The sequence below is a fragment of the Dermacentor silvarum genome, chromosome 7, assembly GCF_013339745.2.
Source record: "Dermacentor silvarum isolate Dsil-2018 chromosome 7, BIME_Dsil_1.4, whole genome shotgun sequence".
Lineage (NCBI taxonomy): Eukaryota > Metazoa > Arthropoda > Arachnida > Ixodida > Ixodidae > Dermacentor > Dermacentor silvarum.
In genome coordinates, this window is record NC_051160.1 from 65,099,110 (window position 1) to 65,243,288 (window position 144,179).

The 144,179-nt window shown below is 47.8% G+C and overlaps 2 protein-coding genes across 2 annotated transcripts; one reads left to right on the forward strand and one right to left on the reverse strand.

Annotated features, from left to right (window-relative positions):
- Positions 1 to 24,596: 24,596 nt before the first annotated feature.
- On the reverse strand, positions 24,597 to 56,026 carry LOC125947143 (uncharacterized). Its single transcript, XM_049671517.1, has 9 exons — positions 55,851 to 56,026; positions 48,346 to 48,428; positions 46,192 to 46,399; positions 44,214 to 44,454; positions 43,750 to 43,912; positions 35,449 to 35,573; positions 32,418 to 32,535; positions 25,897 to 26,064; positions 24,597 to 24,602 (listed from the first exon to the last, which is right to left on the reverse strand). Exons 1-9 carry the CDS (start codon positions 55,948 to 55,950, stop codon positions 24,597 to 24,599), a joined length of 1,212 nt encoding a protein of 403 aa, XP_049527474.1. The 5' UTR covers positions 55,951 to 56,026.
- A 31,239-nt stretch (positions 56,027 to 87,265) lies between these two features.
- LOC125947144 (uncharacterized) lies at positions 87,266 to 114,387 on the forward strand. Its single transcript, XM_049671518.1, has 9 exons — positions 87,266 to 87,472; positions 90,506 to 90,588; positions 94,421 to 94,538; positions 96,721 to 96,964; positions 99,097 to 99,259; positions 103,475 to 103,599; positions 110,028 to 110,145; positions 112,774 to 112,941; positions 114,331 to 114,387. The coding sequence occupies exons 2-9, from the start codon at positions 90,571 to 90,573 to the stop codon at positions 114,385 to 114,387; spliced, it is 1,011 nt and encodes a 336-aa protein (XP_049527475.1). The 5' UTR covers positions 87,266 to 87,472; positions 90,506 to 90,570.
- The last annotated feature ends 29,792 nt before the right edge of the window (positions 114,388 to 144,179 follow it).

Here is a 144,179-nt window from a genome sequence, read left to right on the forward strand (position 1 = left end):
TATCCACTAAAATAACAGCACAACTTTCTTGCAAACCAATGAATGCCTTATAAAAGAAAATGAAGTAAAAAATTTGCGTAGCTTGGACTGGAGGCGCAATGCTAAAGAGACAGCTAAACTGATGGGAACCTAGCTTGGCTTGCTTTTGGGCTAGGCTAAGCACTACCGCGTCATCGCCGGCATTTCCCAGAATATCTTGATTATTGATCGATTATCGATTACTTATTGATTGGCTATCAATTGTCTTTGATGACTTACTAATCTTAAGTAGTCCCAGCCGTGCTTAGCTATACTTAGCCAGGCTCGGCTTGGCTAGTTCACACTCTGTCTTTGCGGACCTTTACCCAGACGGTGCTCTTCCACTCGTTCGACACGCTCTCCCAGATGAAGGAAAATCTGACACCTGTTCACAGTATTTAGGTGTACTTGGAAAGGGTGGCTTTGAAATGGCAAAGAACACCAACAAACACGGGGAGGGTGGACTCTGCCCCCGCCGCAGATGGCTTTCAAGATACAGCCGCGCGGGTGTGCGCTCGCGGCACAGGACTCCCCCCTCCCCTCCCCCGGGAGTCTTCTATAGCGGCGGGACCGCGCAGCCGCAGTAAAGCCTGGCTCCTCCATCTGCCCACTCTCCACCCGGAGACTACCGGCCCGGTGGGAGTGCATAATTTGTGAATGCGTCACCTGACTACCCCTGACAGTGCAGGGTTGTGTAATCGCCTCGACCTTCACTCTCTTCTCTTTCTTCTGTACATCCCCCGCCCCTTCCCGAGGCGCTGAGTCGTGCTCCCTAAAGGGCTGCAGATAGCTCCTCTTCCTCTTCACAACCACAATATCTCAATCGCTGTGCAGCGTGGCCCCTCCACTCCCTGCCCTCTCTCCGGAGCGCTGTGCCTAACTGTAAGAATGCGCGCTCCATTCCCGCTTCCCACCCTAGTGTGCGCGATCCGCAATTTCCGGCTCATCGCCACATGCTTTCCCTCGCACATACAGCCTACGGCGCACGGCGACGATTTTATCACCCATTGACTTTATCGGAACCTCCCGGCGACGACGACGACAGCAAAAATTCGTATAGAGTGTCCATATAATTGCTATCGAAATAAAAAAGAAACAAAAGAAAAATATAGATACAGAAAAAAAAGAAATCAGTAGCCTCTCCCCTGTCAAGGAAAAGAGGGTAAGCGAAGCTTTTCGTGTATTTCTTCAGTGTTCCTCGGAGCGAATTGAAGTGGCGAGTGCCATGTTGTGCTTGAACCACCACCGGTCACACGCACTGCAGCTGCCTCCGAAGTTCTCGTTGAGACACTCGCGTTCAAACCTGGTCGTCGCACCGGGGGAAGCTGGCGCTAGCGTTGCCGAGGCGTGCACCACCGTTCGCGCTCCCGCAACTTGGGGTCCGCTGCTCTTCGCTGACGCTTCGCCTGGCTTCGGAAGCCCTCACGCTAGAATCGGCCTGTAGACGACGAGCCCTTTCCCGAGCCCTTTCCCGAGCGCGTTCCCGGCGCCATTGCTCAAACGCAGCCCGCTCCTCGGCGGTAAGAACCACGCGGGGCCTCCCCATCCAGGCGCCAAAACTGATCTGAGGCGAGGGAAGCCCGGCGGAGCACGCGCCAACCTCTTTCCTTCCTTTTCAATCCCCGCGATGCACCAAACGACCCTGATCGGTCGCGCGCGTCACGTGATCTGGCACCGGCGCAGCTTTCCGCGCGCATGCTCTTTCTTTCCTCCTTTCTTTCATTCTGTCTTGTCCTTGGCTCATACCCTCATATACCTGGCTCATCCTCGCATAAACAATGCCTGAATGCGTCACACGTGAGTTTTTGCGTGACCACAGCACCACCGAAGCTTGAGAGTCACTGCAAGCTTCGCTTGAAAATCGAAAGCAAGATATATTATGTTTAAGTACAACTGCATACCTACCCCTTTCTTGGTACTTGTAATTTATAGGAAGATTGGAAACCAAATGTTGCCCCTGTCGGCTCACCCCGTTTGTCAAGCGATGCTCATCATGGAGATTCCAGGCAGGCGAGCCAACTTCAGCCGGTTCCTCTTGAACGTGCATCTCAGGGACGTAACAGTGTGCTGCTTGACCAGGTGACCCTTCCAGCGAGTCAAGGAATTCAAGGACTTCTACTACAACGTGGCGCAGAGCCCGGCGGGATAGCCTGACGCGTTGTAGCCGCGACAGTGCCGGGAAGCCTGGAACTGCTCACCTGTTCTATTTTCTTCTTAAAGAGAATTTTTTACCACGTCAACCTATGCTTGTATGCTATCTTGGCAGTAAACAATACAACAAACCGGAGATGGGGCAGGCTGCGTGCATTCGAATATCTGCATATGTCATAGCGTGCGTGGTAGACAAGTGGCTGTCAGGCCTCTATTACCGACTTCGAGACATTCACGCACGAGCATCTTTAACGCCGCCTAACATCATATTTTGTTTGTTTCTTTGTAATAAAATAATAGCGAGAATTGTGAAACTGGTAGTGTAAACCATGCGCGACATAGTGCCAAGTCAATTCATAACGCGGGTGCACATAAACCAGCGAATCTTTCTTTGCTTTCAAACTTGCTTTTGAGCGGCGTAGTGCATAACATTTAGTTACCTGTGCGGAGCATGAGCCGACAATGCATGAGCTTTCACGTTGCTTAAGTTGAAAATGAACACACTTGTACGCGTGTAATTTAGTTCTATAGGATTTGATAGCCCGCTACACTGAAGCTCCGCTTCGCACAAATTCTAACATTCGGGTTGATTATGGATAGTCTTTTACTACTTCTACCGGTAAACGAGTTGTGCAGTGATCAGTCCACTCCACATCAGTCATAGCTAAACTGTCAACAGATTTTCGCAGTCTGGCGGTTACAAAATTAGCTATTTGTTTTCGTCAGCTGGAACATGAGCGGCGGTGCGGAGTTTGCTGTTGTCAAGCGAATATATGGTTCATAGGCACTACACTAAATTGCCCCCAAAATGGGTACTTTATTCTAATCCAAAATAAAATTTTGGGACTGCTCTGGAGTAAGTAGGGCGTATAAAGTTGAAATCACACGTAAAAAGAGCTGTTTCAGGCTGAAAATTCTGCTCTGTGACTATGATTACAAATGAATAGAAACTGCATTCTTGATTCTTCAATTTGGGAATGAAAAGAAGATACAATAGCTCGAAATGTGTCGTCTGCGTAAGGCACTACTGTGGACAGAGATACAAAACTTTATTGATTGTCCTTGGCGGGGTCAAGGGAGGCGGGGACCGGAAGACTAGCCCCACCAGAGCCCACCCTTCCTCAGGCGGCGTCCAGACCTTGAGTCTTGGCGGTGTCGTCGGCCAGCCGGACTGCCCAGAGTTGGTCCTCCGGGCATGCGCTGAGCAGCACAGCCTCCCACTGCTCGGGCGTGGTGATTTTAGATGTAGGGTTGGTGCTGTGTTTAATGGTGTGCGTCGCTGCGGGACATTCCTTTACGATTATGTTCTATATTATGGAATAATCGACCCGTTTTTTGACTGATCCCTCATAATGGGAATGATCCACATGTTCGATAGGCTACCACAAGCAGCAACAACAACTAGTGATTTTACCCTTTGAGCATGGAGGAAAGAAACAAAGCAGCAGAGGCACTGACGTCACGTTTTTGAAGCCGGAAGTGCAGCCATGTTGGTGTGTCATCTCCCTTTGCGCCTCCAATCAGGCGTTCTGCAGCTCGCCAGAGCAGATGGGCGCGAACTTTGAACTTGCATCGTTACGAGTCGCCGGAAATGTGTGCTGCCGACGCGCGTCAAAATAAAGCCTACGAAACGTCTATAGCAGTTTTAGTGAAGCAGGCGCTCCTTTGTTTTCCGTGGCACGTTGAAGAAGACGACGAAGACTCGCGCCGTGATTGCTTGAGTGTATCTGTTGCTGGCTGACACTCACGCTCACAGACCCAAAACACAACTTTCAAGTTCACCCACCACACTGCAAAGTCAGCTTTTCTCGCGAACAAAAGGCGCTGGGAGAAAGACACCGGTGAAAAAATATTATCTGACTTTCCAGAGACCGAGAGCAACAGCGAAAGCTTCAGGAGCGTGGTTGCTACGGCAACGTTGACAATTGGGGTACCCGTCCTAGTGCTCGTTTGCAAAAAACAGCGCGTGACTTCCGCCACACCTTCTCCAATACGTCCGTGCTGGCCGGGGCCTCTCCTGGGTTTCCTTCCTCCATGCCTTTGAGGGTCAAAGATGTAAATATACCACGTCGCGAACAAGTCCCAAATGGGAAATGCCATATACTTACGGCACCGTCTCTGTGTTAGAAAAACGCGCCAATTTTTCAACTTCTTGCTGCTTCAGCAAGTGCTGCCACCCTGCGTTGATACAACAAGGTTGTTTTTTTTTTTCACTCCGTAGTTTCTTGGTTTTGATTTCACGGCTTGTATTCGCCCGCGCGTCGGCGACCACTCACGCAACCGCGCGTGCGCGGATATGTGTCAGTTAGTTTTGGTTTCGTCTCGCGGGCTGTTTCCGGTCCTTGCGATTGTAAAAACTTATATCTGTCTGGTTTTTAATCTCTCAAAGGGTCTCCGCTAGATGCTCGCTCGTTTATGAATGCGTAAGCATATGCCTCATGAAGCGGGAAATGCGGCGAGCGGCCGGCGTTAACATCCCATGGTACCAAAACCCACGTGACCAAGTGATGACGTCACGTTCCAGGCGGTGCATCTGCTGGGGCTCGCACTACGAAATCCCACGGTGAACAGCCACGGCGTAAGACGGACGCCCTAGCCCACACTAAAAAAATGGCTTTGCCCAATTCGAAAATTGAGTTAACCCACGTTCGAAACTGACATGGCCCACTCCTGAAGTTGACTTGACCCACCCCCAAAATGGGTGCTGCCCACTACCAAAATTGACTTTGCCCAATTTGGTAATCACCTTGCTAAGGGAACCCTGGGAGGCCATCCTCACTCTGGCTGACCTCGAGGCCCAGAAGGCCTCCTGGATCAAGCTGGGCGAGTCGCGGTGGCCATTGGTGTCTTAGAATAGGGACGCAGCCTGAAATGCTCCTTTCCTTTTTTTTTCTTCTTCATCAATAAATGTTTATTCCTCCTCCTCCCTATTCAATAATTGACTTCACGCCCGTTCAAAACCAACCTGGCCCACTTCCACAATTCACTTGGCCCAGCCCCAAAGTATGGATGGCCCACACTCAAATGGTCTTTGACCAATTCGCGCAGATGACCAAGTAATCACGTAATGTGACATAGTCACGTGACCAAGGAAAAACCTTAAGTTGCAAGGTCACATGACCAAACGATGACGTAATGTGACAATTTCACGTGACATAGGCGTCGAAATAGTATGAACGTCGATATAATCAACACGCCCAGAATGCTATCGCATTGAATGCCTGTATAGAGACAAGTGCCTCTGCAACTTTTTGATCAAAGGGGTGCGAATACATAGGTCATAGATACATAAAATACAACGATGCCGCCATATGCCAACGATGCTGCCTGCGTTTCTTTTCTCGAGACTCGCGAAAACGGATTGCGCCTCGGCGGTGATAGGACGAAGGATTACTGCAAGTTTCTGACTGGTTTGTTTTTTATGACAGCCGCGCAACCACCAGGCTTTCTTATGTGCGCTCACATACACGGTTCGATTAGGCTATAGGCGTTCGCACTAGGTTGCTCTGCTCCAAGCAAGTCGAGCGGCGATTCCTCCGATGCGGACTATGTCCAAGTGCCGAATTCAGAATATATTCATTCCATTGTATCTACTCTTTAATTTATGAAAGCCCATGCGTATTCATGAATAAAAATGCATGCTTTACCTATGGGTAAACATTTTTGTCAGTTTTTTTGTCACTGTAAAAAAAAATCGCGGCAATTTTTTTCGAGATAGGCTAGTCTGAACATTTAAAATCTGCAATAAAAAAATCGACTCTAGAGAATCTCATGTGGGGAAAAACTTGACTCTCAAAGGGCTAATGAAAGCGGGAACAACGGGCAGATGGACCGGAAAATGGTGTGTCTATAGCCTAGCCTGCTGCATTAGCACCAACTTAGATTGGGCTGCAATTCAGAAACATTAACCACAATCTTGCCTTCACGTTACCTTTTCACATCAAAGGAAAGCACAAAAATGCAATGTGAGGACGTCCACTGGACTGCCTGACCACTGAAATCTGTGCCATTGCGTAGTTTTGAAGGTCAGCTAACGGAGTTCCACTTTGACTCCTACCCTCTGCATTGATCACGCTAACTCAAGCGGAGCTTTTTATTGCGACAGCAATTATACGGACACTCCAGGCGCATTTCTGTCGTCGTCGTCGCCATGACGTTCCCTATAAAGTCCAAGGGAGACAATATCGTCGCTGTGCGCCGTATGCTGTATGTACGAGTGAAAGCGTGCGAAAGTAAGCCGGTGATCGTGGCTCATTCTCACGCACGCAAGGGAGGGAAGCGAGATGGAAGCGCGCAACGCTCCGAAGAAAAAGTAGCAAAGGCGGGAGGGGGGGACGCGTTATACTCCGAGCGGCTCGAGCGGCCGCGCGCGCCCGCCGGGGCCGCAGAGCTCCGGGGGGTGGGTAGGGTTGGTAGGCGTTCTATGCCGCGCGCACCCGCCCGGAGCCCTGTATCTTGAAAGCCATCTACGGCGGGGACAGAGTCTGCCCTACGCTGTGTTTTCGCGGCTTAGTTCGCGTTGACGCGAGCGCCAGTACGAATGTCAATTCGCTCGCTGCTGCCGCCGCGCTTACTCACTCCAGCGTTTTGCCAGCGAGTTTCCGCGGTCATAGAATCAGATGCGTTCATGGTTTGCTTCGAGCACAATGTTTGGTAATGAAGTTAGTATGCCTATTTTTACAAGTTTATAAGGCCGATAAAACTACTATCCTTATTTCGTATAGCTGTCCACTAATTTGCTATCGCAATCGATAATTCGTCTTTCCGGTGAAACTGCGACTTTTTTTTATAACGCTTCCTCTCCATCTCGCCACACTACCGCTATGACGCCGTACACAGCGTCAGATGGCAAAGCCTACGTGACAGTTAATGAACCGCGGGTTTCCTTCTGGTCCCTTGATACTGTGCTTAAATCGAAGTGCAGTAGCAACGAGATTATTTTTGCACAAGTGAAACATACCATGGGGGATTGATCAGTACAAGCAGCGAATGAAGAAAGTGGCAGTTTCGCCTGGAAGGGCGCAACATTGATAGTGCTAGCAAGGTATTTTACTAATACAAGTAGTAAGGATTGTAGTTTTATCGGCCGTAATATAGTGCAGTAAATAGTCTCTTAATAAATTAACAAGCATAGTGTCACGCGTGTACGGGCAAACGTGAACAGAGCTCACTCGGTGACCGCGAACACTCGCTGCCGTAAAGCTGGCGTGATGAGCCAGCGCTGGGAGTCAATTCCCCTTTGTGCTGCGCCTCACTTCAGCGTTAAATAGGCGAGTAAAAATACAGCGCACGCTACACCATCAGTCATCTCGGGTCGCCTAGACTGGAACCGCAGCAGATTATCTCCAAGATGGAGCGCGTGCGTCATGCGCAGTCGCCCGTGCACGGAGGAGGGGGAAGTCGCGACAGCGACGGCGACTTCCCTGACTTCGGCATTCCTTAGTTGGCCCAGGCCAGTGTTGCTGAAAACCAAAGGTATAGGAAATAGAACCTATATGTAGCTACGTTTTTTAAATACCTGTGCACCATAAAACGTAGACTACCAAAGACGATATTTTCAGGTTTTCATGGTTCATCTCTTATGAACACGCGTCAAAAACTGTAAATTGTTAATTATACAGAGGACGCCGGAAAGCTCCACCGCCGGGCTCTTCGAGACCCTTTAGGAGCTTTTAGTGAGGGTTGCGCAAGTGGTAAAAATGGTTGCAACGAATCTTCTGAAAAGGTTTGTCGCACCGGCGGAGCAATCTATAAATATTCACTGAACGTTTCTTAGGCTTTCGTGTAAATATTTTACTGTCAGGCGTCTTGCTCAGGAAACAATGACACTTCTGCACCATGTTGAAGGTAAGCTCTAAAGAGGAAAAACTGGGGAAAACGCTTCATTTATTGACCCATCTTAGTGGCCGCACAGGTGCGTCAGGTTATCCTCTCAGCCTTTGTGCTTCTCGATAGAAGAAATCTCTGAATCCTTTCACTCGCGCAAAAGGTCCGTCAGCCAGGCAGATATTCGTGGTGTCCGTGAGATGCACGTTGAAGAGGAACCACGTGAAATTCGCTCGAGTGTCCCGCTTGGCCATGATCTGGCTGGCCTGAGGAACAAAACGGAAAAATAGGCTCAGTACTCGTCATTGTTTAAACTGCGGAAGCACTGAAAGAACCATGGAGAATGGTGGGCGCCAGCACCCATTCCAAGCAGAGCCACGTAAGCGTTAGTCACCACAATTTGTTATGCGTCACCTAGCGGCAGTTCGCGCAACGCAGCGCAGTGGCTGCAGAGATGGTGGTCTGCATGTGTATTACTGCGCGAAGTAATCCTGCAGCGTCTGACAGCTCCTTCCGTTTCTCAGAGCATATACCAAATTATCGCAGCTTCCACGTGCGACGGCTTCGCATTTGCCTACACGCGGAAGACAAAAGCAGAAAAATAAGTCAGATTTACCACTTTTGTTTTAATTTGCTGTTGTGACTAAGATGCATGTGTTTTCTCTTATTCAGCCTTAACTACGCGGATGAAGATATGATACTTTTTGGGGGGAGAACTCTTGCGCCTGCTTCGCCTCCATAGTTTAAAGCGACGCTTTTATCTGGCTAGGCGAAATCGTATATGGCTAGGCGAAATCGCCTGTGTACTGAAAATTATCAGCATTGGCTTGAGCGTCGTCTTCTTCCACAGCTGTCTCGTTGGCGCCCCTCGGGTTGCGCTCGTGTTCGTGCTCGGCACGCGCTCGTGCGACTGCTCCCGCGTTCGTCGTCGTCGTCTTCTACCATAGCTGGCTCCGTGCCGCTCATCATTCTAGAGTAGAATTTGACCTCTTTTGTCGATTACGGGGCCGCGTTTACGGGGGTCTGAGCCATTGCTTAAGGGGGTATGTCCGTCTTACGTGACGGACAGATTTATTAACAAAGGTGATACGCGAATGTGTGTACGTACTTATCGTCACGATGACCACCGATTACGACAATAAAAAAATTAGGGGCAGCTTCACTTCACGCTAGTGGTGCGAAAACTGGGCAAACAGCGAAGCTGGTGACCCCACCTAGCCTTACCTCGGTTCGGCCGAGTTTTTGTGAGGTTATGCTTCGAGACTCGGCCACGTTTTGAGCACGATCACCCCGAAATCATCGACAGCCCATGGATCAAGGAACACTCGGTCATTAAAGTACCTGGAGGCATCTGGCGGTCCAACGCTTTTGCTCGGTTTCGCGGGCTCGTAACTCCGGATCTTCTGCGATACACCAACATCTCGCCACCGCTTCGGCGGCGCGATACTCGGGATCGGACCGCAGTCGTCTAACTCGCTGTCGAGTAGCGATCCGGCGGCTTTCGCGCGGCGCTTCCTCTGCTTCGGGAGTGACGCTCTTCTTCGGCTGCCCCACCTTCACGGCGATGTGCTCAGCGCGGAGACGCGGAGCTATATATCCTGTGGATCGGTGCACTCACGTCACACCTTAGCTCCATGTCTGCGCAGCCGCAGCAACCTCTCCGCACGGCACGGTGACGTCATGGCTCGGCAAAGCTAAAGCGAAGTGATGCGGCGCGCGATGACGTCAAGGCTCACGCAGCTGTGGCGGCGAGGCTCGGCGCGGTCGGCGCAGCTGGGGCGAAACGCTGGTAGGCGACGCATGGAGACGTCATCTCCAGGCGTAGGTTTTGCGGCGTACTCTCAACGGACCATCCTCGAGCTTAAACAGCTTCGCTAGTTTACAGGGGTATGTGCCATTACGCTTGAACCCTTTCTGCACTGCCTTCCGGATCAGCCCACAGTTTTTGTTCGCGCTACGTGGTCTAACCAAGAGCTTAAACAGCTCCGCTGTTAATATTGTTCCGCGAAGGACGAGTCAGTAAGACCACCAGCTATTTACAGTTTGTATTTACAACAGTGGTTGCAGCGCTCAGCGGTTAGATTCACACAGCGAGCCCAGCTCCTTCTTCCTCTTCTTTTCTCGAGTGATGGCGCCCGCGCGCCTCGTTCAAACAACCAAATACCACACGCGTGTAGCATAATCCCCCGGCGGCAGAAGCGACGTCCCGGAGCGTCTAAATGTCATCAATAGGAGGGTGCTACTGCTTCAGTCGTGTAACGTGCACGATATCACTGGACTGGGAAGCAGATGGGGCGTCAGGGGCGATCTCGTAGGTGACGGGAGTCACGGCACGTAGCACTCGGTAGGGGCCTGTCTAACGAGACAGAAGTTTTTCTGACAGGCCGACCTGACGCGACGGAGACCATAGAAGCACCAAAGAACCAGGCGGGAAGTGCACGTCGCGGTGTCGCTGGTCGTACAAACGCGGTTGGCTCTCTTGGGAGTGAAAAAGGCGGTCACGGGCAATTTCGCTTGCGTGGGCAGCGCGGGCGACGGCGTCAAGTGCATATTCACTGGTGGGTGCTGCGTGAACAGGGAGGCTTGTGTCGAGGGGCAGTGCTGGTTCTCGGCCGAACAGAAGGAAAAATGGCGAATAACCGGCTTTGTCGTGGCGCGAGGAATTATACGCAGAGGTGACAAACGGTAGAGCGAGGTCCCAGTGAGTGTGGTCGGAAGACACATACTTCGCGAGCATGTCTGTGAGAGTGCGATTAAGACGCTCCATGAGGCCATTCGTTTGCGGATGGTATGACGTAGATAGCTTGTGCCTCGTGGCACAGGACTGCAGGATGTCCGCGATAACTTTTGACAGGAATGTCCGGCCACGGTCTGTGAGAAGTTGTCGCGGAGCTCCATGTGAGAAAATCACGTCGTGTGAAAGAAAATTGGCAACATCTGTGGTGCAGCTTGTAGGGAGCGCTCGGGTGATGGCGTAGCGCGTGGCGTAATCTGTGGCCACAGCGATCCACCTGTTCCCAGAGGTAGAAAGAGGAAAATGACCAAGTAAATCTAAACCAACCCGAAAGAATGATTCCACGGGAATGTCAATTGGTTGAAGGTACCCAGCAGGGAGCGTCGACGGTGTCTGGCGTCGCTGGCATTTCTCACACGCAGCTACGTATCTTCGAACGGAGCGAGCAAGCCCTGGCCAAAGGAAGCGTCGGCGGATCCGGTCGTAGGTACGTGACACACCGAGGTGACCGGCAGTGGGGAGGTCGTGAAGTTCATGGAGAACTGCCGAGCGAAGGTGTTTAGGGAACACAAGGAGTAATGCTGGGCCGTCGGGGTGAACATTGTGGCGGTAGAGTACGCCATCTTGAAGTGTGAATAAGCGAAGGGAGCTGTCGGCAAGTGACGATTCCAGGCGGTCAATGATGATACGCAAGGACGGGTCACGGCGCCGCTCGTCGGCGACATGGACCAGTGGAAAAACGGAGAGAACGCAGGCGTCGGTGTCAGTATCAGACGTAGAGGTCAGGTCTTGGACTGGGTAGCGAGAGAGGCAATCTGCGTCCTGGTGTTGGCGTCCCGACTTGTACGTCACTGTGTGGGGATATTCTTGTAGTCGGAGAGCCCAACGACCGAGCCTACCAGTAGGATCCTTGAGCGACGAAAGCCAACACAGCGCATGATGGTCTGTGATTACTGAGAAGGGCTTGCCATATAAATATGGGCGGAACTTCGAAACAGCCCAGACGAGAGCAAGACATTCGCGCTCGGTAATCGAATAGTTGCGCTCTGCAGCTGTCAGGAGCCGGCTAGCGTAGGCTATACCGCGGTCGTGTCCGTGTTGCCGTTGCGCTAAGACTGCGCCGATCCCATAACCACTGGCATCGGTTCGGACCTCTGTAGGTGCGGACGGGTCAAAGTGGGCCAAGATCGGTGGATATGTCAGAATCGTGATAAGGCGTGAAAATGCGGCAGCCTGAGGGGAACCCCACGTAAAAGGCACGTCTTTCTTCAGAAGTTCAGTGAGTGGTCGAGCGATTGCTGCGAAATATTTCACAAACCGTCTGAAATAAGAGCAGAGCCCCACAAAACTCCGGACGTCTTTGGCAGACTGAGGTACAGGAAAAGCTGTTACTGCTCGAACCTTCTCCGGGTCGGGTTGTACTCCGGAAGCATCGACGAGATGGCCGAGCACTGTAATCTGTCGGCGCCCGAAGTGGCACTTCTATGAGTTTAATTGGAGCCCAGCCTTGCGGAAGACGTCAAGGATAGCTGCGACGCGATCAAGGTGCGTCTCAAACGTAGGAGAAAACACAAGGACGTCGTCGAGGTAACAAAGGCAAGTTGGCCATTTGAAACCTTGAAGCAGACAGTCCATCATCCGTTCGAACGTGGCGGGGGCATTGCATAAACCAAACGGCATAACCTTAAATTGGTAGAGGCCATCTGGAGTGACGAAAGCGGTCTTTTCTTGGTCTCGCTCATCGACGGAAATTTGCCAATAACCAGATCGAAGGTCAATGGACGAAAAGTATTTGGCACCGTGAAGACAATCAAGAGCGTCGTCAATTCGTGGTAACGGGTAAACGTCCTTTTTAGTGATTCGGTTTAGGTTGCGGTAATCAACACAGAAACGCCACGTGCGATATTTCTTTTTGACGAGCACGACCGGCGACGCCCAAGGGCTCGACGAGGGCTCAACAATGCCTTTGGCGAGCATCTTGTTGACTTCCGGCTGAATAACTTGCCGATCTGCCGTGGACACGCGATACGGTCGGCGATGAATGGGAACAGCATCACCAGTGTTTATCCGATGCTTAACAAGGGACGTCTGACCAAGTGGGCGATTGTCAGTGTCGAATATGTCGCGATAGGAAAGCAAAAGGCGATATAGGGCGGCTGCTTGGCCAGGGGCGAGGTCTGGAGCGACCATGGGACGTAATGGGCCGTCGAGGTTCAAGGCATCCTGCGGGTAATCAGGAGGATCTGGAGACGCGTCGGCTGCAAAAACAGTGACGTGGTCGTCTGTCACTGACCAGAGCGTGGCCACCGCTATGCCTTCACGTAACACTTGCTTCGTCAAGCCAAAATTGACAACGGGGAGACACATCCGATTAGCGGCAAGGGTAACGACGGAGTGTGGCACAGAGATGTCGCGCGCCAGGAGGACATCACGAATAGGGGCGACGACATAGTCGCCATCAGGCACGGTTGCCGTTGAGGCCAATTCGACGAAGGTTAGGGCTTTTGGAGGTAACCGAACAAACGCTGTAGTGCATAGGGTGTTCGGTTGTTCGGGCGAACGTCGGAAACAAGAGGAAGCTCGAGGCACAGCGTACCGGTGGAACAGTCGATCAGGGCAGAATGCGTCGTCAGAAAGTCGAGCCCGAAGATTAGGTCAAGAGGGCAACTGATCAGCACGGAGAACAGGACTGGAACTTGGCGGCCAGCAATTCGTACGCGAGCAGTGCACATACCACAGACGGCAACAGTGGCGCCATTGGCGACGCGTACGGCTCGAGTGACGGCAGGCGTAAGAACTTTTTTGAGGCGACGACATAGGTTAGCGCTCATTATGGACACTTGGGCTCCAGTGTCAATCAATGCTGTCAACGGGACACCATCTACGGCTTCGCGACCTATTTGGCAACCCGTCAGGTCGCCACCAGGCTGCGCAAAACGAGCTTGCTTCCCGTGTCCAGTCGTCGACAGAATCGTATGTCTCCTACATACAGGAAGTGCTCGCACTTTGCCGGAAAGTCGACGAGCACATGTCCGAGGTTGACAAGGTGGGCTATATCCTAAAAGGCATCGCGGACGACGCCTTCAATTTGCTCGTCTATAACGACGTTTCTACTGTCGAAGCCATCGTCAAAGATTGCCGCCGCTTCGAGGTCGCCAAAAGCCGCCGCGTCGTCCCACAGTTTTCCCGGCTCCCAAACACCCCTGCCACGTCCTCTTGCTCCGCTCTTCCTGCCACATGACCATTTCAAGAGAACGTCACACGTATCGTTCGCCATGAGATTGAAGCGGCGAGTCCGGCCCCCCTTCATCCTCGACCCCTCGACGGTACCTTTGACCAAGCGGCCCCTACTATTTCCGTTATACAAGCGGTTGTGCGGCAAGAAATTGCAAACCTTGGCATCCCTACCGCATGCTCTGTCTCCCGACCTGATTCGGCACCGATTCCTATGTCCACCACCTTTAATGACTAGTATTTCGCTCCCAGACCACGCAATCCTGCTGAATGGCGAACACCTGACGACAAACCGATCTGCTTCCGCTGCCACCGAGTTGGTCCCGTACCCCGCACCTCCACCAGAATGTTACGCGAAGGACGAGTCAGTAAGACCACCAGCTATTTACAGGTTGTATTTACAACAGTGGTTGCAGCGCTCAGCGGTTAGATTCACACCGCGAGCCCAGCTCCTTCTTCCTCTTCATTTCTCGAGTGATGGCGCCCGCGCACCTCGTTCAAGCAACCAAATACCACACGCGTGTAGCAATATGTTCATACCTATGTTCAAAATTATGCGTCACATCTCTGTCGTGCGCTAAACAGCTTCGCTGGTGTCACAAAAGAGCGCGTAATCAAAGTGCGTGCCTTGTGCCACTCAAGCCAGCGAGAGAAGCACGCCGGCCCCGCGGCAGCTTCAACAGAGGAGAAAGCGCATACGCCTCAAACAGCCGACACGACCAACATAGTCTAGACCTCTAGAAGTATTGACGAGGCAATGGTAAACAGAGAGACAGAGCGCGCGCGCGCCGAGACACCTCACCCAGCGAGTCGAGAGAGAGAGAGAGAGAGAGAGATTACTAAAGCGTGAGCGTGCGCCATCAGGGTCAGTCATCCCCCCCCACCCTCGACGACGCTCCGATGGCGGCGGTCGAAGATGCGAGAATTGACTAGAAGATTCCCAGTATTTGTTCGTGCCACGGGAGAACGACTCCGATAAGAAGGTTTTGAGAACGCCTGTGAAGGCTATAAAACGCCATGCGGGAATAAGAAGGGGGATCGGACCGCTCCGGTGAAGAGATGTAACGTGAAGGCCGACCGTCGTGGAAGAAGGTGATTTCCCGGCAAGCTAGTCGACGAGTTGATCGAGCGTCCGCATTTCCGGAAGAAGTTCCTTCTTCGAGATTTGCCTTGAGCTACGCCGAGATCGTCCGGCTCAAGACCAGCACGGCTAAATACGATTGGACACTTAGTGTTCCTATTCATTTTGTACTTTACGTGCTGGACTCTTAGTGCTTGTCGTTAATTATTTTCCTGTGTTTTGTTAATATCCATCTGAACTGTATTGTGATGAGTCTAGCCTAAATTTGCACGTGTATGTGTGTAATTACCTTGTGTGAAGAATATATTTTGTGATGTTTTGACAACTCTGGGCTCTGACTCGGTCTTTGGACAGCAACCGGCGTTCGCTGGAGCACCATTGCTAATTGTCCTTGCTTTCGTGGGATTACTTTCGGAAACTGATAAGTCGGCTTTGGAATTTGGTCCGGCGTTGGCACCTCGTTCACGGGGTGTGTGACAATAGTTCTGGCGTCCGCGACAAGGACCTTTCTGGCGCAAACTGTGTTTCCATAGTAGGGAGAAAGAGCCTAGGGTCGTTTACATTGCCATCGTAAACAATTTTGAGTGTGGCACCACGTTTTGCTAACTTGTGTGCAGAGAGCAGTTCGATAGTTAAAATCTAGGCAGATAATTTTTTGCACGCGGCTAGATTTTGAAGAGCATCATGAATCTGGAGAAATTAGTTGCCCTTGGGGAGAAGATGGGTCTTTCCGGAGCGGAACTACGGAAGTGGGTTAGCCAGAAGGAAAAGAAGCTTCAGAAAGAGAAAAAGAAAAGCTAGCGAAAGGGCCAAAGAAGAAACAGAGGCGAAGGAGCGACAGATAAAAGAGGAAAGGCGATTGAGCGAAAAGAAGAAAGAGACGCGAAGGAGCGCATAGAGAAGCTGAAATAGCCGAGAGAGAAAGATAGAGACGGCACGAGTTAGAACTCGAACGACTTCGTTTGCAGCGGCGCACAGAAGCTCCCGCTCTGGCGAGAGTCGACAGCACCGAAAGGGAAAAGGCTAGCTTCCGTCTGAACCCAAGCAAACTGCTTGTGGCATTCGATGAAAGAAAAGATGACCTGGATGCTTACTTGCACAGATTTGAGACAATTACTAAAAACCAGAATTGGCCAGAGGTTCAATGGGCCACTGCGTTGAGTACGTGTTTGAGTGGCGAAGTACTTAGTGTGTACAGTGCGCTGACGCCAATCGATGCCTCTAATTATGGAAGGGTGAAAGCCGCATACTGAAGAGATTTAGGTTCACTGTAGAAGGCTTCTGAGACAAGTTTAGGACCAGAAAGCCCGCCGATGGCAAGACTGCCACGCGATTTGCCGCGCGGCTAAGCCACTATTTTGATAGGTGGACCGAACTTTCAGAGACTGCACAGGAGTACGGTGCGCTTAAAGAGCTTCTGATCAAGCAGGAATTCTCATCAGTTGCCACACGAGCCTGTCACTCTATATGAAAGAAAGGAAAACTAAATCACTTCAAGATATGTTGGAATTGGAAGACCAATTTTCGGAAGCACTGCGAGGCATCAATCTCTTGAAGATAAAAGAAGAGGAGCCAGTGGACGCAAAGAAAGCGGCATCTGATGAAAGGAGAAACCTTCATAAGCCTGTTCCGAGGTGTTATCTCTGTAACCGACTGGGCCACCATGCTTGCAATGATTGGAGCAATTTTACGCGCCCCAACGATATCAAACGTTTTAAATGTGGGCGAACAGGGAACAAAGCCGATGCGTGCCGCAACGGAGGGAAAGAAGCTCCCCAAGAATCCTGTGTGTATACTCAGCCAAAACACCGAGTAGAAGACGTAAACGCCGACTTTGTAGAAATCCGATACGGAAAAAGAATTCCGGTCGTTAATGCACTGATGAGACAACGCCCAGAATTTCCCGTTAAAGGAATGCCCGTACTTGCCGAAAAAAATGGCAGGAAAACCAATCACGGTGTTACGAGATACCGGCAGCAGCACATGGTCAAACGCAGTGAGTTCACGGGTGGAACCAGTTTAGTTTACCTGGTCGATGGTACGGCACGGAAGCTTGCTGAAGCCAGGGATGAGGTCGAGACCCCACATTACAGTGGGAATGTCACTGCTCTGTGTATGGACAGCCCACTGTACGACTTAATCTTAGGAAACGTCGAGGAAGTTCGAGCCCCAGACAATCCGAAACGTTTGATGGAATTACCGAAGATCGAACCACCGACGATCGAAGAATCTCGCGGAAAACCATCAACTGCTGACCAGAGCAACGCGGCAGCTGTCATTCGAGCTCGAGCGAAGGCTCAGGCAAGGCCTTTCCAGCCCCTTTTCACGCCTGATTCCGAAAATAAGCCGTCCGGGACTCATAACTAGGCAAAACACTACCATCGAAAAACGAAGGACAGGAAATTCAAATTTAAAAAACAGTTGACGATTAGAGTATGGTGCAAAGGGTTTTGATTGAGTGCACCAAATGTTTATCATATATGAGCAGAGGGACCTTTTTTTATAAGCTACACTGTCAGAGTTTTGTGTACTTGTTGCACATGTTCTATTTCATATGTTTGCCTTGTTACGCGACATATGTGTTTTTGTGTAGTACAAATGTACTTGTTACGCGAGAGAAGTGTTATTGTGTAGTCCAAGGGCACCTGTGTAACTTGTGTTTGTACTCGATGTATCGCGAGTGAAGTGATGTGCGATTTGTGGTGGACTGACTTATGGACCTACGGACTCATGCGTAGTGGACCTTTAAATTGTGCACGCTACTTTTGAGTTTTCTTTAATATTATTGCATAATATTATTAAAATGGGGGGTTGTGTCACAAAAGAGCGCGTAATCAAAGCGCGCGCCGTGTGTCACGCCAGCCAGCGAGAGAAGCATGCCGGCGCCGCGGCAGCTTCAAAAGAGGGGAGAGCGCATAAGCCTCAAACAGCCGACGCGACCAACGGAGTCTAGACGTCTAGAAGCATCAACGAGGCAATGGTAAATAGAGAGAGTGAGAGAGCCTGCACCGAGAAACCTTCTCACCCGGGGAGTCGACAGAGAGAGAGAGATTACTACAGCGTGAGCGTGCGCCATCGGGGTGAGTCACCCCCCTCCCCCCCTCGACGACGCTCCGACGGCGGCGGTCGAAGATGCGAGAATTGACTAAAAGATTCCCAGGCTTTTTTTGAGCTACGGGAGAACGACTCCGATAAGAAGGTTTTGAGAACGCCTGTGAAGACTATAAAACGCCGTGCGGGAATCAGAAGGGGGATCGGACCGCTCCGGTGAAGAGATGTAACGTGAAGGCCGACCGTATGTGGAAGAAGGCGATTGCCCGGCAAGCTAGTCGACGAGTTCATCGAGCGTCTGCATTTCCGGAAGAAGTTCCTTCTTCGAGATTTGCCTTGAGCTACGCCGACATCGTCCGGCTCAAGACCAGCACGGCTAAATACGATTGGACACTTAGTTTTCCTATTCATTTTGTTCTTTAGTGCTGGACTCTTAGTGCTTGTCGTTAATTATTTTCCTGTGTTTTGTTAATAGCCATCTGAATTGTATTGTGATGTGCCTAGCCTAAGTGTGCACGTTGTAAGTGCCTTGTGTGAAGAATATATTTTGGGGTGTTTTGACAACTCTGTGCTCTGACTCGGTCTTTGGACAGCAACCGGCGTTCGCTGGCGCACCAGAGGGCCCATTGCTAATTGACCTTGCTTTCGTGGGATTATTTTCGGAAGCTGATAAGTCGGCCTTGGAATTTGGTCCGGCGTTGGCGCCTCGTTCACGGGGTGTGTCACAACTGGTCATCCGCTTTCACAGAGTTGAATGGCTCATGAATATTTTTTTCGGGCTCGAGTGGCCTATTTAGTATGACGTGGAAGTCTTATACGTTGAAAACAGTTCTGTGAGATGTACTGAAGTGATTTAACTGTGCATGGCCGGAGTTGCTGCTGCCAGTGAGGCGGACGCGATATGTGCGCGCGTGTTGTAGCATATAATCAATCTCAGAGATTAGTTGCGCATTTCTAAAAATTTGTTTCATGTATGTGCCCTTGGTGTGACATTCTCTGCGTAATTCTGTGTTATAGTTTGTCGGCAATGAGTAGTTAAGAAACACACGCGATTGTCGTAGCAGCGTGGGTATCATTTTGGTACGAAATAAGTTCTGCTCTTCATTTGAGACGCTGTTGCCGCTCTCGGTGGCGGTTGGGCCAAGAAATCACCAAGCCCATTGAGGAGCATATCCGGTAGTAGAAATAAGGAAACTGATTTAATTTACACTATGTACACTGGCTCCGAGTACGGAAGCCCACTCCATCAGGAGCACATTCAACGTCTCCGTTCGTATCAGGTCACGTCGACCCCCCCTTCCACTGCACCACCGGTCTCCCTTTTTAATCCCTTCGTCTTCCCTAGGACACTCGATTGGGGAATCTGCTGACGTTGGTGCGGCCAATCAGAGGGGTTGTCGTGTTCACCCCAACTCCTCCTTTACTGTTACACCCTCGCGCTCGTCTTTTGCTGCCAGCGTGGTCTTCCGGGAAACCGAGATCTTTGTCGCTCCCACGGTAGCAATTCATGGAAGTTGGCCTCTCGTCTTAATTCCGTTAACTCGTCATGGCTGATGTCGGGCGCGGTCGCTGTTTGGGCGACGCTGATGAAGGCGCTGCCTCGTGGCAATATCCAGGTGCACACTCCCGATTCGGGACGCTTGTCAGCTTTCACCGTCGGTGTCGACCACTGTCGCCGTCTGTGCGACGCTGACGAAACGGGCTGCCTTGTGGGGAACGTACAAGTTACACGCTGTCTCAGGTAGATACGTAACAACGCGTTCAAACTGTTATCTGTTGATATTTTGCCCGGCTACATCGTTTATTCGACAAATAAAGTGGTTTTTGTTAGTAGAAACAGTATAACGTACAGCATGAATAACACATCTCTAGTCGTCGATCAGCCGGGTAGCGGACTGTGCGAACGTCCGAAGCAGTGGGAGTTGCTGGCTTATACGTATATGCATTTGTTCTATAGCGCCTGGGCTGAGCATGCAGTATCACCATAGCTGGGTTTATTGAGACGTCAGCCCGTTTTCTATTTCTCGAACGATGGCGATCGAATCGGCCGATTGACCCATCAGACAAGCGTGATTCAAACTTAAGAAACCGCAAGGCGATGAAAACTCACCTTTATGGTTCGGTCTCGTTCGGTCTTACCTATACATGCACAGACCCGTTGTACGGAAATTATTTTCTCACAAACAGCCATCGCATTCTGTTTATGCGATCCCCTTTTGATATCACTGTACGGCAAAGAGGCAATGCTGAAGCACTAAGCTTATGTGTATCATCCTGGTTTTCCAACCGCAGTGATCGCTCTGCTGAGCCAAGCCATCGACCTCATATAGCACGCTAACGTAGACATTGCATAGCATTGGCTTGAGATGCGCGAGAACAATGCCGGTGGCTGACGCAAATGTTATATAACGATTGTCGCTTAGATGTTCCGGGGTTGCATTGGGTTGGCTACATACACGAGGACTCTTATGTTTCAGTCCCCACGCAAAACTATCAGATTGTGAGATTTTCCAATTTACGCTGGCAATTCACAGACGCTGCTGCTATGCCCGAGTGGAAAGCGATACAGCCAAATAGGTTCACAACCCGTACACACACCTCGGCTGATAATCCACTTCGCATGTTTGGCAGCCAAGAGAAATTTCAGCATACTGGAGTTCTCGTTGCTCGTAAAGGCTACGCAGTAGTTTCCCGACGACCTTGTGATCACCTAAATGATTTCGCAGAACGGCCTGAAACATCTTGAAATCGTTCCATACCGCACGAAGGCAACACATTCAAGCAGCGCCGCACCACCTCGCACAAGCCAGAGAAGAGAACACGCTCGCAGCGCGCCCTTTCCTCCTCTCCTGATCAAATGGTTTGTACGGTAACCGCTGCATTGTTATAAGTGTTTCACACCTAGTTTTCGACGCTCTGCGGTGCAGTCTTTGTAAGCAGGGTTCACGTTTGGGACAGAAACAGCAAGGACCACCACTGACCTTAGCGATTTTGCGTCTATTCATGCAACACTGCGCGTCTGTAGAAGAAGCCCTTACGAAGAAATATCTTCATGGACGATTATCGCAGCCTGCTAGCATATCGACTTGTAACGCTCAGTCAAGAATACACGAATGACACGCGAACTACCATCGCGAGCGACATACCCAGATCTATTTTCCTGTTTTGCCAAAGCCAGGTGTCGCACACAAATCTGTGGTGCTACAGAAGAGCACTACCTCGGGCCGAGTTCCCGACGCTCCGTGGCGCTGTCATGTTCTTGCTCCTAAAGTCTCTATATAAGGAAAGTACTGCCATCTACTCTTTCCCCCGCCGCCTCCTCTCCTAAAGCGCTTGCTTTTTTTCTTTATTTTTTGCTTGCGAAAGCCAAGTCGACGGTGGCGCACTTATAAAGTCCACGTTAAAGCTTTCAGGCCGGGCGCGCGCCGCCGCGCCGCCGGCGACTGCGGCTGCCCAGAGGACTTTCAACATGGCTCTGAGGCGGAAAAAAAGAAAATATGAAGTGAAAAGCGCGTGCTATCATCGTCCAATCGGAGATACAGGAGAGAGAGAAGCGGCGTTTATCAAAGGATGGCGGTACTTTTCTTATATAGGGACTTTACTTGCTCCTGCTCCTTCAGGTCCGCAACGGTGGTGTTAAGGACCACCGCCTCTAGTAATGATTTCTGATTCATGATCTAATTAACTGTCAACGGGTTCTTCAGAGCCTGTGTTGTTGTCGCTCCAGAATACCCACATACCTCCTGCACAACGCATAATTTCACTCACGTAATATTTAAATTCATATATGTCGTATACGACATCATCATCATTATCATCAAATATAGGCTGATGATGATGATGATGATGGTGTCGTATATATATATACAGTATCATGAGCATCGCAGTCTCCTTTGACGTTAACGGGTAACGCTACGACAAAATTGAACAAATGAGTAACTAGGTAGCGTTGTGGTTTATTTTGGATGCACGTCCCTACTTTTGCGAAGTACGAAATTTCGAGGCGCACATCACGTCTGCCTAGAAGGTGAGACAAGTTGGAATGGGTGCAACTTCGCGGAGTGTTGCTGCTTCCTTGTGGCGAGCGCCGTCGGAGCCGAGAATTACGCAAGAACAAGTTTACCTTTAGTTGCATGAGATCCAGTGTGTCGTACGTCTGGAAGATTCTTGTACCGTTGAACACCTGGACAGTCTGATCGTCAGTGAGCCCAATGACTACCTTTTCAGGCGTGAGCTCAGATGTATCGGCCTGGCACGCCTACGCACGTAAGGCACGAGAGCAAGATGCAGACCAATAAAAATATGATATACATGGTACACTGCCGATAACACCTATAACTTTTTGGTTCGCTACTCGCGAGAAACTTGTATGGTAGAACAAAACGTCGCAGTTTCGCCCGATAAGGGAAGCATGGATGACGATAGCAAATTATTAGGCAGATATACGAAGTAAGGATAGTAGATTTATCAGCCGTGTAAACTTGTAAACATGCGCTTACTGACTAAAGTAACAAGCACGGTGTCAAGCATGCACAGGGAAACAAACACGTATCACTCGATGATATGCTCGTTTGGAGAGCGAGCGTCGGTTGTCAAACAGCTGGCATGAGGAAGCGCGGGTAAATGCTGGCTCTCGCTTCATCGCGAACTAAGGGGCGAGAACACAGTGCACACGAAGCTATCAGCCCTCGGCGCTCCTAGACACTGTCCGCATCGCAGATCGCTTTCAAGATAAGACCGGCGCGGCCGCGCTCAGCCGCCGCCAGAGTAGAACGCCTCCTCCGCTCACGAGTACATTTGACGCATGCGTGCCTCCCGACGAACGAGACATGCTGAAATGCGCAACAATGGTTCCGCCAAGTTTAAGGTTAGCGCCGTTGAGACTCAAGGGTAGCAAATGCTTGGATAGAAAGTTCCAGAAGATGAAGCGAATCTGAACCGAAAACCGTTATATTTTCCTTTCGCTTTCGCTCCGGAGCGAAAGAAATCGTAACGTCCCGGTTCAGTTCCGGTTCGATACCTTAACTGAAAGCTTGCGAATAAATGCTGACCAATAAGACAATTTTAAGTATGAATGAACCTCTTAATATAAAATTTATTACTATTCAAAAAGCGGGCAAAAACAAAGTACAGCGTGAGGTGGACACGGGACGTGTGAGCGTCCACTGTCCTGCCCTCTGTGTTCTCTGCTCGTTCATGCTTTTTTATAAATCCCTTACTAACGAGCCATACCAACTAAAGAATTGGATAAGTTGCAGGCATAAGATCTGGTCAGCCGCCGCAAGGCAGGGCTAATTGGAGATCATTGGGAGAGGCTTTCGTCCTATACTGCATATAAGTAGGCTGGTGTCCTTGACGACGACCGACCATGCCGTTGCGCTACAGGTCTTCCGTACGAGTCTTCAAACGCATATACGATTACAGATTAGCTTTTATAGAAGATTCATGTAAGGTAAGAACCGACAAGAGTGTTAGTGCAGACGGACGAATAGGCACGCTTCTATAGTTAACGTACCAGCAGGACACGCAGAGACTAGCGCGGCGTTTTATCTAGTATTATCAGCACCGAAAAATATGTCACCAAAGATGTCATCGTTATTCGGAAACTGGCAGGTTTCCTACGAACGGACTGCCGCCTAAAGCGTCAATTTGAAACTACAGCCAATTTTTTGCTTTATTTCTGAACTCGATTGGAATCAATTTGACACAAGAGGGTCGGGTTTAGCAACAGGGTATGGGATTGGGTTAGTTTGTGTTCAGACACGCACTGCCAAAGAACAACAAGTGTGCAGAAAGGCAGCGACATCATCTTTGCCTTCTATTGTTTTAAATGTGGATGCGTTCCTATTTTTAACAGGGATCGGAACGCAGGTGACCGGCAAAACCAAAATCACGGTCGCCGCCGCAGCTAATGGCAAATGAGGGGCTGTTAGTGAGCCTTGTATAGCACTTCCATGCAAAGAGGTGTCGTTTTTTGAATGATTAGTTGTGCGCCCACTTGCGCTGTACCCACGGTTGACGTGCAGCTTCGTTCTTGCTATCATTGCTGTATGACTTTTAACATTTCTTCGCGATCATTGATTCCGAAACCAAGCTTGCGGGAAAAAAACAAAACGATTGTCGGAAGACAGCGCTTGTCTTCTATCTCCTTCACGTCCCGGTCCGGTTGCGCGCTGCAATTTTCTAATACCATTTGTATTAGCGCTGAAAGCGAATGTCGGCGCCCTTAAGATCGGCGCCCGAATCGCAGTGCCGGTACTTACATATGAAATGTATCAGGAGTGTTGCTGGGCTAGTTGGTTCATCTTATTCCGTATTGTTTAGACGCAACCAAGGACGAAAAAAAAAACCGATCAGGAAAGCAAAGAGTGTCACTTGCAACTAGTTTATTGAAAGCAGACAAGGGTAAAATTTATAGAAGATGGCCTTGTGCGCACGTAGATTTGCGCACATAACTCAAAGTTTGCATCGTACCCAATCATATAGTGCAGAAACTGGCGTTCAGCGCTGCGTAAAGCCACAGACGTATCGCTGACACAGATGTACATGTTTCATAGCGATGAAATAAGCCTCCATTAACTCCCGTGCCAGGCAATCGTTGCTTTTGCCAAGAATGCGGCATATTGAAAAAGTCTGCCTCACATGTGCAGGAATTACAGTGCATAGGTAAATGTGCACTAATCTTATTCTTGATAGACAGCTCGTGTTCCCTTGCTCTATCATTGATGCAACGGCCTGTCTGACCGATATAAACCCTGCCGCAATCAAGTGGAATTTCGTACACCACACAGACCGCGCAAGTCACATACGGCCTTGTATGGCTTTTACCACAGCGGGTCAACTTCTGTGGGTCTGCGATGCGAGGGCACAGGCCACCAAGCTTACGTGGAGCCGAAAAAACAATAGGTACTTTCTACCTTCTGGCCACTTTTTTTTTAGATTGTGGGCCACTTTATGGATGTACGGAACATCCTGAGGCCTTTTTTCCACTAGCAGCCTGGCTTTCCGCTTACCCTTCAATTTTTGAAGGAGAGTTTATGCAACTGCGACCATGATAGAACAAGGGTATCCGGCTTATCGCAGCCGTGCAACCTGGCAGTTAAAGCTTTCCTGCATTTTGTGAGAGCAAGACCTCACCAACGACGCCTCAAGGCACATGAAGACTATTGCCCTTTTTACAAGCTTAGTGTGCACCGAGTCGAATAGTAAAAATTCTTTGCGTGAGCGGGGGCAGTACGCCCAACAAATGTGTCGTTCAGACAAGAATGAAGTCAAATCTAAAACCTGCAGCTTGTCATGTAAAGGAAGCTCACGCGTAAAGGAAAGCCCTTTGTCATGTTGTCTAAATAGCGCTAAAGTTCTTCCACTGTATTAGTGGTCGTTACAGAAAGGTTAGGTTTTAAAATCCCCAAGAAATCGTCCACGTACCTAAAAACCTTTTACACTTTTGCATCGTCAAAACACAAGCCAAGTCTCGGTAAATAGCAAATAAAAAGATGTTACATAACACTGGCGCGACACAGGAACCGATGCAAATGCCCTTGCGCTGAATGTGAACACGACCATCATAAGAGACAAGAGCCGAACAAAGATAAAATTCTAGTAAAGTCATAAAGTTATCAACAGATATGCCAGCACCTCTCTCAGAAGCTAAAACACTATTTTGTTCTATGCAGGCCCGGACGATCGCAAACAGTTCTGCATGTGGAACTGCTTGCTTTAGGGAGAATGCGTGCACGTGTTCACCATTAAAACGCGTCAGTGTATCTCTCTTCAGAAGCAGTAAGAATATTGCGCCTGCCTGCGAGTAGTCCGCCAGCCCGAAGCCACTACAGGCCTGGTACAAGGCAAATATCGGCAGGTTGTACTCCTCGTCCAGGCTGTAGTACACGACGCCCATCTGAAGAGCGAAGGCCACGACGAGCGAGGGCCTCGAGAATCCTGCAGTGATCATGTGGGATGCCGCCTCCTGCGAATTTCAGGACGACATAGAGAGTGCTATTAGGTTGAACTTAGCGACTGATATTGTGCAGGTGCCGGATTTTGAAAGTAAGTTGGACTACTTATTCATCGTGTGTAGGACATGTTGCTGGTCTAGTTGGTACAGCTTCATCTTGGTAGAAATGGCACAAAATAAAACGACACGTAAGGGTAGGCGATAACACAGGTAGCAATTGCAATAATAAAGTTGTTACTGTCACCTATATTGCCATCATACTCTTCAGATTTTTTTTTTGCTATTTCTACCAACTGACAATATCTTGACAATAAGTTGAGATTAAGGAACAGCTGACGTTCACATATCCCGCACAAGTTCGCGGTCTTTGTCTTTTGGGGTTATAAGTTTGCAGTTTCCAAAATGGCGCCTTACAAGTGTTGAACATTGCATAGAAACGAGCGCGATTCGTAGATCACGCGATGATGACCGTGTGTAACAAAGTATTTACAAAGGCGGACACCGCTTGCAATGTATTTTTGAAAGCTGTATAACAAGAGAAATTACAGGAGAAATGAGAAACGTCTCTAAGATATATATTACTCATGAAACAGAGTGCGTGCAGTGATGTACGCGGCGGGAAGAGCTGAAAATTAAAACAAAAGCAATCACGCCCTCGGCATCCTCTATTGACTCTCGCCAGCAGAGACTACGTTACAGCTCTTGCCCTTGCAGTACGTGCCCTGCTTTGAGCACACGAGATAGCCAACAGCAACAGTACTCTTGCGATTCCCGTGAAATGCAGACTGCGCGTAACCGCCAGCGCAAACGCGACACGCAGCAAGAAAGCAAGAGAGGGAACAAAATTTTGCAGAAGATATCCCTGATGTTTGTTCATCGAAGCTAAGCTTTCTCAGTTTGAGAACGATGCATTGCAACAGAACCCATGGGTATGTATACAATGTGCAGGTCTTTTTTTATTTTCAGATTACGCCGTATTCATGGTATTGTGACGTTTTAATTTTTCTTTTTTATTTTCTTTTTTTCCCTCCTGTTCCGCGTTGTCTATATCTTCCGAGGGGGGCGCCATTCACGACTGAGCGAAACAGCATTCTGCATTCGCGTATACTATGCGCGAGCGCCATAAAACAAGTGAGTCAACTAAGAACAGATGTAGTGCACAAACTTTTGTAAACACGCAGTCGACCCGGGCAGATTAGGTATTAATGAGAGCTAACGTTGCCGACAGCGTGCACAATATGCGGTTACGAATTAGGCACGACATTCCAGAATGGTTAATTGTTGGGCTAATTGTTGGGTTTTTCATAACTGAACAAGTAACTTAGCGCAACAAAAAACACAGACACAAGAAAGGGAGACAAAGACAAGCGCTTGTCTTTGTCTCCCTTTCTTTTGCCTGTGTTTTTTTTTATTGCGCTAAGTTACATGTTCAGTTAGGCACTACATAGGCAGATACAAAACTATGTGAGGCCATTGTGAACCTGCGCACTCGACAAAGGTTAAACGGGCCCCCCTGAACCATCCCTTACAAAAAAATCCTCTTGAGCTGAACGCCTAGAATAAACTTGTGCTGCAATGTCCTTATGAAATAGTCTAGTTTAACTTCCAATGCGTTTCTTGACTTAGATAAAAAAAGTGCTTCATGGCGCTCTTAAAGCATGAAGCGTACACCAAAATCGGAGAGTGACGTAAAACAGCTTCGCTTTAGAGGCATACATGCAATATATTTTCAAGTATTCATTGTACAGCGTTAAATGACGGTCCGGAACCTCAAACCAAAGAAAACGTACATGCAAATCACGTAACGTTCGAAAACATTTATTATTAGTAGCATTTCTAGAGGCAGCTTCGGTTTCTACTTTCTCTTCACGTCATGACGCAGAGTGTATTCTCGCGGCAACAATGTATTTGCGGCGTTTTGTCAATCGCTCCAGCTCGTTCGGCCACCTTTATCGGCCCTCATAAAGAGCTGCAGCACAGCAGGTAACCGAGCGAGCCGAGGCGACTGTCAGAACATCACAATGTCCTGCGCCCACGCTGAAAGCATTCTGTATCTTGACGTCACAACACTGTAGCCTCCTAAGAAACAATACGGAAACTGGCTATAAAAAAAGCTAATACATTTCATTGTTTAGGACGCGCTCAGGGTTTCCACTATTTTTTCTAACGTGTAGAGGCTCATGACCTTCATTTAGGGAAAAAATGGAGAATTAATAATGGAAAATAACATTCAGTACCATTTAAAAGGTATGGGTGCTGCCGGTTGTGATACGAAGGTCACGTGGACGCTCGGCGTCGACGTGAGAGTAGGCATGCAAATGAGTTGCTTGCGGGCGCTGTGCTGTGGGTGTTATAGCTCACTTCCTCACAAAATAGCCTTGCAACACTTCATTCCCTTTTATTTCCTCTTTCGCCGAAGCCTTTTGAATAATCCTTGCTGCAGAACGCTGCCGAGACGGAGCGTTGCAAATTCCAGTGCACGAGGTGTGTTCAAAAAGAAACCGAAACATTTGCTATAAGATCTTTATTGCTTATTGTACAAAATTTTTAACACTGTCTTCACCAAATTAGTCCCCTCTACTGGCAATTCACTGTTCCTCTCGTTTCTTCAATTTTTGGGAAGCCTCCGGGAACGAACTTTCTTAGGATGGCGCGCAGGTCTCTTGTCGCATTGTCCTGAATATACTATATTGTTTGGAAACGACGTCGTTTGAACGTGGTTTTAAGTTTGGGAAACAAGAAATAGTCTGCTGGGGCTAGGTCCGGAGAATGCGGTGGATGGGGCACAACGGGAGTGTGATGTTTCGCTAGATAGCTGTGGACAAGGAGCGACGCGCTGAGCCGGTGCATTGTCATGATGCAACATACAAGTATGGCTTTAAAATCCAGGCCTCTTACTGCATACGGGATCCATCAAACGCGCCAGAATTCCTTGGTAGACTTCCTTGTTTACCATCTGACCGCATGGTATAAATTCCTGATGAACAATGCCGTTGCGGTAAAAAAAAAATGTCGCAGTTTCACCCGAAAGGCGAAGCATCAATTGCGATAGCAAATTAGTAGAGAGCTATACGGAGTAAGGATAATAGTTTTATCAGCTGTATAAACTTGGACATGCAGCAGCACCAGCAACGCGCAGAACTGTTGTCGACGCCGTCAGCATTTGCCTGCGTTCACACCGAACGCGTGCGGCGTTTTTATATAAATACGCATTTGGTGCCGCAGCTAAACGTCGCCTCCCCTCCCTCCCTTCCGTCCCCCCACAGCCTTTCGCGCGACGGAAAAATTCGCGTTTGCTCTCTATATATGGAAAGGAGGAAAGAGACGCTTAAAGGGCGAGACACACGATGCGATTTTGCGTGCGATCCGTCATACGACGCGCCGCATCGGCCACCGCACTCAACAAGTTTTCAACATAGTCTACTGCATGCGGCGGCGGATCGCCGCCGCCGCATGCGACCAGCCTGTTGGATATAGTCGTACGACAGCCCGATCGGTCGGACGGCTGCGGCCAATGATAGCGGCGCCAGCGTGTACGTCATGGTGACGTGGAAAATCCGGCGGGGCGGGGCCGGCGAGGAAGCGCTCCGATCGTCCCGGTGCTTTTTTTTTTTTCCCTGGTCGAGGTCCTGGCCTCTTTGCCGCTGACGGCGTCACAAAAATTGGGTACACTTTGTTTCTGACACGAAATAACCTATAGAATGAAATGAACTCAAAGTAGTATGAACTCAATGAACTCAAACGTTGCGCGAAGTAGCAAATCGTTGACGCGGTATCGATTCGGAAGCGGTCAGCGGAAGCTGCCAAATCACTCTCATGGCTGCGTGGCTACGGCATGCTTCTGCTAAGCTCGAGGTCGTAAGTCCGACTTCTATCGGCTGCGGACGCATTCGTACGGACTCAGAATGCTAGAATGCTAGTGCACCGATTTTTTACATTGAAAAAGCCAAGCTGGTCAAAATTATAGTCACGAACTTTCCAAAACAGAGTCTGTCATTGCCTGTACGTGGGTTTAGAACGTGAAACGCCATTAATCAACTCAACATACAATGCTGCGAAAACTAAGCAGACACGCTGGTCATCAAAATCTATCCCACCGCGCGTTTTATGGTGAACGTAATTTTGGTCTGCGGAGTAGCCCACAGAATAACGTCTTCATATGCGAGGACTAGTGGCGCCAATGTTATGTTAAATAACGTATTGCCACGGTTTGTATACTTGTTTTGCCTCCAGTAAGTTACGCAATATATTTCGGTTGAGAGAGCGGATGGCACGCCGAGAAAGTTTTGCGAACCGTGCGATGATCACAACTTGTTACTCTAGTTATCCCATCGCCGATAGGTTCAGATCTGCGATGTGTTTTTTGCAATAATTACTTCATAGACTAAGTCTATAACAAGCGAAGCCAATGGTGTACTTTCAAACTATTTCTCTAACAGTGAAAATAGCCAAACTGTATTATATTGATAGGTTTCACGTGACGTCACGCACCCACCTTATCACCGTGTCGGGGCACCAACATGGCGACTACAAGCACTTCAGTCCAATCCATCTTATTGAAAGCTTTCCCGTAACGTTACAGACGCAGCTTATCATCGTGTCGGTGCACCAATATGACGGCTACCATGACGTCAGTGCAAGTCATCTATACTTATGTAGTAAGGGTTCATTGAAGGTATGTCACGTGACCATACTATAATTTGGTGTCCGGGTCCTCAGGGCGTGAAGACCACATGAACCACTGCAAAAATTGAAGCTCCGCCCCCTTCACGTACAAGAAGAGCAACTGCCGCGCACCCGGTACGCCCTCTTCTTGGAGGCGCGCGCTCATTGGCGGAATGATTGGACACCGGGGGCCAATCGCCACTTTCCCCAGCTGCTCATGCTGTCGGGAGGACTGCAAACATGCCTCGACCGAAGAAGGTGAATGTTGTTTGTGCGTCATGCACCAGAACAGCCCGGGATAGGCAGCGCTACCTTAATGAAACGGAACAAGAGAAGCACGAACGTTTAGATCGCAAACGGGCAAATAAGAAGCCACTATATAATGCTTTCCACCACGATAATTATCCCTACGGGAGTTTCGGCCGTATTGTTTTGGGTATTTGAGCACATCTACTAAATTTAGCACGGAGATTCTCAATCAACGCTAGTCCCGCGCATGGTGCGCCAGATACATCTTTCAATAGCAGGCATCATGCAGTCATCTTATTTGAAAGTAACTGGCCAGCTAACACTAGCTGTATTATCTGTTGCCTCTAAAAGGTACTATATGACGACAGAAGCACACATGACTTTCAGTGCTGATTGTTTCCAAGTATTGCTTAGATTTTACACACCACTCATGCCTCTTCGCTCATAACTAACACATGTAGTCAGAATGATAAACTTCGTTCAACACTTTTATTCTTTCTCGTTTTTATTCCTATGCAGATGCTGCTAGTATGCACATTTACAAAAATAGGTCTTACACTAGAACTGCTCGCAAGAGCAGACGTCAGCCGTTCGTGATGCCAGACATGCTATTATCGAAGGCGGCTGGCCAGTGAGAAACACCCCTTACGAAAAAAAGGGGTTTATGAATTGGATGCCAAATATGTTTAGAACTAAAGTGGCTATCAACATAACGTGTATCATACAGCACGAAGCTGTGCTGTCGTGTTAATGCCTCGCAACTGAGGCCCCGCACAAATTTGTCTTTTGATTTGCTTCGGCGTTTTATCTAAGATAGCCCAATAATTTAACCGCGTAGGCGTCTTTTCTTTCTATGAAAAAATATATCAACTGACTGAAATGACTTATGGAGCTTCACAGGACGTGCAGCTGCAGAATATAGCGATGCCTTAGTGCAGGGCTCAAAATTATTATAGCCACCCAGAATTATTTACCGCGTCAAACAAAGCTCCGCACACAGGACTAACGCTTTTCGATTCCCTCCCCACCGGAAAACTACCACCACGGTCTGGAATCGAACTCGTTACCTCGCAAGGTCAGCAGCATATATAGGATATAGCCATTCTTCGGCGGTGTGTGTCATCGCGCTTTGACCAGACCACGATGGTACCGACGAGGGTGGCGATATGGGCTTGTTGGTCGGTCATCGTGGAATGCTATCTGGGTAGGGCAGCAGAACACGGACACAAGAGGAAACGAAGAAGACGACAAGAGCTTGTCTTTGTCTTCGCTTCTTCTTGTGTCCGTCTTCTGCTGCGCTATCCAGATACCCTTCCATCACGATGGTACGCTCGGGTTATCAGTAAGTTCGAACTAGCGAGGTGTCGATTGAGGAGATTTGGCTACGAAGTCAATCACTTCGACCAGAATAGCTCGGAGAGACGCTACGAAACTTCAGTTGCGGCACTTGCCATTGTTGGTACGAAAGGGTTCTGGCTGTCAATCGCGTTGACGGGCAGCATTAGGCACTGTCGCCGATCGGGTTGTGCTAGAATAGTGGTGATTACCACCACAACATCCACGTCGTCCCTGAGTACAATAAAGAAATAAAAGAACGAAGTGCACAATTAAGAAGACGCAGGTTCGCCCGAAAGGCGAAGCATCAATTGCGATAGCAAATTTACTAGTAGTAGGTGAATATGTCCGACGAAATGCATTGGTGTTCTAGTTACTTTTTAGTTTCAATGCATAAAACAGCGCTTTTTTTAAAGAAGTAACTAGTACGCCAACGTATTTCGTAGGTCACTGATAATAAATAACTCGAAAATGGTGCAGTCCTGACAATCCGTTCCGAGTGGATACACCTTGCGAACTCGCCGGCTATAGTTTGTAGATTGAAATATGTGCGGGTAAGTAATCATTTAAAAGCTAATTGAAATTACCTGTGTCAGATAGCACAATTCTAATCCTTCGTCGCATCCGTTCAAACAGCGGCTAAAAAGCGACTTTCGCACGAGTGCTGATTTCCGAGCGCCGTCTCCTTGTTCCTTCGAAAGCTCGTACCGCATCTTCGCGGCCCTTCTCGTCGTTACCAGGTCGCTTAATCAAACAATGAGTTCCGATATTTCCTGATGCTCATATTGTTCGAATACGACAACGCTGCACCGAATTTTACTATGGCAGCGTCATCACGGTTCGGCCAAGTGCGAGCAGTGCACCACGCCGCTCGTCCGAATGGCGATAGACGTATACACGGGCTTCAGGTTGTGCCAAAGTTTCACTCGCAAGCCACCTGTTTTCCTCCTCCAGCAGGGAAAAGGCGACGTGAGAAGGCAAGGAAACGCTACTACTATAGACACAACAATGGTTGCGTGCAAACAGAACGCACGACACTGTACGTTTATGGCATTCCATGCAAATTCGTCACGTCGACAACAGATGTAGGGCGTGCAGACTCAAAGCCAGGGTGTACGCGACACTACGGAAGTAGTCGCACGTCAAATTAACACTTCTGTACTCGCCGCGGTAGTTTTGCGGCTGTGGCATTGCTCGAGGTTGCGGATTCGATCGGGAACCGCGGCAGCCACATTTCGATAGGAGAGAAATACAAAAACACTCGCGCACTTAGATTCAGCTGCACGTTAAAGAACACCAGGTTGTGAAAATAATCCGGAGTCCGCCCCTATGCGGCGTGCCTCATAATTCGATTGCGGTTTTGGCGTGTACAGCCCTATAATTCTGCCATCACTGCTGCCGCTGCGATGCGGCGTGCAATGTGAGGCAATGGCAGTGCTCAACCCTCTCATAGGTTATGAACAATGGCACACGTACTACAACGCCTCACGCACTTATCGAGGAAGTTATCGGGTGTTCTGTGGATTACGCAAACAAACAGCAGCGGTGAACGCAAGGTAACGTTCCCCATCAACTCACCACTCTCGAATTGGACTAAATGTTAAAGAAATTAAACATTCGCTGTCAACATTCACCGCTAATTATGGTCAATCAAAGCAAACCGGACAGAAAGCTTCGCTTACATCGATTCCACAGTGCGTGGGATCTGCATAACTTTTTTACCACGGACGAGTATTGTCCTATCACAGTTTGCACAAATATAGCCGATGAAGAGTATTGTCATCATTTGAAAATCTAGGGGTAATTTGGTGAAGTTTCTATTATTTCCAGCAGTAAAGAAAGGGCTAAAAGCGATGTTATGACTTAAATAATAATATCGGGCCCTAAAGTATGCAAATTTGGGGCCTTATACAACGTAAAAGAAGTGTCAGTCATTGTATTCTACCGGTGACAACATAAGAGAAAAATTTGACACAACTTTGACAAAGTGTACAGTAGACATCTATATGTAGGCGTGGCAACAGGTGTTATGTTACGACATTCAAAACGCGACGCTGGCGTTATTGTTAAGGTTACGTCGTCCCTCCATATTTTATTCTCATCGAAGATACATTCTAACCCAAGAAGAAAAAGAATAACTAATGCTATGAAGTCAGATTGGTTCTTGCCATTATTTATGGTAAAAAGTGCCTCTTGCACCTAACAATGTGAAAAGTTCCACCATTATAAAGTCAGTAGTACACATCGCCGGTTACTGCGTTTCTGAACTAATTTACCGCGACAGTAGCGAACTCTAACGTAGGACACCGCAACTTTCTCAAAAGCTCTTTACGAGACACGCAGTGTCGCTCTTGTTCGCTACAGTATTGCCTTTTCTGGCTTCCGAAACAAATGAACGGGCACCACCACACTCGGAGTCTGTGCGGCCAGCAAAAATCTGCGAAATTACCCGAGCCCCAAAGGTATGTGATAGCGCATTGGTAGCCGCATGGCTACTGCACGCTGTCGCAGGAACAGAAATTCAAATCCCGGTGGTTGCCAATATTTTATTTCTTATTCATCTTCTTGCGAACGTAAACGTGATGATGAGAAAGCGCCCTGACGGTGGACGTTAATACTCGTCGGTGTAACAGAAAAAAGCGGACTAAAACATCTAAGAAGCTCCAGTGGTTCAGCTGCTGTAAAAGTTCTAGCATCAGGCCTTTTTTCTGCATATGAGCCCCGTTCTCTTATGACATAAAATGATTATTAAGTCATGGTGCCAGTACTAAAGAGGTGTTCGCCCTATAGACTAAGAAAAGCTTTATGTGTCTGAATAAACGTATGACTTCGGCGTGCAGGCGTATGGGCAGAGTAAAAAGAAAGACGTCTTGTAACTTCTCCTCGAGCGACTTGGATCAATGACCGCAGTAACTTGCAGCTGAGCTTACTTATCTGTACGACGTTAAAAGGTTCCGCACCAATAGAATAGCGCTTGCTTGCCAGATTTAGCAGGTTCGCTGCAGGCAACGGCAGGTGGCAATCTGCGTGACGTCATGACCTGAAGAAGGTCTATATAAGAATAGGGGCGGCCCTGCTGATTAGTTATCTGGGAAACGCCTTCGCTCCGTCTTGCTAAAAATCGAGTTCGACGGCTGTCATACTCACGAGGCGACTCTCTCGACAACTTTGGTCAAGTTTTGCCACGAGTTTGTGCCGTTGTAGAAGAAATACCCGACGCCGACGACGATCATATGGTTTTTCCTGTCGTCTCCTAGGGCACTCCGGAATGCCTGCAAAAAAATCGCACGTCACACACACATGCACGCGCGACAAATTGCATTGTTCAGGAAGTTAACTAAACATATTCAGTAGTAATTATTTTACCGTCTTTAATGTTAAGGGCAAACTCGTTCGTTGTATTTGCAAAACGAACGCCGAGCATGTTTGCTAGGCAAGTATGTCCAAGAAGAGCTCCCCTACGAGATATCAATGCTTAAAGTGTGCTACTAAAAATTGGAGGACGTCTAAGCTTTGCCTTTAAGAGAGGAACGCGATAGCGTTATCGGGCCCCGTTCGCATCGCTATTTTTCTTTATGAGTAGGCTTCACTGCAACACACAACGTGGGAAAGCCAGCCTACAAAGACAAAGATTACACCGATGCCCTTAATGTTGGCTTTACTTTTAAACACAAATGCACTACTGGGAAGACATTTTTACAGAGGCAATATAAGCCGTCTTATATCAAAATGCAAAGGCACTAGGACCTTCTTATTTTATCTATTGTTTGTTGTAGCCCCGAGGCGCGCGCATGTCCAAAATTTGGAGGGCGCTTTAGCATTCAAAGATCCTGAATTCTTGTCAGGTTTCCAGGCAACTGAAGGTTTCTTTTTCTCCACCATCGCCTCTATGCGCCGCTACCGTTTTACGCTGCCGAGGAGGAGAACGCCATCCGGATGAGGTAAAAATGCTGGAAAAGGGGTATGTTTCCTGGTAACAGAATTATGTTTTCTCGTACATTCAAATTACAATCCGACGCTATCATGTCTGCAGGTTGTAGTTAAGACGTACTTTACGATTTTTTTTTTCAATTTTTGTTCCCTAATGCCTTCCGTCTGGTCGGGGTGGTTCGGGGTGAATTTCTCCGCCACGGACACCGATGCTTGCGCCGACACCAACGCCAGATTTTCGGCGACACGGGGCGCTTAACGCTGTCGTGTTAATACATCGTTCGTGCCATTGAGTAGCTTCAAAAAAGCGTCGCCCTAATAGTTTGGAACGATTGTAACTGTAACGCCGTTCCTCTATCTAGCAGACTTCGGGGACATATGTCCCGAAAGAATGCGCAAGGCATTTTTCATTGTGAGCCTTACCTACCGAACGTCATGGAGATTTAGGTACCTGTACACTCAGAACGGTCATAATTCATTCAGGCGCAGAAAATTACGTAACAACTTTAATAACGGCGAAAGTAAAACAAATGAGCTGTAAAATTCTGTAACTAAGCACAGGGAAGGAAGACTCCTAGAAGGTGCGACGTACTTTCTTGTTGAATCGGCGGGCAAATCCTAGAAAAACCCCCGTACTGTAAATATGTTTCCTCCGATGACTGAGCGATTACAGTGCTATGTGTTCCACTAATAACGTTAGCATTAAACTCTCAGCATTAGATAGCCTTCGCAACATATGAAGCTTCTGCTCTCACAGCCAGTAGAGGTGTTGGTCACCGATGTCGTGGACGTGTGTGCATTATAACGCCGACTAGGGAGAAGCGGTAGAACATAACTCCGTAAAAGGCATGCCTGCGTAGCATCGTCGACAGTTGTGTGCTTAAACTAATAGCCGGACTTACCTGCACTCCTACACTACCTCGAGCCACGCCACCAAGAGGAAACTTCCTCTTGGTGTAGTTGCTTGAGGTAGTGTACGAGGGCTTAGTTTGCCTTCTCTTAAGTTCACGTGTTACGAGACGCGCCTGAATCTCAACGGATGGTTCATTTTGTCCGTCATGACAGTGAGTGACGCTGGCTAACGTTACCATGGCTAGGCCTACGCTGCACGTATCAAATACTGAAAAGAATGTGGACGGAGGAAGAGCCACCACTGTAGCTCAATTGGCATAGCATCCCGCGCTTCATGAGGTGGTTTTAGGTTAGGCCAATACTTCCAAAAACGGTTCTAGAAAGTGTAGGTTGACCTCTCACCGGCGGCAAAGTGTCTTTTTTTTTCACTTTCCTTTAAATATACATTGTGAGGTCAACGTGCCAAAAATAATGCAGCATATCCCGCGAGTTACAATCTATATACAATGAAGCTTTGTGCGAGTGCATAAAGCGTCGAAACTCGAGCACACGAACGCACGCACACACACAAACACAAACTCACCCACGCAAGCGCGGGCGCACACAAATTATACCGAGCCTTTTGTTAAGCGGGACTAGCAAGTACATTGGACGCCTTGAACGCATCATGGTCTCAGAGGCAACATGCGCGTACACACGTAGCACCAATTCGAATCCATTCTATCCGCAAGCGTTTGCTTGCTTATTACCGTGCGGCTACGGAGGAGCGAAGGTGAGCTTTCTAGGGTGTTTTTCCCACGCGACCGGCGCCGCCAGTGCCGAGGATGCGCGGAGGCGAGTGCCATCTAGTGGCGCTGCAAGGAACGCATCGGCGGGCACGGCGCGCATCCTCCGCTGTGATTGGCTGGCCTACTCGGAAAGGGAGCAGCCAGGCCGCAGCGCGCGTGATCACGCTAGCCGGCTAAATTCGCGAAGAAAAGCTTCGCTCTCAAAAGAAAGAATCAAGGAAAAGGAGCGATAAAACAATACGCACTCAATTTCTACTCTACACGGAAAGACTGGGCTAGTTGGTATTGCATAATAAGGGAAAATAATGCGACACAATAGAGACGAAGAAAGATGCCTGATACTATAGTGCTGGTGTCGTCAGGTGCAAAGGTGTCGCCCAGGCACAAAGCTGCGAAATAGTGCCACGAGACAGTGAAGGGGCTGCTACTGTCGGTCGGACGAAGACGACGGCGACGAAGTGGCCAGAGGCGCGCGACAGCCTTGCATCCGTCGCTGCTGCTTGTCCAAACCTTGTATATAGCCATACTCACTCCCTAAATAAACGTTATCCCCGTAACATCTTTGGTGGAGGTGCTGGGTAAACCTGTCAACGTGCCGGCTCCGTCAACCAAGCACGGAACTTCGAAGCGGTCGCCATCTTGGTGGCTCCGCGATGACCAGTGAAGTGTCGACGGTGCAGCAGCCACCGGCTACTGTGATTCTTTTGCCCCCACAAGACCCGGGAACCTTTTCTGGCACAGATGGCTTGGATGTCGAAGACTGGATCGACATGTACGAACGCGTCAGCAACCGCAACAGGTGGGACCCCACGTTTATGTTATCCAACGCGATATTCTATCTTAAAGGGACGGCACGCGTGTGGTACCGGACGCATGAAGAAGATCTTACAAGTTGGGACGCTTGCAAGGCGAAGCTGCGTGAGTTGTTCGGCAGATCATTTGACCGACAGCAGGCCGCTAAAAAGGAGTTGGGATCTCGTATCCAGACGACCACTGAATCGTACATTTCGTACATACAGGACGTCCTGGGCCTTTGTCGAAAAGTTGACGCACAAATGGCCGAAGATGATAAGATACCGCTTATTTTGAAAGGAATAGCCGACGACGCGTTTAATCTACTGGTGTGTAAGGACTGTACGACGGTCGACACCATAGTTAAGGAATGCCAGCGCTTTGAACAAGCGAAGAGTCGCTGCATCACCCGCCAGTTCCTTCTGACTACCTAACACTGCCGCCACGTCATCATGCGAAGACCCACCGATGCCTGTACCGGCTACAGCGTCAGAAGATGTAACGTGTATTGTCCGCCGCGAACTTGAAGCTCTAGCTCCTACGACCGTTCTTCCAGACGTTCAGTCAGCCAACCTGCCCACCGTGTCACTCATAAAAGCAGTCGTCCGCCAGGAGTTCGCGAACATGGGATTATCATCGGCCGTCTATTCCATTCGTACATACGAACGTACCCCTGCAAATGTCACCCAGAACCAGGTCTACCCTTCGCGCTACAGAAACCCGGCTGACTGGAGGACGGCAGACGACCGACCGATATGTTTCAACTGCTCTCGCGTTGGACATATTGCCCGTCACTGCCGCAGTAGCTGGTCGTCGCCTTCAAACTGGAGCACTGGATCTTAGCGTCGTCCTGGAGGCAACATTCGACTGTTTTCCCCTCGCTCTGATCCACATGCTTCCGATGCTTCTGATGCCGCCGCTCCACACTCCAGGTTTAGCCGCTCACCGTCCCCACAAGGCCGGCGATCTCGATCGCCGCGACCATACCGGTCATCGTCCCCTGCACGGCCTGGCACCTACGCTCCGGAAAACTAAGCCGTGCAGCTCCCGGAGGTGACGCTGCATAAGTGACCCGATATACAAATCCTCTGTTGACTGTACCTACGCGCCGAAACCTTCTGCACATTCAAGTGGACGACGTCACCGTTACGGCCCTCATAGACACCGGATTAGGAGTGAGGATCGATGGCGAATATCTCAGCAACCTTCGGTTTGCAGATGACATTGTCCTATTGAGCAACAATGGAGAGGAATTACAACAAATGATTGAGGACCTTCATCGAGAAAGTGCAAGAATTGGGTTGAAGATGAATATGCAGAAGACAAAGATAATGTTCAATAGCCTGGCAAGGGAACAAGAATTCAGGATCGCCAGTCAGCCTCTAGAGTCTGTAAAGGAATATGTTTATCTAGGTCAATTACTCACAGGGGATCCTGATCATGAGAAAGAAATTTACAGAAGAATAAAATTGGGTTGGAGTGCATACGGCAGGCATTGCCAAATCCTGACTGGGAGCTTACCACTGTCGTTGAAAAGAAAAGTGTACAATCATTGCATTCTACCGGTGCTAACATACGGGGCAGAAACTTGGAGGTTAACAAAGAAGCTCGAGAAGAAGTTAAGGACCGCACAAAGAGCAATGGAACGAAAAATCTTAGGAGTAACGTTAAGAGACAGGAAGAGAGCGGTGTGGATCAGAGAACAAACGGGGGTAGACGATATTCTAGTTGACATTAAGCGGAAGAAATGGAGCTGGGCAGGCCATGTAATGCGTAGGATGGATAACCGGTGGACCATTAGGGTTACAGAATGGATACCAAGAGAAGGGAAGCGCAGTCGAGGACGGCAGAAAGTCAGGTGGGATGATGAGGTTAGGAAATTCGCAGGCGCAAGTTGGAATACGCTAGCGCAAGACAGGGGTAATTGGAGATCGCAGGGAGAGGCCTTCGTCCTGCAGTGGACATAAATATAGGCTGATGATGAGACACCGGAGCGCAGATTTCAATAATGAGCGCTGCTCTCCGTACTCAGCTCCGCAAAGTGATTACGCCCGCAATTCAGAGCACAGTACGGGTCGCTGATGGCAGCTCGTCTGCCGTTCTTGGTATGTGCACCGCCCGAGTGTGCATTGCTGGCCATCAGACCGTTGGTTTGTTTGCCGTGCTTGCGCGGTGTCCCCACGACGTGATCCTCGGCCTAGACTTTCTCTCGACGCACTCAGCCCTTATCGACTGCTCCACAGGTGTACTTCAACTGGAGCTCCCTTTCGACGCCCACGTACTATCGGACACTCCCAGCCGCTTATGTTCTGTCGAGTTCCTCCACCTGCCACCGCAAGCCTCCATGTACGTCCCATTAAGTCCCTCTCCTCCTGTGTGCGATGGTGAATACGTTGTTTCCCCGATTCTCGACGTGGTCCTGATGCACTCTGTCGTTCTCCCGCACACTGTGGTTACCGTACGCGACAACAAAACCTGCCTGCCGCTTTTGAACTTTGGTATTTCTACCCACGTGCTACCTGCTGGCATCGCGCTTGCCACCATGTCGTCGTTGCAAGAATGCGCGATTTCTGTGTTAGCCGTCGACGGCCCTCGAACTGTTTCCGGCTCTCTCACAGCCACCTCGTCGCTATGTGCCAATTTCGAGAAAATGATATCAGCCGACCTTTCGCATACGCAAGCAGAAGATCTTCGCCGAGTCTTGCTGTCGTATTCCGATATCTTTGATCTCGAAAATAACCGTAACAATATCCGTAACAATATCCGTAACAAAATCCCGTAACAATATCACGGAAACTTTCTTCGTAATCGAATGCCCTGTAACATGCGTTTTGCGAAGGCGGCTGTGATGCTGCACAAGTTAGAAATTGATTACTTGGCTGCTTATCTTATGGCGCTTTGTGTGTTATGTATAACGAGTGTGTGCTATGTATATCAAGTGTTTCTACGAACAAATTAAGTAATAGTTAAAAATGCCAGTTTTCAAATAAAAGGACGGTTCCTTCGGATACTTACCGTCAGTGGTGGCGACCATGCGGTTACGGGTGATACGCGGTAATTCGTCACTGATAAACAAACATCCATTTATTACCTTGTATACTTGTCCTTTCATCGGGCACATCTTAATTGGCAAATTGAAGCAAACTCTCCGTACCATGCATACCAGCTTTTGGATGTGGAAAACGTTGATTACCCGTGGAACTATGGCACGACGAATTTCGGCTATCACAGCGCGTTCGACGCCCCGCCCCTCGAGGCGATATTGTGCTTACGTCAGCCAGCAGCGGGCAGCCAGCGCGCTTTGCCAGCGAAGAGCACAGAGCCGCAGCCCGCAGGACGCGCTTTGCCGGGTGACGTAAGTTAGACGTCGCCTCGAGGGCGCGCCTTCGCGCTCGCTACAGCCTCCCAGTTTGGACTTTGTGAGGTCTAATATCCGAATTTCGCGTGACAAATACACACCGGGATCTTCTGGGATGGCTGCGCCACCTATTGGTAAAGTAGAGAGCTAGGCGCGACGGCATATGGCCCCTGAGATCGGGCCACACCGGACGCCATGCACGACAGACTTATGCTGATTTCGCCGCAGACATGAAAAGTGCAATTACGACGCTTTGCAGAATGTCATTGCTCCTCCTCCAGCACTATTCTTACACACACGCTAAGCTTGCGGAATAGATAAAATCGATATATGTGCAATAGGCATGGGAAATTTAAAGCGTAATGGGCACATTACGCCTCCTACATGTAAACTACGCTATCACGCTTTACTAAAACTCGCTCTCTGCAAAGTTCGTTTGCGGAACGGTAACCCTATTTCCCTTAACCCTGCTATGGCGCTAAAGCTAAACTAAACCTGTCTATTGACGAAGCGAAGTGCAGGCACTGTCCACGCTGGGCTCGTTCACCTCGTTAGTGGAGCCAGGCCAGCGTTAATTCTGTCTTGCGCTGCTGGCATGGGCACTGTGGGCGCGCACACTAGAAGTACACTACAGCGTTCCCGCTGAGCTGCTCGGTGTATATACACCGGTCTGAGCGAGACGGAAAGTAAACGTCAATCTAACATTATCCAATATTTCACTGTGCGCTAACTAACGCCCGCGATACCCCGTCAGTTTCACCAAGCCGCGACACCTGCAAGGCCACAGATGGCGCTCCTCATCCGACCACCGTTGCGAGATGCCTGGTAGCTACCGGGGCGCTGTCCCGTCTGTCCAGAACCCGTTGCCTCGCGTCCCCACCTCGCGTCTACGTATGGCTTCAACACAGTGCAAGAAGTCCAAGCGCAACGCTAGACAATGCTGTTTGTCAAGACTCCGCCCACACCGAACCCTTAACTGCCATTTTTTATCATTGATTTGTCCGTGAGCACCGGAAACTCACTGCAGGAAAGCCAACTTACATAACGGGACTAATTGCGCTACTGCCCACACAATAGGACAATCTGCGCATATGCGTACACTCGTAGAACACTACAGTTTACATTCCCAGTTCTACCGATAAGAAGAATGGGAACTGCAATGCCACGCTACCCAGACGAGCGTTATATATATATATATATATATATATATATATATATATATATATATCCGCACTGTATAACACGCGTCACACAATGCATTCCCAGCCGTCACCATGGTTAGGCCACCGGCCGGTGCAGCGCACGGCCGAAGAATAGGCTGCGATACGCGAACGTAAGCGCGAGCGCGATCGTGCCCGTAAGGCCGATCCCGTGTATCGGCAACGGCATGCAGTCCGTGAAAGTGTGAGTGTGCATGTAATCCACGGCTACATGATCTAAAATAAAGCCTATGCAATTTAACGAAATCTGTCTTCATTCAACTTCAACGTTAAAAAAATGCAATCCTAAACAAGCAATCAAACCACGTATGCATCGCATCGGGTCGCTCAGAATTTCATGGGTTCGTTGAGTGGACGTTGGCTTTGGACTTCGATTCAGTTTGCATGGACGAAAGCTCCAAGTTCAACCATCTTTCTTTAAGAAAGGGACTTTATTTTTCTTATCACTTGTGTGATGTGCTATCTATAGTTATCATTTAACGCGCTGGTGAGCAGAAGCATCGCTTACGCTGATAGTAGCGGTCAAGTTCCCCGCGCCGCTGATGCTTTCGACGAATGCCGGGGCCCCGTAGATGTTGAGGACGCCGTAATGGTTGATACGCGACGTGCTTCTTAGCTGCGCCAGATGATCCAACAAGTCCGTGGTGGAAAACTGGTTTCCGTCGAGGAAACTGTGGGGGTACGAACCACCAATAATTGTGCTGGCATTGTTGCAGACGTTCGTCATTAATTACGTGGACCAAGCTTTCTGAAACTAATTGTTAGGTGCCCTTCAATGAAGCACGCAACCTTTCATATTTTTAAACGGACCACCTCGATGCTGAATATACATCTGAATAGCTCCATAGACAGCGTTTTGAAATGATCAGTGATTAACCAAATTTTCGATACAGCACTTTCAGCATGCACGGCGAGAGGCAGTGAGCACTGGCGTACACCGCCTTTTTTTAGTCAACGCGCTTGGCGACGTACTTCACGTCGAAGGACAGGCCGCAGGTGGTGTCTCTGTATGCGGCGCAGACATTCCTGAACGTCGGGAAGCTGATCTTGCTGAGCACAGGCCGCACCGTGTTGTTCTTGACCCGCACGTGCGTGAAGAAGACGATGTCGCACGACCTGTCCGGCGGGTACAGCGGGTGGATGGCGGCTGCCGGTGAGCCCACCGAACACAGCAGCGGAGGAGGCTGAGTCGTCGTCGTCGTAGCCGGAGAGGCTGCCAAAAGGCGCCACTGTTGCATTAATGCGATCTACACTCTCCGGGAACTTCACCCCGCTTTGCGATATGTATGTATCGCCTTCTTTCTGGGGTTTTACGTGCCAAAACCAGTTCCGATTATGAGGCACGCCGTAGTGGAGGGCTCTGGATTAATTTTGACCACCTGGGATTCTTTAACCTGCACGACAACGCAAGCACACGGGTGTTTTTGCATTTCGCGTCCATCGAAATGCGGCCGCCGCGGCCGGGGATGTGTGTGTGTGTGTATGTGTGTGTGTGTGCGTGTGCGTGTGTGCGCGTGTGTGCGTGTGCGTGTGCGCGTGTGCTTGTGTGCGTGTGTGCGTGTGTGTGTGTGTGTGTGTGTGCGAGCGCGTGTGTTTGTGTGTGTGTTTGTGTGTGTGTTTGCATGTATGTTTGCATGTATGCATGTATGTGTAGCGTTTTCACACCTATCTTCAATGAAAAAGTTGCAGTGGCTTAGCTCGGCTATGCCAGGATATACGTAGCGTTAGCAAAGGTTCAGCTGATTATTCTTAGCTTTCCTGGTTGTCTGCTATGCTCAACCGCTAATTGCCAGGCAACTACTTCGGGATCCGATGAGTCAAGCTTCTCCGTTCTTCTGCGCTGTTGAGCAGCATTTGCGCTCTCCTTCTCCATGGCTATACCACACTGGCAAACGCCAGTCAGAAGCGCAGCGGCTCCAGCGCAGTGTGAGACGGCGACTGCACTGCGAGCGCGCGCCGGCGCCAGTGCGTCTACCACGGCTACAACGTCACTCCTCTGGAATGCGCAGACCGGCGGCGGTGAATCGCGCGCGGCGGCGGCGGAGTGCGCGAGAGGTGCCGGCTCCGGTGGCTCCGGTGCGCAAGCCGTGTGACATCACTGATCCTTGCGCATGCGCAGCACGGCTCTTTATGTGCCGCGCGAAACGGGCTTGGCTAGGCCAGTGTAGCTAACGCTACAAAACAATCGTCTTAATTCCTTCAGTGCTGGGCGGAATTAAACCACAGCCCGACGGTTTAGCGCGAGGTAACAAGTGAGAGCGTTCGCACGCACCGGCGCGCCACGCATCTCAGAGGCCGCGCGCGGACTTCGTGGTGGCGCCGCCAGATGGCGCAGCTTGCCAAGAACGAAGTACGAGAGAGCAGTTCGATGATCTGAATCTATTTAACAACAAACGAGCGGAGTGACACGCTCCTGCGAACAGCGGTCACGGGGCACCACTGGCGCTCGCAACGAAAACGTAGTACGCCACATAATGAAAGCAAAAAGTGCACAAATAATAAATAATTGGACGTAACCCGCCGCGGTGCCTCAGTGGCTGAGGCGCGACCACGTGCTGCTGAGCACGAGGTCGCGGGATCGAGTCCCGGCTGCGGTAGCTGCATTTCGGTGAAGGCGAAATACAAAAACGCCCGTTTGCTTGCGTTGTAGTGCACGTTAAGGAACACAGGTGGCCAAAATTAATTCGCAGTCCTCCACTATATGACGTACCTCATAACCAGAACTGGTTTTGGCACGTAAAACGCCAGAAAAGAAGACGTAACATTGCGACCACGTGTTGTAGTTGCAATATATGAAATAGTTATTCCGAAGAGAACGTCACAAATTAAAAGCTGCACTGTGAGATGCCCGAAGTGAGACGTTTATGACCGCGCTACTGGTGTAGCTAGGGTTTCCTGCTATGTATGAAACGGAGTAAAGTAGTCCTATGCTTCCTGCACAGAGACTTACCCGAGGAAGGCGTCCCCCTGGAAAGCGTCATCATTGTCGGCGGCGCAGCACTCGTAGGAGCCGTTCTAGGTGTCGGAATCCGTCCAGGTGTGGGAACCCTTCTAGGTGTGGGAACCCTTCTAGGTGTGGGAACCGTTCTAAATATGGGAACCGTTCTAAATGTGGGAACCGTTCTAGGTGTGGGAATGATGGTGTGCCTCGGAACAGCCTGGTGAAGCAAGAAAACATAAGAGCGTATACGAGTAAAATTTTACAAGGAGCTTGTTCTACTCTCTATACAAGCAAGCTGAAACGGTTCTAGGATGGACCGAAGAAATGCGAATGGAAGGCGAGAAATAGGCGTGCGACTGAGGCAAGTGATGGAAGAAGCTCACAAGTGACCCATAAAAAATACGAGAATCAGTCAGCTCGTTGAGAATAAGTGCTAACCGGCCTGGTTGTCACGTGATCTCTAGACATTCAAAGTACGCATTATCTACGCGGCTTGCACGCGATGCAGGAACCACTCGTGATATTGGGCAGTTTACAACTTGTCTCTGGGCTAGTTGGTTCCTACATATTATGGTGAAGACACGAAACCACGTGAACCAGATAACGGCCGGCTGCTCTTTTCTGGCGCTTTGCCCGAGCGGTCGTTCCCTCACCTGTTTTTCTGTCTTTTTCAACTTAATAATTCAACAACTTTCTCGCTTATATTTGAGAGTGTATCTGAAATACTTTATTTCTGTTCTACTTCTAAGTGTGGCTTTATTCCTAAGTCGCGCCTGTTTACAGACGTGTGCTGATATCATTGGACAGCACGATGGGCGGGCTAATAGCCTTTGCAGCACGTGATGAAGGCCTGTCCTTTTCAATGACGATAAATGTACGAAGGATACGTGGCGGCGGCCCATTTGATGCCACATAATAAGTTGAGAAGCAACAGTAGTGTAATGACCGTACAGATGATAAAAGAAGAGAAAACGTCAATGTAACCGAAACAGTAAGCAAGTTGTAGAAACGTACTCCAAGAAATATTCGCGCCCTTTTGGTCTGATTTTGTGCCGCAGTGATGATCGTCATCTACCACGTGTGCCTTGCTTTTCAATAATGCTGCGTTCCCAGTACTTTCACGGCGCGAACGCTATGGACGTACTAGGGTGGCATATTGCTCCTGAGAGGAATTATATGACGCAGTGTGTTAAGTAAAGAAAGTGTAGGCAAGATGGATCAAGATTTGTTTAAAGAGGGGCGGGGGGGGGGGGGGGGCATCATTAATGCCAGATGGTGCAGAAATGAATAGGACACAATGCAGCTCAACATCATGGCAACTAACACATCCCCCTGTACTTGCAGAGTGGCTTGCAAACATCGATTTTTTTTAACCACGCATGCTACACTTTTATTTCGATGGTGATACGAATGGTCTCTACGGCAAATTCTTTGTGTGCGGTATACACAGTGTGTCCCACGTATCATGTACGAATTTGTTTATTTAAGAAAAGTGCAGAATTCGACGCAGGTCGAAGAAATCTCATTTTATTAATAGCAACCCCAAAGAAGCATCCAGTATTTTGTGTTCTTTATAATTATTTAGTTAGCAATGAATAACATTTCTAATAGCGCCTGTTAAATCATCTTCGAAAATGTCACTTTCAATTGTTTGTACCGCGAAACTCTCTTCCACGTTTCAAATAAAGCCCACAAAATATTAACAAAATACTGTGGTATTACGCGGTACATGCAACGCGGACTACGTGCTAGCCATGTGGCATTGTTTATTATTTTGCAGGATTGTTCCTAGACGCGAGAAAAGAGCTGTGCAAAAAATAGGGCTCCAGAACCATTGAAATTGACGTTTTCGAATGTGCTAAGACTGATACTATTGGGAAATGAGATATAAGTATAATTAAAAAAGGTATATATTCATTACAAACTAATTTCTTAAGAACACAAAAACACGGAGCGCTTCCTGAAATTGCTGGTAACAGCATAGAACTAGTTTCATCCACATAGAAGGCGTTATTTTTTTTTTAACTTGTAGCACGATAGCTGGGCCACCTTGTATTGGTTGAGGCTAATTCACAGGAAATTTCGAAACACGAAACGTCTATTCCTAAATCTGTCACATGCTGAATAACATAGCAAAGCACTGTAGCAGTTGCTGTAGCTTACAGGGTGTGTATGGTTCCAGTAACGCGGAATGGTAATGGCCGCCGGTCCAGAACTGTCGTCGACGTCCTCAGTGGTGTCAGTATCTGTAAATACAAACATAAATCAGTGAGAATTCAAAATCCCAACCATCGCGCAGACACGATTCGGCCTCATCGTATAAGAAACATTCGGAAAACTGTAGTGACGTCTAGCGCGAGAATCAGGAACCTCGCTCCAGGCCAGGTGGTTGAAAAACTAATGCTCGGGCGGTAAGTGGGCCCGTGTACTCGAGATCACTGCGGTGCACCTTTGCTGTACGCTGCTGTGATCTCGGAGGTCATTGTGAGTCAAGCCACACCGAGACATCTGGCCTGTTTAGCGTCTTCTGAACGTGTTCGCTCGCTGCTGTTGCGCGACTTCGGTCGTCATTGACGGAAAGAAGTGCGCTAGCTCTAAACAAGTGTGCGACAGTAAAATATTGTAGGGCACGTAATTACAAAACGCTATTTCGCTAGAATTGGTCGTAAGAGAAAATTTCAGCCAAACGTGATGCTGGACTTATCCCTGGCGAAGACGGCCGCCTATGGCAAAGATCAGTTGCGTGCGAAAGGATTTGCGAACTCGGCCCCGTGTCTAATGTGTCCCTTGAGACTGATGGTGGTCAGCACCTGAGGACGCTGTTACGGAAGAATCGTCTTCATGCTCGACAACGCACATGTTAAACGCGTTGGTGCTGATGCTCTTATCAGCGCAATCTAAAAGTTAAGGAGGGCTTTCACACAGGTTGAGCGATACTGACCTTCATGTTTACCGGCGACTAGCAAAACAACGACGACGCCGAAGACGAGGCAGATGACGAGGAAGACGCACGCACAGGCCCAGACCCTGGCGCTTTCGCTGTCTCCGCTGGTTGGGTAATGGGAGGATGACAGTTTAGTAGAATACGTTGACGGGCCTGCTAGTAAGCCAAGTTAAAGAAGCAACGTTATTCTTTACTGATGAAAATGATGATTAGGAAATTACAATTTCAGGCTCAATGACAAAGGGAGAGAAGTGCTGGCATCGCTATTGTTGGCCGGCCACAAGCAATTGCTTAATGTCGGGCTATAGTTCAAGATGACCGTAGCGGCATACTGTATGTCCTTGCATTTGGTTTTCGTTTGTAGATGTGCGACTTCCTTACTTGTTAGTGAGACAGCCGGCTCACTCTGACAGTGCCCAAACATTCACGTGATGCAAGATACCTTGACAGCTCTCTTGCGTGATGATTCCTTTGGGCGCGTCATCGATCCTTCAGGCGCATTGTAAGTGTGGCCTCCTACAACAAACTTTGTACTGTTCGGATCGCAAGAGGCTTTCAGCTGCTTAAATGCTGTTATTCAGTAAGGTTACGCTACCATTGGCCTTGTCGGGTGGTGTTGCAGTATTTAGAAATGACTATTTAGAAATATCTTTTCGGTGCACCCGATTGTTAAGAAAGTGATGCAAGCTCAGCACGCACCTACTCCACTTAAAAACTCAAGCTAGAAAAAGTGTGCAATTGTTGTCAAAAAAGAAAAGAAATTGTGCAGATTTCACGCACGGTGGGAAACAATGTACTTCGAAGCATTTTGCTGCCATCTGGCAATATAGCTTTGTTTGGGGTTCCGCAAAGGGATTCCATCTGGAGTAGCGTGTTTGTGTAAATCGAGTACTTCTGTATGTGGGAACACGACCGTGCATGCCTATGACGAAAGCCGCACGATTACGACCACGTTGAAGATGATCGTGTGGCGGCCACGGCATAATTTCTAGGCTGGGTCTTCGACGTGAGCCTTCGACATGGTAGTTGTTGGTTTCTACATAGGTGCATTGGTCGAGCGTAAGCGAGAGAAACACGGCTTGTTACGTCATCAGCTGCTAAGTGTCCCCAGTGAAGAAATGTTAGAGCACGATTAACTTGGGCGATCACGCAGTGCGTTCAACGTCGCACAAATTCTGCGTAGCGTGCTACGAGGAAATTAATCAGGAAGGTAGGCCGGTCCCGATGATAGTGAAAACTAACACGATGCCTGACAGCGCGATCTGCCGCAAGTAAATACGCGCTAGAGGCACGGGCCATACGCGCCGAGTGTTTCGAAAAGCTGGCTGGCTTTGGAATGAAAGCGGTATGCGTTCGATCGTGGCTTGGGCATTGACTGGAGCCTTCCTCGCCACGCAACTGCCTTTTCTTTTACGCATGATGTTTGATCTGCCAAGTGATCATCAGTGTCATCGTACTTCTCTAAACGAACGCCGATGTTCTGCTTAGGCAGAGTTGACCAAGGCATACGAGAATTGGGCTCAGGCTTCGTTACACAGTTACGATGCCACAAACCAGATCTATTCTCTTAAGAGCACGTATCACGCACTAGTATTCAAAGACTTTATCGAGGGTTTGCTGGTTTTCCGTTGCGGTATCTTTATTTATTTGGGCTACACCATAGAAGAGAACTACTCGGAAGAACCTGTTTCTTCCCGTTAAACAAGGTGGCCTTCGACTAGCCTATTTATATATAAGACAAACTGCTTCACATTTCCATTCTTCTCTGTGATAAAAGAGACGGGATTTTTTACGTGCAGTAATGTTAATGTGCTTACGTAGATTAGTTCCTGCCCTATTAGACTCCTCTTGCGAAGATATGTGTGGTGCTATAACTGGATATATGCACGAGGTGTTCCTTTCTTGTTGTATGTTGTGAGATCTTTCTTAAATATTAGTCCATTGTGTAAAAAAAAACTACTTTACGACGATCTTCTTGATGTTATGCTCGCTACACCACAGTACCGTCTAACGCATTCTGGAAGCCCAGGGGAAAATGTACTCAAGAGAGGTAGAAAAAAAAAAGAAAAAAAAAAAAACGTCCGTTACCCATGCTGTTCAGAGTTTCTTTTTTTTTTTTAATCTACACTCACGCACAATACCTGTTAAAACAATCCTCCACCAAAAAGAAAGTTTTCCTCCCTGCATGTGTTTTTTAAATATAAAAAAAGAAAACAATTGAACATGCTTTTCTTGATTTTTGGCCTGCAGTTCTTCATTGGGGCATGCTTGAGCAAAATATTTAAAATAATTGCCATTGGCCGAGCACGGTATACAATTCTTGACGCTTCATAACACAGGCGGTGTTCCTTACCACATAATAACGGTCCTGGGCCTACACAGTTTGTGGAAGAGCCGCATGCAAGTTCGTGGCCTCATGGTTAGAGCACCGGGCTGCTGTGCTCGACGGCAGATGTGTGATTTTACCATAGGTCACACATTATTTTCTTTTCACTAAAGCGACGCGAAAAACCAACCAACCTACAAACAAACCAACAAACCAACCGACCAACCCGACCCCACCCATTCCAGTCAAGCCCAGCCCTGCCCAGCCCTGCCCAGCCCTGCCCAGCCCTGCCCTGGCCTGCCCTGCCTCAAAGTGCCAAGCATGAGTAAACAATACTTTGGATTAAATCTTCTCTTTTTATTTGAACCTGGCGGCTGCAGTCAGTCCTCGCAGGCAAATCTAGCACGTTAACCAAGACCGCACCAGTCGAAGACACGCCGCAGTTGCGGCATACCGCTGCCGAACACGAGTTCGCACGTTTGACTCCAGTTTGCAGCGACCGCATTCCGGTGCTACTTGACAGCAGGAAGGCTTGTCCACTTAAGGTTTTGGCACCACCTCTTCAAACGGCGTCTCTCTGCTGTGTTGCTTTCGAACTCTAAACGTCAGCAACGATTCCAATCAGTGACAAAACTACAAACGTTGAAAACATTAGTGAACGCACACTTCGTACGGCAATTTCGTTCAGCCGTGCTTATGAATGACGACACAAACATCTGTTCTCTCTCTCCACCTTGCCTTGTCGTACGAGACTACCGTTTACCCACTGTATGACGTAAACAAATTAAAATACAGGTGTTTACTTACGCTGGTTTGGCTGAAAATGAATGCAAAAGCTAAGCATTTCGCAAAGTTAACGCAGGACACTCTATATATATGGCCGCCGTACAAAGTATGGAGCGAGCACTCGTCCCCGGCGCCAAGCTTGTTAAAAGACAAGTTATCGCTCAACACCATTGTTTAGGCATAGTAGGTGCTCTATCAGTTTAAGCGTATGACCTTTCGTAGATCACATCATTTTCGTACGCTAGTTAAAGGCACCTAACTGGTCATTTTATATTCGCAGTGCAGTCAGATTTAATTTTCTTTAAGGCAAAATATCTAACCTGATCGGTTGGATCTAACAAAAGTTTATTCAGACAGCTTATAGAAATTGTAAATTTGTAAACGTTTTGCTAAAGTTTACCCATACAACAGTTGTAGACAGCGTAAGAAGATACACTTTTTGTAGACATTGAATCTGAAATTTCGTTTAGATACTTGGTGTCCGTCTCAGCTCTACATAAGAATTTCATAAAATAATATTTCCAAACTAAGTCAAAAATAGCAACAGAAAATACTGGACGCTACCTTCTACACGATTGCTGCTATAACCGTGTGCCTTGCTCTTAAGCGCATAAAACGCACCACTTCTTTTTTTTCTTAGTGATTAATAGCTGGGGCACCCTGCACATATACCAGCAAGTCGAATTAATTATACTTGTTAACAATTTTTGTTTGCAGATCGTCGCCATACTTTTCATAATGAAAAGAATCGATATTAAAGGAGGCAAGATGGTGAATTTTATGGCTATGAACGCTTTATAGGCGGTGTAAATCCCTTTTTAACCAAGTGAAGCAGCGTGAGTCGAAGTAGATTAGCCCGCTCGGTTTTACTTTTGCCTAGGTATACTCCCGATTAAGCAGCAGTTCAGTCAAGTAAGCTGTCTGACCAGTACTTCACATTCGAGATGCAAGCAAACGTAATGGCTTTGAATCGAAAAATGGGATTAAAAAATTTGAGGCACCATTTTGAATATCCAATGTAGAGTCGAATACGTGTCGTTGGCCCAAACATTGAAGCCTACGCGATCACTCTAACATTCGCATGCGTGAAGTAGTGTTTGCTGGAGGGCAATGTCGTAATTTCTGCACTTGGCCCTGAAGTGACCAATTAGAGTGACTAGTGAATTTATTGTTAATTAGTAGCTTAAGTATTGTTACCTCTAGAGGACGGCTTCCTTAAAAAGTCAGAAATCAAAAGAAAGAAAGAACGCCTTGCTTTACGCGTAGCCTTAAAATTGATATCTCGAGTGCAGGGGTGCCTTAAAAAATAAATGAAAAGAAATAAGAAAGAAAGAATGCTTTGCTGTACGCGTCACACGTACGGCTGCTGTATGTGTCATCCATAACTTCATCTAGCGCTTGCTTACTTTCAGATAAATCCGGGGCCTGTGTGATGCCTGCAATCGTAACAGAGGAAGAAGATCATGAGAGGACAAGAAGGAAAACTGCACTAAATAATGAAATATCTTTCTGGGGTTTTACGTGCCAAAACAAGTTCTGATTATGAAGCACGCCGTAGTGGAGGGCTCCCGATGAATTTCGACCACCTGGGGTTCTTTAACGTGCGCTACAACGCAAGCACGTGGGCGTTTTTTTTTTTTTTTTTTTTGCATTTCGCCTCCACCGAAATGCGGTCCGCTGCAGCCGCGATTCCATCCCGCGATCTCGTGATCAGCCGCGCAACGCCTTAGCTGACAGCCACCGCGGCGGGTTATCTGCACGTTGGCTCATGCGAAGATAGCCCTCCGAAGTTGATGGAATCTTGAAGGCATTGTTCGGTTCGTGTTAGCTTGTAGTGACGCGTTCGCCACGATCGGCCGGCCCTAACCATTCGCTGGCTGTTCTACGCTCTACCCTCCCTCTTCTATGCGCGCGAACGGCGGCTAGAAATCCGCGCTTTCTTACCAAATGGCGAGAGATCATTGCGCAGAAGACCCTTTCCCTGATAATTTTATAGCTCGACTTTAAAATTGTTACGAGACGCTCCCTCTCACGCTCGTTCCTTCGTAGATGAATCAGTCGTGGCATTTTCTACTTCTAAGTCCGGGCAGAGCCACTCCTTTATCGTGACGTCCAAGGAATCCGGCGTACAGGCGCCTTGAACATCGATGCCTTGTAAAAATATCGATGAAAAGAGGGAAGTGAAAGGCGCCAAATGAAAGAATAGGCTGTCATTAGAGCCACGTTGTGGGCTGTCAGCTGCGTATACCGAAATAAGGTTGCCTCACCCTTCCATGGCAGCAATGTGCAGAGACACGACAGATACACCGTTTCTAGTGTACCTTGGAAAAAAATTAAATAATTTAATTGATTGATTGATTCAATGAATTAATTAATTAATGACAGGTATAACGACACAAAAGTTAGGAGCTCTTGTCAAAGCTCACATTCACGCTCAAAGATAGTGCGTCCCAGATCACAGGAAGGTATAGCTATACGTTATGTAATTCGATGTAATACTAACTTTCATACTTTTACGTCGCAAAATACATGACGTATTGCTTACATGGAACGCGTCGCAAGTCTGAACCCATATTACAAGCGAAGACGCAGAGTGAGCTATTTTTGCGACCAGCGATCGCAATTCACCGCTTGCTCCCGCCGACCTAACATACTATACGTCCCATACTGGGAGCGCTAAGGTGCACAAATAGTGCATTATTTGACGTAGTCTTACGCCCACAACTTGTAATTTATGAATCAGTAATGTAAAAAAAAATCCGCCTACATTCCACCCTGTTAAAGTGGATATACAGCGAAGACGTTGCCGACGTTACGCAAGCGCCACCACCCCAAGGCGTCGCACCGTCGAGTTCAATGTAGCGTCTACGACCGCGTTCGCGCCCTTTCCGTTGGTGCTTCGACGCCGCGGTGCATGTTCGCGGCGTCCATTCGCTTGCATGTAACCCGCGTTCACTAAGCGAACGTCACTGTAATTCTTTAAGCGTTGTCCTGACGTCGATTACGCCCGGAGCACACTCTGCGCGATCGATGCAACGGACAGAGCTCCTACTCATCAAGGACAGATACGTCGCGTGCACACGTTCGTTACGCGCGCACGCAAATGTTCCGGAGTGCAGCGAATATCCTCATTCTAGTATACCCTCCACCTGGCGCAAGTGCGTTATTGAACTAATTCAATTTCTCATAGTTAAGTGTGTCACAAGATTTGTAAAGTACTACTTAGACACAGCCTGCAGAAACGATAGCATCGGATTGTAATTTAAACATACGAGAAAGCATAATTGTGTTGCGCAGAAACTCAAAATTACGCTTGCTCTGGAGACGATTTTTTTTTGTCGACGCGACGGTGTACACGCACGGACGCAGAAAATTTGCCGGGGTAGCCATATCCAGCTTTGCTGTAAAGCACATCGCAGAATAAGAACAATGGCACCATGAATTCTATCACCGCACTACTTGCGTATATTCCATAGCGTTGTCTGCTAAGACGAAGTATACGCAAGTTCAATAAGCCTTGCAGGGCCTCTTTCAACGAAACAGATGTAGCGTGAAATCGTTATACGGCTGTTCTTAGAAAAGTGTGTGCACCGCAAAACGTTTTTTACTTACTCGACTGGTCACTGAGATAGTATTCCTCCGGTGGGTATTCAGGCGCGTAAATGTAGCCGTAGTAGTTATCTTGCGTCGCAGGATCCACTGTAGATAGCATGGATGTATCAGTATACCCTATGCGTGCCAACTCCACTTTTCTTGTTGCAACAAACGTTTAACATCATATTGTGGTTCCCGCGAAACGAAACAGACAACGTAGCAAATGACCCAAGAAACACTAAAGTTAGCACAGATGCGTTGTTAACGTACGACATATTGGTTGGAAAAGGCTTTGGAATGGCCATACCGTAATTCTTAAAAAAATAGAGCAAGAGAGTACCCTCTTTGAAAGTTTGTGCCCTTTGGGGTTTATCTTGTCCCACCGCAACAAGCGTCATCTGCCTTGCTTGCGTTCGCTTTCTTGAAAACTCTGCGCTCGCTACTTTCCTGTTCAGAATGCAATGTGACGTTGATAACGCGTGCACCGTTCGTGACCTGGAAGTACCGGGAATGCAGCGTTAAAGAAAGGATATGCGCGCAAGAAGATGGCGAATTGTGTTGTGGCACAAGATAAGCCGCAAAGTGCGCAAATCTTTTTAAGAATGTAGCAACAATAAATTCAACAAGGTGCAAGATTTCATTTTCGTAGATTTTGTTTTCGCAACTTTATCACTGTCCGCCATGTGACATGCATATGTTGACGTGCTACATTGGATTTACTGAATTATGTTCTATGATGGGAAGTCATATCTGAGGTCACAGAGCTTCATGACACACGTTTTGATGGTATGTGTTAGTTGAAAGGGCACACGACATTCTGAAATGCCTATAGAGTTTTGTCGTTTGAAATGAAAGGAGTGCAGGGCTGCATATAAGACCTAAAATTCATGGTTACATGTGGCCAATGAACGAAGGCTTCACAGAAGTGCGTATTATATAAGTAAGACCAGCGGAAAATATATCTATTACATATGAAGTTGAGAGCTATTACTACCGGCTGTTTCAGCTGACTTGTCTGAAGCATTGAAAAATGCACGAACATGGCACAGGTATGCAAAAAGACTCACTACTGCTCTTGTCGTCTTGAACACTTAAGAGCATTTCTAACAGTGAGCCTAATTAACAAAAGCCAATTAACTAACTTGTTAAATATCAATTTTAACGCCGTACATTCAATGGATAAGTGACAGAGCGGTTTGAAGAAAGTGTTCTTCCAGCTTGAAAGAAGTCCACCAATACACTCAAACTGACTCGAGTGGCCAGTCGTGCGGCTATTTTGCGTGTATTCGCGGGCTTCTTTAACGCTTGACAAAACAATTTTACGTGCAGGTATTGAGCAACAGAAACCTAAATCGGGAGTACTTCATGTGACTCTACAATTTTCTCATTGATACTTTTCATCTAATTACAATATTTGAGAGGCTGAATAAATAATTAGGACTAATTATGTAACTAGGCGGAATGCGAAACGCCATCTGAGTATCTCCAAGTGACGGCAAACAACATTACCTTGGTTCTGTCCAGCTAGGTGGCATTTGCATATTTTGAAATCTTGGTGCATGATAGTTGGCACACCCTGACATATTATTCGGAGTGTATTTGAAGCATTTATTTGTAGTGCCGATTCATTGAAGCACTTACAACAAATTTATATACGGAAAACGTTTTTTTTTCCTTTTTTTTTCAAATGTAACTCGGGAGGTAAAGGGTTAAGGATTTGTGAACTCAAAGCAAATAAGTCTAGCTGTAACAAAGAACATTAGTTGCGTTGCTTCACTGACAACCTCAGGCACTACCGCAATATATTTTATAGTTGCACGGCTATACTTACCCCAAAAGTGTACACAATGGAGATATGTTTGGTATAACACAACACTAATAATGTGGAACTAAACGAATGAAAATTAATTGGAAACCTAAAGAACATGTTCGAAGGGCTAGGCAAGAACACATTCAAATAACCACCCCTAAGAACATGTTCAGTTAGCAACTCGCCCAGCTTCCTGTGTTATGTCAACCTAAAGAAACCAAGATGAACCTTTAGTAATTCACGAGCAGGTAGGCTTTACGTTCATGTGGCTCATGAAACATTATGGTGTGCCAAGAATCTTAGTGAAACAGGGGTGGTGACGGTCGTGTGCAGTACCTCCGGGAAATTCACGCAGAAGTAAGACAATACGTGCTTTCCTGTTTTTGCTCATGCCAAATCAAACTATTAATCACGATGACATTATTCATCGAGAAGAGTTGAATTGAATTGCCCCGCACTGCTGGTAATACAATCACCTTCAGCACTTGTAGAGTGGGTGCCGCCGGCCTACAGTTGACCTGCCGAAGGGGGACGATACCCTTCTTAAGAAATTGAGAGGGGATGAAGTGCCCCCCCCCCCCCCCCTCCCTCTGACATTAAGCACTGATCTTTCGTGAAATCACTGGGCTGTTTGCGGTAACTTTCCAAAGTGCTATAGTTCAGCGGTCGAATTCATGCCGCTTTGCGTTCGTACGTAATCTTTGTCATTAGTCGGCCTCCTGCACTTACAATAATATATCCAGCATTCGGATTGGTATATAATAATATATCCAGCATTCGGATTGGATGCAATTTGCTGTTACGAAGAATGCTAGTAAGACAGTTTTTGGAATGTGGGCCCAGAGTAGTATACAACGTATCAGTTTTTGCTACCTTAGATATCACAATAAATACAGCTTACAGAACCACGGCATCGTTTCTCATTTCCAAATTATCACAGTGGGAAACAACGCTACAGATACCACTGCTCTTTTTTTTTAATTTATTATTTCTTGGTAAGCAATTTACCGCGTATATAGATAAAATTTTTTGACCCATTTAAAAAAATGCTTTTACGTTGGAATTTCTCGCCTACCGTGACGAAATTCTAGCCCGCCCTGACGCTAGACATATTGGCGAAGATGGTCGGCCGATGGTATATAACACTTACGAATGATCACCATGGTGAATTTTGCTTTTGCGCCTTACAGTCCTTAGATCATAACTTTTTTTTATTTTCAGAAAACAATCCTAACTAATTTCATTGCATACCAGCTCCCGATGTAAAGTTTTGCCAGCCATCGGTAATGTAACACTGCCAATTCTTCGCCAGCACATTGTCCTGCATTCCCATTGACATCTTCGCCTAAAGTCAGTTAGACGAGTGGCCCCACAATCCAGTGCATTACCATCCTGCTTTAGTTAAACTGCGCCTTGGTTCGATACTGCGAATGACTAAATTTTCGAAGCTTCGCCCCCTTACGGGATCTTTCGAAATGTTATGAATGTCTGCCCCTTTATTGTGCCATTAAGGTCGCAACTTAATGAAACGACCTTGCATCCAAATCTGCCTCGCTGTAAGTGTCGTACCATCAGCTTGGGTCACGTCAGAACGTGTAACGATTATATCGACGTGGGCGAATGGCTTCTGCATATACTAAACAGCGGGTGGTGCTTTTCTGTGATTTACCAAATCAGGGGCGGGGGTTCGGGAGCAGCACAAGTTTGACGTTTTCATTAGCGGATACACGAAATACCGAAAGTAAGATCATAAAAACTATTAGGGTCTCTACACGGGATGGGCGACCTTCCGCTCAGGGCAGCATTGAGCTGAGTGTAGTCTAGTAAGCAGCGAAGTTGCGAGGTGGAAGAGCTGAGAAGGTGGGTGTGGTGGAGTATGTTGTCAATTTCGGGCGTCACTGACTGGCAGGAGCTGTACGAGCGACAATGTAATAGGCTGGGAGCTAGGGGCCTGTCACCTTGGTGCTCGTACAGCTCAAGCCAATCAGTGGGGGCCCAAGTGATCCAGTCCACTGGGTCCCCCAGTGGCAAGGATAGCGGAACCAGCTCGCGCGCTCCTGCTTTATTTCTATTTCTATGGACCTGCGTTGGTCAAATAATATACGAGGTGAAGCGCACTTGTGGAATTTCGCATAAGGAAGGAAGCACTCACCAGCAGGAGCTGCGGTATTAGGATTACCTTTGTGAATTACACTCACCCCGTCCGGTACAGAGAGGCAACGAAATTGACAGGAAATTTTAAACGGTAACACACTTGCGCCTGCATCGACGCCTTGATAACGCCGTACACGTGCAGTCAAGTTTTGTCCAGAAGACTGTTCGCTGCTATGTTCCAGCACCCTGTCGAGTCAGACGCTGAACAGATGTGCCTCAGGATGAGCGGCGAATTTGCTGATGCAAAATCGCAGCGTATTATACCAAAGAGTGCTCCCTCCACCGGTTAGGTTGTGTATTGTGGCGCTGCTGAATGCACGCCAATTATCAGCACTGGTTGCACATTGCTGGTGGTACTTCGGTCGCGAAAGGCAAGGATATAATCACACGAGAAATCATGGAAACGTCAGAAATTTTTGAACAGGCTAGCAACGTGTCATTAGGGCTCCGCTTTCCCTGTCAAGAAAGGAGTGTGATTTCCTGGCGCGAAATAAGGGACACGCGTGGTTGGTTGCCTTCCGCAAATTACAATTTTTGTACCTAACCCGTGTTGCCCTTTCCCGTTTCCCTGGTTAAAAGTGCATTTATAGCTGCGCTCAGGATAATAAAGTTCAGTTGTAAGGGCAGCTGTCTATGTATGCTTTTCTGTCATCCTTGTTTAATGGGCTGGAAATCATTGATTATGCAGCACTTCTTTTAGCCCAACGCTTAACCGTGCTGAAATTTGGTTGCTTCGTTTCACGCTGGAACTCAAGACTGTACGAGCCCATATCTCAATCGCCCACAGAATGTCGCTCACACTTCTGTGTCGGCTATCCACAAATTCGCATCTTTCAGTTCCGATGGTCACTCCTACTAAAACCGAATTGACTTAAGCTTAGGACCCGCGATGAATGACGTGGAGAAGCGCAAACGAAATGTTGCGCCATCGGTGCAACACGAACAACGTTGAGAATCTCTTACCCATTTTCAGGCTTCTCGATGATTCAGTAGCGAAAAGGTGGCTCCGTGGCTTGCGTGGGCAAACTGGAAGAGGCACAGCGATGGGAACGTCGGTGTCTTTCTTTTTATTTCGTCGCTCGTGTCACTTGTCAGGTGCAGGTTTCACGTGGCACGCTGCTTCGCTTGCTGGTACGTTAAATAATGACACTGTTAATTAATGGCAATTACCCACTACGGGCCAAATGCCGGAGTTGAGAGCAGAGGGAAAAGAGAGAGATAGAAAGAAAGAAAAAAGGTTTTAAAAGTTGAGCAGGATGAAGTGCAAATTGTACAAACAGTGATAAAGTGTAGTGCGACTAATAATAATGAAAAAAAAAACAAGGAAAGCAAATTTGCAGCTAATAAAGTAATACAGAATACCGCGAAACATTTTTCGAAGAATTCAATCGTAATTCAGGGAGTCAAAACAGTCATATTTTTGTCCCATGGAGGTCGTCGCAAATAATCATTGTAAAGCTTCCTGCGACCGAAACCATAAAGCGGAGAACAACTTCTTCTTGGGCGAATGGGTGTTTACTGAACATGATACTTAGTAGCGCAAAACTCGAAATAAAAGACAACAGTGAAAGGCGAGAGGAAAGGAAAGACGAGCGCTACACTCACAACTGTTTATTCCGAAGCAGGGCATCCTATATATACACAAACATACGCATGCGCGAACGCATAAAACACACAAAGGGCACCAGTCAGCGAAAGCCAGTGTAGTCACATTATATGCTTAGCAATCTCATTTCCGAATCATAAAGGGTAACAGTGGTTTGTCTAACACAGGCTAGACCATTGATTTGGATGTGGTAGGCCTCTAACCGTTCGCGAGCGGTTTTGTACTTGCTTTTACCTAGGATCCTGACATTAAAAAATAGCGGTTCACAGTCGGGACAAGACCTGCAATGCGCAGACATGGGCGCGCTGGTATCCTTCTTTAAAAGATTTGCGTGCTCTCTCATTCGGTCATTGACGCAGCACCCCGTTTGCCCAATATAGCACTTGCCACAGCTGAGGGGAATGTGATAAACCACTTCAGCGGAGCAATGCACGTAACGCTAGTTAAGGACCGCACAAAGAGTGATGGAATTAAAAATCTTAGGACTAACGTTAAGAGACAGGAAGAGAGCGGTGTGGATCAGAGAACAAACGGGGATAGCCGATATTGTAGTTGACAGTAAGCGGAAGGAATGGAGCTGGGCAGGCCATGTAATGCGTAGGATGGATAACCGTTGGACCATTAGGGTTACAGAACGGATACCAAGCGAAGGGAAGCGCAGTCGAGGTCGGCAGGAAACCTGATGGGATGATGAAGTTAGGAAATTTGCAGGCGCAAGTTGGAATACGCTAGCGGAAGACAGGGGTAATTGGAGATCACAGGGAGAGAGAGATAAAACTTTATTTTGTCCATGATGGGGTCTGGGGGCGGCGGGGTTTGGGAGACTAACCCCCAGGCCTCCCCTTCCTCAGACGGCGGCCAGCCCTTGTTTTCTGGCGGCGTCTTCGGCCATCCGGACGGCCCAGAGCTGCTCTTCTGGGTCCAAGCTGAGCAGCAAAGTCTCCCACTGCTCGGCCGTAGTTATGATGTGTGTAGTGTTAGTGCGGTGAGTGTTGGTGGGTGTAGCTTTCGGGCATGCCCAGATGATGTGATCGAGGTCAGCGCGGGCCTCGCAGGCTTTGCAGAGTGGGGAGTATGCATCGGGGTAAATTCGGTGGTATAGCAAGGGGTTTGGGAAAGTTCGCGTCTGAAGTAGTCGCCAAGTGGTGGATTGTGATTTATTCAGTGTTTTGTGTGCTGGTGGGTAGCGTAATCGCTCTCTGCAGTAGTGGAGGAGGATTTCTCTGAATGTGACCATGCGGTCGCGCGCGTGTCCGCGGTGCAGAACTAAGGGCTCATCAGGACTGGAAGATGCAGGAGACGGATGATGCGCCTGGTGTGCGAGATCACAGGGAGAGGCCTTCGTCCTGCAGTGGACATAAAATATGGGCTGATGATGATGATATTTTTGTGAATCTCGGCCCAGGTCTGTGTGACGAAAAATTCAGATATAGAAGCAAGACGGCCCAATTTAGTGAAATAACTTTAGAGCAGATGTATGAGACACCATTCGTAACTCTACCAACAAAACAGATGGAGCAAGTCTGATGTTGATAAATCTGCGTATTTAGGGATCTTGAGAGAGTGGGAATTTTCTTAGCTGTTTTGACATACGTTCGTGACATATAATTGTGGTGAACGTGTGTGAAACTAAAGATTAAAGACATCACTATTCTTTTTATTGCAATAGCAACTATATGGACACTCAAAGCGGATTTCTGCCATCGGCGTCGCCGTCGCCGTGAGGTTCTGTATGACGTCAACGGCGTAGAAATCGTCGCTGCGCGCCGTATGTTGTATGTGCGAGTGAAAGCGCACGAGCGACGCGCGCTTTCACGGGGAGCGAACGCACGGCGGAGAGCAAACGCACGTTCTGCGCGGTGCTCCCTGAAGGGCTGCAGAACTTAGCGCACCTTTCCTCCTTTACAATCACCATATATAGAGAGCAAACGCGACTTATTCTGTTGCGCGAAAGATCGTGGGGGGATGGGAGGGAGGGAGTGGAGGCGACGTTTAGCTGCGGCACCAAATGCGTATTTATATAAAAACGTTCTGAGGCGAGAAGGTGGTAAAGACTTCCGACGCTGCTCGACGAGTGTCCCGTTCTGATCTCGTCGAAAACCTCCGATCCGTCCCCAAAGGCACCGGCAACAGTCACCAACGCCGCGCGCGTTCGGTGCGAACGTGGGCAAAATGCCGACGGCGTCGAGAACAGTTCTGCTCGTTGCTAATGCTGCTGCATGTCCAAGTTTATACACGTGATAAAACTACTATCCTTACTCCGTATAGCTCTTTACTAATTTGCTATCGCAATCGATGCTTTGCCTTTCGAGTGAAACTATGAATTTTTTATTGTGATAGCAATTATATGGGCACTCCAAAGCAGATTTCTGCCGTCGGCGTCGCCGTCCCCGTGAGGTTCCGTATGACGGCAACGGCGATGAAATCGCTCCGGACGCTGTATGTGCGAGTGAAAGGGCGCGAGGGACGCGCGCTTTCACGGGGAGTGAACGCACGGCGGAGAACAAACGCGCGTTCTGTGCCGTGCTCCCCTAAGGGCTGCAGAAGTTGGCGTCTCTTTCCTCCTTTACAATCACCATATATGTAGATCAAACGCGCCTTCTGACGCACGAAAGGCCGTGGCGGGGGGGCGGGGGGGAGAGGGGGAGGGAAGGGAGCGGATGTTTAGCTGCGGCACCAAGTGCCTATTTATATCAGAGGCTCCGTCAACAGTCACCAACGCCGCACGCATTTTGTGCGAACGCGGGCAAAACGCTGGCGGCGTCGACAACAGTTCTGCGTGTTGCCGGTGCTGCTGCATATCCAAGTTTATACAGCTGATAAAGCTACTATCTTTACTCCGTATAGCTCTCTACAAATTTGCTATCGCAATTGATGCTTCGCCTTTCAGGCGAAACTGCGACAACTTTTTGTGACAATTGACACACTGTGAGCCGCGGACATCAGGAATGAGAACACACCTTTGCGCATTATGGGCACTAAACCATATAAGTGGAACACGTGATTAATATATGATGTGCTGCGAATTTCTAGCTAAATCTTGAAAACTCAACTAATGCAGTGCTTTTAGGTAACTGTATATTGGATGGATTGGATGCACGCGTGGCAGATAGAGATATTGTGCATCTATTGGCGGATTGCCTGAAGATGCGGACATTGCTTCGTACGACAAGTGCCGACACTAATCTAGCTGTGAAACTCCTATTTTACATTAATTTAAAAAAAATTTTCTAAGTAGTCAACTTCATTATCTTGAGTATGTGCTGCAATCCAGAATTCAAGCCCCTCCCTCCTGGCTGTTCTGAAGGCACGTCCAGCGAGCAAAAATCCTAACACTATAAAACCAGTTTGAGCATAATCGTTCCCAGAATATTGTACAAGAAACATTGCTGCAAAACACTGGCCACACTAGAGGAAAAACGCGCGGTGCCGGTGTTTTATTCCACGCCGGCGTTTTGTCGGCGGCAAAACGCGTGCTGCGGAAGCTGCCACGTGGCAGCGTTTTCGTTCCACGGGAGGAATGGGTCGTGGACCGATTTTCCGCGGCTTGCCGCGTGCCGCGTACTCAGAAGCCTCCTTAATATAGTGATGTGAGCGGGCAAAACGGGTGTCATGCGACCCACTCGACCGCTGGATTCGCACTCCAGCCTGCGGGCGACTCGTTTTGCACTATCGTCTGCTCACGTGAGCTCTCGTTCACACTTGTTTTGGTTAGCTTGATTTGGTCTCGTTCGTTATTCTTTAGAGCGCAGCTCTCGGGCGCCCGTTCCTGCGTTTCGAGTCGGCGTCATCCATAGGCGTAACCGAGTGAACGGGCATTGCAAAGGGTGAAAGAGCGAATGCGGAACGCAGCGGGGGATGAAATACGGCGATAGCGAAGAGAGCGCGAGAAAAAAAGCGGGGGAGGTAGGTACAGTGGAACTATGAGGCGGAAAACGGAGGAGGAGGGTTTGGTTGAAGCGAGAGAAAAGCTTAGTGCCGCTCAAGACGGGCTTTGGGGCGACGACCGCTAAGAGATGGCACCCGAACAGCGCGCCGTCGTCTGTTCTCCGATGCAATGTGGAGAGCGCGTCCACCGATACCAGATATTGAAACAAAGCGCTGCATGAGCGGAGGTCTGTCCACGGCGGCTGCTGAGAATCCCGCCCGCCCGACACCCACGTGCTGCCTCTCGCGATCTCCCGATAAGCGAGGCAGTCGCGCCACACTTTCCTCCGTGTGCAGTGTTCCACACGAGACATATTGTCATGATTTCACATGACTACCATAGTGGCTCAGAGCCAGTCGATGTGACCAGATGAGGCCCGCGCGGGCATGCACTTCGCCCACATCGCAGATCGCTTTAAAGATACGGCGCCCGTGCGGCCGCGCTGTGAGTAGCAGCTCACGGAGCAGAACGCAACCCCCCCCCCCCCTCTGCCTCTCCCTGTCCGCCGGCTCGCCCCCGTGCCTCGCGCGCGAAAGAAGACCGCGCGCTTCCGGCCTTCCTCCCTCGCGTGCGCTGCATTGAGCCGCGATTGCCGGCTCACCCTCGTGCGCTTTTCACTCGAACACACAGCGTACGGCGCGTGGCGACGATTTTATCGCCGTTGGACATTACAGGAAACCTCACGGCGACGGCGATGGCAGAAATGCGCTTAGATTGTCCATATAATTGCTATCGCAATAAAGTTCACCGACGATTACGATACTCTCTAATGCAATATACTCGCTGGCGCGGACAGTCTGTCTCTTGTGGCACATTGTAAACGGAGCGAAGCGCGTGAGTGACGCGTGGGCTCGATTCGCAGCAGCCGCCGAAGGTAGACCTCCGCTCTTGCAGCGCTTTCATTCTATATATGGTATCGTTGGACGCGCTCGCCGCATGCCATCGGTGAACAGACGAAGGTGCGCTATTCCGGTGCCCCTATTCTGGTGCCTCTTTGCGGTCGTCGCCCGAGTGCCCGTCATGAGCGGCACTACGCTTTTCTTATCACGCTTTCGCCAAACCCTCCTCCTCCGCCTTCCGCCTCATAGTTCCGCTGCACCTTCCTCCTCCGCTTTCCTCCTGGCGCTCTCTTCGCTATCTCCGTCATTCATCTCCCGCTACGCTCCGCGTTCGCTCTTTCATCCTTCGCTATGCTCGTTCGCTCAGTTATTCCAAGCTTACGGGCGCCTGAGAGCTGAAACGGGCGCCTTAAGGTTGCGCTCTAAAGAAAAGCGAATGAGACCAAATCTAGCCGACCAAGACAAGTGCGAACTACAGCTCACGCGAGCAGGCGATAGTGGTAAACAAGTCGTCCGGCTGACACTTCGCGCGAGTGCGAATCGAGCAGTCGGGTGTGTCCGCATGCAACCATTTTTGGCGCGCTCACATCACTGAAGGGTCTGCTCTCATTGTTCTCATCCGCGGAAAGCCGTGGAAAATAGGTCCAAGACCAATTCCTCCCGCGAAACGAAAACTCTGCCACACGGCAGCATCCGCGGCGCTCGTTTTGCCACCGACAGAACGCCGGCACGGAAAGAAACGCCGGCACCGCCCGTTTTAATGCGAAAGCATTATATGCCCCTTACTCGAAAATCTGGCGTTGTCGTCGGCGGCGTGACTGAAAGGTAATACCAAAAATGGCCGACGGCGGGAAGTATACAAGTATGTCAGAAATTCTCGGACTGACGTCAAGAGTGCTGGGATTGACGTCAAATTTATCAGGCTGGCTTCTGTAAACAAAGCCAAATAATAGAATTCAAAAAAAGTTTGGTACATTTCGGTGTGGGTGGCAATCAACGCGGGCCTCCGGAGTGCGAATCGAGCACGCTTCCCCGACGCCACGATAGCTCCACAGTTTGGGTTGACTTAAGTGCCTAGTGCGTGCGTCAGTGCACACGTCACGTCACTGCTTCCGTCACTGCCACGGTGTAAGAAGAGCAGGTGCTCCGACAGAAGTGCGCGGCGCGTCTCACTAATGTTGGGCGACCGCTAGGGGCGCAAGCAACTAGGAGGTTCTAACATCCCTATATAAGAAAAGTCCCGCCGTCCTTTGATCAACGCCGCTTCGCTCTCTCCTGTATCTCTGATTGGACGAATAATCCCTATATAAGAAAAGTCCCGCCATCCTTTTATCAACGCCGCTTCGCTCTTTCCTGTATCTCCGATTGGACGATGATAGCGCGCGCTTTGACTTCTTTATATTTTGTTTTTTTTCCGCGTCAGAGCCATGTTGAAAGTCCTCTGCGCAGCCGCAGTTGCCGGCGGCGGCGGCGGCGCGCTCCCGGCCTGAAAGTTTCAACGTGGACTTTCTAGGGCCGCCACCGTCGACTTGCTTTCGCAAGCAAAAAATAAAGAAAAAAAGCACGCGCTTTAGGAGAGGAGACGACGAAGGAAAGAGTAGATGGGGGTACTTTTCTTATATAGGGACTTTAGGAGGTTGGGCGGCTGGGGCGCCGGGAGGCCAGACATTCCCTGGCCACCGTGCTGGGAGCGCGCTTTGCAGCATGTGTTTTTTGCAGTGCCTGCGACTGTTTTTTGCGACAAACCTTAAGTCACTGTATCTACGTTACTAAATCTTAAAATGGGATTTTTAATTGCTGAGGTGCATTGCTGCATTTTCGAAACCAAAGCGTAAATTATTTCTCTCAGTGCCGCACTGACAGTTATTAAACATTCACGACGGAAATGAGACTAGAGATCAATGCAACTTGTAAACACAAAAAAGAAAGAAAAAAAAGATGTCAATCGATGTGCAGAAGGCACGTACGTACCCATGTGGCCTATCTCGTAGCCTAGTTTTACACTAGCGTAGCCATATTTATCAAATTTGCTCTTCTGGATGTGCTGACGAGAACAAATTTATCATGCACTGCTGTCCATGAACTTGTGACGTACGCCGTGTCAAAGTGCTTCTCGCACCCGTACTCGATCTCCTGGTCGCAGGACTTGGTCTCCACGTTCGAGAGCATCCTACGAACTCATGCAGTCGGCTCGTTTCACTGAGCATGGGAACTCCGTCTTCGCACATGCAAGACCCGCTGTTGCAATTTGGTGCGAATCGCTTCTTGCCTACAATCCGCCTCCACCAAGCAACGTCGCAGCTGGAGATGCAGACTTCCCTTCCCTCTCTTGAGATTCGGACTGCTTGTCTGAATTTTTTAAGCGCTTACCAAGAACGACGATGATAGATTGCTCAATATTGATGTAAAGATTGCTTAACTAAGAGCTTATCGTCTGCCCGCGCCGCTTGTCGGCGACCGCTTCAAGGATCGACACACGCCGTCTGCTGTCATGCACTGTGGGAGAAATTATCATCTGTTTTAGCGCCTGAGGGACTTTAATTATTATAGTGGAAGGCAGAAATAGTAAAAAATTAGTTTTAATTCTTTTCGACGCGCTTTGCGTACAGTTACAATTACACGTTCGAATTTCCCGCTTTTTCAGCCTCCTAACGTGTGCTGCCGGGCAGCGGTGCAGACGTGAAACACCACCATTAGTGGGACGCGTTTCTCACCAGCGGTCCCGGCATCGTCGGAGCACCTGTTCTTCTTACACCGTGAAATGAGGTGCGCCTCGTCTGTGCGTCTATGCACACGTCACTTCGCTGGCTCCCGCACGTCACTTCGGATTTCATCGGTGCTGTGACTACTACGATGCGCTCCGAAGCGTGTACCTCAGCGGCAGCTGTGAAACGTGGTCACCCACGGCAGCACGCCTCAGAAAACGAAGCAAGCGAACACACAAAAAAAATTCATTGTTCTGCAGTAAAATGGTCCGAACGTTTCCGCTTTGTGGACAACGTATACCCAAACACATACACCGATTCAGCAGAAAGAACTTTAATGCATGTCGAAAACATAAATCGAAAACATTTCACCTAAGCAATTATAATGTGTACGCATTGCAATACGTAAGCAGTCTTACGTGTTGCTGCTGATTTTTTTTTCCCTCTAGTGTGGCCGGGGCCTTACACCAATGAGTCTTGTACAATATTTTGGCAACGAATATGCTCAAACTGGTTTTATAGTGTCAGAATTCTTGTTCACCGGACGTGCCTTCAGAACAGCCCGGAGGAAGGGGCTTGGATTCTGGAGTGCAACACATTCCCAGTAATTAAGTTGACTATATAGAAAAACATTTTTTTATATTTAAAGTAACTTAAGAGTTTCACAGCAAAATAACTGTCGGCACTTGTCGTGCGATGCAATGTCCGCACCTTCAGGTAATTCACATATAATCTGGTAATCCGCACAATATTTTCACCTGGTAGGGACTGTCAATAACACAGCAGCAAAATTGTGAATGACGAAAACTAACTTCTTATTGGGTGAACTTGTGCCCACAAAACGAGTAACACTCAAAAGCACAACGATAGTGGCGAGCAAAGTCGGCGGTTGTGGAAAATCTGATCAGTGGGTCAAGCGCGTCGGCTTTTATACATCAGTCATCGAAGGTGCCAGAGTAATCACTGGTGCCCACGTGCCTTGCAGAAAGTACCACACAATTTGCGTCGCGCATACATGCAATCAGATTACACAACGTTCGGCGACAACAGACAGCGGATGGAACCATCGATAACATTCGAGAAATGATTATTAAAATTATCGCGCAGGCGCGTCCTGCGCTGAGCGATAACATTTGCTAGACGGTGAAACGCGTTCAACCAAGAAAGATAAACACGTTCACGTGTCAATATATCTATCTGCCACACGTGCCTCCAATCCATCGAATACACAGTAACCTACAATAATTAGGCTTTTAAGAGTTAGCTAAAAACTCATATAATAATCACGTTTTCCACCTATGTCTTGATGCCCATCATGCGCAAAGGTGTATTCTCACTCCTGATGTCCGCGGTACACAGGGTTTTAAGTCAAAAACAAATTTCCTAGCCTCGTTGCTGCACCTAATCTCACTGCCGCCATTTAAATCTATGCATCCAATAAACCAGCGGCAATCCGCTCAACGCATTACGTGACATACCGACTCCGCGCTTGCAATTAATCATGAAAAGAAAAGAAGGGAATCGTGAGGTCTTTATTTTTTAGTTTCACACGCGTTCAACATCATTCTATGTCATCAACCTATGTCGCCACTCCTAAGAAAATTCTCACTCTGTCAAGATCCCCCAAAACGCCTCTTTACCAACATCAGACTTTCACGACCAGTTTTGTTAGTGGAGTTACGAATGGCGTGTCATACGTGAGCTGTAAAGTTATTGCACTAAATTGTGCCGCCTTTACTCTATAACTGAATTTTACCTCACACTGGCCTAGGCCGTTATTCATAAAACGATCTTAAGCTACAATTATTCATAAAAAGCAAATCCTAGCCAATCCTGGTTCTGGAAATATTATTAGCGATACCGACCAACCAATGACAGAGAATTTACGAATGAAAACTTCGTGAACTCAACCCCTGGTCGGGCGCCGTCCTGTCTATTCCATGATTGTAATAAATCTGAATTCATCGAACCTTTCTTTTTGAGCTACCACCTATTCAAGACCCAGATGGTCAAGTAAATAAGTAGATGTAGATGTAAATAAGTAGATTTCCTGTAATCTTCTTTTCCTTCATGGCCTCCGTTTTACGTTTCGGTCACAGAAACGTTTGCAATGTCTATTTGTGAATACCTCCATGGGCCAAAAATATTACCATTTTGATTCCCTCAATTACGATTGAATCCTATCTAAAATGTCTCGCTGTATTCTATATTTACTTTAGCTGCAAATTTGCTTTGCTTGTTTTCTTCAAGTTATTATATAGTCGCATTATGCTTTGTCACTATTTGTAAAATTTGCACTTCTTCCTTCTCAATTTTTTATACCTTTTTATCTTTCTTTCTCTCTATCTTTTCCCTTCTCTCTCAACTCCGGCATTTGGCCCGTAGTGGGTTATTACCATTACTTAACGCACCAGCAAGCAAAGCAGCGTGCCACGTGAAACCTGCATGTGACACGAGCCAGGAAATAAAAAGGAAGACACCGACGTTCCCGTTGCTGTGCCTATTCCAGTTTGGCCACGCAAGCCGCAGAGCCACCTTTTCGCTACTGAATCATCGAGAATCCTGGAAAAATGGGTAAGAGATTCTCATCGTTTTTGGTGTTGCACCGATGGCGCAACATTTCGTTTGCGCTTCTCGACGTCATTCATCACGGGTCCTAAGCTTCAGTCAATTCGGTTTTGGTAGGAGCGACCCTCGGGACGGAATGATGGGAATTTGTGCATAACCGACACGTAAGTGTGAGCGAGATTATGTGGGCTAATGAGATATGGTGGCGGCACAATCTCGAATGCCAGTGTGAAACGAAGCAACCGAAGTTGACCAACGTTGAGCGTTGCGCTAAAAGGGGTGCTGCTTAATTTATTATTGCGATAGCAATTATATGGATACTCAAAGCGTATTTCTGCCGTCAACGTCACCGTGAGGTTCCGTATGACGTCCAACGGCGATGAAATCGTCTCCGCCCGCCGTATGCTGAATGTTTGAGTGAAAGCGCGCGAGGGATGCCAGCTTTCACGGGGAGCGAACGCACGGCGGCGAGCAAACGCGCGTTCTGCGCCGTGCTCCCTGAAGGGCTGCAGAATAAATCGTCTCTTTCCTCCTTTACATCATCATCATTATCATCATCAGCCTATATTTTATGTCCACTGCAGGAGGGAGGCCTCTCCCTGAGATCTCCAATTACCCCTGTCTTGCGCTAGCGTATTCCAACTTGCGCCTGCAAATTTCCTAACTTCATCACCCCATCTGGTTTTCTGCCGACCTCGACTGCGCTTTCCTTCTCTTGGTATCCATGCTGTAACCCTAATGGTCCAACGGTTATCCATCCTACGGATTACATGGCCTGCCCAGCTCCATTTCTTCCGCTTAATGTCAACTAGAATATTGGCTATCCCGTTTGTTCTCTGATACACACCGCTCTCTTCCTGTCTCTTAACGTTACTCCTAAGATTTTTCGTTCCATCGCTCTTTGTGCGGTCCTTAACTTGTTCTCGAGCTTCTTTGTTAACCTCCAAGTTTCTGCCCCATATGTTAGCACTGGTAGAATGCAATGATTGTGCACTTTTCTTTTCAACGACAGTGGTAAGCTCTCAGTCAGGATTCGGGAATGCCTGCCGTATGCACTCCAACCCAATTTTATTCTTCTGTGAATTTCTTTCTCATGATCAGGGTCCCCTGTGAGTAATTGCCCTAGATAAACGTACTCCTTTACGGACTTTAGAGGCTGACGGGCGATCCCGAATTCTTGTTACCTTGCCAGGCTATTGAACATTATCTTTGTCTTCTGCATATTCATCTTGAACCCAATTCCTACACTTTCTCGATTAAGGTCCTCAATCATTTGCTGTAATTCATCTCCATTGTTGCTGAATAGGACAATGTCATCTGCAAACCGAAGGTTGCTGAGATAATCACCGTTGATCCTCACTCCTAAGCCTTCCCAGTCTAAGAGCTTGAATACTTCTTCTAACCATGCAGCGAATAGCATTGGAGAGATTGTGTCTCCTTGCCTGACTCCTTTCTTGATAGGTAACTTTCTACTTTTCTTGTGGAGAACCAAGCTAGCTGTTGCATCCTTGTAGATATTTGCTAAGATATTCACGTATGGCTCCTGTACTCCTTGATTACGCAATGCCTCTATGACTGCTGGTATCTCTACTGAATCAAACGCGTTTTCATAATCTATGAAAGCCATATAGAGAGGTTGATTGTACTCCGCAGATTTCTCGATTACCTGATTGATGACATGGATATGATCCATCGTAGAATATCCCTTCCTGAAGCCAGCCTGTTCTCTTGGTTGGCTGAAGCCAAGTGTTGCCCTGATTCTATTGGAAATTATCTTGGCGAATATTTTATACAATACTGAAAGCAAGCTAATGGGTCTATAATTCTTCAATTCTTTAACGTCTCCCTTCTTATGGATTAGTATAATCCAATATGTTCCAAGTACAATCACAATATATGTAGAGCAAACGCGACTTCTTCCGTCGCGCGAAAGACCGTGGGAGGACGGGAGGGAGGGAGGGAAGGCGACGTTTAGCTGCGGCACCAAATGGGTAATTACATAAATACGTTGCGAGGCGAGAAAGTAGTAAACACTTCCGACGCTGCTCGACGAGTGTCCCGTTCTGATCTCGTCGAAAAGTTCCGAGCCGCCCCCAGAGGCACCGGCAACGCCGTGCGCGTTCGGTGCGAACGCGGGCAAACCACCGACGGCGTCGACAATCGTTCCGCGCGTTGCTGGTGCTGCTGCATGTCCAAGTTTATACAGCTGATAAAACTACTATGCTTACTCCGTATAGCTCTCTACTAATTTGCTATCGCAATTGATGCTTCGCCTTTCAGGTGAAACTGCGACCTTTTTATTTCCTGCCCATTGCACAAGGACGACAGAAAAGAACATACAGAGAGCAGAACTTACAACTGAACTTTATTTTCCTGAGCGCAGCTATAAATGCACCTTTAACCAAGGAAACAGCTAGAAACAACAAGACAAGTTCGGTATAAAAATTGTAATCTGTGGAAGGCAACTCACCACAAGTGCCCCTTCATTCGCGACAGGAAATAACACTCGTTTCTCGACAGTAAAAGCGAACCCTTAATGAAACATTTGTTTTCCTGTTGGAAAATTTCGTGTGCTTCCGTGATTTCTCATTTGATTATATCTTTGCATTTAGCAACCGAAGTACCATCCGCAATGGGCAACCAGTGCTGATAATTCGCGTGCATTCAGCAGCACCATAACACACAACCTAATCGGCGTAGGGAACACGCTTTGGTATAACATGCTGCGATTTTGCATCAGCAAATTCGCCGCTCGTTTTAAGGTACATCTGTTCAGCGTCTGACCAGACAGGGTGCTCGAACATAGCAGCGAACAGGCTTCTTCGAAGCGCGCACGGCCATGGACAAAACTTTACTGCACGCGTCGGGCGTTATTAAGGCGTCGATGCAGGCGCAAGTGTGTTACCGTTTAAAATGTCCGGTCAATTTCGTTGCCTCTCTCTACCGGACGGGGTCAGTATAATTCACTAAGGCAATCAGAATGCCGCAGCTCCTCCTGGTCAGCGCTTCCTTCCTTATGTGAAATTCCCCAATGGCACTTCTCTTCGCATATTGTTTGACCCCACGGAGGACCATAGAAGTAGTAATAAAGCAGGGGCGGTATTATGTAAGAGTCTACCTAGTGGACTGTCCATTCCGGCGGGCGCTGATTCGCTGCTGCTTGACGTGCAGGAAGGAGACTGGCTGGCACCTTCTTGCACATAAAGCAGCAGCGAATCAGCGGCCGCCGAAGTGGACAGTCCACTAGGTAGACTCTTACAAAATACCACCCCTGAAGTGCCCGAGCTAGTTCCGCTATCCTTGACACCAGGGGACCTAGTGAACTGGTTCATTTGAGCCGCCTCTGATTGGCTTGAGCTGTACGAGCATCAAAGAGACACGCACCCCCAAGCGTATTGTCGCTCGTACAGCTGCTGCCAAACAGTGGTGCCCGAACTGGACAGAATACTTCCCCACATCCCTCTTCTCAGCTCTTCCTCAAATCCTCGCTGTTTACAAGCCTATACACTCAGCTCAATGCTGCCCTGAGCGGAAGGTCGCCCATCCCGTGTAGGAACCTTAATAGTGTTTAAAATTTTGCTTCCAGTATTTCGCATATCCGCTAATGGAAACGTCAAATTGGTGCTGTCCCAGCCCCTGATTAGCTAAATTACAGAAAAGGCACCATCCACTGTTTAGTAATTGTGGAAACCATTCGCCCACGTCGACATAATCGTTACGCGTTCTGACGTGACCCAGCATAACGGTACGCACTTACAGCGAGACAGCGAGGCTACAAGGTCATCCCGTTACGTTGCGGGTAGAATAAAGGGGCTGAAATTCATACCGTTCGAAAGATCCCGTAAGGGGGCGAAGCTTCGATAATTTAGTCATTCGCAGAATCAAACGAAGGCGCAGTTTAACTAAAGCAGGATACCAATGCACTGGATTGTGGGGCCGCTCGTCTGACTGACTTTTAGAGGATATGTCAATGGGAATGCAGGACAATGTGCTGGCAAAGCATTGGAAGTGCTGATTTACCGACAGCTGGCAAAACTTTACATCGGAACTGGTATGCAATAAACTTAATTAGGATTGTTTTCTGAAAATGAAAAGTTATGATCTAAAGATTGTAAGGAGCAGAGGCCAATATCACCATGGTGTTCATTCGTAAGTATTCTATGCCATCAGCCAATCATCTTCGCTAATATGACTAGCGTTAGGGCCGGCTAAAATTTGTCACGGCAGGCTCGAAATTCCAACGTAAAGCAATTTTTACAGTTAAGATATATTTATGCAGGCCCTGCGCCATCGTTGTCAGACTTTGCTAAATAGAGCCACTTGACCTAGCAGGAAAGTAGAGGAAAACAAGCGCTCAAGAAGGAGAAAGGGGTTGGAGTGACCCGTTTTCCCCTGTGAGAATACTGTGAGATCAGCATTCTCACAGCTTCGCTGTTCGACCATCTTCACGGAGTGCAAGTGGCGGTGATTTTTTTTTTAAGTTTGTCAGAAATTTCATCTATATACGCGGTAAATTCATTACACAGAAATCAGGCCCAAATTCACAAAAGCTTCTTACGCTAGAATATTTAGTAAGAAAGAATTTTAGCCGATCCTAATGTCCGTCACATCATTAGCGGAGGCAACCAGTAAATGGCAAAGCGAACTTACGAAAGAAAAGCTTTGGGAATCTAGCCCCAGAAATTGAAAAATTATGCCATCGGCCCTTCCACTCCGTGAAGATGGTCGAACAGGGAAGCTGTGTTAGTTACACGGAGTGTTCATAAATACTTCTTTTTGTGCGAGTTGGTACATCTTGAAACATTGGGTAACAGTGCAAATATACGACCACAAGAAGGCAGACAGGTGCACGCAAGCGCTGACAACGACGGCACATGGTCCGTAGAAACTGCTTCGCTGTAAAAACAAAAGCAATGGTATCTATAGCGTACTTTTTAACTGTGGCAATTGGGAAATAAGAAACTATGCCACGGTTCGGTAATCTGTATTTATTGGGATATCTAAGGTGGCCAAAACTGATACCTTGTATACTACTCTGGGCCCGCATTCTCAAAACTATCTTGCTAGTATTCTTCGTAAGAGCAAATTGCATCCAATCCCAATGCTGGATATATTAATGTAAGTGCAGGAGGCCGACTAATGACAAAGATATGGTACGAACGCAAAGCTGCATGAATTCGAACGATGAACATAGCCCTTTTGCAAAGTCACCGCAAACCGTCTAAGGATTCCACGAGAGATCAGTGCTTAAGGTCAGTGGGAACCCGGGGCCCCCGTACACACATGCGTTGTTAGTCAGCGCTTGTGTGTACCTGTCTCCCTTCTTGTGGTCGTCTGTTTGCGCTGTTACCCAAAGTTTCAACACGGAGTGTTACACCAGGCAAGTCAAACTTCGCAAGCAGTCTATATTGTAAATATTTTGTTTCACCATTCTTTCACCTCATTTTCGCTTTTGCGTGCTTCGCGTGGTGACCATGCTTTAAAGAAAGGTACGGCCTGCCGCGGCAGGCTGGCAGCAATGGGAGCGAGCGTCCGGACCGTAGTTGCATTCGCGGCCGCTTGGCTGGCCCGAACGGCGCTACTTGCGAGGGACATGGGACGCGTCGGCGCCCACGGGTGACGGCATTCCTAGCGCGTTCCTCACGCCTTTTCTACGACGTTTCCAGGCAAGTGTCATTGACCAAAGCTGCTTATATACAACCAACGCTAACGCGAACTTCTCTCACACACCACTCCTCCGTTGAACTACTTTTTTCCTACACCGCGATTGGCTGGCGCGCCTGACGCTTGATCTCCCCTCCAACGCGTGTATTGGATTGCGCGACTTACGCCAACCCCCCTCCCCGTTCTCCTTGTTCTCCTTTTCATCTGCACCCTCTCACGGCATTTCACATGGGGAAAGAGGTCACTCCAACCCCTTTCCCCCTGTTCAGCTCTTCTTTTCCTCCCCTCTCCCGCTAGGTCACGTGGCCCCCTTTTAGCTGAGTCTGACGACGACGGCACAGGGTCCGTAGAAACAGCTTCGCTGTAGAAAACAAAAGCAGTGGTATCTGTAGCGTAGTTTTTAACTGTGATAATTGGGGAAATAAGAAACGATGCCACGGTTGTGTAAGCTGTATTATTTGGATGTCTAAGGTGGCCAAAACTACACTATACTACTCTGGGCCCGCATTCTCAAAACTATCTTACTAGCATTCTTCGTAAGAGGAAATTGCAACCAATCCCAATGCAGGATATGTTATTGTAAGTGCAGGAGGCTGACTATTGACAAAGATTACTTACGAACGCAAAGCTGCATGAATTTGACCGCTGAACTATGACAGTTTTGCAAAGGTACCGCAAACAGTTTATTGATTTCACGGGAGATCAGTGCTTAAAGTTAGTGGGGAGCCGTTAGGTGTCTGTGGGGGGGGGGGGGGGGGGGGGGGGGGGCGCTTTCCCCCGTGTCGATTTCTTAAGAAGGGTATCGGCCCCTCTTGCCAGGCCAACTGTAGCCCTGCGGCTCCCCCTCGACAAGCGCTGGAGGCCATTTCATTACCAGTAGTGCGTGGCGATTGTAACTCTTCTCGACGAAGGATGTCATCTTGATTAATCGGTTGATGTGGCATGAGCGAAAACAGAAAAGCACGTATTATGGTACTGCTGCGTGCATTTCCCCGAGGCACTGCACATGACGGTCACCACCCTTGTTTCACTAAGACTCTTGGCACAGCATAATGTTTCATGAGCCACATGAGCCTGAGGCTACCTGATTGGGAATTACTGTACATTCACCTTGGTTTCTTTAGGTTTAATTAACAAAGCAAGCGGGACGAGTGGGTAACTGAACATGTTCTTAGGAGTGGGTAATTAAACGTGTTCTTACCCACCCCAAGAACATGTTTTTTTTTAGGATTACCAGTTCATTTTCATTTCGTTTACTTGTACATTATTAGTGTTGTGTTATACCAAAGGTGCAGGCATTGTGTACACTTTTGAGGTAAGTATTAGTTGTACATTATTAGTGTTGTGTTATACCAAAGGTGCAGGCATTGTGTACACTTTTGAGGTAAGTATAGCCGTGAAACCATAAAATATATTGCTGTAGTGCCTGAGGTAGTCAATGAAGCAACGCAACCAATGTTCTGTGTTGCAGCTAGACTTATTTGCTTTGAGTTCACATATATCTAACCCTTTACTTCCTGAGTTACGTTTGAAAAAAGATTTCCAATATATAAATATTTTTCTATGTGCTTCATTGAATCGGCACGTTAAATAAACGCTTTAAATATACTCACAATATTATATACAGGGTGTCCTGACTATCCTGCACCAAGATTTAAATATATGCAAATGCCACGTAGCTGGACAAAACCAAAGTAATGTTGTTTGCCGTCGCTTGGAGATACTCAGATTGCGTTTTGCACTTCCGCCTAATTACATAATTATTGCAAATTATTTATTCAGCTTCTCAAATATTATAATTAGATGAAAAGAGGTCGAATGAGAAAATTGTAGAGCAACATGAAGTACTCCCGATTTAGGTTTATGTTGCTCAATACCTGCACACAAAAGTGTTTTTCCGGACGTGAAAGAAGCGCGCAAATACATGCAAAATTGCCGTACGATTGGCCACACCAGGCACTTTACATGTATTTTTGGGCTTCTTTCAAGCTCGGAAAAACACTTTCTTCAAACCGCTCGGCCACTTATCCATTGAAGGTACGGCGTTAAAATTGATATTTAACAAGTTAGTTAATTGGCTTTTGTTAATTAGGCTCACTGTTAGAAATACTCTTAAGTGCCCAAGACGACAATGAGCAGTAGTGAGTCTTTTTGCATCCCTGTGTCATGTTTCTGCTTTTTTCAATGCTTCAGAAAAGTCAGATGAAACAGCCGGTAGTAATAGCTCTCAACTTCATATGTAATAGATATATTTTCCGCTGGTTTTACTTATATAATACGCACTTCTGTGAAGCCTTCGTTCATTGGCCACATGTAACCATGAATTTTAGGTCTTATATGCAGCCCTGCACTCCTTTCATTTCAAACGACAAAACTCTATAGGCATTTCAGAATGTCGTGTGCCCTTTCAACTAACACATACCATCAAAACGTGTGTCATGAAGCTCTGTGACCTCAGATATGACTTCGCATCATAAACATCAATCAGTAAATCCTATGTAGCACGTCAACATATGCATGTCACATGGCGGACAGTGATAAAGTTGCGAAAACAAAATCTACGAAAATGAAATCTTGCACCTTGTTGAATTTATTGTTGCTACATTCTTAAAAATATTTGCGCACTTTGGGGCTTATCTTGTGCCACAACACTATAGCCATCTGTCTTGCCCGCATATCCTTTCTTCAACGCTGCGTTCCCGGTACTTCCAGGTCACGAGTGGCTCGCGCGTTATCAACGTGACCTTGCATTCTGGACAGGAAAGTAGCGAGCGCTGAGTTTTCAAGAAAGGAATCGCAAGCAAGGCAGATGACGCTTATTGCGGTGGGACAAGATAAGCCCCAAAGGGCGCAAACTTTCAGAGAGTGTACTCTCTTGCTCTAATTTTTCAAGAATTACAGTGTGGCCAATCAAAAGCCTTTTCCAAACAATATGTCGTACGTTAACAACACATCCATGCTAACTTCAGTGTTTCTTAGCTCAGTCGCTACGTTGTCTGTTTTGTCGCGCGGGAACTGCATTACTATGTAAAACATTCGTTCTAACAAGAAAATGATGCTTCCACGCTACTTCCAGTGGATCCTGCGACGCAAGATAACTACTACGGCTACAGTTACGCGCCTGAATACCCGCCGGAGCAATACTATCTCAGTGACCCCTCGAGTAAGTAAAACAAACGTTTTGTGGTGCATATACTTTTCTTTGAACAGCCGTATAACAATGTCATGCAACGTCATATATTTTGCGACATAGAAGCATGAAAGTTCGTGTTACATCGAATTACATGACGTATAACTATATCTCCCCGTGATCTGGGACGCGCTGTCTTTGGGCGTGAATGCGAGCTTTGAGAAGTCCTCTTAACTTTTGTGTCGTTGCCTGCCATGTAGGAAATGGGGTATCTATAGTCTCTACACAATGCTGACATAGAAGGCTGAGGCAACGTTATTTCGGTATACGCAGCTGACAGCCCACAACGTGGTTTTAATGACCGCCTATTCTTTCGTTTGCCGATTTTGAGTTCCCCCTTCTCGTCGATATTTTTACGATGCATCGATGTTCATGGCGCCTGTACGCCGGATTCCTTGGACGTCACGATAAAGGAATGGCTCTGTTAGGACCTAATAGTAGAAAGTGCCAAACGACTGATTCTGCTACGGAGGAACGAGAGAGTAAGAGGGAGCATCACGTAGCACTTTTAAGGCCTAGTTATAAAAATTATGGCAATTACAACTGTTGCCATTCGATAAGAAAACGCTGTTTCTTCCCGCAGGTCGCGCCGATAGTAGGGGGAGCGCAGAACGTAGGACGACTAAAGTCCCTATATGAGAAAAGTACCGCCATCCTTTGATCAACGCCGCTTCTCTCTCTTCTGTATCTCCGATTGGACGATGATAGCGCGCGCTTTCACTTCTTTATATATATATATATATATTTTTTTTCCGCCTCAGAGCCATGTTGAAAGTCCTCTGCGTAGCCGCAGTCGTCGTCGGCGGCGGCGGCGGCGGCGCGCGCCCGGCCTGAAAGCTTCAACGTGGACTTTCTAGGTGCGCCACCGTCGAATTGCTTTCGCAACCAAAAAGTAAAGAAAAAAACAAGCGCTTTAGGAGAGGACGTGGCGGAGGAAAGAGTAGATGGCGGTACTGTTATTATATAGGTACTTTAAGGACGACCTGGCTAGAGTCGACCGTGACGAATGCGTCACTACAAGCTACCACAAACCGAAGAATGCCTTGAAAATTCCGGCAACCTTGGAGGGCTATCTTTCCATGAGCCGACGCGCAGATAGGCCTCGAAAGAAGGAAAGGGTGGTATCAGAGGAGGTTGGCTAGCTGAGGCTAGCTGTCTGACGTCATGCTCCCTGATAGTCTTTTTCCTCCGCCCACGGATAAAACCGCCTGAAAAAACTTACGACTGATGAAGCAGTGGCGGCACCTGTTGGCGTAAACCCATTTCCACTGTGTTAGTAATGTGGCCTCAGTGATTCAATGTCGCGATATACCAATCTCGAAGGTCTTGCTCATAAAAGAGCTTAGGGCAATGATGGGCGCAGCAACGCGCGCATCGCTTCGCGATGGCCGAGTGGCGCAGTTTTGAGCGCATAGGAAACGCCGAATAAGAAGATAAAACATCAGATTTCTAAATGTACGGGTACTTCAATGCAAAATATTCAATCCACTCACACGAGATCATGTGAAGAACTTCTTTTGCTAAATATACTCATGCGGCGACGCCAACACCTTCGACGGCTTTATATTACGGAGTTGTTGGTCCGCTTTATTTCTGGGAGTGCTGATTAAATGGCACAATTTCGAGAACAGGAGTTATTGTAGGTAACGCGCAGTTGAATTAGTGCTTAACACACCTCTCTTAGAGCATTACTTTTTCGTTCTTTTTTTGTTATGACAGAGTCGTGCACATGTTTACTTCTTGCGGCCAGTCACACGTACCACTTTACGAATCGAGGAAGATTTTTTTAGTTGGCTTGACAACTTTTTGCAACTCTAGAATGAAGTTTTTAATGTTATGGCGGAGGTTTTGCTTGAAACGGTCGCGTTGTTTAGAAAACATACTTTATTCAAATCGCTTCTGCATTTGCTTAAAGAATCGATTTTCGGTCAATACACGTGAAGAGTCTGAGCTAAACCTTCCTCTGGAGGAATTTATTGCACGTCTACGTGAAAAGTAGCCTTTGAAAGGTTATTTTTCTGGAACACTTAGAATAAACTCACTCTTCTCTGCAATGCAAATAAAGGCATCCTGTGCGATTGCAGTCAATTCCGGTAGGATACCAAAAGGAAACAGAATCCTACCGAAACGGACTGATTCCAAGTCAAATTCTTCAATATGAAGTTTTGATTGGTCGACATTTGGGTTAGTTCTTAACGGTTTATTTGATCGGAGCACTCTGTTAATTCTTCGTCTTATTCGTGCTGCTCAAGTCACAGCTCAAGTCCATATGTCTGCAATTGTTGAAAAAAATTAAGCATGTGGAATCCACATTGGAATGAATACGAGTACTGGGAGCTACGGTTAAAGCTTGGGTGGAACGCTGTACACAGAACCTAGACTTTCAAGAGTTACCATATTAAACAAAATAACGATCCCACCAACACAGTGTGAATAGTTGGTTTCATGACAAATAAACCAGCTTATATTTCCTTCTATAGTAGCATTTTTCCTTCTTGTCCTCTCATGATCTTCTTCCTCTGTTACGATTCCAGGCATCACACAGATCACGGATTTGTCTGAAAGTAAGCAAGCGCTAGACAACTTATGTATGACACATACAGCAGCCGTATGTGTTACACGTAGAGCAAAGCATTCTTTCTTTTCCTTTATTATTTTTCAAGGCAGCCGTGCACTAGAGATATCAATATTTAGGCTACTCATTAACGATAAATTATCTAATCACTGTTTAATTCGCCACTTCAGGGCCAAGTGTAGAAAATACGACATTGCAGTCCAGCAGACATTACTTCACATATCGCGAATGTTTGATTGAACATGTAGGCTTCAGTGTATGCGCCAATTCCATGTATTGGGCGCTATATTGGATATAAAAAATTGTCAATATTATTTCATGAGATTCTTATTTACAGCTTAGACACCATGTACGTAAACGAAATTTCAGAGTTTATGCGCAGTTGTCGACAAAAAGTTAAGGCTGTCACGTCTAACGCTGTCTACAATTGCTGTGTGGGTAAACTTCCTAGCAAAACGTCTACATTTATAAAATTTCCATAAACTATCTGAATAAATTTTTCTTAGGCCCAGCCGATCATGCTAGATACTTTACCTGGAAGAAAACTGAATATGATTGCACCGTGAATATGACCAGTTAGGTGCTTTTTAGGTGCAGATAATTTGACTTACGAAAAGTCACACTCTTAAAATGATAGAGCACCTAGTATGGCTAAACAGCGGTGTGGAGCGATAACGTGTCTTTTAACAAGCTTGGCGCCGGAGTCGGGCGCTTGCTCCCTACGTTGTACGGCGGCCATATATATACAGTGTCTTGCGTTAACTTTGCGAAATGCTTAGCTTTTGCTTTTATTTTCAGGCAAACCAGCGTAAGTAGACACCGGCAGTTTAATTCATTGACGTCATACAGCGCACAAACGGTAGCGTTGTACGACAACGCAAGGCGGAGAGAGAGAGAACAGTTGTTTCTGTCGTCATTCATAAACACGGCTCAGCTAAATTACCGTACGAAGTGTGCGTTCACTAATGCTTTCAACGTTTGTAGTTTCACCACTGATTTCAATCATTGCTGACGTTTAGAGTCCGAATATAACATAGCAGATAGACGCCGTTTGAAGAGGTGGTGCCCAAACCTCAAGTGAACAAGCCTTCCTGTAGTCAAGCAGCCACGGAATGCGGAATGCCGCAGGCAGGGAGCAACTGCGACGTGCGCTCGACTGATACGGTCTACTGGTGTTATATTTGCCTGCGAGAACTGACTGCAGCTGCCAGATTCGAATAAAAAAAAGAAGTTTTAACGCAAGGCATTCCTTGCCTCATTCTTGGCACTTTGAGGCAGGCAGGCAGGGCAGGTTAGGGCAGGGCAGGGAGGTAGGTAGGTCGGTAGCTCGGTAGGTAGGTAGGGTAGGGTGGGGTAAGGGTAGGGTAGGTAGGTAGGTAAGTAAGTTAGGTAGGTAGGTAAGGTAGGTATGTTTTTTCTCGCCTCGCTTTAATAAAAAGAACATAATAATGAGCGATGGTGGAATCAAAAAAAGGGTCATGAAAAACTAAGGAGGCGGCTTGGAAATGCCACGCTGGACATAAAACTTCTAGCATACTATACATTTATTAGACCTTCGTTAGAATACGTAGCTGTAGTATGGGATCCCTTTACTGCTTTCAACGTATAAAAAAACTACAAAAGGCTCAAAGAAAATCTATCCGATTTGTCTTTAATAGTTATAGCTGGCAGACGTACGTCACCCTCACTCCTCTTGCGGAACTTGAACAACTACAAAGAAGAAGAAATACGGAAAGGTTGAAATTCTTGTATTTGGTTTTTCATGGAAAGATTGGATTTGACAAGACATTATATATAAAACCAGCATCTGAAAGTGCAGTGCGCTTTTGTCACTCTCAGAAAGTCATAGATTTTATAAATCGCACTGATACGCTCAAAAATTCTTTTTTTACAAGAACAACCCGTGAATGGAATTGTTTACCAGATGATGTTGTAGGATGTGGAACAGTTGATTTATTTATAAATGCACTGAGGAACCGATCCTGATTTTTCTTCCTGTGGCAAAGTTGTATAATGATGCATTTCATTGTAGTAAATGCAATGTTTTTCTCTGTGTGCAGTTACTTTTAATTTTTTTAGCTATGTCTTTGTGATGTTATATGTTGCAACTTTTTGTCATCCAAAATTATGTATGAATAAATAAATAAATAAATAAATAAATAAATAAATAAATAAATAAATAAATAAATAAATAAAATAAAACTCTGCCGTCGATACTAGCAGCCCGGTGCTCTAACCATTAGGCCACGAATTTGAATGCGGGATTTCCACAAACTCTGTAGGCACAGAAGCATTATTATATCGTCTGTGTTATGAAGCGGCAAGAATCGTATACAGTGCTCGACCAATGGCAAATATTTTAAATAGTTAGCTTAAGCACCTCCCGATGAAGAACTGCCGGCCAGCAACATAGACAAACATGTTCAATGGTTTCCGGTTTTTTCAGTCAGTCATCCAGGAGGAAAAATTCCTTTTTGCTTGAGCAACGTTTTAACAGATAATGTGAGTGTAGATTAAAAATATAAACTCTTCACAGCATCAGCAACGGTCTTCTTTTTACCTCTCTTGAATATATTTTCCCCTGAGCCCCTGGAATGTGTTAGATGGTACTGTGGTGTATCGAGTATAACAAAATCAAGAAGATCATCGTAAAGCAGTTTTGACGCATTGGACAACTGTTCCAAGAAAGATCTAAGTTGCAACATACAACAAGAAAGCAACACCTCGCGTATACATCTTCGCAAGAGGAGAGCAATGGACCAGGAAGTAATATACGTAAGCCCATTAGAAATACTGCATGTAAAACTCCATGTTTTTCATCACAGAAATGAAAATAAATGTGACATAGTTTGTCTTATAAATAAACGGGCCATTCCAAGGCCACCTTGTTCAACGGGGAGAAACAGGTTTGTCCGAGTAGTTCTCTTAAGTGGTGAAGGCCAAATAAAAAAAAAAACGACAAAAAAAAAAACCCAGCAAACCCTCGATGCAGTCTTTGAATACTAGTGCGTAACGCCTGCTAATGGGAGAAGAGCGCGGGTTTGTGGCATGACAAATGGGTTGCGAAGCCTGAGCACTTTTCTCGTTTGCCTTGGTCAACTCTGCCGAAGGAGTACCTCGGCGTTCGTTTAGACAAGTAATGCTACAATGATGATCACTGGCCAGATCAAAGATCACGCGCAGAAGAAATGGCAGGCGCGTGGCAAGGGAGACAACTGTCAATGCTCAGGCCACGACTGCACGCATACTACTTTCATTCCAAAGCCAGCCAGCGCTTGGAAACGCTCGGCGCGTGCGCCCCGTGCCTCTTCTTTGTTTTCCTAGTGGCAGATCGCGCTCTGAGGCACCGTGTTAGTTTTCGCTATTCACCGGGACCGGCCTACTTTCCTGAGTAATTTTATCGTAGCACGGTACGCAGAAATTGTGCGACGTTGAACGCACTGCGTGATCGCCCAAGTTAATCATACTGTAACATTTCTTCACTGGGGACACTTAGCAGCTGATGACGCCACAAGCCGTGCTCCTCTCGACTACGCTAGGCCACGGCACCTATGTAGAAACCAACTTCCACGTCGTATGATCACGTCGAACACCCGGCGTAGAAATTATGCGGTGGCCGCCATACGATCATCTTCACCGTGGTCGTAATCGTGCTGCTTTCGTCATAGGCATGTACACTCGTGTCCCACATACAGAAGTACCCGATTTACACAAACACGTTATTCCACATGGAATCGCTTTGCGGAACCCCAAACAATGCTATATTGCCAGGTGCCCGCAAAATGCTTCGAAGTACATTGTTTCCCACCGTGCGTGGAATCTGCACAATTTCTTGTCTTTTTCTGACAACAATTACACACTTTTTCTAGATTTTGTGTTTAAGTGGAGTAGGTACGTGTTGAGCTTGCATCACTTTCTTACCGATCGGGTGCACCGAAAAGATATTTCTAAACAGTCATTTCTAAATACTGCAACAATACCCGATGAGGGCAATGGTGGCGAAACCTTACTGAACAACAGCGTTTAAGCAGCTGAAAGCCTCTTGCGATCAGAATAGTACAAAGTCTGTTGTAGGAGGCCGCACTTACAGTGCGCCTGAAAAATCGATGATGCGCCCAAAGAAATTATCACGCAAGAGAATCGTCAAGGTGTCTTGCATCACGTGAATGTTTGGGCTGTGTCAGAGTGAGCAGACTGTCTCACTCAAGAGTAAGGAAGTCGCGCATCTAACAAGAAAACCAATAGCGAGGAGATACAGTATGCCGCTACGGCCACCTTGAACTACAGCCCGACATTAAACAATTGCTTGTGGCCAGCCAACTATAGCGATGCTAGCGCTCCGCTTCCTGTTTTTTTTTTTTATTCAGCGTGAAATTGTAATTCCCTAATCATCACTTTCGTGAGCAAAGAATAACGTTGCTTCTGTGAACAAGGCTTACTAGCAGGCCCGGCAACGTATTCTACTAAACTGTCATCCCCGCTTTACCCAATCAGCGGAGACAGCGAAAGCGCCAGGGTCTGGGCCTTCGTGTGCGTCTTCCTCGTCATCTGCCTCATCTTCGGCCTCATCGTTGTTCTGCTAGTCGCCTTTGAACCCCAAGGTCAGTGTCACTCAACCTGTGTGAAAGCCCTTCTTAACTTTTAGATTGCGCTGATAAGAGCATGAGCACCAATGTGTTGAATATATTCGTTGTCGAGCATGAAGACGATTTTTGCGTAACAGTGTCCTCAGGTGCTGACCACCATCAGTCCCAAGGGACACATTAGACCAGGGGCCGAGTTCACTAATTCTTTCGTAAGCAAGTGATCTTTTCCTTAGGCGGCCGTCTTGGCCAGTGATATGTCCAGCATCACGTGTGGCCGAAATTTTCTCTTAAGACCAATTCTAGCGAAATAGTTTTTTTTTGTTATTACAGGCCCATAATATTTTACTGTCGCACACTTGTTTAGAGCTAGCGCACTTCTTTCCGTCAACGTCGACCGAAGTCGCGCAACAGACGCGAGCGAACACGTTCAGAAGACGCTAAACGGGCCAGATGTCTCGGTGTGGCTTGACTCACAATGACCTCCGAGATCGCCGCAGCGTACAGCAAAGGTGCACCGCAGCGATCTCGAGTCCACGGGCCAACTTACCGCCCGAGCATTGGTTTTCCAACCCCCTGGCCTCGGGTGAGGTTCCTGATTCTCGCGCTAGACGTCGCTACAATTTTTCCCAATGGTTCTTATAGACCTTTTCACAAACCGACGTTTGAGCAGCGCCATTTGCCGACGCGGGCGACGTCTAGCGTCAGAACATGTTATGCCACCATTTTGGACTGTGCGCCTTGCGAGAGCAGGCCGGCCGCACTTCGGTTGTGTGATCTTCGCCGCGCATTATTTCGATTGTTTTCTTCCGTTTCGCTTGTCTTGTGCGGCTTGACTTGTTACATGTTTCACGTGCTCGCGTGAGCGCTCAGTGTGGTGTGCCATGGCAACAGCAAGCCCAGCCAGTGGATGTGGTGTTTCGTCGTCGGTAGCGGCGGCAGCCGCGTCTGCTTCGTCGAGACCTGGCGTGCTAATCAGCGGTATATTTCATTGTTATTTCTGGACACATGTGACCGTATCGTCGATTGAATCTGATCACCATTAGGTTTCGCAGTTGAGGGTTGCCTCATTTAGCGAAAGCAGGCGCGTACGTAGCTGTCGGGCAATGCTTAGAACCAGGCGCCGGCGGCCCGACGACGCGTGTCAGTGGTTGGTAGATATGCGGTGGTTACTCCATACGCTTCGACGCAACCTGAACAGCTCAATCATGCAAAATTTATTGGATCTGGTGCGGTGCAGTGTGCTTATAACCAAATGTCAAAGCATAAGCGTGGCGATCGAGCAGCGCGGTACCTGCAGCGAACCGACGCGCGACAGTGATCACAGATGTCAGCGCAACTGATACAGCCCAGGTGCTAGATTTTTATTTTTAGTATTTAGTAGTTATTTATTTATACATACTGTCAATCCCAATAGGGATTATAACATGACTTGTCATAAAGATATATTTGTTTACCTATTTTTTACGTTTGTTTACCTGGAATGGCTTTTCTTTCGAATGTCTGAATTTGGAACAAGCTTCGCTCACGGTGAACCTTAACGTAGATCGTGCGCGAAGTTTGTATTGAAGATATCGCGTACGGAAAGAATTAATCATGTGCGCTATCTCTGAAGCGAAATAAGCCAATAATATTGCAGCGTTAGGGCCATCTCTGCTCTTTCTCTAGTTTCTGTGCAATGTTCATAATAAAGTAATGTCGAGTCTTGACAATTGTCGAATAAATACATATGCGTATGACTGCAAACCACTACTGACCGTGAGTGAAAAGCGCTTAGTGGTCAGCGAAGCGGTCACTGCACGCACGTAAGTATTTCACTTGATTGACTGTGCGAATAATTCATTTTTTTCGTTGCTGTTATTCTTGAAAGTATGATGCTATTGTCCGCGCGTACCCATGCGAATACCATTTTTTACGTTCTAACTTGCGCGGGCTCATTTAGCGTGTTTCTACGCCATGCACAGTTAACGCATTACGGTTCGCGAACTCTAGCACTGGCGCTAGGCCGCACTGATGAGGTTGACACGTTCGTTTTTGCATTCTCTTGCTGCCCAAGCACATAGACAACGCTCAAAGATGGGTGAGCTCGATGCAGCACCACACTGTTGAAGTTATTAACTTTATGGGCAGGGCCGCGCAGGGTGCGTGTGAACGCAGAGACAATGTTTTGGTGGACACAGGGTCTGCATACATCTTCCATAGGACACGATTTTTCCAGATCGTTGTGAAGTGTATTTACCGACTAGTTATCTCGCAGAGTGCTTCAATTTGTGTTATACCGGTGTCACACGGCCATTTTGATAGCGATCGAGACCGATCTGGATCAGAATGTTCGACCGCGATTGGCTCCCTTCCGCAGATTGAGCAAAGAAGCCAATCGCGACCAAGAAATTCGACCCATATCGGCCTCTATCACGATCAAACGTGCGCCGTGTGGCCCCCGTATTAGGCAGTGGAATGAAGTCGTGTTTGAAAGAATAACAAATGTAGCCTCTGCCACTACATACGAGAAAATATTGCATCGAAGAGCTGACAATTCTCGCAACCTATTGGGAAATGTGCCGAAAAAGGTTTACCAAAATGCGTTATTTTACTTATGTGTGCATTGGTTCACATTAGATTGAAATGCCAAGTCCTCAGGTGATGCAGGAAACCGGCGAAACGTGAACATATCACATCGGCAGTGGTCTCGCGGAGTGCTGTGTTGTGGACACACTTAGTCCCCAAAATCGTTATTTTCCGCTGGTTGTTTGTGCACCCATAAACTGCACAGTGCTGGCCTGTAGCCTTTTGATGAGTATATATGCCATTATTTACGAGCGTAAGTAATTCGTGACAAAAATAAACGGAAACATCGAAGGAAAGCTACCACTCCGCAATGCAAGCGCAAGGCAAGCTCACAGTCCAGACCGAACAGGCAACACTGACACATACTCTCCACGCCAGACCGTCGGAAGCGCCCTCGTGAAAACGTCTATACGATGAAGCCGAACGATGTCTGCACGACAGTTGGGGTTTTGAATTATCATTGATTTATGTTTGTATTTACAGATACTGACGCCGCTGAGGAGGTCAACGCCTCCTTTAGTCCGGCTGCCATTACCATTCCGGCTGTCATGAACTTTACACTCCCTGTAAGCTACAGCAACTGCTACAGTGTTTTGCTATGATCTTCAGCATGTGACAGATTTAGGAATATACGTTTCGCGTTTAGAAATTTCGCGGGAATTAGCTTCAACCTATGCAAGGTGTCCCAGCTATCGTGCACTAAGTTTTAAAGAAATAACGCCTTCTATGTAGATGAAACTAGTTCTATGCTGTTACCAGCAATTTCAAGAAGCGCCCCGTGTTTTTTGTGTTCTTCCTAAGAAATTAGTTTGTAATGGATGTTTACCTTTTTAATTATACTCGTATCTGATTTCCCAATATCCGTCGGAGCACTTTCAAAAACGTAAATTTCAATGGTTTTGGAGCCCTATCTCTTGCGCAGCTCTTTTTCTAGCGGCTAGGAACAATCCCGCGAAATATTAAACAATGCCACATGGCTAGCAGGTAGTCCACGTTGCATGTACCGCGTAGTAGCTCGGTATTTTGTTAATATTTTGTGGGCTCTACTTAAAATGTGGAAGACAGCTTGTGTGGTACAAAATATTGAAACTGACAGTTTGCCAAGATGATCTAACAGGTACTATTGGAAGGTTAGTTCTTCATTGCTAACTAATTAATTATAAAATACACAAAATACTGGACGATTCTTTGGGGTTGCTATAATTAAAATAAAATTTCTTCGGCCGCGTTGAATTCTGCACTTTTCTTAAATAAACAACTTGGTACATGACACGTGGGGCACATTGTGTTGACCGCACAGAAAGAATTTGCTGTAGAGAGTATTTTTATTGCCATCGAAATGAAAGTGTCGCATGCTTGGTTAAAAAAGATAAAAAAGGCGATGTTCACAAACCGCTCTGCAAGTACAGAGGGATGTGTTAGTTGCGTTGATTTTGAGGTGGACTGTGTCATACCCAGTTCTACGCTATCTGGCATTGACGATAAGCCCCCCCCCCCCCCAAAAAAAAAAAAAAAAAATCTTGTACAATCTTTCCTACACTTTCTTGACATAACACACTGCGCTTATATAATTCCTGTCAGGAGTAATATGCCACCGTCGTACGTCCATACCGCTCGCGCCATGAAAGTACTGGGAACGCAGCATCATTGAAAAGCAAGGCACACGTGATAGATGTCGATCATCACTGCGGCACAAAATCAGCCCCAAAGGGTGCGAATATGTCTCGGAGTACGTTTCTACAACTTGCTTATTGTTTCGGTCCGATTGACGTTCTCTCTTCTTTTATCATCTGTACAGTCATTATAACACTGTTGCTTCTCACTTATTGAGTGGCATCAAATTGGCCGCCGACACCTATCCTTTGTACATTTATCATCATTGAAAAGACAGGCCTTCATCACGTGCTGCAAAGGCTATTAAACCGCTCATCGTTTGTACAATGATATAAGCACATGTCTGTAAACAGGCAAGACTTAGGTACAAAGCCACACTTAGAAGTAGGACAAAAAAGTTGTCGCAGTTTCACCCGAAAGGCGAAGCACCAATTGCGATAGCAAATTAGTAGAGAGCTACACGGAGTAAGGATAATAGTTTTATCAGCTGTATAAACTTGGACATGCAGCAGCACCAGCAACGCGCAGAACTGTTGCCGACGCCGTCGGTGGTTTGCCCGTGTTCGCACCGAACGCGCGCGGCGTTTTTATTTAGATACGTATTTGGTACCGCAGCTAAACGTCGCCTCCCCTCCCTCCCTCCCGTCCCCCCCACAGCCTTTCGCGCGACGGAGAAAGTTGCGTTTGCTCTCTATATCTGGAAAGGAGGAAAGATACGCTTAATTCTGCAGCCCTTCAGGGAGCACGGCGCAGAACGCGCGTTTGCTCTCCGACGTGCGTTCGCTCCCCATGAAAGCGCGCGTTCCTCGCGCCCTTTCACTTGCACATGCAGCGTCCGGAGCGCAACGACGATTTCATCGCCGTTGACGTCATACGGAACCTCACGGTGACGGCGACGCCGAGGCAGAAATCTGCTTTGGAGTGTCCATATAATTGCTATCACAATAAAATAAAGCATTTCAGACACGCTACCAAACAGAAGCGAGGATCGTGCTTAAATCTTCAGTTGAAAAAAATCACAGCATATCCACGGGGTGAATGATGATGAGTGGGCGAAGCACCGGAGGGAATCATCGGATCTCCTGCTTAAGGGGACGCTAGCACAAACGCGTTAGAAACATGCAGTACTCTCTAGTAAGGGGGAGCGGCCATAGCGTCTTACGCAGCCATTTACACATGCCGGAACGTGCACCGCGTTTGCCGACGCCATCACATGACTGCCGAGAGAGTATACCCCCAGTATTCATAAACGCTCCTCGACTTGAACTTGACTTGCCACCGCTTTGGGCAGCGCGTTCGAAACGCGTTGAAGGTAAGGCGGAGAGGCCACAGCGTCTTACACCAGCTTCTTACACGGGCCGTAACGCGCTAGCACAAACGCGTTAGAAACGCGCTAGAAACGCGGCCTTTCGTTAATGTTGGGTATTTATTGCCATCGTGGTGCGTGTGTCTATGTCCGCTTCGTGGCGTAGTGGGCTAACGCCGCGCGCTCGGAAGCGAGGGGTCCCTGGTTCGATTCCGCGCTACGGACACAACTTCGGAATTTTTAAAGACGATAGTCTTTCTTGGGGAACTTAAACGCTGAAAATTTGGTCTGTCTGTCTGTCGGTTTGTCTGTCTGTCACCCGATTCAGCCACCCGGCCAAAGTTGGACCACTTGCTTACCGCCCACACTACTTAAACTGGTACGGCTGTTCATACTTGTGAACGTTATCGATCACAAAGTAAATATTACGCATATCTGAGGCGCAACATCACCAGGTAAGTATTAGGAGGTGTGTTCCTTTAATGGAAAATACATAGATACGTAACTCTAAAGACCCTAGTTTCTTAAGCTGCGCTGAAAATGCCATGCTATGCGCGCCGACGAAAGACGTTCCCCGACTGCGCGCCGACGAGCGCCCTCTGCCATGGAGGAAGGAAACCCTCTGCACAAGCTCATGTTTCCCGATGTATTGCCAGATGGCGTCCATGTCTCACGCAGCGCCTCCTCAATTTTATCAATGCCAGCCAGATGCGGCCGATTCAACATAAAGGAAGCGCTGTCTGAAGCAGGGCAAAACATAAATGGCCGCTTGATGAAATAATGCGGTAAAATGAAATCTGTTCAAACAAACCTTCATGCCAGGATGGAAATGGTACGAGAACAGTATCACGGGTGGCCGCGGATCAGACCAGCACTCATGTAGTACGGCCGGCAGAAGACTATCGTCTTTCGACGACATTAGCAGCGAAGCACGCAGATACGCGGTAAATTTTTTTTTCTCATTTTTCTCGGACTGGTTACACACTACTACTACGACGACGGGGACGGAACGGGTGCCGCTATAAGGAGCTTCGCTCCTAAAACACGAAACCACGTGAGGAAACGACCGGCCGGGAAAGAGCGTCAGGAAAGAGCGCCCGGTCATTTGCTGGTTCACGTGGTTTCGCGTCTGCTTCACCATAATATGTTGAAACCAACTAGCCCAGTAATGTTGCTAATATCACGAGTGGTTCCTGCATCGCGTCTAAGCCGCGTAGATAATGTGTGCTTTGAATGTCTAGAGATCACGCGACAAGGCCGGTTGGCACTTTTTCTCAGCTAGCTGACAGCTTCTCGTTTTTGATGGGTCACAAGTGAGCTTCTTCTGTCGCTTGCCTCAGTCGCACGCCTCTTTGTCGCGTTCCGCTCGCATATCTTTGGTCCACTCTGGAACCGTTCAACTTGCCTGTATAGAGAGAAGAACATGCTCCTTTCAAAATGTTTCTCGTATACGCTCTTATGTTTTGTTGCTCCTCTAGACTGTTCCGAAGCGCCGCATCATTCCCACATCTAGAAGAGTTCTCACACCTAGAACGGCTCCTACGAGTGCTGTGCCGCCGGCAATGATGACGTTTCCCAGGAGGACACCTTCCTCCGGTAAGTCTCTGCGCAGAAAGTGCAGGACGTCTATTCTCCGTTTTATACATAGCAGGAAACTATGTGCAAGCTACACTAGTACCGCGGTCATGCAAATCTTACTTCAGGCCTCTCACAGTGCTGCTTTTAATTTGCCCGACGCTCTCTGTGAAATAACTACATCATATATTGCAACTACAACACGTGGCCGCAATGCTACGTCAAATTATTTATTATTTCTGCACTTTGTAATTACATTATGCGGCGTACTACACTTTCGTCGCGAGCGCGAGTGGCGCGCCGTGGTGGCTGCTCGCAGGAACTGTCACTCCGCTCGTTTGGTACTCATCATCATCATCAGCCTACATTTATGTCCACTGCAGGACGAAGGGCTCTCCCTGCGATCTCCATTAACCCCTGTCTGGCGCTACCTGATTCTAACTTACATCTGCAAATTTCCTAACTTCATCACCCCACCTAGTTTTTTGCCGTCCTTGACTGCGCTTCCCTTCTCTTGGTATCTATTCTGTAACCCTAATGGTCCACCAGTTATCCATCCTACGCATTACATGTCCTGCCCAGCTCTATTTATTTCTCTTAATGTCAAATAAGTATCTGCTATCACTGTTTGCTCGCTGATCCACACCACTCTCTTCCTTTCTCTTAACGTTAGACCTAACATTTTTCGTTCCATCGCTCTTTGTGCGGTCCTTAACTTGTTTTCGAGCTTCTTTGTTAACCTCCAAGTTTCTGCCCCATATATTAGCACAGGTAGAATGCAATGATTCTACACTTTTGTTTTCAACAACAGTGGTAAGCTCCCAGTCAAGATTCGGCAATGCCTGCCGTATGCACTCCAACCCAATTTTATTCTTCTGTAAATTTCCTTCTTATGGCCAGGGTGCCCTGTGAGTAATTTACCTAGATAAACGTGCTCCTTTACAGAATCTAGAGGCTGACTAGCGATGCTGAATTCTTCTTTTCTTGCCAGGCTATTGAACATTATGTTTGTCTTCTGCATATTAATCTTCAACCCCACTCTTAAACTTTCTCGGTTAAGGTCTGCAATGATTTGTTGTAATTGGTCCCGATTGTTAATGAATAGGACAATGTCATCTGCATACCGGAGGTTGCTGAGATATTCGCCGTGGATCCTCACTCCTTTGCCTTCCTAGTCTAACCCCCGTATTCAGAAATACATTTTACCTTGAAGCTCATGCTTGACTTGATCTAAATGACGCCTATAGCGAACGCGCCGAGAGAACGCATTGAGCGTCTTGAGCACGTTCACGCCAGGCGTTAACTTGCATTTGTGAATACTGGGGAGATAGCATTGGGGAGATTGTGTCTCCTTGCCTGACCCCTTTCTTGATAGGTAACTTTCAACTTTTCTTGTGGAGAATCGAGGTTGCTGTGGAATCTTTGTAGATATTTGCCTAGATATTCACGTATGCCTCCTGTACTCCTTGATTGCGCAATGCCTCTATGACAGCTGACATCGTTACTGAATCAAATGTCTTTTCATAATATATGAAAGCCATATATATAGAGAGGTTGAGTGTACTCCGCAGATTTCTCGATTACCTGACTGATGACATGGATAGGATCCATCGTAGAATATTCCTTCCTGAAGCCAGCCTGTTCTTTTGGTTCACTGAAATCAAGTGCTGCCCTGATTGTATATAAAATTATCTTGGTGAATGTTTGGTGGTAAATAGATTCAAATCATCAAGCTCCTCTGTCGCGCTTCCTTCTGTGCAAGCTGCGCCTTCCAGCGGCGCCACCACGAAGGCCGTGCGCGGCCTCTGAGATGCGTGGCGCGCTGGTGCATGCAAACGCTTTGAATTGCTACCTCGCGCTGAACTGTCGGGCTGTCGTTCAATTCCGCCCAACACTGAAGAACTTCGAGGGATTCTTGTTTTTCGTTAAAGAGAGGCGTGAAATCAGGCTACATACATACATACATACATACATACATACATACATACATACATACATACATACATACATACATACATACATACATACATGCATACACACATACATACATACATACATACATACATACATACATACATACATACATACATACATACATACATACATACATACATACATACATACATACATACATATCGCAAAGCGGGGTGAAGTTCCCGGAGAGTGTCGATCGCATTAATGCAACAGTGGCGCCTTTTGGCAGCCTCTCCGGCGACGACGACGACGACGACTCAGCCTCCTCCGCTGCTGTGTTCGGTGGGCTCGCCGGCAGCCGCCATCCACCCGCTTTACCCGCCGGACAGGTCGTGCGACATCGTCTTCTTCACGCACGTGCGGGTCAAGAACAACACGGTGGAGCCGGTGCTCAGCAAGATCATCTTCCCGACGTTCAGGAATGTCTGCGCCGCATACAGGGACACCACCTGCGGCCTGTCCTTCGACGTCCAGTAGGTCGCTCAACGCGCTTCGGCTGAAAAAAAAAAAAAAAAAAAAAAAGGCGGCGTACGGCATAGCACTCACTGCCCCTCACCGTGCGTGGTGGAAGGGCTCCATCTGCAATTTGGTTAATCACTGATCCTTGTAAAACGCTGTCTATGGTGCTATTCGCCGCAAGCGTTTTTAGTGGCACGAGCAGCGAATGATAATCTTGTTTCTTAAGCAGCGACTTCCGGTCGACCACCAACTTCCGGTTCGTGCAAAATTCAAAACATGTTTTTTTTATATTTAAAATAAAGCATTAAAGCTAAAACTATACAAAATGGATGGTTCTACTTATGGTTGATGATAGATGTGACATCGGAGCACAGGTTTAGTACAGTCATTTAGTGCAGGTTTAACGTTTGGTACAACTTTAGTACAGTACAGTTTAGCACAGTTTAGTGCAGCAAGGTAAGTGTTAGGAATAATTATAAAACAATTAGGGAAAGTCTAATTGCCTTACGCCAACGCACACAATCGTGCAATTTAGATACCCACCGCATGAGTACAGGTTGGCTTCATGTGCGTGCATGGCGGTTTCCCGGCATTTCCGCTCGCTCGCTCCTCCGAGTTCGGTTTCCCGCCCTTTCTGTTCGCCATGGAAGTAGACGATGAGGACGCCGGGCCAAGTGTTGTGTACCGTCGAGTTTCTGACGACGAGGACGCCGGGCCTAGTCTAGTGTAGTATGGTTTACATCGTTTACATTCTCTGTGCCTGTGTCGTACTTCACTTTAATAACACAAAGTTAACGCAATGGAAACACAAAGTTAACCCGAACAGTTCACCAGGGTACACCAACGCCAAGGTGCGAGTGCCACTAGCAGACACCTAAGTCAAGGATTAGGGTCGTTTCTCATTTTATTTCCAATCAGTTCGATAATTAGGGAGATCGGAGAAACTCTAGTACCACGTGTCGATGCTGTCAGGAAGCATGCTTCACTACCAACGCAGGCACCCTCTCCCTTTGCAACACAGACACTCTCTCCCAAGCGCCTTTCCTTCCCCACCCTGTCCCTACGCGGAACCGAGGGACCGAGTCTCGTATACGTCACTGGGCTAAGGTGCCTTTTTTTTCTTTATTTTTTATAATTTTTATTTCTCCGCAGTGCACTTTGCACTGGCGGTTTTACACGTTGTGCATTGGATAATACACTGAGGTCCCGCGTCATTATAGGTGACGTGGCTTTTATGATGTCGAGACGTTTACGCCTGTGACCATGATTCTCCGATAGGGGGTGAATGAAGCTCCCCCGAAAAGGAAGGCGCAAGGGTGCATTTAGAAATTTCAGCCATTGGTCATTCAATGACAAACTCCCTAGCCAAAAACTCAAACCCCACCGATTTTAAAAATTATTATGTCTAGGTCAGTGCATACCCAAGATAATGTGTGCGAAAGAAAAATTGTTTTCTACCTGAGCACCATTTGACTCTTACCCCTAAGAGCAAAAGAATGATGTAGAATAAGAAATCGTAACAAAATTATTCTTAATTCAATACCTCGGAAAGGTTCAGCTTTACTAGGCATTCTCCTTCGTATGGGCTCTGAATTGTATTTTAATGTGTTTATAATGCGGTTAGAATGGCCAATTTTGGCCTTATCTGAATTTTTTATTAAAAACCTTAAATGTACCCGCAGTTGATCCTTTAGGTATTCCTGGCATTGATGCGTCCAAATACCCTGTAAAATACTTTGCAATGCAAATATCACGACATATTCAAGTGAATGATCATAAAGTATCAAAATATTGCATTTCTGTTACGTTTACAAGTGTACATTTTGCATCGAAGAGGTCAGTTTAAAAATATGAAAGGTTGCGTGTTTCATTGAAGGGGACCTAACAATTTGTTTCAGGAAGTTTGTTCCAAGTAATTAATGTTTTAGAAGAGAAAAAAAAATCAATTTTCGTTCCTACTCCATTCTGCATATCACGCCGCTTGCCAACAGTGCATCTTCACTGCAATACACGGCTCCGGGCGGCGGCAAACCTTAAGTACCGACCGCGCTTTTAAGTGCTTGAGTCTGCTGGAGAGAGAGAGAGAGAGATGGCGAATGTCTGAAACAATGCCAGCACAATCATTGGTGTCTCGTATCCTCTGCAGCTTCCTCGACGCAAACCAGTTTTCCGCCACGGAGTTGTTGGATCATCTGGCGGAACTAAGAAGCATGTCGCGTATCAACCACTACGGTGTCCTCAACATCTACGGGGCCCTGGCCTTCGTCGAAAGCATGAGCGGCGCGGGAAACTTGACCGACACTATCAGCGTAGGCGATGCTTCTGCTCACCAGTGCGTTATATGATAACAGAAGATAGCACGTCACACAAGCGATAAAAAAAAAATGTGGTTGATCCCTCTTATATAGGAATCGGTATAGAACACGAAAGTGAAACGTGTCTTCACAGAAGTAGTGTAATGTTTATTGCACATTGATATATAATGTCTATTGGTGTTTTGTGGCTAAAGCGCCCTTAGGCGTTGATGCACCCACGCTGACGCCTGGTGGCACGTCTCCTCCATCACGACTACCAACGTCGATGACCATGAGCAACCGTCGTGCATATGGAAGCTGCACTACGCTGCACACGCTAGCACAACGCGAAAGACGAAGCACGTAACTGACACACTAATACAACGCGCAAGACAAAGCACGTAACTGAATCGTCACCGAGTCAAATCAGCGCGTACAGCGCGTCGTAATTGCAGCCTCCGCGATCAACTTCAGAAACATTTTCAGAGCTAATTGCGGAGGCCACGCTCCGCTGTGCTGAGTACGGTGAACGCCACTACCAACGCCACCTAGGTGGCGTTGGTAGTGCTTCTTGATGCCAGCGTCCCTTCGAATGCTGGCATCGAGGCGTCGTAGAGCTGAGACCACCGAAGCGTTCACTGTCGGTGCGCGTTAGTGTCATAATGCAGTACTTCTCTTTTCTGCTTGTAGGCGGCGGCACCGCCCCGAGCAAGAGCGCGGGTACACGGAGGAGTGTTAGATATATAAGGCGCGTCTGTGTAGCTCTCTGCAAATGCGTTTGTGGCGCAATGGGTTAAACGCTCGGCGATCTATCGTCGCGGACCGAGAGGTCGTGGGTTCGATTCCCAAATTTTGCATGTTTGTGGAACTTTTTCTTCTGGTTTCTTTCTTTGTATTATGTTCTATGACGTATTTCCGTGACGGAAATACGTCAGTGAAGTCTTGGTGGACCCCGGCATAAAACACTTTCGTGTTAAAAAAATACATTTGGCAGTTCAGGGTCCGATGGGGGCGGAGCCTTGGCAGAAATAGCAATGTTTAGCCCGTTTAGCGTTGTACTTGGACTTCTCGCATTGATGTTGAAGCCATACGTGGAAGCAGTTGCCTGTTGACACGAGGCAACTGCTTCTGCAGACGGAACAGCGCCTCGGCATCTACCAGGCGTCTTACGACGCTGGTATGATCAGGAGGGCAACCCATAGCCTTGCAGGTGTCGCACGCAGGTGAAACTAACCGGATACCGCGGGCGTTAGTTAGCGCACACTGAAATATTAGATAAGGTTAGATTAACGTTTACTGTCCGGTGCGGTCAGACTGGTAGCATATACACCGAGCAGCGCCGCGGGATCGCTAGTGTAGTTGTAGTGTGCGCGCGCGTAATTAATTAACGCTGATGCCAACAGCGCAAGACAGAATTAACGCTGACCTGGCTCCACTAACGAGGTGAACGAGTGGTGCCTGGACGGCGCCTGCACTATGCTTCGTCAATAGACAGTATTAGTTTAACGTTAGTGTAATAGAGGGGTTAATGGAAATAGCGTTACCGTTCCGCAAACGAACTTTGCAGAGAGCGAGTTTTAGTATAGCGTGATAACGTTTAGTTTACGTGTGGGAGGCTATTCAATGACGCTTTAAGTTTCCCATGCCTAGTGCTCATAAGTCGATTTTGTCTATTCTCCAATCTTAGCGTGTGCGTCCGAAAAGTGCGAGAGGAGGCTAGATGACATTCGGGAGAGCGTCGTAATTGTGAAAGCAGTATTTCAGCGCTTTGTAAGGACGAGGACAAAGATGGAGACGTACGGACGAGCGCCTGTGTGTTCGTACGTCTCCATCTTTGTCCTCGTCCTTACAAAGCGCTGAAATACTGCCTTCATGATGAACCAACAAGCCCATCTTGCCACTCTGGTCGTAATTGTACTTTCCATGTCTGCGGCGAAATCAGCACAAATCCGTCGTGCATGGCCTCCGATGTGGCCCGGTCTCAGAGGTCACATGCCTTCACGCCTGGCTCTCGACTTTACCAATTAGTGGCGCAGCCATCCCAGAAATTCCCGGTGGCTATTTGTCACGCGAAGTTCGGCTATCAAAGCTCGCGAAGCCCAAACTGGGAGGCTGAAGCGAGCGCGAAGGCGCGCACTCGAGGCGACGATTTGCTTACGTCACCCAGCAACGTGCATCCTGCGCGCTGCGGCTTTGTGCTATTCGCTGTCGGAGCGCGCTGGCTGCCCGCTGTAGGCTGACGTAAACACAATTTACGTCAGTGTGTGTGTGTGTGTGCGTGTGCGTGTGCGTGTGTGTGTGTGTGTGTGTGTGTGTGTGTGTGTGTGTGTGTGTGTGTGTGTGTGTGTGTGTGTGTGTGTGTGTGTGTGTGTGTGTGTGTGTGTGTGTGTGTGTGTGTGTGTGTGTGTGTGTGTGTGTGTGTGTGTGTGTGTGTGTGTGCGTGCGTGTGTGCGTGCGTGCATGTACTAGAGTTTCGACTCTTTATGCACTCGCACAAAGCTTCGCTGTATATATATTGTAACTCGCGGGATATGCTACATTGTTTTTGGCACATTGACATCACAATGCATATTGAAATGAAGGTGAAAAAAAAGACACTTTGCCGCCGGTGAGCGCTCAACCTACATTTTCTAGAACCGCTTTAAGAAGTGTTGGCCCAACCTAAAACCACCACATGAAGCGCGTGATGCTATGCCAATTGAGCTACAGTGGGGGCTGTTCCTCCGTCCACATTCTTTTAAGTATTTGGGTACATGTAGCGTAGGTCTAGTCATGGTAACGTTAGCCAGGGCCACTCAATGTTATGACGGACAAGGTGAACCATCCGTTTAACTGCAGGCGCGTCACGTAATACGTGAATTTAAGAGAAGGCAAACTAAGCCCTCGTACACTACCTCAAGCAACGACACCTAGAGGAAGTTTCCTCTTGGTGGCGTTCCATTAAGGCATCAATGCTTGGTTGAATTTCTATGGTTATTAAAAAAAATTGCGTCAACCATCAACGATGATTGTCAACGTAGACGAATAGCCGAATGCTTTTAGAAAGTGATTCGCTTTATTGAATGAATTATGCACTTCCAGGCATGTATATTTCTTATTTTGAGGACTTTTAGGTAGCGTTTGCTGCTTGTTCGCGTAATTCCTTAGAGGAAAAGAAAACGGTTTGTCAAAGAATGAAAAGAATGTCTTTAAATAAGCACCAACTTCACCAAAAGCATGCCTTTCGGCCGCAGCCGCCTCAGGAGGAGAGGGTGGCGTGAGAATAGGAACTGCAATTCTTCCCGAGCGCTTCACCACAGCACCTTGACCTTTCACATGCCCCCAGACTTTCAAGCAACATGCACGTGCCCACAGCTCCGGCTGTTCACTTACGCGCAAAACTTTCGATGATGCCACGAAGACATGTCTTTTACGGAGTAATGTTCTACAGCTTCTCCCTCTCCGACATCGTTAACGTCCACGACATCGGCGACCAACACCTCTACTGGCTGCGAGAGCAGAAGCATCCTACGTTGCGAAGGTTATCTAACGTTGAGAGTTTAATGCTAACTTTATTAGTGAAACATTTAGCACTGCAATCTTTCAACCAGCGGAGGGAACATATTTACAGTACATAGGTTTAATCGGAGCGCAAATCTATATAGAGGATTTGCCCTCCGATTCAACAAGAAAGTACGTACGTGGCACCTTCTTCTAGTGTACCTTCCCTGTGCTGAGTACTATAGCCTCAGAATGCTTCTTCAGCTCATTTGTTTTACTTTCGGCGTTAATAACGTTATTACGTAATTTTCAGCACCTGGATGAATTATGACCATCCTGATTGTGCATGTAGCTAAATGTTGATAACGTTCGATAAATAAAATTCACAATGCAAAATTATCTTCTGCGTTCTTTCGGGACATATGTCCCCAAAGCCTGCTAAAAAGCGGGACGGCGTTCCAGGTAAAATTGTCTCGAAATATTAGGGCGACGCTTTCGGGAAACTACGCAATTACACGCCGATGTATTTCGTAGCACAATTTAAGCACTGATATTTCGTAAGTGGAGCTCCTCTTGGACATACGGCCTAGCAAACATGCTCAGCTTTAATTTTGCAAGTACAACGAGTCTGCCTTTAACATTAAAGACGCTAAAATAAGCACTACTGAATATTTTAGTTAGCTACCTCAACAATGCAATTCGTCGTGCGTGCGTGTGCGTGTGTGGATGTGACGTGCGATTTTTTTGCAGGCGTTCCGGAGTGTCCTAGGAGACGACAGGAAAAGCCATATGATCGTCGTCGGCGTCGGTTATTTCTTCTACAACGACACAAACTCATGGCAAACCTTAACCCAAGTTGTCGAAAGAGTCGCCTCGTGAGTATGACAGCGACCGAACTCAATTTTTAGCGAGACGGAGCGAAGGCTTTTCCCCGATAACTAACAAGAAGGACCGCCCCACTCTTACATAAGCCTACTTCAGGCCATGACGTGACACAGATTGCCGCCTGCCGTTGCCTGCCGCGAACCTGCTAATTCTGGCAGGCACGCGCTATTCTATATCTGCCCTGAGCCTTTTAACGTAATACAGATAAGTAAGCTAAGCTACAAGTTACGGTGGGCGCAAATTCAAATGGCTCGACGATAAGTCTCAAAACATGTTTCTTTTTATTCTGCCCGCACGCATGCACGCTAGCGACGTCATATGTTTATTGTTCAGAAACAAAGCTTTTCTAAGTCTATAGGGCGAACACCCCCTTAGTAGTGGCACCATGGCTTAACAATTATTTTATGTCATAAGAGAACGGGGCCCGTATGCAGAAAAAAGGACTGATGCTAGAACCTTTACAGCAGTCAAACCCTCGAAACTTTTTTGATGTGTCAGTTCGCTTTCTTCTGTTACACCGACGAGTATTAAGGTCCACCGTCAGGGCGCTTTCTCATCATCACCTTTACGTTCGCAAGAAGATGAATAAGAAATAAAATATCGGCAACCACCGGGATTTGAACTCCTGTTCCTGCGACAACGTGCAGTTGCCATGCGGGTACCAATGCGCTATCACATAAATTATGGGCCCCGTAATTTCGGCATATTTTTGCTGGCCGCACAGACTCCGAGAGTGGTGGCGTCCCTGCATTTGTTTCGGAAGCCAGGAAAGGCAATACTGTAGCGAAAAAGAGCGACACTGCGTGTCTCGCTGAAAGAGCTTTTGAGAAAGTTGCGGTGTCCTACGTTAGAGTACGCTACTGTGGCGGTAAATTAGTTTAGAAGAGCAGTATCCGCCGAAGTGTACCGATTTAAAACGGTGGACATTTTCGCATTCTTAGGTATAAGAGGCGCTCTCTACCCTAAATGTTGGCAAGAACCACTCTGACTTTATAGCATTAGTTCTTTTTTTTTGCGCTTGTATGTAGCTCCAATGATATTAAAATTTGGAGGAGCTACGTAATCGTAACTATAACGCCGGTGTCAAGTTTTAAATGTCGGTAACATCACGCCTGTCGCCAAACCTACATATAGGTGTCTTCCATGCATTTTACACAAATTTATGTAAACTTTTGGTCTCACGTTGTATTAGGCCTCAAATTAACATTGTTTAGGGTGGATTATCAGTTTTTGAGTCATAGCACCATTCATAGCCCTTTCTGCACAACCGTAAATAACGGAAACTTTAGCAAATTGCACCCAGATTTTTAAAAACGTGGTTTCATGGCGAAATAATCTTCATGGGCTATATTTGTGCAAACCGTGGTGAGGACAAAACTAGTCAGTGATAAAATAAATAATCATGCGGGTCCCCCACACCGAGGGAATCGATGTAAGCCAAGCTTTCTGTCCGGTTTACTTTGATTGACGATAATTAGCTGCGATGTTGACGGCGAATGTTTAATTTACTCAACGTTTAATCCAATGCGAGAGTGGCGAGTTGATGTTAAACATTACCACTGCTGTTTTTCAGCGTATAGTGCACAGAACATATAGGGAGACGTGTTTTCTTGAGGCGTTGTATTGTGCCATTGTTCATAATCTATGAGAGGGTTGATCATTGTCATTGCCTCACATGGCACATCGCATCGCGGCAGAAGTGATGGCATAATTACGTGGCTGTACGTTCCAAAACGACAATCGGATTATGAGGCACGCCGTACCGGCGGACTTCGGATTAATTTTGACACCCTGGTGTTACTTAACACGCTCCTAAATCCAAGTGCACGAGCATTGGTGTATTTCGCTTCCGTCGAGACCCGGCTGCCGCGGTCGGGATTGAACCCGCGACCTCGAGCAATCTCACAGCCGCATAGCTACCGCGACGGGCACAGTTTGACGTGCGAACGATGACGTAGTGTCGCCTACAGACCCTACGGTGTCTATAGACCCTACGTTTTACAAATTGCGCAAATGCCACGCAATGTGGGATTCGACGTCATGAGAAACATGTAGCCACCACCTCACTATGCAGCGTTGTTTGGTGTTCTGCAAAGCGTTACCAGGTTCACCAACGTGTTTGTGTAAATTCAGTATTAGTGTTTGCGACGAGAGTACATCGAAGTAGGATTAGCGTGAGATTGCGTGTGTGTGACGACAGCTACAAGACGACGAAGACGACGGTAACGATGATGGCGTGATTTCTACAAGCTATAAAATTGACGTGAACAAGCTGCATTAAGGTGCGAGGAGGGGGGGGGGGGGTAAAAAACGCAGAAACTGAATCCTATCTGACACCAGCACGTGGTTTCACTCGGAGGACAAATACAGGTGACTTGCCGGTGAAGCTGTAGCACAACCTGAAGACTGTGTCTTTTTATAGCCATTCGGACGAGTGGCCGGCGGCACTGTTCGCCCTTGGCCGAACCGTGATCACGCCGCCCCAGTGGGATTCGGTGCAGTGTTGTTGTATTCGGACAATATGTGCGCCAGGAAAGAGCAGGCCTCGTAGTTTAAGAGGCCTGGTAACGACGAGCAGCGCCCTGAAAGTCCGGTACGAGCTTTGGGAGGAACGAGGGGGCGGCGCGCTGCTGTCCGGCGTTCCGAAATCAACACTCGTAGGAAAGTCGCTTTTCAATCACTGTTTGAACAAATGCATCCACCATTCGGTGTTTTGCTGCCGAGATGCCGGGACCTTCTGACGTGTTCCACCTGGATGGAGCACTGGTAGCACGCGAAAATTAGATACGAAAGTAAGATTATGAACCAGGAATGACATTGCAACAACCATCATCACGGCATCGCGAACACGAGCATATAGCCGTCAGCCCAAGTTAGTAGATAAGTTGGTCCACTGGGTGGGCTTGTGTGTTTCTGTCATGGTAATAATGACATGCCGTGCGTGCGTGCATGTCATGAATTTGTCATTCTTGTCATTCATGTCACGACAATCATGGGAATCATGTCATGACTGGACATTTCGACATACCATCACATGCATTCATGTTGACATACATGTTATAACATATCATTCATGTCCCACCTGCATTTAATGACACGCGTATCCAGAATATATAAAACTGAAGAAATGTATGTCATGTATGTCATGTCATTGAATACAATACTATCATGTCATCTCATTTATGTGATGCATGTTTGACATCCATGTCATGTCATCCATATCATGACATGATTGTCATTCATGTGAGGTCCATTTTTATTAAGTTATGTATCAAGATATCCATGATATGAAGGAAATGACATGACATACATCACATCAATGACATTATATGCATATCATAATTTGATTGCCATGATCGATTGACATAACCGATATGTGGTGACGGCGTCGTGGTCGCTTCTTTAACTGTATATGTACTGGTATCAAGATATGTGGGATGAGACAAGCGTGCATGTCATGCCAAGAATGTCATGTCATGACCTATGTGACATTTCATGCAATGCATGGCATTTAAGTCATTACATTTAGATCATGTCATTCATGTCAGGTCATGCACTCATGTCATGTCATTCATATCCAGATATATATCCAGTTAAACAAATAATCACGACAGCATCAGCCATTTGTTTATTTATTTGTTTATTTATTTTATTAATTCTGTAAGCCTTGATAGAGCCCTTCAATACCTTTTATGATATGGTATACTAAGTACGAGGTCGCGGTATCAAATCTCGGCCGCGGCGGCCGCATTTCCATGGAGCCGAAATGCAAGAACGCCCGTGTCGCGTCCATTGCGGGCACGTTAAAGATCCCCCTGGTGGTCAAAATTAATTCAGAGTTAGGGATGGTCACTTACTTTTTTCTGTTAACGATTAATCATTGATTATTTTAGCCTTGAATCCATTAATTGATTTTGATGCACTGTTTTACATCGATTAATTGATTAATAGAAATTTTTGCCGTGCGCTTTTAAAATGTTGAAACGCAGTTGTCTACTTCTGTAGGACCCTATTTCAATTTGGAGAGGTGGAACCAATTTAGAAATGGAAGTGTATAAAATTTGTTGAAGAATAACCTTAAATTTCTTAAAGACATAATATAGTTGGCACTAGTACCCTTTGAAAATATAAAAAAATATATATTATAAATTGGCACTTAGAGCAGAATTCAACAAGACTCATGGCACTAGTGAATCCCTCTACAGTACAGTGAAACAAGAAATAACAAAGATAGCGAAATTAAAAGGTGAAGTCTAACTAAAGTGTTCAGGGAATTTCAATATGCACAGGGGAAAAGAAAATTACTGGTTTAGAACTTTAAGCCACATGCTCTTTTCTACAGAGCGAAGGGATGTCAATTAGCTGGGACGTTTGGGTGAAACCGACACCTTCTTTGAATGACCACGCAACCAGCGTGAAAGAATAGGCGCTCGGAGGCTATAAATTTGTTCGAATCGACTTGAACCCCATTGCTATGTCAATTACACGCTACAAACCGATGCGAATGCTATGGCACGTCTTTAATGGACTGGTAACGAGACGATGATCAACGATTGGGTTGCTATAGTATGCCTTGAATTGCGAGGGCATTTCAAGCCTCGGGCTTCGGGCGGCGTGTGTGGTGCGGGGGAAGAGAGAAGAAGTGCTCGGCTCGGCATCACTCGAAACTCGGAAAAGCAGTCGACGGTCGCTCGACCGCAGCCGCACAGTCACTGCGCGTGCTCCGCCATTCTAGTACATTTTCAAAATTTTCGCGCCATTCCTGTCAAACTCTCGAAGACCATTAATCGAACATGTCTAATCAATTAGGTCCAATAAATGAAAGGGGGGCATCGATGAAGATTAGTGGTTTTACGGGATTCTTTTAATTGATTAATCGATTAATCGTTTATCGATATTACTAACCCTATATCCGGAGTCCCCGACTATACGGCGTGCAAATCGTTGTTTTGGCACGTGAAACCCCAGAATTTAGTTCAACACGCCATTACAAGTATGTGATATCATTGATGATATGACATGCGCATATATGTCCTGACATTCATGTCTGGACGCACATGACATGTCATGTAATACATGTCATTTATGTCAGGTTATGTATGGATGTCGCTCATTATCTCATATATATGTATATCATGTTACAGAAACGACCATGACCGCTGCATGTCATTCATATAGTTTATGTCATAGATACATGCCATGAGAAATATGTCATTTTATAAAATGTCATTTATCTCATGATATGTCATTCATGTCATGCCCTTCTCTATGGCTATTCTGATATACAGGGTGTCCCCACTATCATGCAAAAATATTTAAAGATATAAAAATGCTATGTAGCTGGACAGAACTTAGGTAATGTAGTTTGCCGTCGCTTGGAGATACTCAGATTATTTTTTGCATGCCACCAAATTACATAATTAGACTTAATTAATCAACTTGTCAAATAGTATAATTAGATGAAAGGTGTCAATGAGAAGAATGGTAGAGCAGCCTAAAAAAACTCACGATGCAGCCTTCTGATGCTCAATACGTGCTACATAAAAGTTTTTCCGATCGTGAAAACAGCCCTCGAATATACGCAAAACTGGCGCGCGACCGGCCGCTTGAGATTAATTTCGTCCATCTGAGGTTCTGTAACGTGCCCCGAATGCACTGTATAGTGGTGTTTGGCGTTGCGCCCCCGAAAAGCGGCCGCCGGCTCCGGGATGTGATCTCGCGCCGTCGCGCTTAGCGGCAGAACGCCACATCCACTACGCCAGCAAACCGGGTACAGATGTTTTATCCCACCATCGGTCACTCATCTCGTATAGGCAGACTTCACCCAATGCCTGAGGTATGGAGTCGAAAACTCGAGGTGTGTTGAGGGTACGCGATGCGCGTCATAGTGTGCATGGAAACGCAAGTTTGTAAATGATACAAGATATAGAAACGTCAACATGGGGGGGGGGGGGGGGGGGGGGGTCAAATGAGTGTGCGAGTTTTCCCGTGACGCAACGCGCCGCGGCTGTCCAGACGTCTTCCGCACGTCGGAAGTGAACCGATCCTCGGGGCAGTGCAATAGTTCAGCTGGCCCGCTGTCATACTAAGCCGGACCCAGCGATCTCTCTGCTGCAAAATGTGCTGCACATGTTAAACAGTTTTACAGCATTTAAATAACCACATCGTGAACGCTGCGCCTCACATAGAATTCCAACCTATGTGTTTGATCTGACGCCATGTCAGCGTATAAAATTATGCGTTTCTCAAAGGTATGAAATTGCCATTCCATATGGTGACAAATAAACAAACAAAAGAATACATTGCGACAGCCACATTCTGTCCAAATGTGCTTTTTTTACGTTATGCGGGGTTGTGAGCGTTGACTTGCTGGTTTATTCATTGTACAATTCGATCTTTTTTTTTTTCTTGGCCTCAGGTACGACGTGGACGTTGTGGTGGTAATCACCACTCTTCTGGCTCAACCCGATCGGCGACAGTGCCTTACGCTGCCCGTCAACGCGATTGACAGCCTCAATCCTTTTGTACCAACAATGGCAAGTGCCGCAACTGCAGTTTCGTAGAGTCTCTACGAGCTATTCTGGTCGAAGTGATTGACTTCGTAGCCTCTCCTCAATCGACGACTCGCTAATTCGAACTTACCTATAATGCGAACGTACCATCGTGATGCAATGCTATCTGGATAGCGCAGCACAAGACGGGCACAAGAAGAAACGAAGAAGACAAGTCTTCGTTTCCTCTTGTGTCCGTGTTCTGCTGCCCTACCCAGATACCATTCCACGATGACCGACCAACAAGCCCATATCACCACCCCCGTCGGTACCATCGTGGTCTGGTCAAAGCTCGATGATCCACACCACCGAAGAATGGCTACACCCTATGCTGCTGACCTTGCGAGGTAACGAGTTCGATTCCAGACCGTGATGGTAGTTTTCCTAAGGGGAGGGAATCGAAAAGCGTTAGTCCTGTGCGGAGCTTTGTTTGTTGCGTTAATGAATTCCGGGTGGTCAATAATAATTCTGATCCCTGCACTAAGGCATCACTCGTTCCTGAAGCTGCACGTCCTGTGAAGCTCCATTGGCCATTTCAGTCAGTTGATACACAGGGTGTTTCAGCGAACACTTCCAAAATTTATTTAAGGTTGCCTATTGCAGATAGCCCAATTCTAGTTAATGAGCTGGTCTACTCGAAGAGGAGGACATTACTTGCACAAGAAATTGAGATGCATAATCGAATGCATAACAATAGTTCACTAATTATGTTTTTAACTAATTACCTGATGGCCCATATTGTAATTTACAAATTGTAGCCGGGGAGTTCGCAGGGCGGATGCACTTGGAAATAATTCTCAGGATGACACCAATTTCAAGATAAATATTCCCGAACTTTGCGGAAAAATGCATTGGCGTTCCAGTTAATTTCGTGCTTGAATGCATAAAGCGACGCTTTGTTAAGATACTAACTGGAACGCCAATGCATTTCTCCGCGAAGTTCGATAATTAATATCTCGAAACTGGTTTCCTCCCGAGAATTTATTCCAAGTGGATCGGCCTTGCGGACTCCACGGTTACAAGTTGTGAATTGCAATATGGTTCATCAGGTAATTAGTTTAAAACTTAATTACTGAATTATTGGTAATAACATTGGCGCCACAAGTTTTAGTCACCATATAAGAAGACGTTATTCCGCGGGAGACCCCGAATGCCAAAATTGCGTTCTCCATAAAACGCGCAGTCGGACAGATTTCGATGACCACGCTATCTGCTTAGTTTTCACAGCATTGTCTGTCGAGTTGATTGATGGCGGTTCACGTTCCAAATTCACAAAGATGCAATGGCATACTCTGGTGTGGAAGGTTCCTGACTAATTTTGACTAGCTCGGGTTTTTGAATGTCAACGCCCGATGCACTAGCATTCTCGCATTCTGGCCGCAGCGGCAAGGAGTTGCACCTACGAGCTCGAGCTTAGCAGAAGCGTGCCGTATAGCCACGGAACCACCAGAACGGATTGGCCGCTAAGTACACAAAACCAAGTCCGGGTGCGATGATGGTGTCAATACAGGGGTCACGTGAGGGCTCCATTCGAATCACGCTCATCGCCGATACCTATGATGACGTCACGCTCGTGTTTGCCATCAGAGCCCGTCAACCGAACCACGGCATCTCCCGCAGACGCTGCGGCTGGTTTTTGCTAAATTAAAGCATCTAGCGGTGACTTCTGTTCTGTTAAACTATGATTTTCCTATTCAGGGGGTGAAAAAAAAGTCACAGGCCTGCGCGGCACACGCAGCACAGTCACAGGTGGAGCAGCCCAAGAATAGCTTCAATTTGGGCACCACACACAACAGGGTCTTCGCGGCAGTCTGTTCGCCTCGTTTTGACGAGAACGATCTGAACTGTCCGCCCAGCGTCTACGGCGAGCTGCGGCTTGTAATGCTCTCTGCACAGCAGTCTGCTGAGCCTGATCAAGCCTTACAACTGCAACCCCGCGTTTGCAGGCACCATAACTAGATGGCGCCACCATACTGGCGGAGGCTCGGGATCGCGTTTTTTTTATTGCGCGCCTCGTCTCAATGGCATCTCGTCGTCTGCGCACGATATGTTTGCAGGCAGGCACCTTAATTAGATGGCGCCAGCATACTGGCGGAGGCTCGGATCCTCTGCGCCTGCTTTAAAGGTCATTTTTTCGGCGCCCGTTAGCAAGCGCTTGCACAGCGCGGGTTCGATCCCGGCAGGAATAGGGTACTTTTTTCGGATTTCCAGTGATAGCGGCTACGTTCGCCGGACGCCGGCGGCGGCATCATCGCAAACCGGAACGGCTATTGGAGTGAGCCCATAACAGCTTACGCTGTAAAACTATAATTCGGTGAAAGCTTACTTTCTTTGAAAAGTGCTTCAGTTGCTGTTTAAGAGTACGACGACAATATAGGTGACACTAACAACTTTATTGTTGCAATTGCTACCTTTGTTATCGCCTACCCTTACGTGTCGTTTTATTTTGTGCCATTTCTACCAAGATGAAGCTGTACCAATTAGAACAGCAACAAGTCCTACTCTCGATCTATGGTTGACTAGCCCAAGTTAATTTCAAAATCCTGCATCTGCTCAACATCAGTCGCTAAATTCTTCCTAATAGCACTCTCTACGTCGCCCTGAAATTCCCAGGAGGGGGCATCACACATGATCACGGCAGGATTCTCGAGGCCCTCGCTCGTCGTGGCCTTCGCTCTCCAGATGGGCGTCGTGTACTACAGCCTGGACAAGGAGTACGACCTGCCGATATCTGCCTCGTACCAGGCCTGTAGTGGCTTCGGGCTGGCGGACTATTCCCAGGCAGGCTTAACATCATTACTGCTTCTCAAGAGAGATACGCTGACGCGTTTTAGTGGGGAACATGTGCGCGCATTTCCCCTAAAGGAACCGACTCAGGAAGTGCACGTTCGGCTGTATTGACAAACTGCAACCGGTTCTATAAAAGCAAGTATTATCGCGAGAGGAGACGTGAGCAAGAAAGCTACGCTAGAACGAAAGATGACGTTGAAGATCCCGCGTGATATTTTGTTTACAGATTGAGAAGGGGACAGCATTTGGTTGGGTCTAATAAGTTGGTGGAAAAGGAAGTATTGTAATGGTACGAAGTAATTAACATAACGAGTTTTGGCTACGCTTTCCTAAGAAGGGAGCGGCCCGACTTGACAAAATACTTTGAAAGTTGTGACGTCATATGTAAGCACCAGCACTGCGATTCGGGCGCCGATCTGAAGAGTAGGGAACCTTGCCCTTTGCTTTCTGCGCTAATACAAATTGTATTAGAAAATCACAGCGGACAACCCTACCGGAACGAGAAGGAGAAGACGAGAGCTTTCTTCCGACTATCCTTTTCTTTCCCAGAAGCAAATGTAAAACACGCGCATGATTTCAAAGTCGATAATTGCAAAGAAATGTTTAGAGTCATATAGCAGTGACAGCAAGAACTAAGCTGCTCGTCAACCATGGGTACAGAGTACGTGGGCTCGCCACTTCTTGAACATTGAAACAAACGACACTCCCTTGAGTGTACGTGCTATACAAGAATCGATAACAGCGCCCTCATTTGCCATAGCTGCGGCGGCGACTGACTATGATTTTGGTTTTGCCATTCGCATGCGTTCTGATTACTGTTGAAGCCAGAAAGCATTCACAATTAGGACAATAAAAGACTATGACGATGTCGCTGTCTTTCGGCACTCTTGTTGCTCTTGGCAGTGCGCCTCGGAACACAAACTATAGCCCAGGCCCACACCCTGTTGCTAAACCCAACCCCTCTTGTGTGAAATAGATACCTATCGAGCTCAAAAAAAAATAAAGAAAAGTAATTGTTTTAAATTGTCGCTTTGGGGCGCTTGTCCGGTTTGAAAAACCTGCAGTTTCCCAATAACGTTTAAACTCTTCGTACTGAGAGCAATACGAAGTTCGCGAACGACTACCAGTTGCCGACATGACCTCCTCGATGCCCATATTTTTCTGTGCTGATAGCACTATATAGAATGCCGCGCTAGTCTCCGCGTGTCCTGCTAATACGCTAACTACTCCTTGTCAACGCCCTTGTTAATTTTTAGCTTACATGAATCTTCTGTAGAAGCTAATCTATCATCGCATATTCGTTTGAAGTTTGGCACGTAATAATTGTAGCGCAACGGGCGTGTCACTCATCCTCAGGAACAGCATCCCATTTAAATCCAGTGCAGGACGAAAGCCCCTCCCAACGATCTCCAAGTAGCCCTGCTTTGTGACGGCTGACCAGATTTTATGCCTGCAAGTTATCTAATTCTCTAATTGCTACCGCTAGTTGGTAAGATAAAAAAAAAACACTAACGCTTGGACGGTCACACGTCCCGTGTCCACCTCTCTGTGTACTGTGTTTTCGCCCACTGTTTAAATATTTAATTTTGTTTTAAGAAGTTCATTCATACTCGAAGTTTCTTTATTGGGCAGCATTCAATCGGAAGCTCTCAGTTAGGGTATTGAACCGGAAGTGAATCGGAACGTCACAATTTGTTTCGCTCCGGACCGAAACCCAAAGGAAAAAATTAATGAGTTTTCGTTCAGATTCGCTTTTGGCGCTTTCTATCCATGCATGTCCTACACTTGTGTCTCAACCGCGCTAACCTTAAACGCAGCAGAACCGTTGTTGCACATTTCAGCATGGCTCATTGGGAGGCAGCTATGCGCGAAATGCACTCATGAGTGGTTTAAGTTTGTGACCATCAAATAGTTTTCCGATATGTGCGGCAAAGGTGCAAATTGCGAGTCTTGTAAACTGCTTCTATCGAACTTAAGGAAACCACTCACAATTATTTTCAAAATCAGCATGAGACATTTTTACATTATAGTTTGAAAATTGTTGTATAACATTTTTATTTTATATATCGCATTACCTATTATATCGAACTGTTTTGTGATTCCCTTCAAATTCGATATGTCCGGGTTCAACTTAACTTATTTATTTATTTATTTATTTATTTATTTATTTATTTATTTATTTATTTATTTATTTATTTATTTATTTATTTATTTATTTATTTATTCTGGAATGTGAGCAATTTCAGGCTCCTGCAGGAGTGAGAAGCAGTTTAGCGGCCTATAACCTTCCATAAAATTTGTGCAAGAAGCAACACTAAACGCTCTGTGTTATAATCCATCTACAACAGCAGCTCTGCGTCTTTCCAAGAAAAACGGGGCAAAACTAGTAGTAAAGGCTGTTTCACATGCTGCGAGTGGGACGACAAAAACCGGTGCAGTCGCACGCGTCGCAATGCGATTTTTAGAGGGCCCATTTCACGCGACTGCGATTTCAACGATGCGGCTGGTGCGACGCCCAGAGTGGCCTGCTGCCAGGCGTTGCGGCATACGCTGCCTTATTTTTAAATGCAATGAAAAGGACCTATGCGTTATGATGTTACTGACCTCTCTTTCATAAGAGCAAATAATACGTGCGTTTTGTAATCTAGAAACGCTTAGAAGTTTATATTTCTTTTGGAGTACGCAGCCGCGGTTCTTGGAGTTCAGTGCGAGGAGACATGGCGGACATTCACCGCGGCTCGCAGCTGATCGTTCAGCGCTGTCTGTTGTCTCGTGCCTTCTTTCTCGGTGTCGTTCTGCCTGCGCTACAACAAATTACAAGAGCGTTTGCAATAGAAGCAATTACTTGCGCATGTAAAACACTTAAGTGCTTCGAAGAAAGTTGGTGATGCTAGTCCGCAACGCACGTGATCCACAAAAAACAGCAAAACAATCTGCAAATTGCTTTCTCAACAAAGTCTTGGCAGATAACAGAAAGATTTCACCTAATATTAGGGCTGTTAACCGTCTGCAGCGAAATACCAGGGATGTTATTTGCATATTGGTGACTCCCTGATTTGGCCGCGCGAGCCAACGTTCGTGACCTACGAGTGCATCCGGTAGGAGGGGCGAGAGCTTTCGAACTGAATGCACGCTCGTTGTTTTCCAGATATAGGCATCGGCTTCTACATCTCCGAGCGTATTTCGGTTTCGTCAAGGCCGCAGAAACGCGGGAGGTGTGCAGCCTTTGCCCGACGTTTGTGCGCATGTACGATCTGTGAGAGAAAAATCTGGGTACTGTGACCAGGTACTACGGCGAATGACGCGCTTTGCTCCGTTCGTCCCTAGCCGATGGCAATGCACAATACACAAGAACTGGCGATGAACTTCTGTTGAAACGGGATCACAGCGGATGATACAGAGTCCGTAAAGGTTAACCATAGAAAAGAACTAATTCGCGGTAATGTCTCCATATGCGCGAGGTCGCGGGATCGAATCCCGGCCACGGCGGCCGCATTTCGATGGGGGCGAAATGCGAAAACACATGTGTACTTAGATTTAGTTGCGCGTTAAAGAACCCCAGGTGGTCCAAATTTCCGGAGTCCCCCACTACGGCGTGCCTCATAATCAGATCGTGGTTTTGGCATTTCAAACCCCAGAACTTAATTTAGTTTTTTAACGTCTCCATATTTTAACGATGCATAAACAGCAGGAACTAGGAACGGGGCAGGAGACTTTAATTAGACTGAAAAGGCGATCAGGCGTGGACCTCGTCTTGTCTTCTGCAACACGCGAGATCTTCGTCTTTCTGTACGTGCCACATTTCGGATGTGGCATTTGCCTCCCTCCAGAGAGAGCCTCGTCCCGATGCTCGCCCAACGGTCGGAAGATTTGTCAGACTAGGTGTGGTCACTTCACTTCATTTCGAAAAAATAGGGTTTCATGCGCAAAGGACGAAGGACCATCAGGGATAACCTCATAGATCAAGTCGCTCAGGCGTCGTACAACCTTGTACGGACCGAAGTACCTCCTGAGTAGCTTTTCTGAAAGCCCTCGGCGGCGAATGGGACTCCAAATCCACGCTTTCTTGTCAGGTTGATAGGTGACATATCGGTGCCGTATATTGTAACGTCAAGCGTCGTAGTTCTGCTGTCGGGTGATTCGGACGCGCGCGATATGTCTCGCTTCTTCAGCCCGTTGAGCGAAAGCTTCAGCGTCAGTGTATCTATCATCGGAGTCATGTGGTAGCATTGCATGGAGCATCGTCATCACTTCATGGCCCTGAAGAAGGCTAAATGGTGTCTTTTGCGTTGTTTCCTACTGCGCCGTGTCATAAGCGAATGCGATATACGGTAGAATGTCATGTGTTCCATGTCTACGTACATACTAAGCATGTCTGGGATAGTCTTGTTCAAGCGTTCTATTAGGACATTTGTTTGCTTGTGATAGGGTGTGCTCTTTTGGTGAGCCGTGCCACTGAGACTAAGCACTGTCTTTAGGAGTGTAGCCGTAAATGCAGTCCCCCTGTCCGTTATTATCACCGTTGAAACACAGTACCCCAAAACCACGTTTTCAATGAAGAATCGCGCTGCTTCGGCTGCGGTGCCGCTTGGAAGGGCCTTGGTTTCTGCATAGCGTGTCACGTAATCGGTGGAAACTATTACCCAGTTTTACAGTATTTGAAGTCGATAATGGTCCGAGAAGGTCCATACCGATTTGAGCAAACGGCGTCGTGGGCGCTTGGACTGGTTGTAATAGCCCAGCTGGTTTCAAATGTGGTGATTTGCGTCATTGACAATAGAGGCAGGGGCGCATCTAATGTTTCACAAAGGTGGCAATCCTTGGTCAGTAACATTTCTCTTTGACTCGGGCCCGTGTCCGCGTGTAGCCGAGGTGGCGAGATCTCAGTTCATCGTGGCATGCTTGCAAGACCTCATAATGGATAGACGTCGGGACAAGTGGCGACAAATACCACATCCAATTTGCGGCAATATTCGTTGGTCTGCGACCGCTCAGCCACCACGCCCCGCGCCGTGTCGCTTCGATCCCTTGGCAGGAACCCTCCTGGCAGGGGTGGTGGTTGAACTCAAGGAAAAAAAGAAAGGTAATGCAGAAGTGACAGGGATAAATGATACCGTAATGCCGAGCGGGAAAAAAAGAAAATATGCAGCAGGCATATTCGAACTACGCACCTCCCAATGAGGCGCGCGACTCAGTGACAGCTACGCCCCAAAAGCCGAATAGAGGGAGAGGTTATTCTGGAGTATTTATCAGCGGTAGCGATGTGAAGCTCGGCTAGGGACAAACGTGCCTAGACGCATTTTCCTCCTCAGTACCATGCAGAGTCGTTCCATGTTTTTTGAAACATGGAAGGAGTCTCGTAGTACCTAAGCACAGTCTCCAAAATTTGCTCTCTCAACTCACGCTTGCTAACGCAAGTCAGGAAAATGCCGCGTATCTCTCGCATGTCTGCGCCGTTGGAAAAACGGAAACATGCCATCTGTGAACGGGGAACATGGTCTGCCTATATCTCCCTTGTACCAGACTTGTGCTTTTATTATTGCGATAGCAATTATATGGACACTCCAGGCGCATTTCCGCCGTTGGCGTCACCGTGATGTCTCATATAAAGTCCAAGTGTGATAAAGTGGTCGCGCGCCGTATGCTGTGCGTACGAGTGAAAGCGTGCAAGTGTGAGCCGAGGATGGCGGCTCTATCTCGCGCGCGCGAAAGGCAGGAAGGCGGGGAGGAAGCGCGCCGTCTCCCCGTCTCCCCTCGCGCGCAAGGCACCGGGGGCACGGGGGCGTTCTACTACGGCGGCGGCTGCGTATGGTGCGGCCGCGCCGGTCCTATCTTCAAAGCGATCTGCGATGGTGATAAAGTCTGAGGGCTGATAGCTTCGTGTGCACTGTGTTCTCGCCGCTCAGTTCGCGATGAAGCGAGAGGCAGCAGGAAAGTCAATTCGCTCGCTACAGCTGCCGCGCTTCCTCACACCAGTGGTTTGCCAACCGACACTCGCAGTCCAAGCGAGCATATCATCGAGTTATATGTGTTCATGTTCCCCTGTGCGTGCGTGGCACCGTGTTTGTTACTTTAGTTAGTTAGCTAATGTTTACAAGTTTGCACGGCTGATAAAACTGCTATCCTTACTTCGTATAGCGACCTGATAATTTGCTATGGCCATCAATGCTTCGTGTTTCTACCATATCAGTTTCTCCGGAGTAGCAAACCAAAAAATTATAGGTGTTACCCGCAGTGTACCATGAATATCATAAAATATTTTTATTTATCTCTATCTTGCTCTTGCGCCTCCCGTGCGCAGGCATGCCAGGCCGATACATCTGAGCTCACCTATGAAAAGGTAGTCATTGGACTCATTGACGATCAGACTGTCCAGGTGTTCAACGGTAGAAGAATCTTCCAGACGTACGACACACTGGATCTCATGGAGCTAAAGGTAAAATTGTTCTTGCGTAATTCTTGGCTCGGACGGCGCTCGCCACAAGGAAGCAGCAACACTCCGCGAAGTTGCACCCATTCCAGCTTGTCTCACCTTCTATAGGCAGAAGTGATGTGCGCCTCGAAATTTTGTACTTCGCAAAAGCAGGGACGTGCATCCAAAATACATAACCCACAACGCTACCTAGTTTGTCATTGGTTCAGTTTTGTCGTAGCGTTACCCGTTAACGTCAAATGAGATGCTCGTGATACTAAATTTGTATATATATGAATTTAAATATTACGTGAGCGATATGATGCCGTTGTGCAGGAGTTATGTGGGTGTTCAGGCGCGAGAGCAACACAGGCTGTGAAGAAGCCGTTGACATGAAATTAGATCATGAATTAGTAATCATTACTGGAGGTGGTTGTTTTCACTACCACTGTCGCGAACCTGAAGGATCAAGAACATTACAGCGCCACAGAGCGTCGGCCACTGGGCCCGAGGTAGCACTCTTGGATAGCACCACAGATTTGTTTGCGGCACCTGGCTCGGCAAATAGGAAAATGGATCTGGGTATGGCGCTCGCAATGGTACTTCGCGTGTCATTGGTTTATTCTTCGCTGAGCGTTGCACGTCAACATACTAGCAGGCTGCGATAATCATCCATGAAGATATTTCTTCGTAATGGCTTCTGCTACAGACACGCCATGTTGCATGAATATATATAGAAGCAGAATCGTTAAGGTCAGTGGTGGTCCTTGCTGTCGCTGTCCCAAACGTGAACCCTGCTTATAAAGACAGCACCGCAGAGCGTCGAACACTAGGTGTGAGACACCTATAACAATACAGCGGTTACCGTATAGACCATTTAATCAGGAGAGGAGGAAATGGCGCGCTGCGAGCCCATTCTCTTCTCTGGCTTGTGCGAGTCGAAGCGGGCTGCTTGAATATGTTGCCTTCGTGTGCTATGGAACGATTTGGAGATGTTTTAGACCGTTCTGCGAAATCATTTGCGTGATGACAGTTCCTACAAAGTCGGCGGGAAACTATTGCATAGCCTTACGAGCAGCGAGAACTCCAGTATGCTGAAGTTTCTTTTGGCTGCGCAAACATGAGAAGTGGATTATCAGCCGAGGTGTGTGTAGGGATTATGAACCTATTTGGCTGTATCGGTTTCCACTCGCAGATAGCAGCTGCGTCCGTGAATTGCCAGCTTAAATTAGAAAATCTCACAATCTGATCGTTTGGCGTGGGAACTGAAACATAAGCGCACTCGTGTATATAACCAACTCAATGCAACCCCGGAACATATAAGCGCTAGTAGTTACATAACATTGTGTTACGGCACAATGTTAGGGCACATAACATAGCATAACAAACTGTGGTTAACGCATAGAACAGTAGGTAACGTACACCTTCAAGAAGTGCTTGAGTTTAAAGTGGACGGAAGTGTCAATCGGTCAGCAGTCGAGATAAGGAAGAGACGTTTAGAGTATTGGTGTAAAGAAGAAGTAGAGAAGAGATTGATACGACCAGATTTGACCTGTTACAATCATAGGCAGCGGTACAAGGTAGATATTGAGGGGAAAAGTTACTGAATGTATACAAAAAAAATGTGGTCAGCTTGACGCTAGTGGCGCCAAGTCTGAAGAAACAGCGGAGCTGGGCGACTTTCCTTAGCAACTATAGCCTAAGCCTAGCAGGCCGGGGTCGCTTTCGCGGCGTTGACGCTTGGATTGATTCTAGCGTTCTCGGTATTCCGGATCTGCTCGGCGACGTCGCATATCGGCGGCTTTGTTGGCGAGGTAGGCTGGAGCGGCACGAAGACGGCGATTCCTTTCCCGCGTGGCTTGATGGCGCTTCTCTCGTCGGGCAGACTCTTCTTCTGGCGTCAAAGTGCGCTTAGGTAGAGCCATATCTCGGTAGAGCGGAGAAATGCCCGGGCGCCGCCGCGCTCCCGCTTTCATTAGCGTGGTCACATGGCTCTGCTGAACACGTGCTCGGCGCAACTATGGCGTCAATATCCAGGCTTCTCTCTCACGAGCATAGTGCTCGCACTATGCTTGCGAGAGACGTGGCTCCTCCTCGCTCAAGGAATTTTAGCGTTGCCCACCGGAATTTTGCCAGCTCCACTCCGGAATATTGAATTTTGAATGCTGAATTTTGCCAGCTCCACACCGGAATAGCTCCACTGTTAAATGCTAGATAAAAACATGTATAGCATACCTGTTTAAATCAGGCAGGCGAGGTGACTTTATCACCGCCCCGTTTCAAAGGGAATGTCATTCAATCACTACCATCATCTTCTTCATCATCGTGAATAACGCTTACGTGACTCTGCTTGGAAATACTGCAGTGTACACATTGCGTTGCTGGCACCCTCCACTCTCCATGGTTTTTCAGTGCTCTCGCAGTTTAAGCAATGACGTGTACTGAGCCTGCCTTTCCGTTTTGTTCCTCAGGCCAGCCTCATCATGGACAAGCCGGACACTCGAGCAAACTTCACGTGGTTCCTCTTCAACGTGCATCTCACGGACACCACGAGTATCTGCCTGGCTGACGGACCTTTCGCGCGAGTGAAAGGATTCAGAGATTTCTTCTATCGAGAAGCCCATAAGCTGAGAGGATAGCCTGACGCGCCTGTGGGGCCACTAAGATGGATCAAGGAACGAAGCTTTCCCACAGTTTTTCCTCTTTAGAGCTTACCTTCAACATGGTGCAGATGTGTCATTGTTTCCTGAGCAGCAGGCATAACAGTAAAATATTTATGCGAAAGCGTAAGAAACGTTCATTGCATTTTGTACATTGCTCCGCCATTACGACAAAGGTTTTCAGAAGATGCGTTGCAACCTGGCACAGCTCTCACTAAAAGCTCCTAAAGGGCCTCAAAGAGCCCGGTGGAGCTTTCCGGCGTCTGCTGTATGACTACCAATTTAGTTTCTGACGCGTGTGCGTAAGCGAAGAACCAATGAAAACCTGAAATTATCATCTGTGGAGTCTACGTTGTATGGTGCACAGGTATTTCAAAAACGTAGCCGCATATAGGTTCTATTTCCTATACCTTTCGTTTTCAGCAACAATGGCCTGTGCCAACAAGGAATGCCCAGGTCAGGCCTCCGTCGCCATTTCATAGCAAACAAACATTATATTTGGACTTGAGTCGTCCCTGAATAAAGTATTCCTTCCTATACTAATTCATTCGTGGTTTTATTACGGTAGTGATTATACGGACACTCCAGGCGAATTCTTATAATCGGCGTCACCGTCGTCGTCAGGTTACCTACAAAGTTTGTCGTAAGTGCGAGAGAAATCGTGCCAGGGTGAGCCGAGAAGGAAGGTGGCTTGATGCGCGACGTCTCTCACGCGCAACGGGGGAGGGGGAAGATGAGCGCGTGCTAAGACGGAGGAGGGGGAAGTCGCCGTCGCCGTGAGGTTCCGTATAAAGTCCACGGGAGACTGCGCATGACGCGGCTGAGTGTGGCCACACGCGCTCTATCTTGGAGGTATTCTGCTGCGGTTGCAGTGTAGGCGACCCGAGATGGCTCATGGTGTAGCGTGCGCGGTATTTTCACTGGCCTATTTAACGTTGAAGCGAGGCGCAGCACAAAAGAGAATTGACTCCCAACTGCTGCCGCTCTTCATCACACCAGCGTTACGACAGCGAGTGTTCGCGGTCACCGAGTGAGCTCTGTTCCCGTTTTCCGATATGAGCGTGACACTATGCTTGTTAATTTATTAAGAGAATATTTACTGCAATGTATTACGGCCGATAAAACTACGATCCTTACCTTGCTAGCGCTATCAATGTTAAGCCCTTCCAGGCGAAATGCCACTTCATTCACCGCTTATATTGACCGATCCCCCATGGTATGTTTCACGTGTGCAAAAATAATCTCGTTGCTACTGCCATTCGATTTAAGCACAGTATCAAGTGATTAGAAGCACGGCCGCTAGATAAAAAAAAGTCACAGGCCTTGAGCGGTGCAAGAGTAGCTCCAATTTCGGCACCACGCACAACAAGGTCTTCGCGGCAAAGTGTCTTCGCCTCGATTTTGACGGGAACGATCTGAACTATCCGCCCGGCGACGGCGAGCTGCGGTTGTAATGCTCTCTGCACAGCAGTCTGCTGAGCTCGATGATGCCTGGCTGAAGTCGCGCACGTAGCTCTACGATTCGCTTCTTCAGCAGCGGTTCGTACCTTGCGAGGAGACGCCATATAACGTGTACCGAAGAGGTACCCAGAATACGTGGCGCACGTCTAACATCGGGATAGCGTTGATTGCGCGCCTCGTCTGAATCGCATCGCACCTGAATCGCATCTCGTGGCACGCGGCGGTTGCAGGCACGTTAACTAGATGGCGCCACCATACTGGCAGAGGCTCGGGTCGTCTGCGCCTGCGCGCCTGCCTAGGCGCACCGGCGCAGAGGAGCAGGGCGCGTATAAAGGGAGTGTTTCTTCTGCCTTAGAGCAAGCGCTTGCGTGGCTCGGTGGTAAAGTATCCGACTCCGACGCAGCGGGCCTGGGTTCGAACTCGGCGGAGAGCGGGTACTTTTTTTCGCATTTCCCGCGATAGCGGCTATGGGGCGGCGGCGGCGGCATCATCGCGACCAGAAAAGGCTATTGGAATGAGCCCATAACAGCTTACGCTGTCGCGTCGCTTTCAATGGGCGAGCGCGTCTCGGCTAAGTTGACAGTTGCGGCCGCTGTTTTTGGTGAGGGCTCCAGTGCTACGGTACGCAATTGGCTGATGCCGGTTCGTGCTACAATGTGGTTGCCTCAGGATTAATGCGTGTTGATGTGCTTTTTCGTGTGCTTTTTTGTGTGATCGTGTGTGTGAGCAGCTTGCCTCATGTTTCTTGTGCTTGAGTACGGTTCTCTGGTGTGCGCCTGTGTGGCAGACGATTTTTTCTACCGGTGTGATGCCGCGAAGCTGTTGTGTGCGGCTGTGCAACTCGAACGCGAGAAGAGACGCTACTGTGAAGTACCACGAATTCCCCTGCGATCTACAGCGTCGTGAAGCGTGGCTGAATAATATTTCTCGCCAACGGCCGTCAGGGAAAGGAATCAAGTGGGAGCCAAGTGACAGGCCGTAGGTATGCTCATTACATTTTACGGAGAATGACTATAAAGAGAACACGAAGATTAGGCTTGTGCTTCCGACTGCGGTCCCGACGGTGTTTCTCGGGTGTTCGCCGTACATGGAAAAAAAGAACGCGAAGCCCGGGAAACTTTTTTTTTTCGAGCCCAGGAAAAATAGCGCCCGCAACTGTCCTCAGCCGAGACACGCTCGCCAACTGGCGGCGACGTGACGCAGCAGGCGGCACCTTTCTTTTATGTAAAAAGAGCCACCAATAGATTGATCAACTCCTTGCTGTCCAGAAGGCCCACGATGCGGTGGTGAGGCTTGGCCTTCCCGTCCCCAACATGGGAGCGACCCGCAGTCTTGCCCCTATAAAAACGGGGTGAAGATTCTTCTGACTACCTACCTACCTAGTGGCCGTGCCACTACCAGCACGAACAGAATATTGAAACGTGCCAGCGGAGTTCAGTTGAAGAGAAGAACGAAGCTGGGCTGGATCGGGTGCGGCACCGTGGACTGTTTCGCTGAGTGATACCTTCGCATTCATCATCTTGTAAATAAACGCGATCCACCGTTTTGAAGTCGTCTTGAAGAAACACGTAAGTTCACTCCTGATAACTCGTAATAGAGCACTTCTTTTCATTTCATGTGAGTCGAGCAGGCAGCCTTCATGGAAAGCATTGAGGTTCACTTTACAAAAGATTAGCACTCCTAGGGCAGACTTTTCACATATGTGGGGTAATCGGCACTTCTAATAAGGACTTTAATATTCAACCGGTAATGTGCAACTATAAAACGCGTTATTTACGGCCTGATTAGAGTCACTGTCATGCGTACAAACGCGGCTGTGGAAGCGCTTCTCCGTGAACGGCTGTACCAGAGCAGTGGCGCCAGAGCAAGCGCGAGGAGAATTCAGCCCGAGACGCCGTTTCGGCGCCACGCAACGAGACGCACTTTTTTTTTTTTTTTTTTATCCAGCGGCCGTACCAGAAAGAAGCCCGGAGTTTATTAACTGTCGCGGAGGCTTCGCCATCTGACGCTGCGTACGGCGTCATAGCGGTAGTGTGGCGAGAGGAAGAGGAAGCGTTATAAAAAAAGTCACAGTTTCACCGGAAAGGCCAATCATCGATTGAGGTAGCAAATTAGTGGACAGCCATACGAAATAAGGGTAGTAGTATTATCGGCCTTATAAACTTGTAAACATAAGCATACTAACTTCATTAACAAACATTATATCACGCGCACACTTATTCCCCGGGAACCTCCCTGTTGCCCTAAACAGCCTGAATGTCCTACTCCCCTACTACGGTTCAGTGCAATTCGACATTACTTCTGCGAGCAGCGCCGGGTGTACCCCCCTCCGGCAAAAGGCCTATCCAAAACTGAAGAACGCGTCCTACGGCGCCTCCAAACTAATACGTTGCTCTGCCCAGCTATAGTAAAGCATTTCGATCCCAAAATCAATGGGCAATGCCAGCACTGTGGTAATTTGGCAGATCTGTATCACATGGTCTGGGCCTGCCAACAGAATCCCAAACTATCCCCTATTCCCCACCCAACTCGAGAGGACTGGGAGGCGACCGTGCTCAACAGCTCCCGACTAGAGAAACAACGAGCTCTGGTCCAACGGGCTCGAGTGGCGGCTTCGACCAATGACGTCCCGGACTAAGGATGACACCTAGTTTCATGGAGCTCACGGGCTTCACCCTCTCTCTTTGTTCAATAAAAGTTTTCACCACCACCACACACTCAAACCATGAACGCATCTCATTCTGGCAGCGAAGCTGTACTATGGCAGGAATAATGTATTTCCAATTATGACTACAAAGATGTGATGTTGTGATTGGTTATTTGAACTATTAAAGAATGAGAAATATATATGATCCGGTGTTTTTCATTTATTTAGTGACCACAGCGACCATTGCCTTATGGTCGCTACGGTACACCGCCATAGGGTGTATTGCAAAGGTTGGCACGTTCTTAATAAACACGTCACCAATGCCGCGCGCGTTCGGTGCGAACGCGTGAAAAACGCCGCCGCCGTCGACAACAGTTGTGCGCTTTGTTTGTGTGACCGCACGGTCACAGAAACAATTTCGGCACCACGCACAACAGGGTCTTCGCGGCAAAGTCTCTTCGTCTCGTTTTGACGAGAACGATCTCAACTATCCGCCCAGCATCGACGGCGAGCTGCACACAACCTCTGTCAAAACGCTGGTTACGTGACGGAACGGCTAAACGCCGTTGTCGACACCGTTAGGAGAGAGGCGGGTGAGAGCATTTATCTTTGGCGAGAGCCCAGGGAGAGTCGGCGACACAGGCGGCAGAGGCCGGCAGGGCTGCGGGCATGCGCCGCAGTGGGAGATCGGGCACACACACGCACAGTCTATAGTCGGGTACAACTTTAGAAGACAGGAGGAGGCCCCGCCCAGTTGACCGAAGCGCAGCAGCCAATTCCTCCGCGACTCAAGAAATAGTCCCGCTCAAAAAATTGTGACTCCTTCTAAAACGCGTATTTGTCGGCATAAATAAGATTTGTGTATCTTGACGAGTGGTTTGGTAAAACTATCATGATGGAAATGCTACCGCACAGGCCGGATCGCGAGAGAAAAATAACTCCGTGCCTTCTACAACGCTGTGCGTCGTCTGCTACGGAGCAAGATCGACGGCACCGGGCGTAGTAGTCGCTGGCTTAATAGCATAAGATTCATATATACTTTTTGTGTGTTTGCACAACCTTAATTTCTTAATGTGTTGGGTTTATTTTTAATTAATATTTTTTTCTTTTTTTTCGCGGTTGCGAACCTGCGATCTCGTGAGTTCGCGCACGATCGCGCGCGGCATTCCGTGCCAGTTTTCAGCCATGGAGCCCAGCGAGGTGACATCGGAACGCGATCCTTTGTTGCCGAACGAGCCTTGTGTCACCTCGATGACCACACCACCAAGGAGCCTCGGCAAGAACAAGAGCGGCCACATCCTGAACAGCGATTCACGCAACATGATCTTCCACTGGTACACGTTTTAGCGTAACAGGCAGCCTGAACGCAGCGTGGAGGACACGAGCAAGTTTGTCGCCGACATGGTCGGTGTCAGCGAAAGGACTGTGTTCAGGGTGAGGGAGGAAGTTAAAGCTTCGCATTTTTCGGGTGGCAAACTGACGACGCCCTCGCCAAAGCGCCCACGCAATGCGGAGAAGAGAAGACGCAGCGCGAAGTTTGACAGCTTCACGTTGTGCGCGCTGAGGTCATGTGTGCACGATTTCTTTCGCCGCAACGAGATACCGACGGTCGAGAAGATAACTACCGAGTTTCCCCATCACTAAGGCGGTGTACTGTGCGTCGCCTACTTGCCGAGGTCGGCTTCAAGCACGAAAAGAGAAGCCGTAACTCGCTGCTTATCGACCGGGATGACATGACAAGCAAGTCGAGCGCTGGCAGCACAGCTTATGCGCAATTGTGTCACAGCAGGCTTTCTACAACTTGCACGTGCAGTGAGCGAAGAGTTCTAAGCCACACAGCGACGCGAATTCATGCCAAGCTCCCTTGCAATGGCACCAGTGTATCAGTCATAATTTTATATTAGCATTCAGGCTGACATTAAGGAAACAAACACTGCTTCCAAACGCCTGACCGTTAACAATTCAATGACATTCGCTCAAGCAGCGCGTGTTAGTCACTGATTGTTAGCATTGGTGGAAAGCAATCAATCGACGGTGCTACACAACACTCGAACGACGCTGCTAGACGCTCGGCTATCTTATCACACTGCTGCCAACGATCGGTCGTTTGCACGCTGAGCTGGCAGCAACGAATCTTTGCGTTGGAGGTTGCTTTCACAAATCTTTTCTGTTGAGAAACTCGCAGGTTGGTTTCATCCGCGCACGCTTTTCTCATTTATCCTGATAATGGTTTTGCTCCATCACTTCACCACGTCCGACGAGAAACGCAGGGGCACAGTACACAAACACACCCGCCGCTCACAGTAGGCACCAGACTTTGGCGAACTCTCGTCGTCGTAACTTCACTTAGGAGCAAAAGAAAACACCACGGAACAAACACGTACGATGTTTCTTTGCAGCGGTATGTCGCCGCGGGATCCTGTTTCCACACGAAGCGCAGCGCAGCGCAGCGTCACCGATGTTCGCTGCAATCTTTCTTCGCCGGCTCACGGCTCAGAACAAACGCACGCGGCACAAATTGTGCATCGTAAGCTCGCAATAATATTTCCGGCATGACAGACCACCACAAACAATTTGAATTCACTCTGACGAAGGGAGACGCACAGAGCTGACGCGACTCGGCCCAGTTCGAAGCGAGGGCGGCCATGTTAGGCATGTTCTCCGTCGGCGGGGACACCGGCCGTCCGGCTCATGACGTCACCTGAAGTGCACGCCTATTGGTACCGGCTCGTATGCATCCGCCTTTGAGGGGCAAATGCCGCTGTCTTCTAAAGTTGTATCCGACTATAGGGTGCCTCGATGCCCTCCTCGCCCAACACTCCCCTTCCACTGGGAAGTCGCGTTTGCTCTTCGTCGTGCGTTCGCTCCCCGTGAAAGCGCGCGTCCCTCGCCCTCGCGCGCTTTCACTCGCACATACAGGATATGGCCAATGAGAGTTTTTTGTTTGTTGCCGTACGCGACCATCCAAGAGTGCGCCCTTAACAGCTTCGCTGTAAAAAGTCACAGGCCTCCACGGCACACGCAGCACCGTCACAGCGTAAGCTGGTGGAGCGGCTCAAGAGTAGCTCCAATTTCGGCACCACGCACAACAGGGTCTTCGCGGCAAAGTCTCTTCGTCTCGTTTTGACGAGAACGATCTGAACTATCCGCCCGGCGTCGACGGCGAGCTGCGGCTTGTAATGCTCTCTGCACAGCAGTCTGCTGAGCCCGATGATGCCTGGTTGAAGCCGCGCACGTAGCTCTACGATTCGCTTCTTCAACAGCGGTTCGTACCTTGCGAGGAAACGCCATAACGTGTTCCGAAGAGGTATTCAGAATACGTGGCGCGCATCTCGCATCCCTTGACCCATGGCACGGTACGTTGTTGGTGATGATGATAATGATGATGGTGATTGTTTATTGGAATCTTCAAAACGGGCTGGTGACAAATAGTCACCTAGACTGCTTGAGTTAACCAGGTCCAGTTACATGCAGCATGCAACTGCTATATGAAACTTACATGTCGAGCACGCTGCGTTTGCAGGCGCCTTAACTAGATAGCGCCACCATACTGGCGGAGGCTCACAATCGCGTTGATTTAGCGCCTCGTCTGAACCGCATCTCGTCGTCTGCGCCTGCGTGCCTGACTAGGGAGCGTTTGTAGGGCATTTTTACGCTGCGTGATAGAAAGCGCTTCTGTGGCTCAGTGGTAAAGTATCCGACTCCCGAGCAGCGGGCCTGGGCTCTATCCCGGCGGGGACCGGGTACGTTTTTCCGCATTTCCGGCGATAGCGGTTACGGTCACCGGCATCGGCGGCGAACACCATAGCGAACCGAAGAGGCTTTTGGAATAAGCCCAAAACAGCTTACGCTGTAAAACGCTGGAGTGAGTAAGCGCGGTGGCAGCAGCGAGCGAATTAACCTTCGTGCTGGCGCTCGCGTCAACGCGAACTAAGCCGCGAAAACACAGCGCAAGGCAGACTCGGTTTCCGTCACAGATGGCTTTCAAGATACAGCGGCCCTGGCGGGCGCGCGCGGCATAGAACGCCCCCGGAGCGTGATCAATACAGAGGGTAGGAGTCTTCTTCTTATTTCTGGGGTTTTACGTGCCAAAACCAGTTCTGATTATGAGGCACGCCGTAGTGGAGGGCTCCGGAAGGAGTCAAAGTGGCACTCGGTTAGTACGACGGACGTTGTAGGCGCTGACCTTCAAAACTACGCAATGACACAGCTTTCAGTGGTCAGGCAGTCCCAGTAGTCTCTGGTAGGAGTCAAAGTGGCACTCGGTTAGTACGACGGACGTCGTAGGCGCTGACCTTCAAAACTACGCAATGACACAGCTTTCAGTGGTCAGGCAGTCCCAGTGGCCGTCCTCAGATAGTATTTTTGTGCTTTCCTTATGTGAAAAGGGAACGTGAAGGCAAAATTGTGGTTAAAGTTTCTGCACTACAGCCTAATCCAAGTAGATGCTAAGGCAGCAGGCTCGGCTACAGACACAATTTTCCGATCCATCTGTCCTTTTTTTCCGCTTCATTATCCCTTTGTGAGTCAAGTTTTTTCTCCACATGAGACCCTTTAAAGTCGAATTTTTTAATTGCAGATGTAAAATCTTCAGACTAGCGTATATCTCGAATAAAAGTGCCGCGATTTTTTTACAGTGACAAAAAAAACAAAAAAAACATTTTCCATAAGTAAGCATGCATTTTTATTCGTGAATACACATGGGCTTGCATAAATTAAAGAGTAGATACAATGAAATGGGTATATATTGATTCGGCACTTGGACAGCAGTCCGCATCGGAGGAATCGCCGCTCGACTTGCTTGCCGCAGAGCAACCAGTGCGCACGCCCATATCCTAATGAAACCGTGTATGTGAGCGCTCACAACAAAGCCTGATGGTTGTGCGCCCGTCATAAACCTAAACGAGTCAGAAGCTTGCGGTAATCCTTCGTCTTATCACCGCCGAGGCGCAATCCGTTTTCGCGAGTCTCGAGAAGAGAAAGGCAGGCAGCATCGTTGGTATATGGCGGCATCGTTGTATTCTATGTATCTATGATCTATGTATTCGCACCCCTTTGATCAAAAAGTTGCAGAGGCACCCATACGGGCATTGAATGCGATAGCATTCTGGGCGTGTTGATAATATCGACGTTCATACTATTTCGACGCCCATGTCACGTGACATTGTCACATTACGTCATATCTTGGTCATGTGTCCTTGCAAATTGAGGTGGTTCTTTTGTCACGTGACTATGTCACATCACGTGATCACTTGTTCATCTGCGCGAATCGGGCAAAGACCGTTTTGAGGGTGGGCCATCCAAATTTCGGGGCTGGGCCCAGTGAATTGTGGAAGTGGGCCATGCCGGTTTTGAACGTTCGTGAACTCAATTTTCGAATTGGGCCAAGTCAATTTTGGTAGTGGGCCACACACATTTTGAGGGTGGGTCAAGTAAATTTCGGGAGTGGGCCATGTCGGTTTCGAACGTGGGTCAACTCAATTTTCGAATTGGGCAAATCCATTTTTTAGTGTGCGCTAGGGCGTCTGTCCTACGCCGTGGCTGTTCACCGTGGGATTTCGTAGTGCGAGCCGCCGCAGAAGATTCACCGCCTGGAACGTGACGTCATCACTTGGTCACGTGGGTTTTGGTACCATGAATGTTAACGCCAACCGCTCGCTGCATTTTCCGCTTCATGGGGCATAATCTTACGCATTAATAAACGATCGAGCATCTAGCGGTGACCCTTTGAGAGATTAAAAACCAGACAGACATAAATATTTACAATCGCAACGACCGGAAACAGCCCGCGATACGAAACCAAAACTAACTGCCGCACGTCCGCGCACGCGCGGTTGCGTGAGTGGTCGCCGACGCGCGTGCGAATACAAACTGCGAAATCAAAACCAAGAAACTACGGAGCGGGAAAAAAAATCTTGTATCCACGCAGGGTGGCAGCACTTGCTGAAGCAGCAAGAAGTTGAAAAATTGGCGCGTTTTTCAACCATAGAGGCGGTGTCGTAAGTATATGGCATTGACCATTTGGGACTTGTTCGCGGCGCGGTATATTTACGTCTTTGACCCTCAAAGGGTTAAAGCTCTAGTTGTTGTTGCTGCTGTTGTTGCCTATCGAACATGTGGATCATACCAATTATGAGAGATCAGCCAAGAAACGGGTGGATTATTCCATAATATAGAACATAATCCTAAACGCATGTCCCGCAGCGACGCACACCATTAAACACAGCACTCACCCTACATCTAAAATCACCACGTCCGAGCAGTTGGAGGCTGTGCTGCTCGCCAACGACGCCGCCAAGACTCAAGGTCTGGACGCCGCCTAAGGAAGGGGGGTTCTGGTGGAGCTAGTCTTCCGGTCCCCGCCTCCCTTGACCCCAGCAAGGTCAATCAATAAAGATTTGCCTCTCTCTTTCCACAGTGGTGCTTACGCAAACGACACATTTCCAGCGATTGCGTCTTTTCATCCACATGTTGAAGAATCAAGAATGGAGTCTCTATCCATTTGCAGAGCTGCATTTTCAACCTGAAACTGCTTTTTTTTTATGTGTGATTTCAACTTTCTACACCCTACCTACTCCAGAGCAGTCCCGAAAATTTATTTTCGATTAGAATCAAGTGCTCATTTTGGGGGCAATTTTCTGTAGTACCTACGAGCCATATGTTCACTTGACAACAGCAAACTCCGCACCCCCGCTCATGTTCCTGCAGACGAAAACTAATAGCTAATTTTGTAACCGCCAGACTGCGAAAATCTGTTGACAGTTTAGCTATGACTGATGTGCAGTGGACTGATCACTGCACGACTCGTTTACCGGTAGAAGTAGTAAAAGGCTGTCCATAATCAACACGAATGTTAGAATTTGTGCGAAGCGAAGTTTCAGTGTAGCGGGCTATCAAATCCTATGGAACTAAATTACACGCGTACAAGTGTTTTCATTTTCAACTTAAGCAACGTGAAAGCTCACGCAAGGTCGGCTCATGCTCCGCACAGGCAACAAAATTTTATGCACTACGCCGCTCACAAGCAAGTTTGAAAGCAAAGAAAGATTCGCGTGTTTATATGCACCCGCGTTATGAATTGACTCGGCACTTTGTCGTGCATGTTTACACTACACGTTTCACAATTTTTGTTATTATTTTGTTACAAAGAAACAAACAAAATATGAATTAGGCGACGTTAAAAATGCTCGTGCGTGAATGTCTCGAAGTGGGTAATAGAGGCCTGACAGCCACTTGACTACCGCGCACGCTATGACGGATGCAGATAATAATTCGGATGCACGCAGCCTATCCCCATCTGCGTTTTGGTGTATTGCTTACTGCCAAGATAGCATACAAGCATCGGTTGACGTGGTAAAAAAAATCTCTTTAAGAAAAAAAATACAAGACCAACGAAGCAGTTCCAGGCTTCCCGGCACTGTCGCGGCCACAACGCGTCAGGCTATCCCGCCGGGTTCTGCGCCACGTTGTAGTAGAAGTCCTTGAATTCCTTGACTCGCTGGAAGGGTCCCCCGGTCAAGCAGCGCCCTGATACGTCCGTCAGATGCACGTTCATGAGGAACCAGCTGAAGTTGGCTCGCCTGCCTGGCATCTCCATGATGAGCATCGCCTGACAAACGGGGCGAGAAGACAGGGGCGACATTTGGTTTCCATTCTTCCTATACATTGCAAGTACCAAGAAAGGGGTAGGTATGCAGTTGTGCTTAAACATCATGTACATTTATTCCTTCTTTCGTTTTTCAAGCGCAGCTTGTATTGACTCACAAGTTGCGGTGGCATCGTAGTCACGCAAATACTCACGTGTGGCGCATACCGACATTGCTGATGCGAGTATGAGCCAGACATATGCGGGTATAAGCCAAGGATAAGACTGAAAGAAAGAAACAGGGAAGAAAAAGAAGGAAGGAAAGAGAAAAAATTTGCCGCGTATCTGCGTGCTTCGCTGCAAATGTCGTCGAAAGACGATAGTCTTCTGCCGGCCGTACTACATGAGTGCTGGTCTGATCCGCGGCCACCCGTGAGGCTGTTCTCGTACCATTTCCGTACTGGCATGAAGGTTTGTTTGAACAGATTTCATTTTACCGCATTATTTCATCAAGCGGCCATTTATGTTTTGCCCTGCCTCAGACAGCGCTTCCTTTATGTTGAATCGGCCGCATCTGGCTGGCATTGATAAAATTGAGGAGGCACTGCGTGAGACATGGACGCCATCTGGCAATACATCGGGAAACATGAGCTTGTGCAGAGGGTTTCCTTCCTCAATGGCAGAGGGCGCTCGTCGGCGCGCAGTCGGGGAACGTCGTTCGTCGGCGCGCATAGCATGGCATTTTCAGCGCAGCTTAAGAAACTAGGGTCTTTAGAGTTACGTATCTATGTATTTTCTATTAAAGGAACACACCTCCTAATACTTACCTAGTGATGTTGCGCCTCATATATGCGTAATATTTACTTTGGGATCGATAACGTTCACAAGTATGAACAGCCGTACCAGTTTAAGTAGTGTGGGCGGTAAGCAAGCGGTCCAACTTTGGCCGGGTGGCTGAATCGGGTGACAGACAGACAGACAAACAGACAGACAGACAGACAGACAGACAGACAGACAGACCAAATTTTCAGCGTTTAAGTTCCCCAAGAAAGACTATCGTCTTTAAAAGAACAGGTGCGGGAAAGGCTGCGCCGGCACCAGATCACGTGACAAGCGCCACCAATCAAGGTAGTTTGGTGCATCGCGGGGAGGGAAAGTGAAGGAAAGGGGTTGGCGCGTGCTCCAGCGGGCTTTTCTCGCCTCAGAGCAGTTTTGGCGCCCGGATTTGGATACCCCGCGTGGTGCTTTCCTCCGAGGAGCAGGTTGCGTTTGAGCAACGGCGCCGCGAACACGCTCGGGATAGGGCTCGTCGTCTACGGGTCGATTGTAGCATGAGGGCTTCCGAAGCCCAGGTGAAACGTCAGCGAAGCGTAGCGGACCCCGAGTTGCGGGAGCACGATGTTCAGGCCAAACGTCAGCGTCGGCTTTCCCTCAAGGAACCCAACAACGATGGTGACGCCTCGGCAACGCTAGTTCCAGCTTCCCCGGTGCGACGGCCAGGTTTCAACGCGAGTTTCTCAACCGAAACTTCGGAGCCAGCTGCAGTGCGTGTGACCGGTTGTGGTTCAAGCACAACGTGGTGTTCGCCTATGCAATTCGTTCCGAGGAACACCGAAGAAACACACGAAAACTTCGCTTACCCCCATTTCCTCGACAGGAGATGGGCTACTGATTTCTTTTTTTCTCTATCTATATCTTACTTTCGTTTCTTTTTTGTTACGATAACAATTATATGTATACTCTATGCGAATTTCTGCCGTCGTCGTTGACGCCGTGAGGTTCCGATAAAGTCCCCGGGCGATAAAATAGTAGCCGCGCGCCGTACGCTGTATGTGCGAGTGACAGCATACGACGGTGAGCCGGTAATCGCGGCTCGCGCACACAAAGGCGGGAAGCGGGAAGGAAGCGCGCATTCTTGCAGGCACGCACAACGCTCCGGGGGGGAGGGTAGGGAGGTGGAGGGGGCGCGCTACATTGCGGCCACACGTTCCCGCCGGTCCAGAAGTCTCCGAGTGGGGGGTGGGCAGATCGAGGGGCCAGGCTTTACTGCGGCTGCGCGGTCCAGCCGGTATGGAAGGCTCCCGGGGGAGGGGGGCGTTCTGTGCCGCGAGTTCCCACCCTCGCGGCTGTATCTTGTAAACCATCTGCGGCGGGGGCAGAGTCCGCCCTCCCCATGTTTTCGCGGTTAAGATCACGTTGATGCGAGCGTCGGCACGAAGCTCAGTTCTCACGCTGCTGCTGTTGCTACTGCTGCTGCGCTTGCTCACTCCAGCGTTTCGACAGCTAGTTTCTGCGATCTTCGAGTGAGATGCGTTCAGTTTGCTTGTGCGCGCGTGACACCATGCTTGTTAATTTAGTTAGTGTGCCTATGTTAGCAAGTTTATACGAACGATATAACTATTACCCTTATGTGGGTTAGTTGGCCACTAATTTGTTATCTCAATCGATGCTTCGCCTTTCGAGGGAAACTGCGACTTTTTTTATTGAGGGTAGCCAAAAATAAAGTGCCGTTGTCCATGATCGGTATATTTGAATGATCTTTTACTAATGTTTTTTTTTTCCTTTTTGAGCTTTACGAGTGGGTGTCAGTGGCATTCTACCTAAGTGGCACTTTGGCATCCAATATCACCGGGATGCACCACTTCTGAGCGGCTGATGACAACAACGTAGTAGAAGCGAGCCGGAGGAATCGCTATGCTGCACTGGGCTATACAGCGGCAACGAAAAGGCAATAAACAACATATAGGCCCCAAATTATACCTGATGGAGATGTTTAAGGAAGTATATAGGGTCACAATTACGTGGGTAGGAAATAATATGCGCTACCTGTTTATGGAATCAAATATCTAGGACATGATTCTGCCTTTTATAGAACTAAGTGACGTCATCAAGACGATCAAACAAGCAATATGTGACGTGAGAGGGGTCGCCTGCTTCCAAACTCGCAGCCGAACATCTAAATTTAGCGCTTCTGCGTGTGCAGTATGTGTGTGTTCAAGCACACACACGCACAAGCACTCACACAAATGCAGGCTATACAGAAATAAACGCATGTGATAAATTCGGTGAACTTATGTCGTATTGAAGCAGGTATTTAAAGGACTTCCGGTTCGTGACACAGGATTCATCGCAAATGTCGTTGATCTCATGTCACCATAGTGCTGTTCCGTCGCCGTAATGCCACGTCTTAGCCTCCCTCAAGCACCAAGTACTTCCAAATTTATTGGTGTTGTTTGCGATTTCAAAGCCACCCTTTCGAAGTACACCTAAATACTGTGAACAGGCGTCACCTTTTCCTTCATCTGGGAGATCGTGTCGAACGTATGGAAGAGGGTCTTCTGGATAAAGGTCTGCGAAGACGGAGTATTGAAGCCGATGTTCGACTTCTCAAGGTTGAGCTCCCCTTTCTCAGCATCGCATGCCTGCAAAATTGGAGTGGGGATAAATTGCCAAACAAGGAAAAAGTTCATCATCAACACCACCACCACCATCAACACTACCATCATTCCACCTAAATCGAATGCAGCGCAAAGGCCACCTCTACCAACGGTTTCCGTCACGTCTTGTTCTACGTCAACCAGTTCCATCCCGTGACTACATTTCTTGATGTCCTTACCACAGAGAGCTATAGCTGAGCGGGTTTACGGATCAGCGGTACGAGCGGGTTTGCGGAGACGGCAGCGGAGCGCCGCACGACAGCACCAGTTTTAGCTCAGCGATCCCTCGTTCGGTCGAGAGGAGTAAAGTCCCTATATAAGAAAAGTACCGCCATCCTTTGATCAACGACGCTTCTCTCTCTCCTGTATCTCCGATTGGACGATGATAGCGCGCGCTTTCACTTATATATATATATATATATATATATATATATTGCCTCAGAGCCATGTTGAAAGTCACTCTGCGCAGCCGCAGTCGCCGGCGGCGGCGCGCGCCCGGCCTGAAAGCTTCAACGTGGACTTTCTAGGGGTGCCACCGTCGACTTGCTTTCGCAACCAAAAGGGAAGAAAAAAAAAGAAGCGCTTTAGGAGAGGAGATGGCGGAGGAAAGAGTAGATGGCGGTTCTTCATCTATATAGGAACTTTAGAGCGGAGCGCTTTGCGGCGCCACCTTTCGAAAAAGGTCGAAGTTACGGTCGGTCGAGTTGTCGCTCTGCTTCACCACCTGTGGAACAAGGTTGGAGTTACCGTGAAAAGAATATAAGCTAAGCCTGCTTTTATTAGGCTACAAGCATGAAATAAAAATGCATCTTTATTTTAATTACATAATTTGATATTAACGGTGGTTTGGATATATGATTCATGACTCCAGGCTAGAAAAAGTGCGCCACTGAAATTGTGAAGTCAGACGCGGTGATACATTTCAAATCGTCGTCAAACGGCCTTGTTGCTGCAACCTCTTGCAGGATACAGAGGTCCTCTTTGGTGGTGAAACACCTCCGCGGCTTCTTCGCCTGCAGACGAGCTAGCGCCGCGTTTGAAGACGACGCCGACGACATGCCACTGCTGCTCGTGCTAGTGGTGGTCACCATGTTTGTTTCGTAAAAAAAGTTCGTCCGCTTTGCGCGCTCCGCTGCCGAGGGGAGATAAGTGAGCTAGCGGCCCGCTCCGTAAACACGCTGGCCGCCCCAGCGTACCACACATGCGCAGTGGCGTCGCCGCACGCCCGCTTAGCTCGCTGACCCGTAAACGCGTCCACCTCTCTTATACTTAGTCCCCCGAGAACTTTTAAAACTTCTCATTACACTTTTATGGAGTGTTGATGAAGGGGCTTCAAAATGGCATTAAATAGAGAAATAAATTCGGACGTATTAGCAAATTACCTTTCTAGAATACCAGCAAAGTCACTGTAACTGCGAAAAAAATTATGTGGTTACAGTTCCTGAAACTGCACAATGGGTTATGACTGTTTAGAGGTGCTCGAGCAGTGAAATTTTCGAATCCAAACAAGCATTTGTAAAAAAAAAAAAAACTGCCGAATATCGAACTAATCATAACACCACTTCGAATTGTGAATTCTCGTATACAAGAAGAATATAATTGCAAACACAGTTCGAAAATCTGTTACGAGGGACGGCATACTAAAATCGCTCCCTTAAATTAATTTGGACCAGTTTGAGTTTTTAGGTGCGAAGCACCCTATGCGCTAGGGCTGCCGGCGGCTCCTGTCGTCGTCGTCCTGGTGAGCAAGCGGCACGCGCTCGGCCCGGGCGCGTGCCGAGCGCTCCCAAGTTCGTCGTCGTCGTCTTCCACAGCTATCTGCGTTAACGCTCATCATTCCAGCGTAGAATTTCACTTGTCTTCTGCCGTCGTAATGGGGAGGCCGCGTTTACGGGGTTATGAACCGTTGCTTAAGGGAGTATGAGCCCATTTGCGGTGCATCAACCGCATGCTTCGCACCTTTCCAGATTTCACGTTAGTGGAGCTGCATTTTGCTCAATGGGTCATTTGACACTTACGCATAAAATTTAATTCACCGCTCAAACTGAGCCTACGACTTACCACGTGCTAACTGTAATAACGAATAAAAGCTAGAACAGTCAGAAAGCCGTCCATAATGGCCATTTCTTTTTGTAGGGAAACCAGTAACCGGTACACGGAAACATTCGCATTCCGTGTTATTCAGAATGCAGTCGTCGTGGCCAGGATGGAACCCGCGACCTTGTGTTCAGCAAAGCAACGCCATAGCACTGAGCTATCGAGAGGGGTACTATGAGCTTAACAGGAGGCTAGATAAGCCATAAAAGAAAAACGAAAGATGATTGCCCCGCCTCCCTGAAGTTCCTGCTCCAGCTAGGCGTGACGTCGCGGATTTTGGCGCTGTTTGCTCTGGCCTACTTAATGCACGTGGAAGATTGTATTCCTATGAAACCAATGATTAAACCTCGCCTGTTTCGGGAACTTTTACCGAGTGACAGTAGGGCAAATGCGAGAAGAGGATGACATCTGTGACACCAACGTACCGGCGGTACCGGTGTTCACACTGATGTACTGCGCTGAAGCAGAACAGTGGCGTACCGGCGCCTACTTTTCGGCACGGAACTAAAAAATGGGAAGTTTGCCTTTCGTTTTCTTTTTTTCGAAGAATCAACATGCTACCGTTAAATAAACAATAAGAGAGTCTTGAACGAATATTTTATCAGTCCAAAATGATTTAGTGCTTCTCATTGATGTCCTTTTGTGGGACTTCCAGAGTACTTCTTTTTCCTCTGGAACGCAAGCTCTTAATTTACTTCAACCGATTATTCGTATAACACGGTCTTTTCAAGAGTGTTATTCAGGAAAACCCGAATTCGGCAAAATTCGGTATAACCGCAAGTTCTGGCGGCCTCCTACAGCTAAAGTAGCTAATGATATCAAGACAGAAAATAAACCATCGGCATACCTCCAGTTTCATTTTCTTATCTAGATTCACTCTTGCGTTAATATACTCTAAGCACTCTTCTGTGCAAGAGTGGTCTAATGCGACGACGTTCGATCATATTACAGTGTTCTCGCATGAGTTCTCGCAAAAATTCGAGAGGCTGTATGTTAAGTTCGACGACCTGTACTTGGATCTTTTATTTGTATGCATGCCAACAGGCATAGGAGGACAATACAGAAACGTTTCCATATGTGTATGGGCACGGGGAGTGCGCGCTCTATCCGCTAGCTAGTTCGACAGTTTAGCTAGATAGACCGCTAGCTAGATAGACCGGTGGCGGGCGTCGCTGAGCCGATGGTCGTGGACCACACGTGCAGGGCACGTGTTTCAAACCGTCAAACGCGGCAAACGGGTGCCGACAAACGCACCACTTGCCGATCGTCACTGTTGTGCCTCCCCGGTGTCGGGGGCGCTGTACAAAGGATAAAAATGCACGTGCCGGCAGCGCTCCTTGTTTGGCTAATGGGCAGATGGGAGTCGCGTTGCTCAGGTGGTCTTCGTCGCATAGAGCAGGCCGCCACCTGTGTTGACGCAATTACACGGCGCGTCCTCTAGTTTGCAGCTTGCTCGAGTGCATGGGCCGGGTAACAAGCGCATTCACAATGGAAGGGAAATTATTTCCCTGGCTTTTGTTGGTGTATTTTATTGAAGGGAGGTTGGAAGTGAAGCTACAATGTAAGGAGTGGCCAGAGGAAAGAGCGAAATGAACCAATAGGAGTGACTAAAAGAAAACTGTTGGGCTGATTTGAGCTAACCATTGGTTCGTGACAGTTTTGTGCTTGTAAAACGGTTTGTGATTGTTAGAGTGCTCCGTCCCTACGCTGCCGAGGGGCGGATGAGTGGAATCCTTGTGTGAACCGAACTGCTTAAAACTAGGAATTCGGCCCTGTTTTGGGGAAGAGCGATGAGAGAGCTGGAGTCGATGACTCAGCAAACTGTTGGCGAAATGCATATGTAAATAAACCTGTACATACGGAGGAGTTGCTGCGAGCCTTGTATGCAACGTGTAGCCTAACAACGAACGGAAGATTGAGGGCTATAGGAGCCCGGATCAACAAGGGTGCCATCAGGAGCGACGGACCAGCAACGGCCTGAGCTCGAACAGCGGTACCACGAAAAATAACTCTGTACATACATAGAATTTCATACATTCGCTAGAGGGAACTGTGGCACTAGTGTCTACGGGAGTTGCAAGCAGTTAATGCCAGCATGGGAAGGATGAGTATAGTACGTGGATTTGCTTTGACTTCGTCCTTATGGCTTCAATTGGCTTCGTGAATTACTGCATTATAAGTCATTAAATAAACGTTACTAAAGCTGTCCGGTGGCAGGATTCGAACGCAGGACCTCTTAGCACAGAAGCCCGATATTGAAACCATTACGCCACGAACGCGTAGGCAAACGGAACCACGGCAAATATCAGCGATTATGTGTTCTTGCAGACTCTTATTACCTCCTGCATAAAAGAAAAGTATAATCTGTTTTGAAATTTAGGTCACTTTAGTCCCAGGTAAAGCGTAATAAACGAAGCCACGCGAAAGTCTGAAGCCACAAACACGAAGATCCGACAGATCTATGTTCTACCCACCACTCTCATGCGTGGCTGAACGAACGCAGCACCAGAGGTCCCTCTATAGTGATTGCTGGAAACTCTATGTGTACGTAAACTCGCTTGAGACCAGTCTGGAGAAGTATGGGCACACGTCGTCGAGCCGAGACGTCAACGCGTTCTGACTGTGTTTCCGGTTCCCGCTGCAGTTACTTTCCAGCGGAATTTACAGATCTATTCCATGGGTCTTATCGCTACGATGAGATTACACTGCAATTTACATGTCTCTGCCTCATTTTGATACTGTTCCTGCTGCCGGCACGTAAATCGCGACGCCACAGTGGCCCAGCGAAAGTCTCGGCGCTGGCGGGCTCGACCCGGCCGCGTTTGCATGGGCCCTGCAAACGGGTCGGGCTCGGTCAACCTACCCCATGCACTTGGGCTGAGTCGGCTAGACTCGACGCTCGTTCAGCCCGAACGGCAAGCGTTTACATGATCTTGACAGGTGTACTCCAGCCCGACAAATTGACTTGACCCGCTTCTGTCGGGTTCATAAAAATAACCTGATAGATAGCGGGGCAATCAAGGTATTGCAATATTGCGAAAGTGCCTTGATAACAATAAGCGGCACTGGCGCGTAACATTCCCCATCTTTCTATGTTTCAAACGAGGAAGCGGTGGGCCCAGGGTGCGCTTGTGTTGACATGCGTATATCCCCATATTTATTGTTTGCTGCTTTCCCGCGTTTCCTGCTACCTTTGTTCACTGACAGCCGTCGAGCAAATTCTGGTGAGTGATAAGCTCGGGGAAATAGGCACCCAAATTCCACCTTTTCTTATTGATCTGCAGTTAGTTGCGCAAACCTCAGCTTATTTTCTTGTTTCTTTGTTGCACTCCGCGATCAAACAATGCCAATCGATGGTAGTCGTCTGTGTTGACCATCGGACGCGCTACGCAGAAACTGCGGCAATACCAGCAGCAACGGCCTTCCACGTATCGCAGTTTATGCTTCACTTTATAATTATCAGTGACCGAGGGCGTCAGTTCGTCGCCGACGTAGTTGAGGAGATCCTGCGTCTGTCTGCCTGCCAGTTCCGCCATGCCACTCCATATCACCCGCAGGGCAATGACCTCGTAGAGCGCATGAACAAGACTCTTGGGAACATGCTATCCATTTATGTCGATTCCAAGCACAAAAACTGGGACAAAGTGCTACCCTACATCACTTACGCTTACAACACCGCAAAGCATGAGACCACAGGGTACCCTCCGTTGTATCTACTCTACGCTCGCTGTTCTCGCAGCCGTCTGGACACTATTCTTCCTTTTCGGCTGGCCGTCGAAATTACGGTTGCAGATACGTTATGCCGAGCAGAAGCAGCCCGTCGCATCGCCCGCCTCCGAACTCTGGCATCTCAACAGCGTTCAAATATTCGTTACGACGCCCGCCATCAGTCCGTGTCTATTGCTAAAGTTGACCTTGTGTGATTGTGGACCCCGGTCCGCAAACGTGGTCTGTGTCGGTAGTTCTTGGCCCGCTACTCTGGTCCATTCGTCATTGTCGACCGCCTCAGTGACGTTACGTATGACGTTACGTATGCGTCAACTACAATGGTCGCCGGTCTAGAAAGGTACAGCTGACTCATGTTGCACGCCTTAAGCCTTTCTACAGTCAATCTTCTGAATGACTCGCCCAGCGGGCATCGTCTGGGAACGGGGAAATGAAACGTGCGAGCGGAATTTTGATGAAGAGAAGAACGAATCTGGGCTGCCTCGCGTGCGACGCCATGGACAGTTTTCGCTGAGTGATGCCTCTGCATTCATAATCTTGTAAATAAACGCGATCCATCGTCACGTTATTGTACACAGGTGAAGCACCACATTTAAACACCGACAAAAAGTTTGTCGACATGAGAGAGCATCACGACACTTCAAATGGGCGTTAAGTGGGCCTTCACACTTAGCAAATAAATTTCTGCCAGCGTAAATATGGAGGGAATACTACGTTTGAAGCAATCCTGGTGCCACCGGTAATCTACACGAGTATTAAGCGGAAGTAGAGTGAAACATCTGCACTTCTAGTTCATGATAACCATTTCCTACTGCTAAATTTCTTTCAGTGTCATCTCCACTCGAAGCAGCAGGCGCTGGTAGCACCGCGCAAACGTAGGGTGGCCAAATCGTGGCGGTAGCGACTCCCGTGGAGTCCCAGCATCAGAGGCGATGACCTAGCTATATGATGGTGTCTCTTTGAAATGTTTAAGCATAGCTCGTGGCTAACTTCGCAGCCGTACATATGCAAATTAAGTGTCTTTTATTGCACGCACGAGAACACAAACAGCGTGCAGGGTCCACGTTTGCGTGAGCATGCACCTCTACTGTTGATGTTAGTTGATAAGAAAAAAAAAAGAAAGGCTTTTGGTTGATCGTTTTTAGATTTATAGTATTGATTTTCACTAGTTAACAGCTACGAGCATGAAGTCCGCTTGAAGTTT

Bases quoted from the DNA above. Each gene is read 5' to 3' on its own strand.
- LOC125947143 (XM_049671517.1), bottom strand. From the start codon at position 55,950: ATGCTATCTACAGTGGATCCTGCGACGCAAGATAACTACTACGGCTAC. The intron at 32,536-35,448 runs GTGAGTATGACA...TATTGTACTCAG, and splicing joins GTTGTCGAGAGAGTCGCCTC to GGACGACGTGGATGTTGTGG. The intron at 26,065-32,417 runs GCAAGTGCCGCA...TGAAATTCGCAG, and splicing joins ACCCTTTCGTACCAACAATG to GAGGCGGCATCCCACATGAT.
- LOC125947144 (XM_049671518.1), top strand. The intron at 94,539-96,720 runs GTAAGTCTCTGC...GCCTTTTGGCAG, and splicing joins CAGGAGGACACCTTCCTCCG to CCTCTCCGGCGACGACGACG. The intron at 99,260-103,474 runs GTAGGCGATGCT...ATTTTTTTGCAG, and splicing joins ACTTGACCGACACTATCAGC to GCGTTCCGGAGTGTCCTAGG.